Genomic DNA, 144,179 nt, shown 5'->3' with positions numbered 1-144,179 from the left:
GAAGGAATGTCAAAAGACTAACTTCTTTAAGCGACTAGAATTCATAGCTGTATTCCAGGATGTTGAGGATGACCAAGAGGCTCATCATCTCCAAGAATATTGGTTCTTCGATTGATTCGCGACACAGGCAATCGATTTATCTTTCAGTCAGACGGAAATATTTATGTAAAGATGTGATTTATTTTTTTTTTTCTTCTACTATATACATTACACGAAAATGGGGTACGATAGAACATTATCACCAACTTTCACCAACCGAATACCGAATGGAACGAAGTCAGAAAGAACTCATCACGTTATTGCTCATAATCCAAGTGAGGCAGATCCAGGCCAGACACTTATCATACGATGTCCAAAGTTAGAAAGCGGAGTAGTACTAGTTCCAGATACTTTTGACCTGGTTTTTGATCTCGAAGTAACAGGACATGAAGATAACCGAGTAGTTCAAAATGTTGCAAAAAATTTGGTGGAGCGTATGAAACTCACATTTGAGGGTCAGACACTTTTCGATTTGAATAAATATAACCTTATTGAATGTTATCGCGATCTCTTCAAACATAAAAAGGAGAGAACGAACATGACACTGTACGGAATTCAGAACGAAAATCTAAGAAAATTAAGAAGCGGTGCGAAAGATGGAAATGCCGCCGTTGCGGATGATTACTTACTTTTCGACACATATAAACAAAATATGCTATTCGTCTCACTCATCCCCTCGTGACAGACCATGGAGTTGCATATCCAAAAGCGTTAGGGAGTCATATTGAATGGGAAATTACATTGGTACCCGTCTCCCAATTACTTGTCAGTAATATAATGTTTTTACACCCAATTATAAATTAAAAAACATTCAAATGGAATACGAGACAATTTCTGACCTCGATCTCGCGAGGTCAACTGCTGGTTATTACAACAATGGGAAAAGTTTTCTCTACGAGCATATACATTATTTTAGAACAATCCCATTCAAAGAATCGGACACGGTTATCAATGAAAATGTGAATGTACCACGACGTAGCATTAGAGGTATCGCTATACTCTTCACTAAAAATCAGAATCAGTTAGAACTGAACAGTGAACTTTTCTTTAACCCCTCCATTGAATCTGTGTCTGTATCAATCGAAGGCATTGCAAATAAAGTGTACGCTCAGAAGATGATACCAAGACAATTTTGGCGAGAGGTGCGACGGTATTTTGCTGAAGATAAAGATTGGTGTGAAATTGATATAGATGAGGTCGATTATTTGAAGAATAAATTCTGTCTGTTTATCGATCTGCGTAGTTTTAAAGATATTGAGTTTCATGGAAATGGTCTTAGAGTAATGAACACAAAGGACGGAATTCAACTTGAAATTCTGAAGAAAGACACCTCAATTAAGGTTGGCGATGACGCTCGCGATGACAATATATTTGCCCACATTTATGTTATCAGTGATGCCCTAGTCTCTATTGAAAATAGTAGATTAATGTCTTTACAATTTTAACCATGACCCGTCGTCCGTCCTATCGGCCATGTTTCTGCCAGCCATTCGCCTGTGTCTGGATTGTATAACTGCACACGTTTGATATCATTTGGCGCCATCATGATTTTACTACGCTTTTCACTACGGATTTCTCCAGCCTTTTTCCGTACAAACTGTACAAACTGTGCCGGCTCGGGCTCCTTCCCAGTTTCAAATAGATCTTTATAATCTTCAAAGTTCAAATGTTTTCTAACACAAACATCTTTCACCCCTTTATTTTTTTTCGTCTCCGAAGTTGGAGTTCGAAAAGCATACACTTTCGAGCGTATGCCGACAAAATCAAGAATAGGTTCACCATTCAACTCATCTTTAAATTTACCTATCACTTTTTTATTAATCTTCGGAAAGTTGGGGGCTATCGCACCGCTCATCCCACTAGTATCATATATAGACTTCTCACCATTCTTTTCAACATCTTCTCGGACTATATCATTGAAAGTTACGTCCGGGTCCGGGATCGGTACACTGTAAACAAAACTGTCAGTATCCATGTAGGCTAATCGTATTCCAGGGAACTGGGCCCGAAAGTAATTGTAATGCGTCTCATACATTAGCAGCTTAGAAAGTTCCAGTACTGCGGCGCCGATGAAAACTGGTTTACATATTTATGCTCATCCGTTTCAGTTCCAGTAGGGCACTGTCGCAGGATCGCCATCCTCTTCGGAAGTTATGAAAGTTATATGTTTCATCTTTGGATTATACTTCTGAATCTTTTTACGTCCACTATCCGTGCCATTCCAGTCCGAAACAAATTTAAAGTCTCTGTACTTCCGAACATCTTCTATTGTCTTACCGAACATTGCATTATTCATCAGCTTATAGAAATTCTTTTCGAAATCTGTCCTCCCCTTTGCCCTCATTTTAGTGTTAAAGTCAATATATTTCGCGAGACATGGAGCTTCATCGAAAGCAAGCACCCGATAAATCTTTTTCAATCTCATTCCCATCCGAAGATAGAATTCCAGCAACTTGTAGTGTAAGACATAGGACTCTCTATCCATCACACTTGTAATCAGTCGACCGCCCTGCCTCGGAAATTCATAGTGATGCGGTGCTAATGGCAAATCGCTGTGTTCTTCATGTAATTCAGCCGGATATTCTAAGTCTACTTCTAGAAAACTTGGTGGAAAGGTGGCGCCAGGTCCCCACGCTCCGCCGTCTCGGGCCCCCGCTCCGCCGGCGGCCCATTCCTCCCACTCTTCCATCGTCATCCAATGAAGTCCGCCCGTAGGCATTGCCTGACTCATTGCCCAGCCGTAGAGATTGTTTGCATCGAGATATTTTATTTCGGTCACCGGCTTCTCTGGATCGTAATTCCCGTAAGCAGGATGATTTGTCTGTAAGTAATGAATATTACACTGGCTGATACCGCCTCGAATCCCCCTCTGTACGAAATTCATCTGGTCGGCATCTTGAATGAGCCCAAATTTATTACCTGTGTAAAGTAACATAGCATCCCATGTCAAGCCGGGCGCCGACATGTAATGGGCCGGATCTAACTTATATGCTTCTAAACATGTGTCACGGAAATTTTCGAATATATTTGCAAGAAGTAGAACGTCAGTCTCACAATAGAATTCCATATAATCACGAATCGTCTTACATTCAACTTCGTCCCATACTCGCAAAGCATGTTCGTAATCGGACTCAGAAATCCCCTCTTCCGTCAATTCGCTATAAAATTCCCCCCTCTCCGGGAGCTCACCCTCTCCCAGTCTGTCAACCGAGTCTAAATATTCGTAGGGGAAGAAACCTTTCGCCCTTTGAATGTCCGGGTACGTAAGTGGTACCGTCGTCCATCCGTGGTCCGGCACAGTTTTTGCCAACTTCGCCAATGACCCCATCATCAACTGAGCACTGTCCATAAACTTTATAGAAAAGAAACGTCTCTTTATCTCCCTCTTCCCTCCGGCAACAACAATTGAGGCGTGAAAAATAAATGTTTTCGAGAGACCCATAATTCCTCCATTGCTCGTCTTAGCTATGATTTTAGGCTCTGGTCCGGAACCCCCATCATCTCCTTCGGTAACGATTTCATGTAATTCTTTCAAAATAAAAGAACCATCGTATCCCTTGAGGTTGTGAAAGTAGATAGGAATGGTTCTCGACGGGCGACATCCCTCGCAATAGAAGGTCGCCTCCTCCTTCACTACTCGGTATCCGCCGGCTCTCTCCACATGCAATACAGACTGGATCACATCCGTCGCGCCGGTAATTAGAAGGATCCCTCATCGGTATTATTTTCCAATAATACGATTTCGAATAATACTCGGCCCGTTCTTTCATATCCTTTAGAAAGTCTGTAACACAGGAGAGACCTGTGAATGTTCTTTTACCATAAACAGTGGGTCGGCCCGGGCCTCGTTCCGAAGGTCCCCGCGATCCTCCCCACCCCCGTTCCACCATAACATACGAAAGACAAATTGGAATGTGTCGGCCGGTCCCCTTCTCAATAATTGCCTCAGTATCTGCATAGACGACGTAGGGAGAAGGAACCTTCTTCCGATGTCCTTCAATTGACACACTTCCTTAGGAAAAATCTGGCTGGGCAGTGTCTGTTCCACAGTATACCTGATGTTTTTCTAATTCTTCTGTTGACTTAAAACCTCTTTTACAAACCATACAAATACACTTCCGTCTGCGCTCATTCTTTCGATTAGTACGAGAATTACGAAGGCGATTTTCCGCAGTAATTGGTACGAAGTGAGAACGGCCGCCGTCTTCGCCAACTATCAGTAAGATATTTGCTATTTGATTCCTATCGGCTCCGCCTTCGGAATGGGCACTATATAACACAGTTATGTCGGACGGGGGAGCGGGATCATTTTCGTAGATCTGAAATACTTGAAGTTTGATGCCTGGATTTTGCTGCTCGAAGCGCCTGAATACAGTCAGATCGGCGGGCGTGGGCGTGGGTATTCCCTCCCAACAGTAGTCAGCCATAAATGGGGCGTACGTATTCCATTTTCTCCTTACCTGACCACATTTCTTTTCACGAAACTCGGGGTCGGCCAACTTTAAACTTGCTACGATGGCGTATTGAAAACAATTCTCGCTGCCCGAAGGTAGCACCAGATCGCTAACACAATGCTTATTTTTAACCATCCGGGAAGTTGGACTGCGCCAGCCCCAGCCCCGAGTAAAACTTCTACTAGAATTACTTCAAAATTAAGTATCTCCTCGAGAACGAGACCAGAACCCTCAACATTTTCAATTGTATCAAGCATACGATCGTAGCGATCTATTAATTGTTGCCCACATCCATCCCGATCCTCTTACATCTTTTGTGTATGTATCTTTTAATTTAACATACAATGTACGCGGTTGTGTATTACCAGTTTTCGGATCCGATAATTTGACTTCCATTTCAGTATAAACAGAGTACATCTTTCGTTCCGAATGACCATACCTTCAATATCCACCAGCTCCCCGATATCCTTGACTCGCTTGACTTCAGGAAATTCTTTTGTAAAACTGCTCCCTTGAATGCTGTATGTAATCGACGGGCCATAATAATCTTTATGATATATACTATCCTAAAAATTTTTAAAATGAAAAAAAATAATTATTCTATGATAGGTCATCAAAATCCACTATAATATTTTTGTCAGCATTTATTTGTTTATATTCTCACCTAATCTTTCTAAGTCGACTAGTTCTTCCGCATCTTGAATTTCTGGTTTATTAGGCGCAGCACAAAATAACCTCTCAACAGTGAAAGAAAGAGCACGCTTACTTAAGCGCGGTTTAAATGCTAAGAATTCTATCTTACTACCTTTCCGGATATTACGAGGTACAATAGCAGGATTTTCTCGGACTGGTAGTAACGGGCTCACTGTTTTAAAACCGCAGTCAATTTCTTGAACCATATCAATACATGTAGCGCTTTTAAACTGAAATTTAAATACGCACTGGCTGCGCCCCGCTCCTCGCTTCTGATACACTTTAGATGGATTGTAAAATCCGGTAGTATTCTTGGAGTGAGCGGCCAGGCTTGCAGCATAACTTTTAGCAGTGCTTGCATCGAAACTTTCACCTAGGGTACGGAATATTATTAAATCAGTAAACTTTTGAAGACTCGGTTGCCAACGGACACACATTTCGTCACATGTAGCTGGATCGTTGGATCCATATTTAGGTCCGATGTTGAAAACTACTTCTAGCTCACTGTCTACATATATAAAGGATCTACCAAAGATTCACCAAATATGAGTTTGCCGTCACTGATTTGAATATTCTCTTCTCCGGTTTCAAGTATTTTTATTGCAGTTGAAATAGAAAGGATTGTCATTGTCTATCGTATATATCTTAATAAAAAATAATTTAAAAAATTTTTTCTATGATATAGTATCCCAAAATGTCATACATATTCATAAATGGACCAACTGGAAGTGGTAAGAGTTACGATGCAATAAATTTGGATCCGTATCACGTACCAGAATTTGACACTAGTTTTTCCAGCAACATTGCCGACTTTTATAATGGGCGTGTCACCCACGTTTCGATTGCTGATTTTCAGAATCAGTTTATAGAACATACTCTTAGTTTACAATGTCGGGCTGGGAGGGGGGAGGGCCTCCCTTCAGAACAATACATTATTTGTGACTCTTCCATAATTCAACATCTGACTTTTTCTCGAATCCGGGGCGTTTCCGTGGCAGCGGAAGAAAAAAAGATTGTTTCTAGAGCATTTGACCATTTACATAGTTTCATTATCATATTCAAAGATATGCCTTGGGATTATTGCAGGCGGAATGTGTTGACTCGAGCCAGGTCGTACGAAATAACCGCCTTAGAAGAACTAGAAGAGATTCACAACAAGTTCAAACAGACTTTCTTAGAAATTTGCCACGACTATAGGCTTCCATGTTTGGTAATTCGGAACGCTCTTACCCCCCTCGTTCTCAAGATATACTTATCCAACAATTGATACCGAGACAGTCGGGCCAGTAGAATATCCACGAGCTTTTGACTTTGGAATTGCATGGAGCGGCGGCAGCCAGGGATTTTTAATAGACGGTTTTTCCGAAGGTGAACTTGAAAAAGCGTACTTCCCACCTAGTCAAGAACAACTAGAACAACCTCGAGTCTCACTAAAGAACCTACACAAACTTCTTAACGCTTGTGAATCTGTGTGTGCTTATAATGCTTCGTTTGACCTACGAGCACTTGACATTATGAAACCCTACGGTTCTGTAACACCGGACTTTGAAGTTACTTGTCTATGGCTCATGTCAGTTGTGTACATTATACTTCAACCAGAACTTATCGATAAAGCTGAAAAAGGGGACTCGAAAGAACGGACTGTGGTAACATGAGAAGTCGTTTTGAAGATCTTGCAAACTTAATATGTTCAGGAACTGAGGGGGTACCACCTCATCCACATACTGCCGAAAAAGATGCAGTAAGTGAACATTACTTACGACAGTACATGATAAATACTTGGCCAGGTGGGGGGTGGAAGTGGGGTGGTAAACTGACACTTTCGGCTTTCAAGAAATTAAGACTTTTTCCATGGTACTTATTGAATAACTTTCGTAAATACTTACGTTAGTACTTACGTAGTACTTGACAAGTACCATGGACAGGAACTTACGAAGTACTTACGTAGTACCATGGACAGGAACTTACGAAGTTCTAATAACATTTTCCTCCGGCTCCCAACTATTGAAACTTTCTGGATAACCTTTCCATTTTATCAGATAATATTTCTTTCCTCTAATTTTTTTCGTCTTCAAAATTCGTTCTACTCTGTACAGCTCGTCCGAAAGGGCGCTCTGAAGTTCATCGGAGTAGAAAGTGCCGAGTATTTCCTCTCCATTCAGATCTTTTATTTTGTAAACTGGTGGTGTTCCTAGTCCAGCTGCGTACACCACTTTTGAAACCACGAAAATCTCCTCTGTCCAATTTGGTAAATATCCTTTCTTAAAAGTGGTCTTGTATTTTGTAATTCGGACACGTTCTCCCGGCTTGAATTCAGGGTTGGCTCCCCCGGCTGCCAACTCAGGACCGAATAGTGTATAAAATGCCTGCCAATCGTTCTCCTCTGTTACGTCCCTGGGTTTCATTTTGATACTTCCGTGTACGGTGTTATTGTAATTCTCAAGAAGTTCTGGTAGAATGGGGAGCCAGGAACGTGTCTGTTTATATGTAAAGTATTTCCACATCATCGTCTTGAGGGTCCGATTAAAACGTTCAACGACGCTAGCTTTTTTATCACTGTAGGTGTGAAACCAGTGAATTCCCACCTCCTGGAGCCACCCCTGCATTTTTCGGTTCGTAAATTCCCGCCCCTCATCTGTCTGAAGTTTGTCGGGCCTTCTCCCGGATTTCTTAATCACGTCTTGTAGCGCCTGTAACGTATCATCAGCCGTTTTTGACTGTATCGGCCTGGCCCATGCGTATTTGCTGAGCACATCGATTACTGTTAGCATGTATCGAATGTTACGGTTCTCTTTTGCGAACGGGGGAGGGAATTCCACGAGATCCGCTTGCCATTGAGAGTCTATCGATGTTACAAAAACGCGCCTCCCGCCCGAACCACCCCCACGAGTACGAGGTACCGGTTTATGTAGATTATAAGTTAGCTGAGTTTTTAACCACTCCTGCACCTCTTTCTTGGTCACTTTCAGTCCGCTGGCCCGTGCTGCGTCATATAATTTTTGTACACCTCCAAATCCAGTTTTCGGGTTGTAATATAATTCTCTAAGAGTACCTTCGGTAGTGTCGCCTTCGGTGTTCCTATCGGTGTTGTCGTCTTCCATAATTGCTATATTATACGAAAAATTTTACACCGTACGGATCCCGTAAATGAAATACTAGTTTACTGAATGGTGTATCTCTTAATTGCTCGATTATGTCCGCGAGCTTCCTGGCCTGACACAACCATTCCATAATCTTTAATAATAGTCTTATTGTCTTTCATGCTCGGTGTGAAAAATAGTACTAACATCTTTATGTTTTCCCTGAATGGTTTACAAATACTAGTATATTGCTGAGTCAGAACCCAGACAGAAAATCCTTCATGTCTTCACTGAAACCAAGTTCGACTAAAGCGTCACTGCGCTTCTTTATATCTTTGGACGCGGCGCAGTCGTCGAGTACTATTAAAGTGTTCGTGCCGGCCCATTCCTTATATACGTAGGCTAGTGTATCACCACAGCATCCGAGTCCGACTGGAAATATAAACACATTATCATCGGTGAAAATGAATCTTCTATTATACGCTTTATTATTCATGAATGTTGGGCAAATGAATATCACATATTCGAATTTCCTTAAGTACGGACCGGTGAGGAGGTCCAACATAAATTCTGTTTTGCCAGAATATGTCGGTCCAGTTATAATCATGTTGAATGGTGGGTACGAATTGCATCCATCGGATCTATATACTGTACATTAATGTAATGAATATTGCTAAAGATAACAAACCAATTTTACCATATTCGTGAATAGGGTCTGCAGATGCTGCCCGTTCCGGGGAGGAGGGAGGGGAGGCCCCGAGTCGTGTCATTGTGAGGTGACTCTCCGGGCTCGTCCTGCCACTTCACAGGATCCCCTCCCCCCTCCTTCCATCTCATGTACAGCACTTTCTCGAACTTCCGTGTTTATATCACCGTTCACCCCGAAGACCATAGATTCAGTTGCGTATTGCAATTCATTATTATAACCTGAGATTGCCGGGCCCGAAAGGATGACCATCTCAGACGGTAAGAGAAGTAAATTTGGTGAGACTGCCATATCAAGTTTGACACCAGTATTCATTATTGTGTCTTGATATCGCCTATAACTGATTACTTTGTCAGTATTACGAATTTCATCTTCGAGGAGAACGCCGAATTCTTTTCGGACTTGCTCTGCACTGCCAGTATCACCTACTATGGTACTGCGAATATTCGCTTGTGCGCCGAGTATGCAATATACGTAGGCTTCAAGGCTTTCATTGAGGCGAGCGAGACCGGGCTTTGTTAGTCCCGAGTCTCCCGTCAGAGGGATGAAACTATTATATTGTCCCTCCGATCCATCATTTCGGAAGAAATAGTAGTGCGGTCGTTCTTTGTCGGACAGTACATGTTTTTTCTTTCCAAAAATGGTATGTGTATAGAAAACGCCTCCGTCGGAGGAGAGGAAAAAGTCCCGACCGTTGTATATCGCTTTTGGCTGTCTAACGGGCCCACGATTAGTGTAATATTCATATCCATAACCAAGACCTTTATTTTGACCTTTTCGATAACGAAAGTCGGACTTCGTTGGACTTATATTTCCAAATTCTGTACATAGAAGTTCATATTGGACGAGATTGTACGGATTGTCGCCCGCTTTGAAGGTGGGGGTATCGTCTGGAAGTGCAACGCCCATTTCGTGAAGGATACGACGTATTGTAAAGTATACATGGAAACGGCAGAATGATCGTATTTGGGGCGGAAATTTCTTATCAAAGAGATGGGCGAATGATATACCACAACCAGTAGTGCTGCACCATACAGCGAAATTCAGTTGCTGGTCCCAGTATTTCATCTTTGGGCTGCCCAGCCAGACATTACTTTCTTTAGCTGATCGATGAGTGATTACGTTATCTTTGAACACATCCCGAGGATGAAAAGTAAATTTATCTGTCGGCGTTACATATATTTCTAAGTCCATGAGAATAGGTTTTATTCCTCCATTCGGTTTGGAAGGGGGGGTATCAGAATGCTGTACTGTCGGTACGCTCGTCTTATTCAATTGAAAAGCAACTGGGAATAAGTCTGTACTCATTATTCGTGTTTCTATATACAGATAGATTTAAATGGAGGAGAATTTTCCATACTTCGGAATCGTACTAACATTCCAGACCATGTTAATATTATATTTCGGATTCAGGTTTAAACGAATTTTTTATTTTTTACTAAGAATAGATAACATACTGCAAACAATGGAGAATTTAATAAAGTCATCGGCAGCGGCAAATACGACAGCGCCCTATCTGAACGGTTCTGAAGGACCAACCGCAGCGTCGGACAATAATCGATCCATAATAGAGACTAAACGTGAAAAATACTCTGTGTCATCGCAAGTGGTCAAAGTAAGTTATTTTTGGTAAGGAGATTTCAGTTGCTGACGTAGAAAAATGGAAAGATGAAACGGTGGATAAAGCCTTCAAATGTACGAAGCGAAATACAGTTCTCTTATAAGTGATACCATCACTCAAAGTTTCATAGATCTAGGAGCCCGCGCAATAAGTCAGGTAGTTCCAATCGATGATCGAGATAACTATGCCACTGATCTTAAAAAGGATTTTATACTAAACAGTGAAATAAAACGATTATCAGGGCGGATAGCGTACACGTGGGGGCCCCTGATTGCTCTAATTTCCACCGGTTTAATTACGGGTAAACATTTAAATTTTAAAAAAATCGGGTTTAATATAGTACCTGAAATAAATGGATTCAACTTCGCCGACTCAGCAAACGGAAACGACGACGGGGCCCACACCGCAAACGACTCCGTCGACTCCGTCAGGGACGATCCTAACACCAACACCGGCACCTCCGACACAGCGCAACGTAGAGAAAATTTTGTTACCGCCGAAGCATCCAGGGAGAGTTGCTTCAGGGAAGCGACTAGCGGAATGGAACAGGCAAAACAGGGAGAAGAAACTAAAAGCAATGATTCATGATAGCGATGCGGTAGCGACTGAAGCAGACCTACCGCCTACAATGAAAGAACAGTGTGATAATAATTCACGCTGGTATAATAAATGTTATCTTGTTTTAGGAATTGTGGGAGTTTCATTGACTGCATTAGGACTATATTGGGGGCGTGCTCGACATACCCCCTGTCCCGTTCGGAAAGATCCTCCCCAGAAAGCGAAAAAAACAGAGCCCGTAGCGGCTCCCTCCAGAACAGTTCCGACAGGGGAGGGGGAGGGGGAGGGGGGTGTTCCCAGCTCCTCTACATTGTATGAGATGGATTAACTCCCCATATTTTTTATTTTTATTTTTTATTTTATATACTAGTCAGCAATCATGGATATAAAACAGTTGTTAACACAATGTACGATGGTATTGTAATCGCAGGACTTGCGATGGGATATCTTATGATCTCCAGCAAATTTCTGAAAATAGAGGTTGGCGATCCAAGTCGTCCAAATTTGACTCGATTGGCAAAATTAGGCGGTGCGACTGCTGCCGCGGTTGCGACCAAAGATCTCCTTGAACAGAAAAATATTATTCCTGCAGAACCTTATACTATGTAATGGGTACCTTCGGAATAATAATAATATTCATCGAACACTTATACTTAGTAATATATACATACAACGTACAACGATGATCATTTGGATTGAAAGCAAAACAGGTGAACCTGTTACTGTTAATTTTTACCCTTGTATTGACACGACACAGTTTACGAAGATAAGACTGCTAGAGTGTGGACTATATAATTCATGGCATAACATAACATCGACAAATAATGTAATAAAATATCAAGAAGGTGACCAACCAAAGAAGACTAAATCAATACGTCCAGGTAACTACAATATCGATACGTTAAACAAAGCAATCGGGTTGAAGCAAAAAATTAATTTTGAAAAACATCTGCCGACAAACCATGTTTATCTAACTTTGGCTAAAGATATTAAAGTCTATTTCAATGCCACAGGTAGCTTCGCCAACGTCGTCGGCTTTTCAGATAAACCTGAGAACAACCCAGTTATAAAAAGTACTATGAGTCCGAAGAAAGTGGATTTCTTAACAGTCACTAAATATATAGTTCATTCAGATGTAGTCGATGTTACTGGAAATTATGTTTCATTTGGTTCGGGTGCCTCCGGAGGATACATACAGGGGAAAGTATCGAACTGTTTACAAATACTTCCCATCCGGGATACGAGAGAAATAAGTGAAAAGGTTACTTACGATTTTAAAAACGGAGCAATTTCTATGCCATTGAGAAAGGGGGAGATTACATGAATTCAATGCGTATCTGGATAACAGATCAGGATGGGAACATGATCGATTTCAATAACTGGCCAATTAGCTTTTGTATTGAATTGCTGTAGTCGTTCCGAAGCGTTCCCCTACCGGCGTAACATAAACCATCCCACGACCAATCCTCCAGCAATATAGATCATCTCATATTTCTTTTGCTCAGGACTGGGTTGATAATAATCTGAGAATTGAACTGCCCCTTCGGAACGGCTTTGCACCGCTTCTGCTTCTTCCAGGATTTCTGCATCTGTATCTCTTAATTCTGCCGCAGCATGTGCGTCCTTTGCCTGATTTTCTCTTTCCCAGTCAGCCTGTAGTAATTTTTTTTCTGACCAGACGTTGCGATCATGTTCAAATTTTTCTAATGCTTTATCATGTCGGACCTTTCTCTTCAATAAGAGCATCACCATTACCGGAAAGCTTTTGTCCGATAATATTTCCTCCTGTGAATGCCGTTGCATTTAATACAGCACCGAGAACTGTCATTCCTATAGCTGAAGCCATGATTGTGTATATTACAAGGTATTATTTTAATTTCACTGTATATAGGTCCCTACGGAGTATGTCTGATCCAAGTGGCTTCGGTCTAGGTACAATTCGTATGCAAAATCTTGAGCTTGAAGATCTGAGTGATGTTAAAGTTAACAATAATACTAAGATGGCTGCTAATCATAATAAGGATTACGTCCTTCGTTACAAGGACCGCGAAAAATATTTCGTTTTAGCCAATGCCGCGGCGCCACCCCACGAACATGCTGTAGAATTTCCGAACTTAAAGACATTGATGAAACTGTAATTGACGCCACAAAGGCTTCGAATGATCCTACTCCTTTTGCTCTGACATGGGATTCGGCTAGTCAGAAATTCATGCCTTATAATGTGCCGCGTAACATCTTAGATATATTGGATAGTGAAATTGCAGGAGGTGTTGCTGAACCACCAGGAACTCCGAATGTGATTTATTTTGATAGCAATGTAAACAAATATAAATTGTTAGATTTTCGTAGTTGGCTTACTCCTACGAATCCATACATTGCACTTCTTGGTATACCGATTCACCTTAAAATTAGTCCTCTTAATACAATAATGAAGGCAGATAATACACTAAGAAGGTGGATAAACGAGGGGGAGAATTATTGCTCGTATACAGCTAGCGGAGTTCCAGTTAGATTATTTTGGGACACAACTTTAAAGAAACTGGGTCTTAAAAGTGTCGGTGATGAGGCAGCTGAATTAACTTTACAGACAGTAAATCAACAGATGACTGATAATATGAAAATACTTCAACATGGTACAGTTCTCATTAGATGTGTAAAGTTAGCTACTGGAGATGAATTTGACGATTTGGTTGGATATTATGCTATGAAAACAGATAACAGAACAACTTGTGATATTATCATAAGTATTGATAAAGATCGGGGAGGGGAAATGAGTATTGAATGTTTTGTTGGTGGGAATAGAATAGAGAACGACTTAGGAACTACATTTGTACATAGAGATAAAAGAGTGAACACTTTAGATATCAGTACTATTCATCTGAAACGTCTCATATTATTTGAAGTAATGGTCTTCCGTCACATTTTAAGTTCAGAGGAAATTACTAAAATTTTATCTATCAGGTGAACAAGTTCGCACCGATAGAAACTCGAGTTCAACATCGGCTAGACTCCGCGACCGGCCGGCCGGACTGACAACGGGGCTCCTTTATATAGGCTAGTTTGATGGTGTTGACTCACACGGAATTTCCCGTACATGTATAAACATGCTCAGCAGGGAATTCCCCGCTTAGTTCAGGACAATGCACTGTTGCGCGTGCGTGAGTTCATATATAGGTCAGGGTCATACTTTAGTTACATGGATGGTTAATTTTCCTTCGCTTCATGTAGATAAATGAATAAAATGGGGTGTAAAAATTCTTATTAATCCCAGTTGCCCACCTTTTCTTTACTACTATCGTCCATCAGCACAACTACAAACCCTCGGGGGATTTCGGGACTTAATCGGGATGTGAAAAATACGTTCGGGAAATGACATGTTTTTATCGATATCTCGCGATCCGTCCGCAGTCGCAACGTCAAATATCGACCGTAGGCTTCTAGAAAATGTGCTTTAAAAATGTAACTAAGTGAAAGTGCCACTTTAACATGGATTTACTTCACCAGAATATGGCGATTAGGAGGGTATTTGTGCACAAGACATTTTATTTTGAAATTTCACCCGAAAGCGTCATTTCACTATACATGGTTGTGTATGGTGCAAAGTATGCACGGTTGTTTCCGAAAGTGCATTTGTATATGCTTGACAACTGAGGTTGATTAAATCCATTAGTAAGGTAATTAGGTGTCTACGGCGTGCAACAAATATGAAAATGAAATTCCATAAAAAATCTATCGATGTGATATACATACAAATCTTGAGGGTAAACTATGAAAAACATTCATTTGAAAACTATATCTATTAGATCAATTGTTTAGCTTTGTTAATTGTCTACTTTTTTGTACCCCATGGTATTTCTGTCATTTCTCAATCCAACACTATTACAGTTAGCATGATAGTGTTCAGAAACATAAATTTTTAATGATTGAGAAATGTTTAAATATTGTACCCACTATTGTTAGAATTGATTAATAACAAAATATCATAGATGAAAGGCGATAGTATTCAAAATATAATTGACTAGAAATTTTTATTACATACCCAAAAGGCATGACCAACCCATACGTGTAAATATCAAGTTTCTCATGAAAAAACATACAATTAATCTAAACATGTAGTGATATCTCTTCATCATCTGTCTTTTTAAAAAGTAATGCTAAACCATAGAAACACCAGCTCACAACTTTAAGAATAAAAATGTATTGCATACATATACGTGCAAATACAAAAATCATGATCAGAATGCTGGAAATAACGGAATATTAGTCAAGAGATACATCTAAAAGAGATTACAAAAACATTTGTTTAATGGCATATGTTTAATGGCATATATCACAAAAAGTGGAAACTAATGAAGGCTAAAATACACATTGAATTATCCGTTTATATGTGTCTAATTTTAAAGACAAAATCTATTTAACTAGAAACACGATTGGAACTAACTTGGGATAATTTGATTTCATATTTTTCAAATTTCTCAAAAGTTTTAGCTGAATGGTGCAATATTACAATTTACTCATAAAAAAGTGTGTAACTTTAAAAGTGATGAGGGTACATTTGCATATTAAATCGACATTACTTCACCATCCAATTATCCCAAATTAGTTCCAATCGTGTTTAGAGTGATGCGATTCAAAGTGCATTGGTGTATAAGAAATTTTATAGTGGAATTTCACCTAAAAGTTTGTTTCAGTATACTTGGATGTCTACGGTATAAACTGTGAATATTCTTTCCAATACGAAAATGGCTATACCTATGCATTAATAAATTTTTGACAATTAACATGGATGTACTTCACCAGAATATGGCAATAAGGAAAGACTTTGTGCACAAGACGTTTGATTTTGAAATTTCACCCGTAAGTGTCATTTCGCTATGCACGGTTGCCCATGGTTCAAATTATGAATGGTTTGTTTCCGTAAGTACATTTGTATATGCTTGACAACTGAGATTGATTTAATCCACTGGTATTAGGTAATTAGATGTCTACGGCGTGCAACAAATATTAACATGAAATTCCATCAGAATATATCTATATATTATACAAACAAATCTTCAAAGTTCACTTCAAAACCAATTGTATCTGTTAGACTGATTAATTAGGCTTAAAGTCATTTGTCTATCCTCCTTTTTAGTAACTCCATGATAGTGAACTATATCTGTCATTTTTTATTCCCACACCTTTATTCCACAAACACGTCTGGAACTAACTTTGGATAATTGGATGGTGAAGTAATGTCTAATGTGGGCTCATCTGCTTTTCTGTTTAAGTCATACACTTGCTTTTATTAGTAATTTGTAATATTACGACATTCAGGTACAGCACACCTAACATTTTTGCGAAATTTGAAAAAAATATCAAGATCAAGATTACATATAGTTCCTATCGTGTTCACATTATACTATTTAGAAACACAAATTAGCTGTCCGGGAGACGATTTCGACAATCCATACAAAAACATACAATTTAGAGAACTTTTTTTTTTGATTTATGACCTAAAATATTTCGTATTTCTACTGTTGCCAAATTTATCAATTGCATTTTCATTAAGTGATGCTGATGGGAATTGCGATACTTTCGTGATCTGTTTAATTAATCATAATGTTGCAAACAACTGCATACGAAACAAGCAAATAGCTTATTTACCTTAATTTTGCTGAATGTAGTTTTCGCTCGAAATAATAAAAAAGGAAGATAGACAACAGTTAGATATATGTTGTGATTTCCTGTTTCGTTTCGATTTTCGAAATTTCGGCGAGGATGGCTTTCTTCATGATATCAATTTCGTCTTTCAGCTCCAATCGCAGTTCACTCATGCTAGTCTTGATTTCACGAACGTCAAGAACAGCTTTGTCCACTCTGGCATAAATAAAATTCAAAATACGCGAAGTATTAGAACTTAGGACTAGATAACTACGAAATATATGTCAGAAGCGTTAGATAAGATCAGCTCTATTACAAGACGGTGGTTAGGGGGATGACTGACAGCACAATGGCTAGATAGGTGTGTATGTGAATGAACAGTTTCGGTGTCGGTTAGGTGGAGTCTAGATATACCATTCAATGACAGCTGACACATAATTGATTGAGTGAAAGGTAAATGGATGGTTTGATGACAGTATAAAGGACTGACTGATAGCTGGTCGAATGTATCGATTTATGGATGAATGAACCAATTCTTTGTGTTTTATATATAAATTGATGATTAGATGATTGGGTTAATGGATGGATAAATGACAACGTGCCCTGGTGATCTGCAAATACACTTAGTTTAAAACAATATGGTACCTTTCATCGATGGATTTAACTCTTCTCTCAGTAGACTTAATCTGTTGTTGGTCTTTCTCTATGAAATAATCGTTTAAGTGTCTTTTCTCTAATTGGTTCAGATATTGTTGTTCTTCTTCTTCTTCTCCTTTCAAGCACTTTTCACTACGACCTGACGACAAATACCATTAAAAAAACCCACTAAGCTCACTCAACTTTGAGTACTATTGCAATCACTTCGTGTACAGTAGATTTCTGGGTTTAGCTAATTATCGAGCTTTTCAGTGACTTCAAGTTAGATTCATATAACTTTGAAAAATGTCCTGTAACAAAACTGATCGTTGTAGCTTATTATCTTTATTGTATATGTACACATAAAAGCATAACAGTTGACCAGAATGTCCATCACTCGAGTTTAATTCATTGGGGCAATCGTCAAATGGTATTCACTTTTCTTTTTTTTTATATTTACATATATTCATATCATTAAGTATACTTGAGATGTACAGATGAAGTCCTACGTTTAGGACGAAACGTTGTATCAAAATTACCAACAGAATAAACAAAAAATATACAACCAGATCAGTAGATGTGTGCAATTAATTCATCCGCTATTCATATCATTAATAGCATTAAGTGAAAAAAGGTCCATAAGCCCGGTTAAAAAGGATTTCAAGACATCCTCGCTATTAACCCTAACGCCTTTGGTTATAAGGCCTTAGTTTACTACATAATAACATGAGTTAGCAAAGTGAAAACAATTAACTTGCATTTGATATATTAATATTGCTATAGAAGTATCGTTTCCGGGTAATTATGCTACAAACAATCACATTTTAAGACCACAGGTAAACAAATAAATAGGCATCGTACAGAGTCGGGCCAAACTCCTTAAGATGATTGCACCTACGACCATGGCTTACGCTCGAAAAATGTTTTCTACCGACTTTAAACATGGCAAGCTATTTTGAATTTTTGTAAGTTTGAAGGCGGAGCTAAGTTTAATCGGAGATGTGTAAATTAACAAGAGCGTAAAGACTGGCCTGAATAATAACATATATTATATCAGAGTGTTCTCAAAAGAGTCAGTCCAACTACAACCATAGATCGGAAGCAATACACAGATTGCGGGAACACACCAGGATCATGGCATAGATAATTTTATAAAGGAGGCAGTCCAACTTGTACTCTTTTTCGTCAAATGATCTTTATGTCAGTAAAGAACTAAAATGAAACTGCCGGTTCTGGCGTACCCCCTCTCTAAGCCTCCATTTCACTCAGGAGGCTCACAACAAGCAACCATGCAACTCGCCTAAATACGCAGCTCTCGCAAAATCATGCGAGTTGTATTAGACTGGTGGTTCAGGGATTATAGTGAGAGCATCCACCGTCTTTAAGCCCAAGCTCGCCTTCCAGAACCACCACCAGTAGCTCTTTGCCCTCCTTGTGATCTTCGCTGACTTCGAGGCCCTGAGCATGGGTAATTTGCGAGGAGGACCCGAAGGACAAGTCAAACAAAAGATTCTTGGCATCTCAACATTAGTGTCGCAATAGCAATTAGCATACACCTTCAGTAGCGACTCCGTAACATAAGGTGCATTTTACAGGCAATAAAGCACAGCAACTCGTCGATAACGATATCATTATGAATATCCGAACGATTATTGGCGTCATCTTTATGACGGCTACACTCATTCTCTCTGACAACTTTTACATCGCCATTCATTGTCGCACAGTCCGTAAGACCGAAGCGTTTCTTCTTACACCTCTGACAGAGCATAAGATGTCCCTGACAGAGCTGCGACACCTTACTTGCAGTTGTTGCATTCCATTGGCGTGAATATGCAAATTGCTGCTTTACAAAGAGTTGCGCTTCTTTGTCGGACACCACCACCTCGATAATCAGAAAACCTCTTAACTCACCAAACCACAGAAATAGAACTGCTGATTTCGATGACAGGGTGGCATCAAGATATTAGTAAAAAACTCAGTACTGTATAATTGCTATTCAATGTTACTATAACACCAAAAAATGGGTTAAGTACTCATGCATGTGAAATCGGGTCCGCACTGACAGTGTGCGAATCCTCATACAAATCCTCCTAATGATCCTTCAAAGTGAATAATGCTTGTTTTATGCCATTATTTCTAATCTGTCATCGATGTTAAGGGGTTTGCTACTGGTTTTACCTGTCTATTGACGTCGCTGTAGCTTCTTTGACCAGCTAGTTTGTAGTTCTCTGTAATGTTGTGTCGTAATAGTTTCTCAAATTGTGATTTCTCGAGGATGTAGGAGTTTTTTTTTTCGGCGGCGATGACCATATTCTTATAGTTGCCGATGTTTTTACAACAATAAGTTTATTATCAAAATTTGGCATGTAAGGCCCACAAATCTATGTATCATGGAATGAGCTTACATTATTTCCACATTTTGTCATTTCAATACGAACAGTCAGATTCGATTATTTTATTAAAGGAAAGAATAAAAACATATTGCAGCAAGGATAAGGCTACCGATAAGTTTAGCAAATACACCGTTAAGACGTCACTTCACTGTTTTTTGTCGTTTTAATCGAACTACAATGTTAAATGACTCAACAAAATCTAAATAAGCGAAACGCAAATATATGAGTGGGTGTTATAAAATCAGCTACAAAACATTATTGGGAAATATATTACTTACGCATTGTAAGGTGTTTGATTAACCTAAACACATGTTCGATGATAATGAGTGGTGGTGCTAATGTTGGCCTATCTTGATATTCGAGTATCAGTGTAACTCGATGAAACTTCCAGATTATCTCTGCGTTTTCTTGCACTTTTCCAAACGTATAACTGTGAGAATGACAAAAAACCGAATCTATCGCACTTAGAAATATAACGTATTGTTAGTGTGCCATCGGTATCGATATTTACAGTTAAATATTCACAATATTACTACGTGTATTGAGCAACTAAAATTGTCATCGTCCTGTTTGAAAAATCGTAACTGATTTCCCACACAGTGATAACATAGGATCAGCAAATATTTTCAATATCTTTACATTTAGGTAAAGCGTTTCTTTCGTATCAGAAGAGAACTGATCAAAGTGTACATGCGAAAAAGATTAAACTAATGTTAACGTCTTTTAGTTTCCAGGTACATTCTACTGTTACTAAACATTCATTTCTTCAATGGAATTTTGACAATGATTATCATTTTTGTCTGCTGGAAAGCAAATTGGCATCACGCAAGAATAGATGCTTCAATGAGAGTTTCCCAGACATCAAATTACAACGTTTGGAGAACGAAATCTAGTCTGTGGATGTAGGAGGATCGATATCACGACTCCGTTTATATGTACTTGTATGTTACTTCAATATTAAGAATCATTTATTTTAACAAATGTTATTATGCGGCTGGCTAACCCATAAAAGTTTATGACAAGTGATCTTACCTGAACATGGCGATAAGGAGGTTATGAGTAAAATGTTGGAAATAAGTAAGTAGATTGCCGTTAGACCATGCACCACCCACTGATATTCGCCAACCTGGGGACAGACATTCATGAATCTTGGATCTTCATAACAAGTCACATTGTCAATGCGACCTGAGAAGAAAAAACACATATTACAAGCTACAATTTATTAATTTACAATTGCTGATATATCATTAATGCATGAGAGGATTTTGAGTGTATAAATAGTCACTTTTCTTAAGTTCAGTAATTTTTTCCTCCACAGTATTCATAGTTAAACCTAATTATACCATATAACACTTTTTCTTCACTGGAAAACACATAAGGTGATAACAGGACCGTGATCTCAAATAATGGAAGAAAAGATGGAATCGTAATAAATATATACCTTCGATTTCTTCCAAAAATAGTTCGCCATAAAGATACCAAAAGGGTTTGTACAGAGCTCGAGCTATCAAATTAAAGTGTGGGTCCATGTTTGGATACAAGATAGCCTCTACAGCAACTCAAATCCAACGAGGAAGAGTATCAGTATGAACAGAAAGTAGGCGAGATCTTTCATCTGTAACAGAGAAATAACTAATCTAAATTAGGATATCAAGCGAGTCCCTGCATAACTAATGTTGCAGGTGTCTCTGGGGCCATTACAATACGGTGGCTTTCAATCGAGTAAAAACTCGTGACAAACGGCAGTCAGTTACCTAGTGGAGAAGCAACTAACAAAACCGCTCTGTTAAATCCCCACAATTCTGTCCACCAGCAGAGCAATCAACCAAGGGTAGAAAATAAGGTGATTTCACTCGGGTTCGAGCCCACAAAATAGGGTATGAGTCACCTAGCGAAGAAGCAACGGGCTGAACCGCTCGGCCAAAACTCCACTCTCAATAAAGTGTTGCAATAACCGGCTAGGTTGTTACATTTTTTCTGGCTGAGACCCCTCCACACGTTGCGGATTTCAGAACCACTCACACTCGCACGCTCTCTATCACACGCCGCACACAAACTTAATCGAAGCAATGGATATACATCGCATAAACTGAGCGAAAGACACCATCGGGGACATTTGAGGGTAGAAAATACGGTGTTATAGGCCGTTTACAAGATTTGAATTCCATTTGAGCTTCAACGGGAAGCAAGTGTCGATTAATAAGTACAGCTGCTGTGTTATCATCGAATTTTCTAGTCCGCGAGATAAGGTAAACTGCAGCATTCGGAAGTGATTGAAGGCATCCGAGCTGAAATTTCCAAACACCATACAAAAGACTATTGCAGAAATCAAGCTGAGAAGTAACAAATGCAAGAACCATCTTTCCTGTAGTGGGTCTGTCAAGCAATTGACGGATCTTGCAAATTCTACGTATACGCAGTGCATGAAACCCATTCTTACACATGCGACCGATACGGTCTGACATCGGACCGATGTGAGTAATTTTCGCACGAACATTGCGAACTGTACAAGATGGGGCAATACCTATTCGCCAATTCTTAGACTGTAGAGTTTCACTGCATCGGTTCTTAGACGAGACGAAAACTGAACAACCTCTGTTTTCCCATCATTGAGAATAAGCATATTGGATTTCAGCTAGCTGCGGATTCCGTTGGCGCAAATCTCGACAGAAACTCGAATTTCATAGGGTCTACTACAACCAACAAAAATCTGTGTATCATACGCATACATCATTTGATTATATCTTCGAGTGATGCTGTGCACGAAGTCAAACGAATCGGGCCCAGAACCGAGCGATTTCGTCTTGCAAGTTATCGGTGCTCATGTTACCGATATTGCGACGCGATTTTCTCGCCTGGGACCCTTAACATGCTGTAAAGTTAGCACTCACGCTCGTACACTCGCCATCACACTTCGCACACACAATTTTTACACAAACATCCCTCTTCACAACCTACAAACCAAGTCCTTCAAAAAATAGAATGTATAAACAAGATTGTATTTTTTGTAAATCGTCTCTTACCATTTCAAATATCATGATTGTCTTAGGTCCAACTTCTTTGAAAACAAAACCGAACTGAAGAGGGCGGAGACAGAATATGATGTACGTCATGCAATACATCACTCTGGCGGCGACGAATTTATTTGGTGGAAGGATACGCGTGATAGAAAAGACACTGCAAACAGCGAACACATGGCGTAATCCAACATATTTCATTCGTCAGAAACCAGCTGACGACTTTGTATTTCATCGATATTGGTACATGTACGATCAACTGTTCAAGAGAAGGGGTGGAATATTTAGCGACATGTCATATTTTGCAAGGGTTTTGGAGGCGTTTATTACGAAGAAGGGTTTGTCAGTTCACTTTGAAAAAAGGTTATAATTGTTTTAATGATCCGATATAATAAACATGACGAGTTTTATAAAGAACGTGGCTACACTTCTTTTATAGCAAACTTCTACTAAATGCGGGGTATAAAGCATAAACTCTGAATGATAAGCAGAAGCTGTATCCTGACCTGTCTGACTTCTTCCACTGCCATCGTAGTGACCCATACGACAACAATCCATTCGATTGTACCAGGTGAGTTTGCTTCTCCGTACGGTCTCAAATCGGTCAATAGAAAGAAGGCAAACAACAACAACAGTACTATGTACGAGACCTGAAACAAACATTGAATAAAAATGTCAGGAATCAGATTTCAATCTCTCTTGTTTCGCTTTTTTAGGTGAAGCCAATACATATATTTTAACTGTCAGTGAGCTCGAGCGTACTTATCAATTTGAAATAACCTGAAGATTCCTTTAGAAAAGTGGAAGAGAACTCACCCTTCTTTACGGTTGATTCCAATGGGTGACAGTGTTTCAAGTGCGGTAATGTGAGAAAGTTCAGTTTTTCTTCTAAGTTAGGTGCTAATAGAATGCATTAGTTTTTACCCTGAGGAAGGCAATCTGTGTATTGCCGAAACGTCGATCGGTTTTATAAATAATGTAGATCGTTTGAAGATTGAAGAAATTGGTCGAGTACTCCTTTCATTTCTCCACAAAGGTTGCAGTTACGGTAATACGCGCCTGAAAAGTGAAAGACTTAAACTTTCGCCTAAACTTTCCTCCGGTAATAGTTTAAACACTGTCTTTCAAAAATCAAAAATAATAATCTTGGGGTAGCTAAACATATTGCTAAGCCAATGATTTACCCATATCTTAAAATCAAAATGGCCGCCATCCCAGTGTTACCTCAATCGAGGAACAAAAATGTTCAGTTTTATAAAAATAAGACGACGAAAAGATTGTTGAACACCAAGAGCGTAAAAATGAGCTCTCATAAGTAGAATATCGGGAGAAAATTGTTAACGTGTTGGTGTCCGAATATCTTTCCCTAAGGGACATTCCCTCTTATGGATCTTTCAAAATGAATTCATGATTGGGTATCATCAAAAGATAATACAATTATTCAATTGTTTCATATCAGTTTTGATGTAGTATGGTTTAAATTTAAACATTTATTGCACAATTATTTGTTTGCAACTCGTAAACAAAGAGAAAGACCTAGATGCTTACAAAATTATACAAAATTTGGTGATCGGTGCTGTGTAATAATTTCTCACTGATACGAAGAAGCGTTTAATTTTGCAAGGTTTTCCAAGGGCTGTATTTTTATCACCATCACTCCCGGAGCTCTCCTCAAGATCATCGTTCCGAAGCATCATGACTGGAAAGATTGGTAAAACAATCCCAACGAAAAACTGTAAATTAAAGACCGAGAAAGGGTTTGAATACAACACGAGCGAGGATTTCCACATAAGTTGGTTACCTATCATAATGTACATTCAGCTTCAATAACTGACACGGACTCAGTTTTGCACATGATGATTATTGTAATAACAGGCGAGACACATTGTGATGATTTATTTTCAAGATCAACAAACAGTCTATTTTGTCTTTAAAGAAAAGGTAATACGGTACAATAGAGAGACGTTCATCGCTAGACTTTTATTGCAAAGGTGAGGTTGTGAAGGTGATAATACTACGAAAAATGTATCTTAGAACGTCAATCATTTAGGTATACGTACAACAATCCATTGCTTCCTTGAAGAGATAGACACAGTTTCCGTTCCAGACAATCTGAAGTATGCTCTGACAACAATCGTGTCCCATAAACTTCCTGTTGTTGATCTTATATGCAGCGAATAAGCATGTTGTATTTCCCCATGCAGGTAGAGTGCGCATTACTGCCAGCTTACAATTATTGCTGTCAGCCTCATACAACCTCTCCAACGTGCCGAGGGCCACATCTTCAAACTCACTGAAGGAGGTAAGAGCAGATTTGCAGTAGTATGCAATGAAAGTTACTTGTGGGTTATTTGTCGTGCGATGTAATCATGTTTAGACGCCATCTTGATTGCTTAGAAAATTGCTAGCAATTAGTCCAATGGTCACTTACCTTGCAAGTTGTAAAAAGTCAGAGTGTACGGTAAGTTTGTTTTTCCCTCTTTGCATACACAGACAATTCTCGAAGGATTCTACTGGCGATAAGAGCAGTACCTGTGGCGAAAGGAAATAACTTGAAATTCAATGAAATTCAATTATATATAGTGATTTTACCACAAAGGTATACATCAGATCATCGGTGACTAGCTGTTGTGTAAATTTATTCCATGACTTACTAAAGAGACGACACGGCACCACTGTCATAAAACACAGACGTCTTTAAAAGTAGCTCTGCGCAAAGCTATACAATGCATTATTGGAGACTGCATTTGGAAAACTTTATCGATAGACAAACTGCAGAATTTAAATTCGCTTGTTTTGGCACGGGATATCCTTGTAATGGTTTATTTCGTGGCTTAAATATTCTTACCTTATTGGACAGGTACCCAGACAAACTCAGCTCATGGATTATACAAGTGTTCATTTTCTTATGATATACATTCTAATTTCGATTACTTAGTTGGGTTTGTCAACTGGGCAATTTCGTAAAGTGTATTGTGCTTAACCATTAAGATTGCAGTAAAATGAGGCCTAAGAGGTATTCTTTACTTCAGATACAGAGGTAAGACTGTCCTCTCCTTTTATCCAAATTCGCTAAAGGAGAATTTAAAATGTTATATTAATATGACATTAAACTGGTCCAATAATCATTTCCATTCAAGGTAATATATTACCAGGTCCATGGGACAATTGTGATTTACAAATTTAAGTAGGGCCATCCTGAACCACTGATAGTTAGTGGTGGTACCAGCTGTCCGGAATGGGTAAGCGTACTCTGCTAGCATGCTGCACCCGTCAGGATGTTGGACAAATACTAGTTTTTTTGTTTGTTTGTTTGTTTGTTTGTTTGTTTATTTTATCTCTGAATCCATACGCGTTTTCGTTCATTCCCTTTGCAGTTTGACATTGAAAAGGTCCTCGGTTCGGAAGAAGTCCTATTACACCTCCGTTAGGTAAAAGTAAACAGTTAAAATGACGTTGCTTATAATTTTGCAATTATCGAAGACAAGAGACACAAACCGATACTGCAAGCGGTCAGTCTTTTCAAGAACAAAATGGCCAGCTTTCTTCTATTCAGCAAAACTGCCACAGGAATAGGTGTTTGTCGGGATCCGATACGTTGTCTTTCTTTTGTTTCCCTTTAAATTCTGTGTAGAGCGCACCGTATTCATCACCTGTCAGCTTTTGAAGTAACGATCCAATTCCTTCCAGCCATTTCTCCTGAAGAGATTTAAAATTAGAGTGACACCAGAGTAAAGCGTAATGTAGCGTAGTAATGAACATGCATAAGAACAAGACATTTACTGAATTTTTCCCTGTCAAATCCATGGAAATATTTGAAGGGTTTCTTTAATGTACGGTTCATTGTGTTCATTTATAGCCATTATTAGCCGTTGGTTCTTAAAATGACCAATACTTGTGACGTGTTTTTCCTTTAGTGACTGTAATTGTCTTTGTTATGGTTTCTTAATCAGTTAAGTGCCTGCAATTGTTGTGTTTACGTTTTAATTATAGTAGGTGATAGTATTCTCTCCTTGGTATCTACACTTAAGAGGTCAGTAGACATATCCGATAAGTTAACATGATTGGACTGCATTCCAATGCGTCCCTTTGTCTTAGAGTGTGTAGTAATTTATCACTTCTTCTGACAGTTTTTTTTTTTGGCCAACGAGGCAGTATTGGTATTGGCATGATATTAAGTAAAGGGATATTACTACACAGATTAGGCAAACATAATGAGAAGAAACAGAACGATCCTTGCAAGCCCGAGTGAAAGAGCATCGGCGTCCAAGCTGCGTCACTTCAGAGGTTTCTAAACATATTCACAGTGATTCCCAGGGTCATAATTTCATGGAAGAAAATGTGGAAATCTTGGCTCGGGATCCTGTTCGCAGTGTATCACCCTAAACTCTGGTGTTGTGCCGTAGCCTTGCTAGACTGTCTTAGCAAAAGATTGTTCATTTCAGTACTCCGTTCCGAGCTATGGCCAATAGTCGCTGATTTAACATTTCGTAAATTTATTAAACGAAAGGTCTGCACGAAATACATTCCAAGATCGGCGCTTGGCTAAGATGGGCTTGCAGGAAATACATTCGTTACATGTAATACATTTAATGCATTTTTTACATTTATTACACGAAAGGTCTGCACGAAATACATTCTAAGATCGGGTTGGGTTTTGCTGGGCTTGCAGGAAATACATTCTTTTGTTACATGTAATACATTTAATACATGTTTTACATTTATTACACGATAAGTCTGGAGAAAATACATTCTTTACATTAAATACATTTGTTACATTTGTTACGCGAAAGGTCTGCACGAAATACATTCTAACATCGGGTCGGGTCCAGCTGGCTTGCAGGAAATACATTATTTACATTTAATACATTTATTATATGAAAGGTCTGCACAAAATACATTCTAAGATCGGGTCGGGTCTAGCTGGACTTGCACAAATACATTTTTTACATTTAATACACTTAATAAATTTTTTATATTTTTGCATAAAAGGTCTGCACGAAATACATTCTTTACATTTAATACAGTTTTTACAGTATTTTCATGAAAGGTCTGCACGAAATACACTCTTTATAGTTAATACATTTTCTCAATGGATGTCCGTACGAAATACACCTAACTTTCGGGACTTCGTGAGGAGGGCCAATCGGACTTCTTCGGGAGTTTGAACCGATCGTACATGAACAATTACTGCATGAAAGGTCTTCATGTATTACATACGATCGGGCCTAGGTCTGGATGGGCTTGCACGAAATACATACTTTACATTTAATACATTCTTTACATTTAATACATTCTTTACATGAAAGGTCTGTACGAATTACATTCTTTACATTAAATGCATTTTTTCATAACATGTCCGCACAAAGTTTAGGCGGGCCTTGCCTGAAATACATTCTGTACAATTAATACATTTTGTCGTAAAAATGTCCGCATGTAATACACATTACAGAGACAGTCGTTTAACTATCTGGACTTCGAAATGGGCATAGGTGTGAATGGATACATAATCTATTGTTAAACAATAGATTATGTAACACTTCGTCGTGTCAAACTTGTTCTGAGCATCGCTCAGCGGTAATGTACGCTGTTCTAGGACAATTTTCGGCCATTTAGAACTTTTACAAGCCACATCTACATACTGCCCAGAGCTTATGATGTATTTCGTGCAGACCCTTCATGTCATCAAGGAAAAACATGTAAAATGTATTAATTGTAAGAATGTTTAAATGTAAGAATGTATTTCGAGCAAACCCATCTTGAACCGGCCCCATCATAAAATGTTAAAATATATTTCGTCCAGACCTTTCGTGTAATTAATGTAAAAATGTATTAAATGTAAAGAATGTATTTCGTGCCGACCTTTCATGTAATAAATGTCAAATATGTAAAGAATGTATTAAATGTAAAAAAATGTCATTCGTACAAGACCGGTCCAAACTCCCGATGATGTTCGATCGGGTCTCCCGACCATGGCCCGAATGAATGTATTTCGTGAATGAATAAATGTAAAAAATGTAAAACGTGCAGATCGGCCCTTCCAACAAAGGCCCGATAGTTGGATGTATTTCGTACGGACATTCATTCAAATATATATTAAATGTAAAGAATGTATTTCGTGCAGCACTTTCGTGTAATAAATGTAAAATATTATCACTGGGGGAAGAAAGGATGCCTGTTTGGGCAGTGTTCCGCGGAAGCATATTTCCAACCTGAGAGCGCTTCAGTCGGTTGCTCTTGACGACAGTGAACATTGTATCAATTTATTTTCAATAGTATATCGATCGAATCCTGCTCGCGTGCCGCTCGTGTAACCAGGTCATATCATGAATATTTCCACATTTACCATATATATTGACGTATAGGCCCTAAGCCATACCATCAACGTATCTTTTGGTTTCTTGTACTCAAATAAATCGACGACACTTTTTTCAGTTTCGGTAATATTTTTACAATTCAGCACATATTGGCGCACTTTTGCCAAGTTTGGCGCCATTGTGAGCTGCGAACGACCTGCGATGAGGACGACAACAATGTACCAATTTCAATAAAAGAATATCGATAGATAGCGTTTACTAATCAATTACAGTGGAGACTCTGGCCCTGTTCGCATTCGTTCTGTGTTAATTTTTTTCAGTGTACTGCAATTTTCAACGTTCATATTCTCCCAAATTTAGTATTAATTACAACAACTTGAGAGGCATATGGTCTGTACAGCTTAGAAGACGCTTTCTGATTAAAATGCGTCCATTTAAGACCCTTCTTCTGTATATGTAAACGCTGTCAGAGCGCCATTTTGTTGAGGACAGGAGTAAATTTCAGTGATCGGAATAAATACAATGCAAATAAAAAGGGTTTCGTTAGGAAATTCAAAAATCTAAAACCAAAAGAATTTTGTTTATCAATCAGAGGATCACCTTGCCAATTTTCGCCGTCATTGGTTCAGAATTGAGAAATTTTAACCGCGAGAAGTGTGCAATCCGTTTGTACATTAGACGCCATTGTTTTCTATTGGAATTCAAGGTTATTCGCCGCGTCGTAAAATGAAAAATACATCTGAAAAAACCGTTGGTTTAACTTTTTCATTTCGCCGTCATATTTTACAATATTTGAGATCACACATCTCATGAATGGTAACTAAAACTCTATGGTTTTATTTTTTTGAGTTTCCGTCTTATTTTTATGAAATGACGAGTTAACCATCGTTTGTGCTGTTGGCTGTGTTTTCACGTACTTTTACATATGACTATTATCGCTTAGGTATTTTAGCAATTTGTCCGTGATATTCTTGCCAAAATAACATAATTGAAAGGGCAACATGTAAAGGAAATGGAGTATGCAACTTTTTCATCAATATTTTACTGTGCAACGAGGAAATCCGGCGAAATTTTCAACACGACGCGGGAGGTGGATTTTACTCTCTGTACGCGTACTCAACGTATGCGTGGCGAAATGTGTATTGCCCAAAATTATTAATGTAAAGAATGTATTTCGGGCAGACCTTTCATGTAAAAAATGTATTAAATGTAAAGATGTTTTGGGTGCATGAATAAATGTAAAAAAAATGTAAAACGTGCAGAGTTCCTGACTACTGGCCATGGATGTCCGTTCCTGACTTGTTCCAGTGGGCATATTTGACGTTGCAGACATTCCCTTGCCGGGTGGTGCAGAGCTATGTTCCAGTAAAGTAAGAGTATAAGCTTTAGCTGTTTGACACTAAGCTGTTGCTGTAGATACAGTAAGCTGTCACTTTAGTTCCAGTAAACTGTTGCTGTAGTTCCTGTTGAATGCCGTATTTAACCATTAAAGAATATAAGCCGAATGGCAGAGAGCTGAAAAAACACGACTCCGGTGTTTTATTGGCCTGGGTTGGGCCGTTAACCCCAGCAGAACTTCGCCGGCAGGTACCATAAAGTCAGAAACCCTTACGGGGCTTCTAAGCAGTGTACTATTACTCGGGCCGGCGACCACTTATCCTCGTAAGGTACATTCACTGTTTAAAGCTTTGTATACGAACCCCGCGTATCCTGGTAAGGTACACCCATTGTGTAAAGCCTTGTATACGAACCCGACTCGCGACAGTGAGGCCAAAAGAAAAGGTTTCGCAACTGTATACGACGACATTTTTTACAATACAGCCTATATCCGCAGGCGTATCAAAATGTTGAAAGAATCCTGCAATAATTGTGGAAATCTTCCAGCAACATGCAACGATCAAATTCCTTCCAGCAATTTCGTGTGAAACGGATAAACAATAAGCATGACGCAAGAGTAAAATGAAACGTAGCATAGTAATGGAACATGCATAAAAACAAGACACTTACCGATTCCTTCCCTTTTAACTCCTTGAACATATGTAAAAGGTCGTTATCTCGACCTTCTTCTCAAGAACCTGAATAAAACAGTTGTAAAAGTATTATTTAATGTAGGGTTCATTTTGTTCATTCGTAGCCATGATTAGCCGTTGGTGCTTTAAATGACCAACACTTGTTTCGATACTAGTTAACCGTGATTTTTCTTTGGTGACTGTATACAACAACATTTATGTACAGTACAGCTTTCGATATCCAAAAGGCGTATTCAAAATGCTAAGGGAAACCCAGCAATTATTCTGGAAATACAATATTCGGCAAACAAAACATTTCGAAACATTGTGCGATTTTCAATAGACAAATCAAAAGTACGATGATTTCATTTTTGCAATGTGCGACCGTAAAGATAAAGAGCACTAAATACCTTTTGTATAGTTCGCAAAGCCTTCCATAGGTCAAATATTCCTTAATATTCACGATATTGTCGAGGAAAAGCTCCACAAAATCTGCCTTATTGTCGATCAGCAACTTCGAAAAATTGTCAACACCTGTAAGTAATCAGGAAATATTTCCTATGCTTCAACAAATAATGTAATGTGTTATAGTATGTTATTACATCTTGTATATACAATCTGTATAGTTCACAGTTTTAACCAGTTTTTTTTTCAACAGTAAATGAGTTTTGGAAACGAATCGAATCAGCATTACAGCAAAAACTCTATGAAATAGTTACATGTATTCTTGGCATTCTTCAAACGTAAACATACAGAAACAATTTATCAGCATTAATCATTCAAATAACAAAGCCACGGGACGATGTATTTCAGAGGAGATAAAGTTTGCTCGAAATTATGAATTGATGCTAAAAGTGAATGGTATTGTTATTTGTATACATTTAAAAAAGCTGGTTTATGGAAACTGAAAAGCAAATTGAATGCTATTATGAGGACAATTTCAAAGGATAGCTTTCTACCTAAACTCAAACAATTGTTTTGTGTTTACGTACAAAATGCTCACTTTAGTACGTAATTAAATTGCAATAGGGTCCTCGAAATCAATGGTTCAAGCTGATCACAGTTCGTTGTGACAGAAACTGAAAAATCAACCCTAAATCAAACCAATGCACAAATAGCCATTTAAACTGACTGGGACTCACCAAGATGACACAACAATCTGGTGACAAAAGTTTACAAAGCGAAACACTATTTAGAAATAGTTAGATATATAACCAGGCGTTTTCACGAATCGTTTTTGTTGTTAATTTTATGTTTTTTTTATACCTCTGGTTCCTGTATTCTGTCCTCCTTTTCGATGAAATCTTCGATAGTACCATACCTATTCAACACAGTAGCCAACTTCAGTTTTTCATAGTATCAAGGCTGCCATTTTAGAGTTTCTGCAAAAGCAATGAAATTGTTATGTCAAAATATTATAGTGTTTGATGATATAACAAGCGTCATTTGATACCATCGAACGTTACCACTCAACTCCTTATTTCGTTGCACCAACTCTCTTGAACCAACGTGACTTGTGGTTCAGTTTTTTTAAATATTGTTTGTTATAATTCAGCAGATTTATAAGGTTGATAAAGTTATTATCTTGGAATTTCTTTGAAAACTTCAATGGTGACAGAACACTTTCATTCACAACAATTGATTGTATCAACTACCACCGTCTGAGACAATATTCAACCAGCCACAGGATATATAACTTGGAAAGCTGTTGATAGAGGAAATAATTCTCGTTACTTATATGGGGGAGAATTCATCAGTACAGCTAGCCTTCACTTTTTAATGGGATGGAGCAGGTGAAATTTAAGTAACGTAAGAACATTGATCTCCTCAAAGTCTTCATTCGAAAATATGGTCAGCCCTAAATTCAACGAACTTAAAATATGATCAACATAATAACACCTGATGCGATTTATAACATAATGTTGCTATGGTGTGCCATCAAGATGTGGAGGTACGTGGAATTTAAAGGCACAGCCACATGACTTTGCTCTATGAACACTATATAATTATAACTTTGGAATATTTTAAAAATTTGATTTTTTTTTTAAATCAAGTTTCTCCTAAAATATTTAATCTATTGACGGCAAAGATAGGTTCAATGTGTGGCATGAATAATGTCAATGGAAAGTTTATTTCAGTCCAGACTTTAATGCAATTTAGACAATAACAATACTACTTGCACACATATTGCCTTTGTTGAGAAGCTAAGCAGTTGGCATTTCATCCTACTGTTTGAAAGATAGAGAAGCATCAAGCTGATTGCGTAATCTCCTTGTCACCTGCAAATCTAAGCTTATATTATAACATATTGATTGTCTGTTATTAGGTATAATCTTCACAGTTGCATGATTATTTGTAGTGTACTTTCTATTATTTTGAATCTTCGGTTCTACTTTAGTAATACAATTGTTCCAAACGAATATCTTGTAAATGACTCCCATCAAACTGTCTTTTGTAAAATTTGAAATATTAAAATCCTCGTAACACTTGTGTAAACTCTAACCGCTTCCCTCACATCCATATCCACCCAAATCCACACTGGCCACTTCCCCATAATATTTAGGCATAAAATTTAACTTATCATTTGTTAAATCCTCTTAGCAGCATCCTTGTCATCCCGTTTTGCATGCAACTCCCACATGTGACGATACGACTCAAAGTACACGCAAAGTATGAGAGAGTCAAATAAAGGTCGATTCATATTTTCCTGAGAATACATCAATTATTAAACACCAGTACAAAATTAATTTACCAATTGCCAAAAAATGCTGAGTTATAGTCGTATTGATGTTTTCGAACAGCAAGCCACTTACCTTGCCGTACTGCATTTATGATATCTAAAAAATTCGAATCATCCTTTTGAAATATGGTTATCTGAAAGTATACATATGCATTAAGAATATTTGCAAATGCGTTTTTCAAGCTATGAGATAAAAATCAACACATATATATGTTAGAAAATTGAGCACTTTTTGAAAAAATTCAAGAGTTAGTGGATTTATCTTGGAGAAATATCATTATAAGTGGTTTATTACGATCGCATTGCTGTTGACAGCTGTCAAAGAGCAGCGGGGAGAGAGGCGGATGCATCACTTCTACTGGAGAATTACTTAACCGATTTTCCCAACCCTTTCTTTATTTGTCACTGCAAGTAGATCAAGAGGGCAGGTCGTCTCTACACTGTTTTCGAAAATGGCCCTTGATGACAGTTGGAGAGCCCCTGTATAGGCCCATCATCCTCTCTGGCCAGTGTTATTCATTTAGATAGAACCGTCGCCTGCAGTGCACCTCAGGTACATGTGTTGCAATATGCTGTGAAAATCCATTGAGAGAAATCCGTAGCTTTCCTTGTTGTCCGAACACCAAGTTCGAGAAATATTTGCAATCTGATATTTCCCCCAACCCATAGCATAGCCACCATGGATGACCTGACCAAAGAAATGCTTGCATAAATGCCTGACCAGTTCCAGAGGGTCACTAGTTCATCTACCTTGATATTCAGGTCCCAAAGCCAGCAAGGCTTGCAGCCGCAGAGTGGACGGTTAAGGTCCTTGATGACACTTAGGATGAGTGGCTTGACATCCTTGATGGTGCCACCAAGGGGGAGGAATGGAAAAAGAAGACCTGCTTGACTTCTTTGTAAAAGAAATCACTGACGGCATTCATATCAGGGCTGGTCGACTTGCCCTTAATGCTCACATGACAGACAAAAGGGCGGCATGACTACTTGCCTCTCTTCCTTAGGGTGAGTTCATTCAAAAACTCAAGTTCCTGCGTAAGCACTATCATAGCAACTTGGTTGTCGAAGACAAGTTTCACCCGGTCCAGGCCAAGAGGAAAAGGGACAGGATGTCATTTGATTCTCTTCGCACACAAAGCCAGGTGTGCTGACAGGGATCGATACTGTGTGCTTTAAGAACACCTACCCAGTCACTGCGGTCGTGTATGGGCTCTAAACCTCCCACCCCATTCATCGAGATCCAGACCCTGCCAACTTGACCCTACTGAGAGATTGTGACCTAGACTGTGTAGCCCAGTTAGTCGTAGAGAATTTTGAAGGCGTCCTTAGGTGCCAGGGCACACACAAGACGCCTGAAAAAAACAAACAAAAAAAAACACAACAACAACAACGAAATACAGAAGTTTGAGGAGAGAGTTCATGAGACTGGTCAACGATCTGACCAAACTAGAAAATTTGCTCAGAGGGAATTATTCTGCGAGATATCACTAGTGAGGACATCTATATTGGTGCGAGTACCAGCTTGGCAGGCCTCCAGCAGCTTGCCAACTAGTCCTACAAAGCCTGCTTGGACATAGATAGGGAGAAGACTGATGGCTAACACTCCTGACCCACGTATATGCCGCCTTTGAGCTGGTACTCCAATTTGTACGATTTCTCGGTTATTGAACCGATCGATTATTTTAACACAATCTTCATAAGATTGGGAATTTGTCAGAGCGGTTTTGTTTGGGACTTTTCTGCTAGGTGACTGGGCGCCGTACATTGTGAGTTCAAATCCTGATTGAAACCAATGTCTTACGAAAGACAGCCAAATGCCTCCAGAGCCGATATAATTTATTGGCCAAACGAAAGGCTATACACAACCCAAAACACAAACGTCCAGAGGGACGAACAGAATCGGGTCTGTCTTTGAAACCCATACCAGACGGCCTTTTTCAAGGCCAGCAAATTCTCCAAACAAGAACTACCGTAACACAAATGCAAAATACAAATTTACACAATACTGTGTCACCAAACACAGAAACAGGAAAAACAACAAAATTGCCAGAAAAAGACGGTACAAGAGGAGACACCATATTATCTCAAACACAATGAAACTCCGTACAAATGCCGAACATAGCATAAACATAAATAACAACACGAATCTTAGATTCATCAAAATCTATCATTACACAAGTTAACAACAGCAAAAATCAATGCACTGGGTAAGGATTGAAATTCATCCCAACACCAAATCGTCCTCACAGAGTTCATCTCATACAAGACGCAAACATTAGGAGAACGAGAATCCAATACATTATGCGACACAAATTGACCAAAAAAAGACAAATTCAAACACAAGTCTCGATGGACTCCACATACAACTAAGAACACAAATCGACAGATTTGAATTCTTACATAAAACATCAGGCCACCTGAAATCTACGCTTTAAAAGCCTGATCAAAGGCGAAACACTAAGATACATCAGAACTTGCAACACAAAAATGACTTTGTTTCAAAGGTCAATACACTTTATGCAAGATTAATCTAACGTGGCTAAAACAACAGGAAATGTCCAGTCACATCGCAAGCACAGTTCGCCGCACGAATTACGCAACTAGAACACAAGCGAACAAACAAAGAAACCAAAAAAAACCTAGTCTTCACAACGAAAACTATAGCAACAATATATATAAGAACACAAGCTATAAAAAGCAGCAATGTGCGAAAACTGGGAACACATAGACAAGGACGAAACACTAAGCCTGAATGAAATATTTCCACAACAACCGATCATCGCATACAAAAGAAATCCAAACATTAGCGATATACTGATACAGACCAAAGTCCACGGTCAATGAACGAACGAACGAACACATGACGATCCAAACAAAAATATTCTGGCTTCATTGCTAGAAGAACAGGAGATCAACAATATCGACGTGACATAAAACAAAAAAGATATACATATATCTTAGGCGACTGAGGAAGAGACCGCTCTGGTTTCGAAACGTGGGGATAAAAAAAGAGTCAAGGTTGTCAAAGACACATCTGACTACACCCACGTCTCGCCATGGCTTATTTAAAATTAACGATTCGTTTGTTAATTTTCACACAAACAGCCAAAACATTTCAGACACTAAACACACCAAAGCACATACAAGACGAGATGAGTGATGTGTGAAGCCACTTTCCCTTTATTACACTGCGATTTCTCAACTTATTCTTGCCTAGCAAGTCTAAGACGAAAGAGGGCATGCACGAGAATACCCTGCATGTGCATGGGTATCCATCAACCATCAAACAAAAAGTGTACACAATCACCGTCCCTCCATCCACGGGGGACGATGACACAATAAAACTCCGAGCTGTACACACTCGGCCGTGGCACTACAGAACCAGATTATCCATATTATCACATATGGAGACATCACTTCCTCAGAGCTTTTATATGCGACACGAGGATCGTACGACAGCACAAACGAGCTAAAGTCAACAACAAAATAACCAATCACAAACGCTCAATATCAACCAATCAGAAGGCAAGTAAAACAGACAAGTCGACCAATGAAAATGATGCGAAGTCAAACACAATCGACTTAACACAAGATAAATAGTCTTCAAACACAAGCAATTTCAATATCTCACCACGAGCGACACAAAAGCTATGTCCTAGGCCTTCTTGATCGACATTGGCATTCAATCGGGATAACCAGACGAGACCGACATCGATCTGACGCTCCAGTCAAGTGCTGTCAGTCCGACACCAGCATAGCGCAACCCGTCATAGTAGGTAAGATAAGGAAGTCTTGCAATACGGCTCGCTTCACTCTACTCGTTACAGGAGGCGACAACTAAGCAAAGCGGGGCATTAAAACGCTTCTGCGACACAAAAACTACACCAAGGAGCCTACAAGTATGCCTTAAAGCATACTTACCAGGCCACTACCTCGTGCTGTTCTTATCAAAAAGTGACAACATCGGAGCACCACTGTGACAAATTATTTGTCACCTTGTGCTTTGACTACATTCGCTGCATCAAGCACAGCACAGCCAAACAAGAAAGACATTCATCGCCAAACAATAACAGAGATTGACAGTTGTCAAGATCCCACAACGCGAAAGACAGCCAAATGCCTCAAGAGCCGATATGATTTATTGGCCAAACGAAAGGCTATACACATCCCAAAACACAAACGTCCAGAGGGACGAACAGAATCGGGTCTGTCTTTGAAACCCATACCAGACGGCCTTTTTCAAGGCCAGCAAATTCTCCAAACAAGAACTACCGTAACACAAATGCAAAATACACATCTACACAATACTGTGTCACCAAACACAGAAACAGGAATAACAACAAAAATGCCAGGAAAATACGATACAAGAGGTGACACCCTATTATCTCAAACACAATGAAACTCCGTACAAATGCCGAACATAGCATAACAAAAATAACAACACGAATCTTAGATTCATCAAAATCTATCATTACACAAGTTAACAACAGCAAAAATCAATGCACTGGGTAAGGATTGAAATTCATCCCAACACCAAATCGTCCTCACAGAGTTCATCTCATACAAGACGCAAACATTAGGAGAAGGAAAATCCAATACATTATGCGACACAAATTGACCAACAAAAGACAAATTCAAACACAAGTCTCGATGGACTCCACATACAACTAAGAACACAAATCGACAGATTGAATCCTTACATAAAACATCAGGCCACCTGAAATCTACGCTTTAAAAGCCTGATCAAAGGCGAAACACTAAGATACATCAGAACTTGCAACACAAAAATGACTTTGTTTCAAAGGTCAATACACTTTATGCAAGATTAATCTAACGTGGCTAAAACAACAGGAAATGTCCAGTCACATCGCAAGCACAGTTCGCCGCACGAATTACGCAACTAGAACACAAGCGAACAAACAAAGAAACCAAAAAAAACACTAGTCTTCACAACGAAAACTATAGCAACAATATATATAAGAACACAAGCTATAAAAAGCAGCAATGTGCGAAAACTGGGAACACATAGACAAGGACGAAACACTAAGCCTGAATGAAATATTTCCACAACAACCGATCATCGCATACAAAAGAAATCCAAACATTAGCGATATACTGATACAGGCCAAAGTCCACGGCATTTTTGTATTAGGAACAAGTCAATGAACAAACGAACGAACACATGACGATCCAAACATAAATATTCTGGCTTCATTGCCAGAAGAACAGGAGATCAACAATATCGATGTGACATAAAACAAAAAAGATATAGGCCTACATATATCTTAGGCGACTGGGGAAGAGACCGCTCTGGTTTCGAAACGTGGGGATAAAAAAAGAGTCAAGGTTGTCAAAGACACATCTGACTACGCCCACGTCTCGCCATGGCTTATTTTAAAATTAACGATTCGTTTGTTAATTTTCACACAAACAGCCAAAACATTTCAGACACTAAACACACCAAAGCACATACAAGACGAGATGAGTGATGTGTGAAGCCACTTTCCCTTTATTACACATTCTCCAAGCTCATCCAAGAAAACTCTATAAAATTCAAAATGTAATCCGCCTAACTCTATGGATTTTCCTGTTTTCATTTGCCATGTAACTTTCTTACACTCAAAATTGTACACTAATCTTTCACAAAATCTACTTGTCCCCTGATTCATTCATACTAGTGCTCTTTATGTTATTCTAGCAACAACAATTATCTGCTCAATTCGATGTGTATAACTCCTTGTTAAATTAAACGGCAGAAATGAGAATTTGTTCTTGATCTGTAACAATACTGCCTTCAACCAAGTGCTTATTAATTTGCTTTGATGTAAACGGCTTTTTCTACAAATCAAGGAAATATTTGGTGTCCCTCTCCCCCTGTCAAAACATTTCACCCTCGATCTAACTTGTGCCCAACGTAAATTACTAAAATAAAGCTTATCACAAGCTCCTTCTTCTTCTTCAAATACCTTTCTTCTAGCTCTAGATCCCTCAGCTTGAGTTCATTTAAGTCTCTCTCCAAATATCTTGTCGGATCTTGTAGTAAATCCTTTTGCTCTTTAATTCTCTTCCTTAATTCTGTGCAAATCTTATTGCCTTTTCCTTAACCTTTATTCTGAGCAAACCTAGCACATATCTTGATCATTATCTGACCCATATTCCCGTAGTGAACTTTGTATCTCTCTTTCTGAATCTGAATCTGAATAAATACGTTGAAGACACCAATACTGGTATATGATCAACGGGGAAGAGGCAGGTGCTTAATCGCACTGGACAGCTGCCTTAAAGATGTTTACCGATGCTGATGTTACAACCGAGGCACTTAAATTGTTCCAGTCTATGATTGTTCGTGGAAAGAATGAGTTCCTGTAAATGTCCGTGTTTGATCGTGGTATTTGGAATGGTTTTGAATTATTACATGCATATTTTGTTACTGGGTTGCTCTGATGATAATCTGTGAATTTCCGAGGTTTAACTGCGCCTTTTGGTTTTTGTGGAATGAGGTATGTATCCTGATGAATGGCTGGTATGAGATCTTGAGTGATTTTAAACAGAAATGTCAAGCGGAGTTGTTGTCTTCTTTCTTGTAGTGGTTGAAGTTGATTTTCTGCTAAAATTTTGCTGATGCTGCCTGGCTGTCTTGATGTGTAATTTCTAGTATTAAATGAATCTGATGGCTTGTCTTTGAATGCATTCTAGTTTATCTATGTTGGTTTGTGTGAAAGGATCCCATATGATTGCACCGTACTCCATGGTTGATCTGACAAGTGAAATGTATGCTGTTTTCCTACATGATTTGCTACAGTGTTTTAAATTTCTCCTCAGGAAGCCGACAATAGATGCTGCTTTTTTGACAGATTGTTGATGTGTATATTCCATTTGAGATCTTCAGATAATATGAGTCCGAGGTATGGTTGTGTGGTACTTGTTTGAGGATATGACTGTTTAAACTGTAGAAATGTGAACTTTTGTTTTTTATACTAAGGATGCAACATTTCTTAGCATTAAAACGCATCCCCCATGTTGTTGCCCATCTCTCTAGCTCTTCGAGATCATTCTGTAGGATTTTATGGTCATTCTGTGTTCTAATTGGTCTGTACAGTAAACAGTCATCAACAAATAGTCGACTTGAGATTTAACACAGCCTGGGAGGTCATTTATATGGCAGAGAAATAAAAGTGGACCGAGTACAGTGCCTTGAGGAACCCCGGAACCGACTGGTACTTGTCTAGATGTTTCTCCCTTGATGACGATTTGCATTTGACGTTTGGACAGGAAAGAAATTAACCAGTTATGAAGTGAGCCTCTGATGCCATAGTGATTGAGTTTATGTAATAGTTTCTTGTGTGGGACAGTGTCAAATGCTTTGGAGAAGTCCAGATGGCTATATCTGTCTGTACATTCTTGTCATAGGATTGCATTAGATCGTCTATGGTGACAAGAAGTTATGTATCACATGAGTAGCCAGAGCGAAATCCATGATTTAATGATGTGAGTATATTGTGATATTCTAGATGGCTTAAGATGTGTCGGCAAATGATGTGTTCCAAAAGTTTACTTGTGACTGATGTAAGAGAGACTGGTCTGTAATTTTCTGGTACATGCTGGTCACCCTTCTTGAACACTGGCGTGATGTTTGCATTTCTCCAGTCACTGGGGAGTTCACCTGTATCGATGGAGCTTTGGAAGATGTATGCCAAAGCTAGTGACAGCTCAGCAGCACAGTTTTTCAAGACCATATTAGGGATGTTATCAGGTCCTGTAGCTTTACTCGGATTTATGTTCTTAAGCAGTTTCTCCACCCCTTCCTTGGTGATTTTTAGGTTGCCTATGTCTGGTGCTCTCTAGATGTTAGTTGAGGCATATCTTCACTGGTCTCTTTGGTGAAGACCGAGCTGAATTGGTTGATAAGTATGTCCGCTTTGGTTTTGCTGTCACTCACTAGCTGTCCTTTCCTCTTTAGTGGTGCAATGCCAATGTTTTCTTGCTTTTAAGATTTTACAAACTTCCAGAAGGGTTTGCTGTTGTTGTTTTTCAGGCCATCGTCGATGATATTATTGACAAATGACCATTCTGGTCGTCTGAATTCTCTCTTACATACCTTTTGTATGTGTCGGTAGTTTGACCATTTTCCTGTCTTCTTTGCTTGTTTGCATATCCTGTACTTTTGTCGGCTGAGTCGTTTCAATTTGTGGTTAAACTGAGGTAGTGAATGTCTGAAGTTCTTCATTTTAGATGGAATGTGCAAATTGATTGATGTCGTGAGTTCTTGTTTGAAGGTTAACCACAACGATTGTACACTGGCACCTTCCTGATATTTATGGCTGATATTATAAGAGATCTTACTTACATCATGATGGAGTTCAGCCCAATTTGACTTTGAATATTGATAGCACTTCTTTGGTTTCTGTTTGATGTAATGAGGCTTTGTCATTGAATCTGTTATGACAATGTCATGATCAGATATGCCGGGTATACTGATAGAACTTTTAATGAATGAAGGGTTTGTAGTAAATACCAAGTCCAGTAAGTTGTTTTCTCTTGTAGGTGCCTCAATTACTTGTGTAAGGTTGAATGTGACTGAGGTGTCTATCAAGGCCTGTTGTACTGCTTGTCTGGTGCAGCCTGGTTCACAGTGGATGTCTGCCAGTCAATGTCTGGGCAATTGAAGTCACCACACAGGATAATATGACGGCTTTTTTTTCCTGTTATTAATTCTAATGATCTTTGGAGCTCACCAATATCCTTGATGTTACGTTGAGCCATATAGTAGGAACCAATGTAGAGATCTTTCTTTCCTTTTAACTTGATTTTGACCCAGTCGACTTCACATTAGTAACATATTCTGGCTGCTCTACTGATATTATGTCATTGTGAACCATTACAAACACACCTCCTCCAAGTGTTCCTCTGTCGTTTCTGTAGACTTAGTAATTATCTGGGAAGATTTCACTTGACTTAACTGCATCATTTGTTGGGGTTTTACCAGGTTTGATTCCCTTCAACCAGGAGTCAGTTCCACAAACTATATCTGGCTTAGTGTAATTTATCATAGCAGCTAGTTCTGATTGCTTGTTGATTACACTTCTGCAGTTGACTGTTAAGATTCTCATGTTAGCTTTCTGGACAGATTGCCATGGTTGATCTATTGTAGATTTGGGTGATGAGATATTTTGATGTCCTGGTGATTTGAAGTCAGATTCGGTTGATGAACTCTTAGATGATAGTGTACGTGATTTGGGACTGCTTGTCTTGAGTGGACTAAAAGTGAAGTTTGAGTTGATGGAATCTGGGGTAAGTTCAATACCTGATAGTGGTGCATAATAGTTGGAGTCCAGTTCATAGCTGTGAAAAGTGAAACTGTTGACGTTGATACTGTCGCACTTGCAGCATAGCCACTGGACGTTTGAACGATGCAAGAGCTCATAGTCTGCTGAACATAATTCAATGCAGGATCTGTGATGCCAAATACTACACTCGTCGCAACAAACACCATCATTTGACCATGTCACAGGCCTTTCACACAAGCCGCATGGATATATTGACTTGATATTAGCTGGGCCCGGGTTCAGTTCGATGTCACCAGATAGAATGAGAATGGCCATAAGCAGTGAAGTTGATGGTCGTGGAAAGTCGGGTGTTGTCTTGGGCATTTTGAAATGCATGTACAATGAGGTACAAAAATTACGTTGCTGGATTTCATCCTCTTCAAGCGGTTCGGAAATATACTTGCCAAGTGTTATTAGTAAGAGCAGAGCGAGTGTGCCGTGATACATTGTCCTATCTGAGCTTATTGACAAGGTTGATTGATACTTGCGTGTCTTCGAAACAGGCCTGGCTTACTCGAGCAAGATGGTGGCAGCAATGCTACTTGTGTTGTGTAACGCGTCACTCTCTTTGTCCGGTACAAGGCAATATGATCCAAAATATACAAAGACTTCTACAAAAATACTCCTGACAAGTTCCCCCAGTAGATTGTGTTGAATTGTAGGGAAGTAAATGTCTATAAGACTGAAAAACGTGAAAATTGGAGTCTCTCTCACCGAGCTGTTGGAAACTCGTCCGCTCAGCGAGGTAGCGCCCTCAACGACCCAACTCTTTTCACGATGGTTTGATAGTTTTCATCCTTTAGAAGACTGGTGTTCAACTTCCGGTATCCATCTCCCTCACAACGTTGAAAAAATCAAAGACAAGTGAAATGGCATTGTGATCAGTTGTTATACCGTGCGGATATCTGCCACTTTAACACCCGACTAAGGAGAACAGACATAAACCAAAAGTCTAAACGACATGCAAGACACATCAAATCTTGTCGCCATGTGAACTGCTGTTTTGAGGGGTTTAGCTCCCTCAAAATGTTACAAAGGCTAAACAATGTTATAAAGCTAAAGGCTGTCTTTCTGGAAGGCACTTTGAGGTCTAACACACAATTGAAATCACCTCCAATGAATCTATTGTTCTCATCATCTACACGTTTTTGAATCCAATGTTTCAATAAAAAAATTCTATTCTCTCGAGGGACTTTCTGATTGATGCGGAAACGTTCACCAAAGTTAAATTAAATGTTTATTAATTTTAAATTTAATATTGTATTTAATTACATTTTCGCCAATGTGTGTTTTATTCGGTGATAATCGATATAATAGTTGGAGCCGGGAAACAACGAACAAACGTGCGTATTGGTAATTTAAGTCTCATGATGCCTCATTAATCTAGCGCGAACACAACATGATTTGCATCCAGAACATTCCCCGTGCCATATTTCTGTTGAAACATTATAATACGAACTATAATTTAGTAGGTTACGTCGTCACTTCCGCATTTATCGGCAATATTTTGAGGCCACCATTTTGCTGTGAATTTCACGTTTTGGACAATCGCCGATGATTGGAAACGTATGTGAATGAACTTCAATAAACTGCTTGTGAGGCATATTTTGCCATTAAATGTATGATAATATATTTGAAATAAATTTTACCATTGTTGAACATATTTTTACTTTAATCTCTAGGTAATAATTTTTACGTATGATAGTTGTTCGTACTGGGACACCCTTTTGATTTTCGGCTCACTCAATTTAGAGCGAAGGGTGTATTATTCTGACACAACAATCGGCCCCATATTTGAAGTTGTGTCCGCAATCGACATTGGCATTGGCAAAATTGACGTCAATGTGTAGTTGTACAAAACCTCAACTACACAACCAAACTTAAGTTTAAGATGTCAAATGTTCTTGAAAAATTACATCCGTAAAGTCGAATTCTGTTGTTAAGATTGTGATATCAAACCGTAGTTTCTACACATTTACAATGGCGGCAACAGTAGCTTTGTTGATCATTTGAGTCGAGTCACAGTGAACAGTCTACAGAGAAGCACTGAAGTGTGAAGCAAACCGAAGACTAGGATAATGTCAAAATTAATGAAATAAAACCAGCGATTTCTTACTCTGTTGTTTAAATTTTGTAAACAAACTGTATTTGAAAGTTATTTAGGATTACCGGGCCGTATTTTAAATTCGAGGACAGTGAATAGCCCCCTAAACTAGCAAACATCGGTAAAATCTTTGTTGCAGCGTGGATGTACAAAAGTGAATCGAAAGAAAAGACATAAAATCTAATGAATATTTCACCAGAAAGTCGAACTCTGGCTTTTTTCAGGTTAAGATCATCTGAATTTTTCAGAAATTTATGATCGTGGGGAATATATCTGTAGCCCTGTGTCACACATGGGTGCCATCTTTGAAATTAGGTGGCTAATAAAACAGACAGCAAGGGCAAATTCTATGTCATGCCATGATCATGAAACATAATATTTGAGATGAGAATGTCAAAAACTAATGCTTACAACATCCTTATAATCTAACACGCTTGTTCAATTTGTAGTATTAAATTACGATTTTGAATAATTTACGATTGCGGCATTGATCATGCACAGCACACTGTATGCCGCCCCAATGCGAGCTTCCCACCTAGTCCAGTCAAAATAGGGTTAGACCCACCACAAATTGCAACAGAATTTTTTTCTTCAGAATGCATTTTAGAGAGGTACCCAGAACAACATATTAAAAGTTTACCCGAATCCACCTTGGGGAAATATGACTAATTTGCATAAATCAAATATGGCGGCCAACCATCCGACAAAATAACATAATTGGCCATATATCACATGTTAAACAAGCTATTTCAGTGATTTCAAAGTCTGAGACTACTTATTAGGCTCAGTAAATCATTTTAAAGGTATAATGTTTCATATAGGCACTTCATTAATTTGCATAATTCCAATATGGCGGCCAACATTCCTAAAAAAGACATTTTCGGTCATAAACCACGTATTAAACAAGCTATTTCAGTGATTTTAAAGTTAAAAGTATATTTCTTTGGCATGGACAAATGATTTTCGAGGTGCAATGATTTGAATAGGTAATTTGTTAATTTGCATAAATCCAATATGGTGGCCAACATTCCTACAAAGGACATTGTCGGTCATATACCACGCATTAAACAAGCTATTTCAGTGATTTTAAACTTTTAATATTTTTCTTGGGTATGAAGAAACACTTTTAGTGGTTCAATTTTTACAAAGAACCTTTGATAATTTGCATAAATTAAATATGGCTGCCATATTAATGCCCTATGGCTTAATAGCTTCTAATATAAATAAGGGTTTGGTATAGTGTTTAGCACTAGGCAACTATAAAGAAGAAACTGTTAAGTCCTTCGATATTCATTTTTAGCTCATATTTGGTATTGATATATAACTACCAAAAAAGCTTATATGGTGAGTCTATGGTGTCTGTATGTCTGTATGTAGGTATGTATGTTCGTCGCACGCAAAGCTACCATCTCAGTATTTGGTGTACAGGTAGATGCAGGGGTTTAGATGTGACATTGTTTCAGTGTCAAAAATATGCAAATGAGGTCAGAAAAGGGGAAATCCTGCAAATGTGCAGGAGTGGTGGCAATATCTGAACAGCGCACACATCTGAGTAAGAGGTTTTTGACCTTTAACCTATTTGTATGCAGGGTACCTATTATGTGCGGGAGTGGTGGGTGGCAGTAACTGAAACAGCTTATTATTCGTTTCCTGTGATTGTTTATGAACTGTGACATATTAACAGACCTGCTCAAATCATGGATGTCTATTTTTGTACATCCATGGTTGAAACATTCTCTGCTATGCATGTTGCTAAAGTTGACCTCCAGTACCTAAAGTTTCAGATGTTATTTACTTTTGTCATTCTTGTTTCCTGGTTTAAATATTTCTTGTTGTTTTTCTGGTTGTGCAGAAATCATTGTCTTAACATCAACGTAGGATTTTCCTGCACTGAACAGATAGAACAACACTTATTGTTGATCTTTGGTATGTACCAATTCTGATCAAATTTGAGCGACACCGTATAATTGCGGTATTTTTAAAATTTAATTGTTCTATATATGACGACTGTTAATGATTGATAGTCTTCTGAACAATATATTCTCTTTTTGAATATAACATAGGATTCATCTGTGTACGGCATTTCGTAATTTGTATGGGTGTTTAACACTGTACAGTGTCAAAACATGTAATCTGTAATGTTCACTGTTAAAAAGACGTGTTCAAAATCTTTAGTTTTTATTTTAGACTGAACCCCCTTCTTATGGATGGGTGCATCTTTAAAAGATCCCCTAGATGACAGGCAAGAAGTCATCACACATAACAGCAAAAATACAATAAACACAACAAAGCTAAAAAAAGAGAAAACATGATTTGACAAAAATAAGAAATGCCATAATACACACAAATTGAAACTTAGCACTTTTGCAAACAATGTCAGATTCATAAAAACTTTATGGACACATAGACTCAAAAAAATCTGAAAACTGCATGCTTTAGCAAGGCTTATAATTAATCCAAAACAGAATCCAACTATTACACAATACAAACAAGTACATCTTGAGTCATTTTCCCAAGTGTCATTTTTCCAGATGTACATGCTTGTATCGTGTAACAGTTGGATTCTGTTGGGCTGATGAGTTGTTTGAATTAATTTTAAGCCTTTCCTAAGCATGCAATTTTCAATTTTTTTGTGAGTTTATGTGTTGATCAAGTTTTTAAGAGTCTGACATTTTTTGCATCAGAATTTTATTGCAAAACAAAATAGTTGTTTTGTTATATAGCATTTAAAAAACAATGTGAAAATTTCAGAAAATTTGACCCAGCCAGACTAGAGTTATATTCTTTGCAAATCTCGAAATTCGGATAAAAGGGAAGCAGAAAATCGGTCGATTTGCATACATTTGCATAAATTACCCCTTCTATTTATGCAACTTACGACTGCTTGCCAAGCTAAAAGGTGAGCCTAACCAATTTTTAATCTTGGGTTAACAAATTAATCAAATTGGATGAATATTTGCAAAAAAATTATTTTGAGCAAAATACGCTGCATTGGGTGCAGTGCCCTCTTAACAGTTTTTTTTTGATATTCCGGTTGCTAAAATCTCTATAGAACCGTATTTATATAAGAAGCTATTTGGTCATTAATTTGGCAGCCATATTTAATTTCTGAAACTTATCAAAGTGTCTTTTAAAACATTGAACAGCAAAAGGTGTTTATTCATGCTCAAGAAATATATTTAAATTTCACAATGACTGAAATAGATTGTTCAATACATGATATATGACAGAAAATGTCTTTTGTAGGTATATTGGCCGCCCTATTGGATTTATGCAAATTAACGAAGTGCCAAGGCAAATCATTGCACCTAAAAAATCATTTGTCCATGCCAAAGAAATATACTTTTAACTTTAAAATCACAGAAATAGCTTGTTTAACCCTTTGACTGCTGTAATTATTTACAAAAAAAATTTAATGCAATATTTTACCAATTTCTGTGAACTTTTCTGTACGTTCTTCTTAATTTTTGACCAAATTGATATCATTTCCAGCAGCTACATTTTGTTATCAAAATTTTGGCAAAAAGCAGAAAAATTGACTGTGATACATTTTATATAGTTGACAATAATAGACTTTGGCGCTCAAAGGCTTAATACGTGGTATATGACAGAAAATGTCTTCTGTATATATGTTGGCAACCCTATTGGATTTATGCAAATTAACGGAATACCTAAGTATGCAAATCATTGCATCTCGAAAATTGTTTGTCCATGCCAAAGAAATATACTTTTAACTTTAAATCACAGAAATGACTTGTTTAACCCTTTGGCTGCTGTAATTTTTTACACAAATATTAAATGCAATATTTTACCAATTTCTGCGAACTTTTCCGTACGTTTTTTTCATAATTTTTGACCAAATGGATATAATTTTTCATCAGCTACATTTTTCTATCAAAATTTTGGCAAAAGGCAGAAAAATTGACTGTGGTACATTTTATAAAGTCGAGAAAAATAGACCTTGGCGCCCAAAGGGTTAATACGTGGTATATGACAGAAAATGTCTTTTGTAGGTATGTTGGCCACCATATTGGATTTATACAAATTAACAAATTACCTATGCAAATCATTGCATCTCGAAAAACGTTTATCCATGCCTAAGAAATATACTTTTAACTTTAAAATTACTGAAAGAGCTTGTTTAATATGTGGTATATGACCGAAAATGTCTTTTGTAGGAATGTTTGCCGCCATATTGGAATTATGCAAATTAATGAAGTGCCTATATGAAACGTTATGCCTCCAAAATGATTCCCTGATTCCCAAATAACTAGTGTCAGACTTTGAAATCACTGAAATAGCTTGTTTAATATGTGATATATGGCCAATTATGCTATTTTGTCGGATGGCTGGCAGCCATATTTGATTTATGCAAATTAGACATATTTCCCCAAGGTGGATTCGAGTAAACTTTTAATATGTTGTTCTGGGTACCTCTCTAAAATGCATTCTGAAGAAAAAAATTCTGTTGCAATTTGTGGTGGGTTAGGTGCCAAAATCTCGTAGATTGACTGGACTAACCGCCCGTTCACTCAATCCGACTTATACCTTTGTATAAACTGAATACAATTACGATTTTACAAAAAACGAGCTATCATTATAAGGGATTATTTCTGTTAATGGTGTGAGTATGGTGAAATCAATTTTAAAGGACCACAATAAGGTCTACGAAGAAATGTTTCCATCTCACTGGCCACGATTATGCGTAGCCAGGTTCAATGGGAGAAGTGACACAATGTGTCAGTTGGCCAGCCAGCTTCTCGTACGCTGACAGATTTTCCGTTGTCGGCGAAGATTATTAAAATGTGCATTAGTACAATTTTTACTGTCTGTTACACAAGAGTACATATTTCTGATGCCATAAATGGTAAATAGTATATTTTCAATAATATGTTAATAGAACTTAATAGAACTGCGTTTTCTCAAAGTTTGATGTGCCTCGCGTATTGTCTATGACCTGAAAAAAGCCTTACAAGAGGTTTGATTGTGATTTGTATTTCTTTCCTTCAATTATGTTACTAATCCGTAACAAATGTGCGCTGGCCATTCAAATCAACATTAGCAAGTATTTTCCTCCCACATCACCATATTAGACCTTCTTAATTAGACATTCAACATTTATATCAAAGAAAATGGATATTCCTCTGCTATGATTATTACGAAACGAGTGAAAAACTTGCCTTTTCCACTCTTTCTCAATAACGTTAACCAAGTTTTCATCCCAATACGACTCCTGTGGGAAAATTACTTGCGCTTTTTTCATATCGACACTTGCATGTAATTCTCTGTCGCTTATCCTTTCCTCTCAAATCTCTACTGTTTAATGACAAAAAATACATCTAATAATAAAAAAACAAACAAAATAATTCAAAGACAGTCTACATAATCTATGCTTTCATATTACAGCTTATCTCTTTACTCTTGCCCTTCCTTCTCTTGCTTTCCCTCGCACTTTGTATCAAACTTGCTCTCGATCCGAATGCTTCTCCCTCCGCATAATATTCCTCACCAGATATTTGTGCATGGGCTGATAATTCGATAGATATGCCAACAATTTATTTCTTTTCGGATCTGCCTCACTTTCGTCAATCGGTTGCTGTCGTTGTCAGTTGTTGAAACTAGTGATCTTCTGTTTAACAATGCCGACAGATTTTGCTATATTACTCATGCCTCCTTCACTCTCTTAGTTGTTATGCGACAGTATGGTAACACATTTTTCAACCATATCTAATCTCCCTTTTTCTGGCTCCCCCAGACCAGTAGTTGTCGCCTTATTTTTGTTTCTCAAATGAACTTGAACCTTTTCGTGGCAATTCACTGCACATGTCCGACTTTTTCACACCACTGACACATTACTTTGTATCTACACAGTCTTCTAAAATGGCCAGGCAGGAGACAATTTAAACAGCACCGGAGTGACATGCCTGCTTCTCTTCGTTGCTTTTTATTTGTCCGTTCTCTGAACAGAATTAACACCAGACAATTCCCCATTGAACCTGCTATTCTGGAGGTATTGGTTTCTTCATTTTCCCTATACACATATCTATAACCATGCAATGTTTGTCATCTTACCATCAATTCGCCATTTAGCTAGGATCATTTTCCTTACATTCATGCCTAACTGGAGGCATTTCTGTTAAATCACGTCATCATCGACAGATAAATGTATGTTTCTCACTATAATATTGTCGTTCTGCTCTCTTTGCATTGAGATTAACGCTTTGTCAAAGACTGTTATACACTTGCCACGTAGATTAATGCACCCTATTAGTAGAATAATCCTGATGGCATTGTCCTGTACGTATAACCTCTAAAAATCTTCAATTCTCTGGATACCAGTAATTCCATCAGGATCAATGATTTCTATTATTGCCTTGTATGTTTCCGGTAAAGAGACTAAAGTTTCATTTAGTTGCACTACATTGATATGCTTGGGTAAGGTTGGTTTGACCCACTCCACGTTGCATTACTCAAAGTTACCATCTGCATTATTCTCAGTGACGGGCTGTCATTATCTCTGTCCCGGTCAAAAGATGACAAACATGACGCCTTCTGACTGCGAATGTGCACAAGGACAATGCAAAGTTGACCCATAAATCGAAGCTTGGTTAAGATTATATACTCACGACAAGTGCAAGAGACTTCAGGAGATGTCCAATACATGAACCCCACACAAAAATCGAACGGAATACATTTTCCAGGTGAAGAAATTGCTCCTAAACAGTACTGGTAATTTTGAAAGCTGACTCGTGTTATACATGTACTGCAATGCTATTGCTAACATAACTCTAACATAATACTAGAGTGTATCGGTTAATAAGTAGATTGCAGTGATTGTGAGAAGTAACTCAATTAAATTAAACTTGAAAGTGTGATATGAGTATTGTTTTGATGATATATTTTTAAAACAGCTGATTTGTTGGTTATCAAACCGAGAACATTAATAAGTTAATCAGTTAGGCCTATTAAACTTAAGAATTAGTAGCAACTTTATCGACTTAAATGAAAAAAGTATCAATGAAGACATGCTGATTTTTATTCTTTTCCAATTTATTATTCATTTTAGAGTAACTTCTTTAAAGATTTCGTAGATATAGTAAATCCTTATATTTTCAACCTTAACTTATATTTATTTCGTATGGACAGCGAGCTCAAAAATGTTGCGCGGCGCACAGTTCTCCTTGTTTAGGATATAAACCGCGGCTCCAGTCAATCAGATTGCCGGATTCCAGCTAAGCATATTATAATCATTAATTTAGACAATGGCGAAACGGACATTGACTTTCCTGTTGACGACAGAAGTGGAAGCGGCGATTTATCTATCACTAGTGCACAAGTGAGGCGAAATATTGAATTCTTTTATGATTACATAAAGCGTACCATTTGGACAGAAATCAGTATCGAAAACAAACATTCTGTTTAATTATATAGGCACACAAATAGAAGAAAACTTAGTCCTCAGTGACCTCAGAGATATTGATAAAATTAAGAAGAGGCAAAATCATGGTAAGTCTTTCCTTGTCTTGTACAATAAAGACAAGGATATTTTGTTATCAGCACTATTGCTAGAACTCGCAACCTAGTAAATTAGGCGTATCCATCTGGGTTTAGAGCAAAAAGCACAGGTGTCGTCGGTTTTCTTTTTTCTGACATTTATCAAGAAATTATCGCCAATCTTGTATTGTTGACAATGAAGATGGACGCTATCTCAATCATTGTAATAACTTTTTAACTCTTAGCATTTCGTAGCCTCAATAAAATATATAGGATTGACACTTTTTCCTTAGAATGTCAACTTTGCATTACGTACCAGTTTTCTGTTCCGCGGATCGATGATCTGTTTCAAATGGGTTAGACAGTCTTCCACCAGTTTCTTTCTCAGTCGTCCAGTCTTTACATGGGCTATCAAATCGCGTACGTTTTTTACCTGATCAGAGATAATCTGGTCGCTGCAATGAAAACAATATTTTTCAAAGTTAACATTATATTCTTTTAAATAAATCGTGATTATCAAAAAGAAATATTTGATGTCGTTTGGCTGGTGTCATGACACCTTGTGGCGAGTGTCAAGGGACACCTCTGCGGCAAAAAGTAAACTTTTGCTGCAGCACAATGAGTAGTCGGGCTTAATGATTTATTGCCACGAACATTTTTGACAACTAGGTGCATCTGAAAAATAGATTTAATAGAAACCCATTAAATAATATGAATAGGAACTGTCAATATATCAAAATTCCATAGTTGCAGGAGCTTTTCGGTTCAGCTCTACTGTGATATCAAAATATCAAAACAATTTTCAGTATTAATACTATTATGCGCTCGCCTACCATTCAGAAAAAAGGCGCTATCTTTACCCCGTTCATGCTTGTAGACATAAGTATTGTAATGCTTCGATGACATAATTTATAACCAACAAGTCATCGTTGATGACACAGTCCCCACTTGCTAATGGATACTTTAATTAAAAGTCCTCAGAGAGGATAGAGTTCTCTTCATTAATTAGGTCTGTGATAAAAGTACTTTGATACATACGGCGCCCAATGGCCAAGAATGAGTTCCATGGTGGTGAAAACAAAACCAAGGTAGGCCGCCATCCTAATTACAAAAGGTCATTAAATGAGTCAATTAGGAATTAATAGACATGATATTGCCTTACATTTTTGCATACTATCCTAACACGTACAGATTATCACCGGTACCATATTTCTTAAAGTTTGACGAACTATTTACAACACTATGAGATCAACATCTGTATCAAGTTTCATCAAATTTGACGCAGCATTTGTGGATATATCACTCTAATTAGGAAAGTTCATTACATATGCAATGGCAAATTAATTAAAATGACACTGATAAATGTCTTTTTCAGTGTTAAAGCAATATCTGTACAAAGTTTCATGAAATTTGATGCAGTACTTGTTGACATACCAGCCTAATTACGAAACTTCAGTTATTGACACGATACTGCTACATGCCGTGAAACAAATTGATATGCATATGTATGAAATAGGTCAATCTCCTTATACCAACTTTGAATTATACTCGTGGAAATATATATGTCTGAGTTATGGCTCTATGCATGAAAAATTGTAACAAAATCGCCGCAATGCAGCCGTATTTGATCCTGCTGTCTAAAAAATCGACATGCATATGTATGACATTAGTCAATGTCCATGTACCAACTTTGAATAAAATCAGTTGAGACTTGCCATAATTATGGCTCTCGACATGAAAAAAACCTAACAAAGTGGCCACCATATAGCCATATTAGATCATATCGTGAAACAAATCGACGTACATATGTATATCATAAGTCAATGTCCTTGTACCAACTTTGAATAAATTCGCTTGATACATGTCTGAGTTACGGTTCTAAACATGAAAAAATCGTAACAAAATGGTCACCATGCAGCCATATTCAATCTTATCGTAAAACAAATTGATGTGCTTATGCATGACATAGGTTAATGTCCTTGTACCAACTTTGAATAAATTGGTTGAGACGTGCCTGGGTTATCGCTAGGACATGAAAAATTGCCGCCATGCAGCAATATTGGGTCATATCATGAAACACATTGACGTGCATATGTATGACCTAGGTCAATGTCCTCAAGTAGTAAAAAAAAGGTGTACAACTGTGATTAATAAGAATTTTACACCCCATTTTATTCATTTATCTACATGAAGCGAAGGAAAATTTAACCATCCATGTAACTAAAGTATGACCCTGACCTATATATGAACTCACGCGCAGCAGTGCATTGTTCTGAACTAAGCAGGGAAATTCCCTGCTGAGTCAGATCCTGGACTTGCGCAATACAGTAGCTATGACTCACAGGGTAATCCACTATCAGTACAATATTACCGGATGGAAGGGAGATCATTTGCTAGATAGATTCTGACTGTGCTGCAGCTCTGTACAGCTCCTTAAGGGGGTTCCAGTGCTGATTTTTGTCTTCTGGATGTAAGTATATACTAGTTTTCTGGTTGTGTGAATTTACTATGTCCTATCGGAGCGAGATTTTCACCTATTTTAATCCCTACCGGAACACTGTTGCGCAATACCTTTTCAGCAGGGACTTTCCGGTAGCGACTTTCGCAATACCGCTTTCGCAATACCGGACTTCAGTTGCTTAGCAACTTGTCACGTGGTTTCAGAGGTCTGAAACTCTACAGTTTTCAGGAAAATTTTCTGTGGAATTTTTTCTGAATGACTCTAGTTAACTAACTTTCATATCCATTCAATCCATAATATCGTAGATATCGCTCCAGCGGCGGACTAAATCCTTCTTGTTTTTGTATTTCTAGCGCCTGATGAAATATGTTCTGAATAAGTTCTGACCCGTTTTCTGTTGTTGCACCTTTTTCTTGTATTTGTGTAAGCAGCTGTTTATATTGAACGTAATAATGTTTATACTTCTCTCTTCTTTTTGATACTCCCGTTTTTCCTTGTATTACATCAATAACGACGCCAGGTATAGGAGTTAAGGCTAACAGTACCGGAACTGTTGGAATTGCTGCTATTACAGCAGAGCTTACAAGAATTCCCTTAGTAATATTAAGAGCCATATCAATTCGACCCATTAATTTATAACTTCGTCGATATGCAGCACTTGTTCTTTCTATGTAATCAGCCAACTGTTCAACGCTTTCAACAACTGAGATGTGCATTTTTACTGTATATGTAAGGGGGGATAAAAAATAATTGTAGTAATATAGAAATACAATATGGCAGAAGGAGGAGAAGATATACCACTCCAGGATTTCGATGATGCAAATTTGAATGATGATGATGCTGATATTACTGAAACATCCTTTATAGACGATGATAATACCCTTGCGGAAGCCGATCCTTCCCAGGCTGGCTCACGAGATAGTCCGTATATAGATCGTGCGACTAAACAGAGAGTAGAACTTACAAAGCAAAAGGCTGAAGTACTCTTAAACAAATATAGAATTACTAATCCAGATGCACGAAACGAATTGATTTCATATGCTAAGATTATTGGTGGTGAACTGTATTATAAAGACATCAGAGTTACAACAGATAAAGGAAGTAGATTTTTAGAGAAATCCACATTAAGGGGGAGGAAAGGAGGACCTGAATTCGTAAATATAGTATACGGATGGAGTGGAGTCGAATATCACTCAAGCGCAGAGCCCGAAAATGTGAGTCATACATCGCATTCTAAAGATGTGATAGCTGATAAAATACCGGCTGAGAAGATGACGCCAGAAGACATGGGTATATACAAAGATGAACTGACAGAGTTACGACAAGATGCTTCTGGTAATGCAGATAAAATACAAGCTTTTGAAAATAAAATCGACCAATGGAACAATCTAAACCCTGAATATAGAGCTTTTGTTGATGAATTAAAGATGGCAAATATGCGTCTTGATGAGCTTTATAGTGAAAGAGATAAAATTATGTCAGAGCAGACAGAACTTACACCTGAACTCAGAACAAGACTAGCTAAAATTAATAATCGAATTGAAGTACAACATGATATGATCAGTGGGGCACGTGAAAGACTGGCGTCGACTAGGTCTCTTCGTGATGTAATTTCTGATCCAGAATTATCACTGAGACTGAAGCTGACAGAATTATTTAAACGAAATGGTATAACAATCGCTGCAATACTGACTGCCCTTGGAATGACAATATCAACAATTGCCCTGGCTGTGACTAGAGGAGGAGGAGGAGGAGGAGCGGGAGCAGGAACTGGAGCAAACGCAGGAGGTTCAGGTCCGCCCAAAGTATATACAAAAGCGAAAGAAATTGTAAAGCAATTTGGTGAATGGTTAAAAACCTTGGCCGCAAAAAGTGCTGCTGCAATACCAGGTTTAATCGGTTCCCTCGTCAGTTTTCTATTAAAAACAGCGGGATCGGTGGTTGGATTTGTTGGAGAACAGCTATGGATATTTTTAACTGGATTAACATTAGTCATTATAAATAAAATTATGTATAATATATCACACTCCCCTACGGCATCAACATGTTTGGTGAAAAGAATATTGCAAAGTTTCTTTCTAAAAATAAAGACCTGTTTGGTTTCTCTGTCGAATTGGAATGGTGCAAACTTCGGCGGGTAAATCGCCATATCCTTCGAGCAAATCCAGGTGTCCGACTAAAGGATGATAATCTGTATCATAACATATTAGCTTTCGTGAAGGAATGTCAAAAGACCAACTTCTTTAAGCGACTAGAATTCATAAACGTCTTTCAGGAGATTGACAATGATGAAATGGAAGTCCAACATCTCCAAGAATATTGGGTTCTTCGATTGATTCGCGACACAGGCAATCGATTTATCTTTCAGGCAGACGGAAATATTTACGTAAAGATGTGATTTGAATTTTTTTCTTCTAAGTAATTTATATACACGAAGTGAAACTTAAGATGTGATTAATTTTCGTTTCAACTGTAATTTCTTTTTTTCTTCTACTATATACATTACACAAAAATGGGGTACGATAGAACATTATTACCGACTTTCAGCAACCGAATACCGAATGGAACGAAGTCATATAGAACTCATCATGTGGTTACTCATAATCCAAGTGAGGCAGATCCAGGCCAGACACTTATCATACGATGCCCGAAGTTAGAAAGCGGAGTAGTACTAGTTCCTAACACTTTCGACCTGGTTTTTGATCTCGAAGTAACAGGAGATGAATATAACCGAGTAGTACAAAATGTTGCAAAAAATTTGGTGGAGCGTATGGTTCTCACATTTGAGGGTCAGGCACTTTTCAATTTGAATAAATATAACCTCATTGAATGTTATCGCGATCTCTTCAAACATAAAAAGGAGAGAACAAACATGACACTGTACGGAATTCAGAACGAAAATCTAAGAAAATTGAGAAGTGGCGCGACCGATGCAGATGCTGCCGTCGTGGGCGATAAGTTACTTTTCGACACATATAAAACAAAATATGCTATTCGTCTCACTCACCCCCTCATAACAGGCCATGGAGTTGCATATCCAGAAGCGTTGGGGAGTCATATTGAATGGGAAATTACGCTTGCACCCGCCTCCCAATTACTTGTCAGTAATCAGGTTGTTACAGCCAATTATAAATTAAAAAACATTCAAATGGAATACGAAACAATTTCTGACCCCGAACTCGCGAGGTCAACTGCTGGTTATTACAACGGTGGAAAAAGTTACCTTTACGAGCATATACATTATTTTAGAACAATCCCATTCAAAGAATCGGACACGGTTATCAATGAAAATATAAATGTACCACGACGTAGCATTAGAGGTATCTTATTACTCTTCACTAAAAAACAGAATCAGACAGAACTGAACAGTGAACTTTTCTTTAACCCATCCATTGAATCTGTGTCTGTAATGATTGAAGGCATTGCAAATAAAGTGTACGCTCAGAAGATGATACCAAGACAATTTTGGCGAGAGGTGCGACGGTATTTTGCTGAAGATAAAGATTGGTGTGAAATTGATATAGATGAGGCCGATTATTTGAAGAATAAATTCTGTCTGTTTATCGATCTGCGTAGCTTTAAAGATATTGAGTTTCATGGAAATGGTTTAAAAGTAATGAACACAAAGGACGGAATTCAACTTGAGATCCTGAAGAAAGATACCGCGTGGGGTGGCGATGACGCTCACAATGATAATATATTTGCCCACGTTTATGTTATTAGCGATGCCCAGGTCACTGTTGAAAATAGTAGATTAAAGTCTTTACAATTTTAACCATGACCCGTCATTCCTATCGGCCGTGTTTCTGCCAGCCATTCGCCCGTGTCTAGATTGTATAACTGCACACGTTTGATATCATTTGGCGCCATCATAATTTTACTACGCTTTTCACTACGGATTTCTCCAGCCTTTTTCCGTACAAACTGTACAAATTGTGCCTGCTCGGGCTCCTTCCTAGTTTTAAACAGATCTTTATAATCTTCAAAGTTCAAATGTTTTCTAACACAAACATCTTTCACCCCTTTATTTTTTTTCGTCTCCGAAGTTGGAGTTCGAAAAGCATACACTTTCGAGCGTATGCCGACAAAATCAAGAATAGGTACACCATTCAACTCATCTTTAAATTTACCTATCACTTTTTTATTAATCTTCGGAAAGTTGGCCCCACTCATCCCACTAGTATCGTAGATCGACTTCTCACCATTCTTTTCAACATCTTCTCGGACTATATCATTGAAAGTTACGTCCGGGTCCGGGAGGGGCACACTGTAAACAAAACTATCAGTATCCATGTAGGCTAATCGTATTCCAGGGAACTGGGCCCGAAAGTAATTGTAATGCGTCTCATACATTAGCAGCTTAGAAAGTTCCAGTACTGCGGCGCCGATGAAAACTGGTTTTACATATCTATGCTCATCCGTTTTCAGTTCCAGTAGGGCACTGTCGCAGGAATCGCCATCCTCTTCGGAAGTTATGAAAGTTATATGTTTCATCTTTGGATTATACTTCTGAATCTTTTTACGTCCACTATCCGTGCCGTTCCAGTCCGAAACAAATTTAAAGTCTCTGTACTTTCGAACATCTTCTATTGTCTTACCGAACATTGCATTATTCATCAGCTTATAGAAATTCTTTTCGAAATCTGTCTTTCCCTTTGTCCTCATTTTAGTGTTAAAGTCAATATATTTCGCGAGACATGGAGCCTCATCGAAAGCAAGCACCCGATAAATCTTTTTCAATCTCATTCCCATCCGAAGATAGAATTCCAGCAACTTGTAGTGTAAGACGTATCTCTCTCTGTCCAACACACTTGTAATCAGTCGACCGCCCTGCCTCGGAAATTCATAGTGATGCGGCGCTAATGGTAAATCCGAATGTTCTTTATGTAATTCGGCCGGATATTCTAGATCTACTTCTAGAAAACTTGGCGGAAAGGTGGCGCCGGGTCCCCAATCAAATCCTGCTCCGTCATTCTGAGCAGACCATTCTAACAATTCTTCCTTCGTCATCCAATGAAGTCCGCCCGTGGGCATTGGTTGACTCATTGCCCAGCCGTAGAGATTGTTTGCATCGAGATATTTATTTCGGTCACCGGCTTCTCTGGATCCCAGTTCCCGCCAGCTCCGTCAACGTAAGCTGGATGATTTGTCTGTAAGTAATGAATATTACACTGGCTGATACCGCCTCGAATTCCCCTCTGTACGAAATTCATCTGCTCAGCATCTTGAATGAGCCCAAATTTATTACCTGTGTAAAGTAACATAGCATCCCATGTCAAGCCGGGCGCCGACATGTAATGGGCCGGATCTAACTTATATGCTTCTAAACATGTGTCACGGAAATTTTCGAATATATTTGCAAGAAGGAGAACGTCAGTCTCACAATAGAATTCCATATAATCACGAATCGTCTTACATCCAACTTCGTCCCACACCTTCAATGCATGCTCATAATCAGATTCTGAAATCCCCTCTTCCGTCAATTCGCTATAAAATTCCCCCCTCTCCGGGAGCTCCCCCTCTCCCAGTCTGTCAACCGAGTCTAAATATTCGTAGGGGAAGAAACCTTTCGCCCTTTGAATGTCCGGGTACGAAAGTGGTACCGTCCACCCATCCTCCGGCACAGTTTTTGCCAACTTCGCCAATGACCCCATCATCAACTGAGCACTGTCCATAAACTTTATAGAAAAGCGGCGTCTCTTTATCTCCATCTCCCCATCGACAACAACTGAGGCACTAAAAATAAATGTTTTCGAGAGACCCATAATTCCACCATTGCTCGTCTTAGCTATTAAATTTGGCTCTTGTCCGGGACCATCATCTATTTCATGTAACTTTTTCAAAATAAAAGAACCATCGTATCCCTTGAGGTTGTGAAAGTAGATAGGAATGGTTCTCGACGGGCGACATCCCTCACAATAAAAAGTCGCCCCCTCCTTCACTACTCGGTATCCTGCCGGCTCTCCACATGCAATACAGACTGGATTGCCGTAATTAGATCTATCTTTTATCGATTTTATTTTCCAATAATACGATTTCGAATAATCCTCAGCCCGTTCTTTCATATCCTTTAGAAAGTCTGTAACACAGGAGAGACCTGTAAATGTTCTTTACCATAAACGGTGGGTCGCCATTCCGAAGGAGCCCCCCACCCCCGTTCCACCATAACATACGAAAGACAAATTGGAATGTGTCGGCCGGTCCCCTTCTCAATAATTGCTTCAGTATCTGCATAGACGACGTAGGGAGAAGGAACCTTCTTCCGATGTCCTTCGAATTGACATACTTCCTTAGGAAAAACTGGCTGGGCGTCGTCTGTTCCACAGTATACCTGATGTTCTTCTAATTCTTCTGTTGACTTAAAACCTCTTTTACAAACCATACAAATACACTTCTGTCTGCGCTCATTCTTTCGATTAGTATGAGAATTAAGAAGACGATTTAACGAAGTAATTGGCACGAAGTGACCCCCGTTCCCATCTTCACCAACATCAGTAATATATTTGCTACCCGATCCGCTCCCCCCTCGGCTCTGCTATATAACACAGTTATGTCTGACGGGGCGGGATCGGACTCGTGGATCTGAAACACTTGAAGTTTCGTGCTCGGATTTTGCTGCTCGAAGCGCCTGAATACAGTCAGATCAGCGGGCGTAGGAAATGGAATGCTCTCCCAACAGTAGTCAGCAATAAATTTGTAAAACGTATTCCATTTTCTCCTTACCTGACCACATTTCTTTTTGCGAAACTCAGGATCGGCCAACTTTATACTTGCTACGACAGCATACTGAAAACAATTCTCGGCCCCCGGCGGTAGAATAAGTTCGCTCACACAATGCTTATTTTTTAACCATCCGGGAAGTTGGACTGCGCCAGCCCCGAGTAAAACTTCTACTAGAATTACTTCAAAATTAAGTATCTCCTCGAGAACGAGGCCAGAACCCTCAACAGCTTCAATTGTATCAAGCATATCGTCGTAGCGTTTTACTAATTGTTCTTTCACACCCGATTCCGCCCCTACCAACCCTTTTGTGTATGTATTTTTTAATTTAACAGGCAATATACGATTTTGTGTATTACCAGTTTTCGGATCCGATATTTGACTTCCATTTCAGTATAAACAGAGTACATCTTTCGTTCCGAATGGCTTTCTTTGACCATACCTTCAATATCCACCAGCTCCCCGATATCCTCGACTCGCTTGACTTCAGGAAATTTTTTTGTAAAAACTGCTCCCTTGAATGCTGTATGTAATCGACTGGCCATAATAATCTTTATGATATATACTATCCTAAAAATTTTTAAAATGAAAAATAATTATTCTATGATAGGTCATCAAAATCCACTATAATATTTTTGTCAGCATTTATTTGTTTATATATCTCGCCTAATCTTTCTAAGTCGACTAGTTCTTCCGCATCTTGAATTTCTGGTTTATTAGGCGCAGCACAAAATAACCTCTCAACAGTGAAAGAAAGAGCACGTTTATTTAAGCGCGGTTTAAATGCTAAGAATTCTATCTTACTACCTTTCCTGATATTACGAGGTACAATAGCAGGATTTTCTCGGACTGGCAATGGGTTCACTGTTTTAAAACCGCAGTCAATTTCTTGAACCATATCAATACATGTAGCGAAATCGGCCCCTCTTTTAAACCGAAATTTAAAATACGCAACTGGCTGCGCCTCGCTCCCTCGCTTCTGATACACTTTAGATGGATTGTAAAATCCAGTAGTATTCTTGGAGTGAGCGGCCAGGCTTGCAGCATAACTTTTAGCAGTGCTTGCATCGAAACTTTCACCTAGGGTACGGAATATTATTAAATCAGTAAACTTTTGAAGACTCGGTTGCCAACGGACACACACCCCATCGCATGTAGCAGGATCTTTAGAACCGTACTTAGGTCCGATGTTGAAAACTACTTCTAGCTCACTGTCTACATATATGAAAGGATCTACCAAAGATTCACCAAATATGAGTTTGCCGTCACTGATTTGAATATTCTCTTCTCCGGTTTCAAGTATTTTTATTGCAGTTGAAATAGAAAGGATTGTCATTGTCTTATCGTATATATCTTAATAAAAAAAAAAAAAAAAAAAAATTTCTATGATATAGTATCCTCAAAAATGTCATACATATTCATAAATGGACCAACTGGAAGTGGTAAGAGTTACGATGCAATAAATTTGGCGGCGACTCACGTACCAGAATTTGACACTAGTTTTTCCAGCAACATTGCCGACTTTTATAATGGGCGCCACGTTTCGATTGCTGATTTTCAGAATCAGTTTATAGAACATACTCTTAGTTTACAATATCAGGCTTGGGTGGAGGAGGAGTGGGAGGGGTGTACCCCTTCAGAACACTACATTATTTGTGACTCTTCCATAATTCAACATCTGACTTTTTCTCGAATCCGGGGCGTGGCAGCGGAAGAAAAAAAGATTGTTTCTAGAGCATTTGACCATTTACACAGTTTCATTATCATATTCAAAGATATGCCTTGGGATTATTGCAGGCAGAATGTGTTGACTCGAGCCAGACAATATGAAATAGCTGCCGTAGAAGAACTAGAAGAGATTCACAATAAGTTCAAACAGACTTTCTTAGAAATTTGTAATGACTACAGACTTCCATGTTTGGTAATTCATCAATCTCTTACGCCTGAAGTTCTCAAGAATATACTTAATCCAACAATTGATACCGAGACAGTCGGACCAGTAGAATATCCACGAGCTTTTGACTTTGGAATTGCATGGAGCGGCGGCAGCCAGGGATTTTTAATAGACGGTTTCAAGGAGGAGGAACTTGAAAAAGCGTACTTCCCACCTGGTCAAGAACAACTAGAACAACCTCGAGTCTCACTAAGAACCTACACAAACTTCTTAACGCTTGTGAATCTGTGTGTGCTTATAATGCTTCGTTTGACCTACGAGCACTTGACATTATGAAAAGGGGGGACTTTGAAGTTACTTGTCTATGGCTCATGTCAGTTGTGTACATTATACTTCAACCAGAACTTATCAATAAAGCTGAAAAAGGGGGACTCGAAAGAACGGACTGTGGTAACATGAGAAGTCGTTTTGAAGATCTTGCAAACTTAATATGTTCAGGAACTGAGATACCACCTCATCCACATACTGCCGAAAAAGATGCAGTAAGTGAACATTACTTACGACAGTACATGATAAATAATTGGCCAGGTGGGGGGTGGAAGTGGGGTGGTAAACTGACACTTTCGGCTTTCAAGAAATTAAGACTTTTTCCATGGTACTTATTGAATAACTTTCGTAAATACTTACGTTAGTACTTACGTAGTACTTACGTTAGTACTTGACAAGTACCAGCACAGGAACGTTACGTAGTTCTAATAACATTTTCCTCTGGCTCCCAACTATTGAAACTTTCTGGATAACCTTTCCATTTTATCAGATAATATTTCTTTCCTCTAATTTTTTTCGTCTTCAAAATTCGTTCTACTCTGTACAGCTCGTCGGCTCCCCGTTCCGAAAGGGCACTCTGAAGTTCATCGGAGTAGAAAGTGCCGAGTATTTCCTCTCCATTCAGATCTTTTATTTTGTAAACTGGCGGCGTTCCCAGTCCAGCCGCGTACACCACTTTTGAAACCACGAAAATCTCCTCTGTCCAATTTGGTAAATATCCTTTCTTGAAAGTGGTCTTGTATTTTGTAATTCGGACCCGTTCTCCCGGCTTGAATTCAGGGTTAACTCCCCCGGCTGCCAACTCAGGACCGAATAGTGTATAAAATGCCTGCCAATCGTTCTCCTCTGTTACGTCCCTGGGTTTCATTTTGATACTTCCGTGTACGGTGTTATTGTAATTCTCGAGAAGTTCTGGTAAAATAGAAAGCCATTCACGTGTCTGTTTATATGTAAAGTATTTCCACATCATCGTCTTAAGGGTTCGATTAAAACGTTCAACAACGCTAGCTTTTTTGTCACTGTAGGTGTGAAACCAGTGAATTCCCGCCTCCTCCAACCACCCCTGCATTTTTCGGTTAGTAAATTCCCGCCCCTCATCTGTCTGAAGTTTGTCGGGTCTTCTCCCGGATTTCTTAATCACGTCTTGTAGCGCCTGCAACGTATCATCAGCCGTTTTTGACTGTATCGGCCTGGCCCATGCATATTTGCTTAGCACATCGATTACTGTTAGCATGTATCGAATGTTACGGTTCTCTTTTGTGAATGATGAAGGGAATTCCACGAGATCCGCTTCCCATTGAGCGTCTATCGATGTTACAAAAACGCGCCGGCCTCCATGAGTACGAGGTACCGGTTTATGTAGATTATAAGTTAGCTGAGTTTTTAACCAGTCCTGCACCTCTTTCTTAGTAACTTTTAGTCCGCTGGAGCGTGCTGCGTCATACAATTTTTGTACACCTCCAAAACCAGTTTTCGGGTTGTAATATAATTCTCTAAGAGTTCCTTCGGGATTCCTATCGGTAGAGCCTTCAGCTTCCATAATTGCTATATTATACGAAAAATTTTATGCCGTACGGATGCCGTAAACGAAATACTAGTTTACTGAATTGTGTATTTTGCAATTGATTGATTAGTGAATCTGCCTTCTGTTTTGACATCCTCATTCCATATTGTTTTATAATAGAGTTGATGTCTATCTCGCTCGGTGTGAAAAATAGTACTAACATCTGTATGTTTTCCCTGAATGGTTTACTAATACTAGTATATTGTTGAGTCAGAACCCAGACAGATAATCTGTCGTGTCTTGAGCTGAAAGCAATTTTGACTAAATTGTCACTGCGCTTCTTCATATCTTTGCACGCGGCGCAGTCGTCGAGTACTATTAAAGTGTTTGTACCGGCCCATTCCTTATGTACGAAGGCTAGTGTATCTTCCACAGCATCGTGTTCGACCGGAAGCACGAATACGTTGTCATCTGTGAAAATGAATCTTTTATTGTACGTTTCATTGTTCATGAATGTCGGACAAATGAAAACTATATATTCGAATTTCCTTAAGTACGGACCGGTGAGGAGGTCCATTACAAATTCTGTTTTGCCAGAACCTATCGGTCCAGTTATAATCATGTTGAATGGTGGGGTTGCGAACATTTCCATCGGATCGGATCTATATACTGTAAATAAATGTAATTAATATTGCTAAAGATAACAACCCAATTTTACCATATTCGTGAATAGGGTCTGCGGTGAGTGTTGCAGATGCTGCCCGTTCCGAAGGCGGGGGGAGGGGAGGGGAGGGGAGGGGGATCCCCCGACTCGTATCAGTCGCTCCCCTTCGGAACGCTCCGGGCTCGTCCTGCCACTTCACAGGATCCGGACCCCACCCTTCCATCTCGTGTACAGCACTTTCTCGAACTTCCGTGTTTATATCACCATTCACCCCGAAGACCATAGATTCTGTTGCGTATTGCAATTCATTATTATAACCTGAGATTGCCGGGCCCGAAAGGATGACCATCTCAGACGGTAAGAGAAGTAAATTTGGTGAGACTGCCATATCAAGTTTGACACCAGTATTCATTATTGTGTCTTGATATCGCCGATAACTGATTACTTTGTCGGTATTGCGAATTTCATCTTCGAGGAGAACGCCGAATTCTTTTCTTACTTGCACTGCACTGCCAGTATCGCCCACTATGGTACTACGAATATTCGCTTGTGCGCCAAGTATGCAATATACGTAGGCTTCAAGGCTTTCATTGAGGCGGGCTAGGCCAGCCTTTGTCAATCCCGAGTCTCCTGTCAGAGGAATGAAACTATTGTATTGTCCCTCCGATCCATCATTTCGAAAGAAATAGTAGTGTGGTCGGTCTTTGTCGGGCAGTATATGTTTTTTCTTTCCAAAAATTGTATGTGTATAGAAAACGCCACTGTCGGCTGAGAGGAAAAAGTCATGACCATTGTATACAGCGGCAGGCTGTCTAACGGGCCCACGATTAGTGTAATATTCATATCCATAACCAAGACCCTTATTTTGACCTTTTCGATAACGAAAGTCGGACTTCGTTGGACTTATATTTCCAAATTCTGTACAGAGAAGTTCATATTGGACGAGATTGTATGGATTGTCGCCCGCTTTGAAGGTGGGGGTATCGTCTGGAAGTGCAACGCCCATTTCATGAAGGATCCTACGTATTGTAAAATATACATGGAAACGGCAGAATGATCGTATTTGCGGAGGAAATTTCCCTTCGGAACGACGAGATGGGCAAATGATATACCGCAACCAGTAGTGCTGCACCATACGGCGAAATTTAATTGCTGGTCCCAGTATTTCATGTTTGGACCGCCCAGCCAGACATTACTTTCTTTCGCTGATCGATGAGTGATTACGTTATCTTTAAATATATCCCGTGGATGAAAAGTAAATTTATCTGTCGGCGTTACATATATTTCTAAGTCCATGAGAATAGGTTTTATTCCCCCGTCCGGTTTGGAAGGAATATCAGCATGCTGTACTGTTGGTATGCTCGTCTTATTCAATTGAAAAGCAACTGGGAATAGGTCTGTACTCATTATTTGTGTTTCTATATACATATAGATTTAAATGGAGGAGAATTTTCCCGGAATCCCTGTCGGAATCGTTCCGTTAGGGTTACTAACATTCCAGACCATGTTAATATTATATTTCGGATTCAGGTTTAAACGAATTTTTTATTTTTTACTAAGAATAGATAACATACTGCAAACAATGGAGAATTTATTAAAGACATCGGCAAATACAACTGTGGCACTACCAACCGCAGCGTCGGACGCTCGATCCATAATAGAGACTAAACGTGAAAAAATACTCTGTGTCATCGCAAGTGGTCAAAGTAAGTTATTTTTTGGTAAGGAGATTTCAGTTGCTGACGTAGAAAAATGGAAAGATGAAACGGTGGTTAAAGCCTTCAAAATGTACGAAGCGAAATACAGTTCTCTTATAAGTGATACCATCACTCAAAGTTTCATAGATCTAGGAGCCCGTGCAATAAGTCAAGTAGTTCCAATCGATGATCGAGATAACTATGCCACTGATCTTAAAAAGGATTTTATTCTAAACACTGAAATAAAACGATTATCAGGATGGATAGGGTACACATGGGGTCCCCTGATTGCTCTAATTTCCACCGGTTTAATTACGGGTAAACATTTAAATTTTAAAAAAATCGGTTTTAATATAGTACCTGAAATAAATGGATTCAACTTCGCAAACGGTTCCGACTCAGCAAACGACTCCGTCAGAAGCCCCGCCGACGACCCCCACACCGCAAACGGAAACGACGATCTTCCCTACGCCACAGCGCAACATAGAGAAAGTGACGTTACCGCCGAAGCATCCAGGGAGAGTTGCTGCGGGCAAGAAATTAGCGGAATGGAACAGGAAAAACAAGGAGAAGAAACTAAAAGCAATGATTCATGATAGCGATGCGGTAGCGACTGAAGCAGACCTACCGCCTACAATGAAAGAACAGTGTGATAGCTCACGCGATAATAAATGGTATAATAAATGTTATCTTGTTTTAGGAATTGTGGGAGTTTCATTGACTGCATTAGGGCTATATTGGGGGCGTGCTCGGCATATTTGTCCTCCCCGGAAAGATCCTCCTCAGAAAGCGGCTCCGGGGGGTGTTTCCAGCTCCTCTACATTGTATGAGATGGATTAACTCCCCATATTTTTTATTTTTTATTTTTATATACTAGTCAGCAATCATGGATACTAAAACAGTTGTAAACACAATGTACGATGGTATTGTAATCGCAGGACTTGCGATGGGATATCTTATGATCTCCAGCAAATTTCTGAAAATAGAGGTTGGCGATCCAAGTCGACCAAATTTGACTCGATTGGCAAAATTAGGCGGTGCGACTGCTGCCGCGGTTGCGACCAAAGATCTCCTTGAACAGAAAAATATTATTCCTGCAGAACCTTATACTTTGTAATGTATATATAACGTACAACGATGATCATTTGGATTGAAAGCGAAACAGGCAAACCGGTTACTATGTATTTTAACCCTTGTATTGACATATCAAAGTTTACGAAGATAAGACTGCTCGAGTGTTCACTCTTTAACTCATGGTATAACATAACGAGGAGAAATATGATATTAAAATATCAAGAAGGTGGACAAGCGAAGAAGTCTATAACAATAAGTCCAGGTAACTACAATATCAATACACTCAACAAAGCCATCGGGTTGAAGCAAAAAATTAATTTTGAAGAACATCTGCCGACAAACCACGTTCTTCTAACTTTGGCTAAAGATGTTAGAGTATTTTTTAATGCCACAGGTAACTTCGCTAACCTCGTCGGCTTTTCAGAAAAAAATGAGGACAACCCCGTCGAAAAAAGTACTATGAGTCCAGGTCAAGCAGATTTCTTAACAGTTACTAAATACATAGTTCATTCAGATGTCGTTGATGTTACTGGAAATTATGTTTCATTTGGCTCTGGCGAATACATACAGGGGAAAGTATCGGACCGTTTACAAATACTTCCCATTCGGGAAACAAAACGAATAAGTGAAAAGGTCACCTATGATTTTAAAAACGGCTCAATTTCCGTGCCACTGAGAAGGGGGGGAGGCTTGATGGATTCAATGCGTATTTGGATAACAGATCAGGATGGGAAGATGATCGATTTCAATAACTGGCCCGTCACCTTTTGTATTGAATTATTGTAGCCGTTCCGAAGCGTTCCGAAGGGGGCCTACCGGTGTAACCCTATCGGAAGATAAACCATCCCACAACCAATCCTCCAGCAATATAAATCATTTCATATTTCTTTTGCTCAGGACTGGGCTGATAATAATCTGAGAATTGAACTGCTCCTTCGGAACGCCCTGACGTAGAGTTGCTTTGCACCGCTTCTGCTTCTTCCAGGATTTCTGCATCTGTATCTCTTAATTCTACCGCGGCATGCGCGTCCTTTGCTTGATTTTCTCTTTCCCAGTCAGCCTGTAGTAATCTTTTTTCTGACCAGACGTTGCGATCATGTTCAAATTTTTCTAATGCTTTATCATGTCGGACCTTTTCTTCAATAAGAGCGTCGCCATTCCCAGAAAGCTTTTGACCGATAATATTTCCTCCTGTGAATGCTGTTGCATTTAATACAGCACCGAGAACTGTCATTCCTATAGCTGAAGCCATGGTTTTGTATATTACAAGGTATTATTTTTAATTTTCACTGTATATAGGTTAATTATGTCTGGTCCAGGTCTAGGTGCAATTCGTGTACAAAATCTTGAGCTTGAAGATTTAAGTGATGTTAAAGTTAACAATAATACTAAGATAGCTACTAATCATAATAAGGATTACGTCCTTCGTTATAAGAACCGCGAGAAATATTTCGTTTTAGCTACTGCCGCGGTACAAAGTCACGAGCATGCTGTAGAATTTTCCAAACTTAAAGACATTGATGAGACCATAATAGACGCCACAAAGGCTTCAAATGACCCTACTCCTTTTGCTCTGACGTGGGATGGGGATAGTCAGAAATTCATGCCTTATAATGTACCGCGTAACATCTTAGATATATTGGATAGTGAAATTGTAGGTGGGGTTGATGAACCACCAGGAACTCCGAATGTGATTTATTTTGATAGCAATGTAAACAAATATAAATTGTCCGATTTTTGTCTTTATCTTAAGCCTAATAATCCATACATTACACTACTCGGTATACCGGTTCACCTTAAATTAGTCCTCTTAATACAATAATGAAGGCAGATAATACACTGCGAAGGTGGATAAACGAGGGGGAGAATTATTGTTCATATACAGCTAGCAGGGTTCCAGTAAGATTATTTTGGGACACCACTTTAAAGAAACTGGGTCTGAAAAGTGTGGGGGAGGAGACAGCTGAATTAAATTTACAGACAGCCAATCAACAGATGACTGATAATATGAAAATAATTGAGCATGGTACAGTTGTTATCAAATGTATAAAATTAGGTACAGGAGATGAGTTTGATGATTTAGTTGGAAATATTGCTTTAAAAACAGATTCAAGAACGCCTTGCACTATTTTCATAACTATTGATAAAGACCGAAAAGATTTAGATATTTTTACTCATACCCAGGAAGAAAGTAGTTCCAACAACATTTCATTTGTTAAAAAAGATACAACTACTTACACTTTAGATATCAGTACCATTTATCTAAAACGTCTCATATTGTTTGAAGTAATGGTCTTCAGACATATTTTAAGTTCGGAGGAAAATTCTAAAATTTTATCTATCGGGTGAACAAGTTAACTAGAGTCGTTCAGAAAAAATTCTGTAGAAAATGTTTCTGAAAACTGTAGACTTTCAGACCTCTGAAACCACGTGACAAGTTGCTAAGCAACTGGAAGGGTATTGCGAAAGCGGTATTGCGAAAGTCCCTACTGGAAAAGTTATTGCGAAAGACTCTTCTGGAAAAGAGGGTTGCGCAACATCCCTATGGTTCCGGTAGGGATTAAAATAGGTGAAAATCTCGTTCCGATAGGTGTAGGAAAAACAAATTCACACAACCAGAAAACGAGTATATACTTACATCCAGAAGACAAAAATCAGCACTGGAACCCTTAAGGAGCTGTACAGAGCTGCAGCACAGTCGGAATCTATCTAACAAATGATCTCCCTTCCATCCGGTAATATTGTACTGATAGTGGATTACCCTGTGAGTCATAGCTACTGTATTGCGCAAGTCCAGGACCTGACTCAGCAGGGAATTTCCCCGCTTAGTTCAGGACAATGCACTGCTGCGCCAGCGTGCGTGAGTTCATATATAGGTCAGGGTCATACTTTAGTTACATGGATGGTTAATTTTTCCTTCGCTTCATGTAGATAAATGAATAAAATGGGTGTAAAAATTCTTATTTATCCCAGTTGTACACCTTTTTTTTACTACTTCCTCATATCAACTTTGAATAAAATCGGTTGAAACATGTCTGAATTATTGCTCCATACATGAAAAAATCGTACCAAAATGGCCGCACGGCGGCCTTATTGGATCATTTCACAAAACAAATCAATTTGCATATGTATGACATAGGTCAATGTCCCTGTACCAAGTTTGAATAAAATCGGTCAAGACGTGCTTGAGTTTTGGCTAAGGATATGAAAAAATTGTAACAAAATGGCTGCCATGCGGCCATATCGGATCATATCATTAAACAAATTGACGTGTATGTGTATGACATAGGTTAATAGACAGGTTTGGCTACACGTTTTACGTGAACGTAAACGCGTAACGTCACGAATTTCTGCGATGATGTCATCAACTTGTTTGTGCGTACGTTCTACACGTACACAGAGCCGGCGTCACGTATTTACGTGGAGACACCTGTTTTCACGTAATTTGTAAACGTGTAAATTTATTCTCATCTTTAGGTAGCAAAACATGATATAAACTGTGAATCATTCATGCACGTTTTTAGTTGGATATATGATAGTGGCATCCTTGAAGATATTCATGTATTTTCGTTATTTTTTATGTGCAATTTCTTCGTCGATTCGCGGCATACGGGCTTACCATTGAGCTATCCCTGTGATGCGGAAACAGACTACGCGGACCCAAGCCGGGCCAAATCATTTCTTTCGCGTGCCACAAGAACGGTTGGCGTAACGCGTAGCCAAACGGATTTTTGCACTTGAACGTGTACGCCAACGCCAACGTGGATTCTACGCGTTCACGTTCACGTAAAACGTGTAGCCAAACATGTCTTATGTCCTCATACCAACTTTGAATAAAATCGGTTGAGATATGCCTGAGTTATGGCTCCGTACACGAAAAAATCGTAACAAAATGGCCACACGGCAGCCGTATTGGATCGTATCACAAAACAAATTGACGTGCATATGTAGGACATAGGTCAATGTACTTGTAATAACTTTGAATAACATCGGTTGAAACATGTCTGAGTTATGGCTCTGTACATGACAAAATCGTAATAAAATGGCCATCGTATCACAAAACAAATAGACGTGCATATGTATGACATATGAAGTAATCCTTGTACCAAGTTTGAATGAAATCGCTCCAGGCATATCTGAGATATCTGTGTGAGACGCACGCACGCACGCACGCACGCACGCACGGACATGACCAAACCTATCGGTGTCCGTGGGGACTAATAAAGTTTATCAGCAATATAATATATACTGTATGGAGGGTATGAGTTGAGCAACAATGATTGATATTTCAGCACGTTCCAATATGAAAAATAACCAGCATGTTTGATATGTTTAAATGATAGCCACTTGACCCCTTACAGGGTCAAGAGTTGAGTGCATATGGAATGTTATTCCCATTCGACCATATATAGTGCGCTTTTGAGCTGAAACATTTCACTGCAATCGATATGTTGAAACTGAACAACTTTTCTTTAAAGGGATTTTGATTACCGTTTTTCGTGCAGATGTCTTCGGTTATCATTCAATATACTATTACTACGAATGGCTTCTTGTTGAATAAAAGTAAATGTAACTCGGTTAGAAAAAAAACCTATGTGCACACAGAGTCATTTTTTGTTTTCTATGCGATTTCTGACGGTTGCCAAAGCTCCAACATTGCCGTAAGCAATGTTGCAAGATATTGTTTTATTTCGCTTATGTCCTATCTTGTTGCCAACAGTCGTATTCAACACGTACGTTCCCTTTGAAGATTCCAATACAATTTCGGCACACTTGTTTAATTATGATAGAAATATTACAGTAATAAGGTATAAAGATATAAAACAGTGGTTTTTTAACTCTTGTTATTACTTACTCAGACATTTCTGTATTTCTTGACCGCAGGTAAGCCTCAGCGATAATATCAGCAGCTTTGCCACTTCCCTTTATGACAACCACTGGAATGTCGGCAGCATCACCTTTGGCACCTTTGTCCTGACTGTTTTGCCCGAGAGTTTGGTACACGTTTTTAATTGTATCATAACTACCTTCAATAACTACCAACACAACTGGTACTTGTGCATCAGTGTTTCCATCTGTTGAATTATTTGTGCCTATGAGAAATTTTCGTCATTTTAGAGGTTTAATATAAAGTTGCTTGAATTATATGTAATGAATAAAGTACTCAATTGTTTCGACTTCTTTAGATTAAAACGTGACAATTTGTACGTGAAAAGCTCAATCCTTGTTACAGACATACACAATCCCTTTATGTTAACAGGGCCTCTCGGCACGACTGTCCTCCTGTCGTATACCCTGATTGCCAACGTTGGTATATTTTTACAGCTTTTGTAGAACTCATTCACACCACTCTTCTGCCTGAAACATCGTCATAGTATCTGCCTCAAGTGTAGAAAGGTTATCAGCATAAATAATGATAAAGTTTCTTACCTCCATGTTTAGCTATATATCGTAAAACGTCCGTCCGAAAACCAATGTCAAGTCCGAAGAACGGTTTGCCATGGTCAACAAGTATGAAGTGGGTGTGATTGCAATCGAGTATCGTGGGCTTGAATTTATATCTGAATTTTTCTGGTTGGAGATCTCTTTCGTCGTATTTCGCAGGCCAAAAACCTTCATTTGACTTCTAAAATTACATGAAAAAAATAGAATAAAAAAACTTATAAAACGTTATCGAACAAAATATTGTTGAAAATTTCTTTCAAACATGGCAAAACATTAATAATCTTTTACACTCTACAAAATATCTCATAAATGTATGGAAGTACTGTAGGATTAGGCTATATAACTCTCATTTTGGTTCGTGATGTGTGGCGAAGGCTTCAAGGTACGTAGCTGGGGGTCCCTAGTCTACCCCTAAAATTTGATGATTACTCCGCAAATGGTCACAAAGGCACAATCATCGTACATTCATTTATTTTATGGAAGCTAGGGATTCACACGCCACGTGTCATTACTATTAATTAAGCGATAATGTACCGCCTCTCAACCAATAAAAGAGGGACTTACCACATACTGTGCGAGGCGAAGCCGACTACAAAATGGAGTGCAAAGTTTGCTTGAGTCTTTATGGGCCGGGAGGGGTAAGTTACTGCTATTATTATCCTACAGTTTTAGCAATGTTGGTGAGTTTAAAGATGTAAAAAAACGAATAAAAAAGGATATTTAAACTCATTTTGAAGCCACTGGCATCGTTCCGAATGATCGGACTTGAATCTGTATACGTTATACATTTAGACACTTTCCACACTGGACACGCACGTTCAACGCAAAATAAAATGAGCAGTACGTCCACGGTTCGATTTGGAAATAAAAAAAACAATGTATTTTCGAAGGAAATGAAGAGGGATTGCATCCCTACAGTCGATAGGGAACTTGAAACATCAACTTTTAATATAATGCCATTCATAAAGCTGAAATAGCTGAAATAAAATGAAATGCCAGGCATGAAGAAAACGGAATGTTTCTGCATGGACATCAGCGAGTTGCATGGTGTAAGCTGATTGTTACTATCAGGATTATGTCGCTCGTATAGTATTCAATTCAAACAATATCAAACAGAGTTCAGCAATTTTATTCAAATGTTTAAATTTTATTGAAAATGTGTCTATAAATGAAAATGAAATGAAATGCCAGGCATGAAGAAAACGGAATGTTCCTGCATGGACATCAGCGAGTTGCATGGTGTAAGCTGATTGTTACTATCAGGATTATGTCGCTCGTATAGTATTCAATTCAAACAATATCAAACAGAGTTCAGCAATTTTATTCAAATGTTTAAATTTTATTGAAAATGTGTCTATAAATTTAATTTTTATTTTCGACGGCTTCTTGACAAGAGCAATTGTATTTTTGAGAACGGAAAAAGTCGATGTTAACGGATGCTTGAACGATACGGTTGACAAATATATATACTGGAAGGTCGTCGTCAGGAGCTGGTCTAAACCTATGATGAAGGTTGTTGGCGATTACAGCCAGTGCATCAGAACTAGGTAACCGAGTTGTAAGATCAATGGAGAGCCAACGGTCGTCATGATTGTTGGTCATAGTTGACCTTGAAACGAGACTTTCAATGATTTCAGAGTCATTTCTGAAGACGCCGGTCAAGGTTAAAGACAGCTGCCGGTGTTGGCCCGTTAATGACTAGTTTCAGTAGCTATTCATGCTTACGCGTTTACATGGTCACTGACTTCTATAATATTCCCTGTGTTATCTAGGAGTTTGTAAGCGTCTTGAGTACTGTACACACTGCAGTGTATCTGACGCAGACAGTTAAGCGCGAGTCAGACAGAGCAGACGATCAGTGCACGCGAGAGGACTTAAAATATTTGATAAATCGTGCAGCAAGACATTATCGATAACGTGCACCATTTTCAAGATTTATCGCTTTATGTGTTAGTGGTTTATTCTATTATTTCCCCTTTTTAAATGCCCGGTCATTTATTCATTTACAAACAGAAACCTTCTGTATGCTCGCTGTGGGGTCACAATGCTGGATAATCGGATTCCTTATCAGTAATAATCAGGGGGTATGACGTCACAAAATTCACTGCTATTGACAAAGCTATGATTTAATTTAGAAACAATGTACCCCTCCCAGCCCATAATGGACGAAAGTAATCTGTGCACAATTGCAACATAATGTACGAGACGAAGTCGAGTACATTATTGAATGGCATTGCAAAGTTCGCGAAGTCCGTTATGGTTCGGGACGGGGGAAACATTATTGCTATTACTTAAGGTTTGAGATGCTACTGAAATTGTAGGTATGAAAAACATCTTTGGCCAAACTTTTAGAGAATTGGACACATTATCAGTAATAATCTGATGGTAAGACGTCTCAAAAGTTAGTGGTATTGACAAAGATAAGATATGAATCGCTAGGAATGTTCCATGACTTTGGGGCAAGTCTGGAGAGCCTGTACCACATATGCCACAAGCCACCGACCAGAAATCAGGAAACTATGACATTTTGGGTCAGAAGTAATTTTTTGTAACCTTTTGTGGATAAGCTAAGATACAACACGCCATGTTACATAGGACAAAATAACATTTTAGGTAAGCTTAGTGTTCTGCCATGTCCTTTAACTTTAAAGGGTATGCAAGGGGCCTCCACTAAACGCCATGGACAAAAAGAAAGTGATACATGTCTTGCTATACTACTTACGGAATAACATAACATTTTGACCTTGACTGTCTTGATGAATGGAAAGATAGATACAATTACGCCGTGAGGCCTTTATCTCGAGGAGTCAATGGGTATTTCGATCACTTGATTTGCTCTGAAATCACTTACATATCTTCGCTCATTGTACTATTGGAGTCACTTTACCGGCGATATTATAGTGCATTTTACAACCAGATATTTTGTGCCTTCTTTTACTTAATTAGTTCATAGACTCACGGACGAGTTTGCCAACGCTTCTTTATTGAGTAAGACATTCCAGGTAGTGATACCTAAAGCAACAACTTCATCATCTTTTGTTCCTTGGCTTCTCTCTCTGATTGCATCCCCGACAAATTGCGTGACACCCGATGATGTTCCCTCTGTTACAATCCATGTTCCTAGAGAACGCCAATAACAATAATGTTGATGATGATGAGCTCATTCATTAAAGGGTCAGTAATTTGATAACTGTTAATGATTATTTCATTGTTATGGTTTTTTAATATTAACCATACTCATTTCTCCTCTTCCCTGAGGCAAGTTTGAATAAACAGTATTCAGCTTGTCAACTAAGCCTCTACATGAGCAGACTGCATGCACGAGTTCGTTCACAACTGAATTCTCTTCTGGATTAAATTTGACATGTAAACAATAATAGTGCAATGTACTAAAGAGACTCTATGATGAAAAGCTAAATAGTAAATATTTCAAGGTGCTTTGGGAGAACTGGCATTTGAAATAGGACATAAAATAGTAAAAACGCGATCCAATGTCAGGATTAGCTCTACGTCATGTTACTTTTTTCATACTGCCTGAACACTGATTTTATAAGACTTAATACACCCACAGTAAATACGCATACTCGAATACCGGGGGGGGGGGGGATTTTTGTCCAAAATGAAGGACTTCTTTGTCAACCTACGTTTTTGTATCATTTGAAATAAAACGTTTTTATCGTGAATTATCTTCACTCAGTTTATAATCACTAAATCTTCGGCGGCATTGACTGTGAAGATATGTTATATTAAGAGTTACCGGTCCTATTGGCTGCTTTATATAACCCTTCACTGAGCACTTTCTTTAATCTCTCTTCTATGAAGAGGTCCTGGTGTCCACCGATGACATAAATTATAGTCTTAGGTCTTGGGATTCGCCATATATCCACGAGCAATTCCCAGACGATTTTAATGTCTGTGTGTTCGTCAAGGCGGATGTACTGTAAGAGCCAAGACGAACAAAGTATATTGGTGTTGTGACATACTCTTTTTAGTTTTTCATTAACAGCGGTAACAAACAACAATAGTGCAATTATACGCGATCTAAAACAGTAGTTTTATTCGTCCATTGCTGTTCAATGCAAGAAGTCGTCAATTTCCCACCTTTAAAAATGTGGCAAGATTACCACTCACAGATTTCACTTTTGACAGGTTCACTTAACATGAAAAATCGATCAATGACAATGCATAGTTACATAGACTCGTATTAAGAAGATAAGCAAAACATATTATTTGCAATTTAGAAATGCCAAAGTTTTGCAAGTAAGTAGTTTTCATATGAATGACAACCTGCACTAAAGCAATTCATCCCTACAAAGGTTTTCACAAAAGTGATTGTTTTTGTAAAAAACTGAAAAATTGTATCAAGAAAACGTATAGAAGACAGTATTTGAAAATTATTACTCTGGTTTCTGTTGAGTTTTTCACAGAACAATGTAATTAATAATACCATGACGTTTATAGAAGATTACCTGAGCTTGATTTTCAAATATTTTTATTTCACCACCAAAACACCAAGACTCTCAAGGACCTGTTGGCGTCTCTGAGTGAACATATTAAGATATTTCAACATTGGATATTTGAATGAAATTACTTACCGGAGCGATTCTGTTTGTATTCTGGCCGAAACCGACAAATTCAATCTTTCCAAAAGAGTCCGCATCTTCCTGCTCTTCTGCATTTTTTCTTTGTTTGATTTTCTTAGCCTTGATAAATTTTACGAGCTGCTCTTTCTTACAATTGATAATAAAAGAAGCCACAATGAATGTTTGACAAAGGAAGTTCATCAGTTGTGATCAGAATATGTTGCTCCAAGCATCAGATGGGCGCCTTACAACGAACAAAAACTTTTCAATAGATTTTTGTAACACCCGCACAAAGGAAAATAATTTCTGCCATCAGCATGTACAATTTTGCCCTGCGTTGTGTTGCAATGTTTTATTAATACTGATGGGAAGTACAATAATTAGTGACAAACTTGATATATGTTTGATGATCGTACCGTATCAGGTGATACCTGGAAGAATTTCCTGAAGACTCTCACAAAGTACATATCATACTCACCTCCTTGGTTTGGAGATTTTCACACGCTGTCTGTGTTGCTTTATCTTGATCTTTACGTGGTTTCAACGGCATTCCTTTATCTTCACCCCCATTCGATCCATTATCGCGACCGGCCATTGTTATTGCAAATGGTTTCTCGGATTTTTCTTAGCTAACGTAAATTGTTGAGGCTTCTGGCCTCCTGAAACGTAAATTGTGAAGTTGTCACATCACATTTTAAGTCGGAAATGTCCTATATGCTTAGCAGTAAATTCAAAATATTAACTTCTCCACTGAAGCTCAAATATGACAAACGAGATCTCATATGGGCATAGATAGAAATATATTATGCAATTCCATTGTGCTTAAGTTTTTCATGTACAGAAAAGCAATTCAGATGTACAGAGAGCATAATGCTCTGAAAGTTACTTTTAGGACACAACCGTCTGTGATCGTGTGCATTCACAAAGTCAACCATTTTTTCAAGTTGATACAGCAATACTGAACTATTTCTTATATTTGCACAATGATGTTTTGTTGTAATTTTTTTAATGTATGGCTGTAAATCAGCCGCTTTTGTTGTTGCAACTTTTAGCTCCTCGGTTTTATATACTGAGGAGCTATTAGAATTGAAAACCAGTATGGCGGCGTCAACTTTTACTTCCTTATGTCAAGATTTGGCCTATTAACTTCCGTCTGTGTGTCCATGTGTCATGTGAATAACTGGTGCATGTTGGGGCCTATTAACTGACTGCCAACTTCAATGTGTTTTTGGTACATAGGGATATTTATGGGAGCAAAGTTTTCGACAAAATGTCACATGACCAGCCACTTCCTGTACCTCATTAATTATGCACATACCTAATTCTGGGCTTAATAATAGAGCTAGAGGTCTGATGTTTGGTATGAAGGGATAACTATGGGATACAATTTGTTGTACAAAATATCACGTGACCTTGATGACCTTTTACCCCAAATATACAATATGTCCATAACTCGGTAACCACATGGGCTTCACCCTTCATATTTGGTATTATGGGACACCTTATGACGCCACAACCTATACCTTATTAATTATGCACATATCTAATTTTCGGCAAGCCAACAGAGCTAGAGGTCTGATTTTGGTATATAGGGATAACTATGGGATACAATTTCATTGACACAATGTCACATGTACTGCTGCTGTGTTTCAGAGGATACAGAACTTTGGCAGAGGAGGCTGACATTCTGTTCTGGTACAGTGTGCGTTATGATAACAGTGATTATTCAAATTGCAGTCGGCAGTGCACTGATGCACACCCTGCAGTTGGTCACTCAGAACTCCCGGTACCGATGTAAAATCAAGACGACACTATATACACTCGGTTCACTTCTGTAGGCAAATAGCTATCAAAATTGAGTAATTTGAAGTAATAAATTTCAGCTAATGGTTGCTCTGGCGGAAAGGTGATTGTGAAATCCAAGCAACATACTTTGGCAATGTATGGTAGGCTGTCGAATGCAGTGAACGCAATGGCCTTTGGCAGCAAGTAAGGGAACCGTCAGTATATACGACCTGGGGGTCATTCAAAAATTGAAAGCTATAAGGGGTGCTCAAAATATTTTTCTTTGTCATACTCTGTCCTCAATGACATAATGATTAGTTGATAATATATATGTTACTCTGATACATGTTAAATAAAAAGAAAATAAATACTTTAACAGAACGATTAATATCAACTAGCTGAAGCAAGGCAAAAAACTACAAGTAGCTGCTACTGCTAGCAATACTTATTATGAAAGAGAAGATAGTGACGATGAGAATATAATCGTTGTTCATGTACTCAATGGCACCAGCGACAGTAAAGATGAGTATCGATAGTGGTGATGATGATGTCACACAGTAGTTTTCTACAGTCGTTACCAGAGGTGGAAAGAGAGGCTTGGTCATGGAGAAATGTTCTCGACAGATATCACTATAAGTACACAGAATCTAGGACAAAACTGAACTGTTGTGAATTCATCCTTTATATTATCTTAGAAATGTAAATTTTAATTGACTTGAGTTCAACAACCATTTGGACATTTAACCATACCATAATGACATGCTACGCATCCAAATTTAACAACACTATTTGATCGGAGACTGGTTATAAGGTGAGCTTTTATATGTACATATTTTTTACATTGGCTCAGGTAAGACAAGATTTCTGTTAGAGAGGGGGTTACTTAAAGTCATCATGGCGGGCTGGGGTGTGACTCAAAATTTCGGAGTTTCTAATGTAATTCCTCCGACCCCAAGGTCGTAAATAATGACGGCTCCCTAAACAGCTGTGAACGCCCGAGTCAGAACGATCGGGACCAGTATACGCACGGCTGACATCTCAGTGAAACTTTAGAAAAAAACAATGGAGCTACTGCTAAGAAATTTACAGACTCTTGGCTTTTGATGCATCAGTTTTTGAGCTTTTATACCGGTAAAAAGGCATTCTGAATACAGCGGTAAATTTCCTCCCAAACGCGAAAGGATAACACGCGGGCATTCTGCAATGGACGCTGTCAACTTTACCTTGCTGCAGGCCCCACGCCAATCTCGGCCCGGCCCCGCTGCACTTGTACAGTCTACTACCTCCATGTAGTACAGCCTTACAGGACTAGTAGCCAGCCAAACGCAAAAAAACAACACCGCAGTGTAAAATCCGTAGGTCAGAACCATTGATCATAAATTTTCAGAACCAGTGATGTTTAAAAGTTTTGTATTGATCACTTCATTTAGGTTTATGTGAATGACTTTCTCATCGACCTGCGTGTATAATTGTCCCGGGCATTGTCCATGCAAATTTGGGGCCTGCCTTAGCTCCCTTCGATCATCTGAAGACTACAGCCAAACTCACAGTCTTAAGCAAATTGTACAGTTGTGAAAATCAGATATATGTATCATGAATTTTATACAAAAAATAAGTAAACAACATAATGATAATCAAACCAAGAGGTTAGTTTGCTGTCGGGCCTGGTGCGCAGGAGACGACTTTGCAGTGAGACCGGGATCTCTCTCTTGTTCGAACTTCCACCATGCCTGGAGCTCCATCTCATCGCAGCTAGCCGATAATTGTACTACGGTAGTCCTTGTGAGGATTAGATACCCGTTACGTTCGATATTATTTGGAAATACTTTTAACTTAATAAGTAAAACTTTTGTACTGCATTCAAGATATAATTTTCCTTTCTGAACGTTTTCAATTACGCCGTACGGCAACGATATGCGAAGTTGATAGGCTGTGTTGCCTGCAGCGTAGCTCGGTGCCGTACACAAAACTTCGTTTGAGTAGACGGAGAGGAATCAGTTCCGTCATTTATTTTCAACGAAATTTTCATAGTACTCCATAATGGAAGAAACAACTAGTTCAATGATTAAAATGGTGAAGTGTTGAATTTTTATTCATATATGTTTTCCTCTCTCAATTCATTCAGCAAACTTGATCTCCGCACCGTCGGTCATAACGTGCAATGCAGTGCATGAAGCTTACAATCGACTGCCTCCATCGTTAGTTTAGCTGTTCAAGACGTTTGTTTGCACGGCTCATTATAGTCGGAACAATCTGTACACACTTACATATTTATATCTTTTCGGTATTTCACCCAACTTTTGCGGGTTTTTAGCTGAGTCTCCAGTTTCGATTGATCAGACCTTTTCGAAGAGCGTAAGTTTCTGTGGACGCCACAAGTAAAACTTGCGTAGATGTGGTTGAGCATGCGCGGTGGTGTGATTACGTTTCGTTTCGTTTCGTGTGTCAACAAAGTCTGACTTCTGGTCCGGACAAGAAGTCATTTTTCACTTCTTTTACTGTTAATCGTGAGGAGGACTGGGCATACAAACCATGCGATTCAGTATTAATTATGGTCTACTTTCACATACTGAGGATGTCCTTTAATTACAAATATGGAAAAAATGTTAAAAGTTAGAAATAGTGGGGCTTTAAGGCCATACAACTAAAGCTTGTATAAAGAAAATGAGAACCAAAGTGCCAAGGCGTTTTTGACAATTAACACTTTCACCGCGAGAGGACGCATTCTGCGCCAACGGGCAGACTGCGGGAGGCGCGAAATGCGCGAAGAACGTACGCGTTTAAATGCGTTCGATATACGTCGGCCGATATTCTTCCTTTTTATAGCAACCTGTCACATAAATCGTTAAATTTGTATAACTTTTTTCGAAAATTTTAAAACTCATATATTTGACGTCTCATGATTATTGACGCTTACAAGATATTCTGCCTCTGTTTAGTTGGCATTTTTATTTAAAGCCCCAATGGCTGCGAATTTATTTTGAAACCACAGTTGGGTCATGCAAATGTGCTACTTGAAGGACGTGTGTAGAAGTATCACTGCTTGCTGATTTGGACCATGCTCACACGTTTTAGCAAGGGTTAAATGATAAACAGGTGTCGTACTCATAAAATGGCGCCCCACGGAAAAGTACAAAAATGCAGTATTTCCTGCACATATACATCGTGAATAAAAGAAACAAGCATGATGCTAATTACTTGAATGCACGACACATGATGGCCAGTATTTTGTTGTTGTAATATTAACTTTCTCTGTCACATTATTAGGTTTTGAAAATGGCGGGAAATCTAAATTGATGTTAAAATGTTTTAATTTACAAGCCACTTTCGACACTTCTGACATTGTTACGCACGTTTTCAGTCTTTAATGAGTCTTATTCAAAGACAAGTCTTGGAAAACTAAGGATAGTTTGATATTGGTTTATTGCACATTCGCTGCTATTGGAACTTTAATGTCTATATTTTGATCACACCAAAGCTATATTCACATCGGGAATGACTGCACTTTTCATTTCACGCTATCTTTTTTATCGGTACACATTAAATAATTATTAAACATTGTTGTGAGAAGGTTCGGATAATAAAGTACAAGTTCAAGAAAGAGTACCTTCAAAAGTCAGAATATATTTTTGTATGGCAAGAAATCTTCAGTATTCTGGTCGCAGTGCCGCCATCGTATAAGTTAAAGATTTGCAGGATGAAGAAATATATATTGGGTATATTTTATGCATATGAATTGCAAAATGTGACAGCGGGACCTGATGCCTTGTGTACGGTCACAAATATATTGAAAGCAAAGCAGCTTAAGGGAAAAAACTACTACTTGATTAGGTGGAAATATTATCCGCAGGATAATTAATGGGAACAGGTGAAAACTGTTGTAAGTACCTGCATAAGAACTTACGTAAGTACTTCATTAAGTACCTGCGTAAGTTTCTCAGCATTTACAAGAAATACACAAAGTGTTTTACATGGATGAGTACATCACAGTTGTAAAAAATTGATAACAGTTGGCTGACTGTATTGAAAGGACAAGTGCCGCATATCAGCTAAGTTGCAAGTCCATGGAAACGATTAATATGAGACCTAAGGGAATAGTCCACCCAAAATGTAATAAGCTTTGTACAGGTTTATAGCGAGCGCCGCGAGAGCGGCCAGAGGCCGCTCGCGAAGCGAGCATTAAGACTAACGCGTTTAGACGAAATTTAGAGTGGAATCTCTATATACCTACGTGTTTGAAAAGAGAGCACTTCCATGGAGGCGGCCATTTTGAATACTTTTACACGGATTGCTTGACATTAAAGATATCATCTACCACAAATCCTACTCGACAATGTGTATTTCCGACAAAAGAATCTCTCTGTTCCAAAGAAAGTGTGAAACTTGGTTCAAAATGACTATATTCGATCACTTTTGAAAGCTCGGTTCGGTCATCACCAGGCGTCGCCATTTTGAAACAAGCCAACTCTCGCGAGAAGGAACGGCCAACTCACGCGAGAATTAAAAATCGTGTGCTTGAGAGCTACCGACGGGAATATCAAGTGCGTGTTTTACATTAGACTGCCTCTGTTCCCGCCCCTGTTACAATTAACTGATCGGAATCGTGTAATTTACCAGTTTTAAATAATTTTCGTAAGTGAACTCGGCATTTCTGAGTTAAATTGCTATAATAATCTATAAATGTTATTCTAAAAAACAATTGACAACCTACGCTGCGCTCGCTCTCAGGTCAGACCTGTTACATATTATTTATGTCATAAAAGCATTTATCATTATTTTTATGCACAGAAACAGCGATTTGTTGAAGTTATTTATGTAAATAAATATCAAAATCAGGCAATATAGAGACCGTTTAGGCGACCGTGCGCGGCAATATTGTCTACTTCTTTCTCAAAGCATGCTGGGAGAAATGCCCGGATGATGACGTAACGTTTTCGGGTTTTGGTGTATTGTCTAGGGGGTTGGATCTAGGGAGTCAAATTAACAGCTTATGCCTACCTGTAAGTATTACGGATGTACCAATAATCGTGCGCGAGATTTCGATAATGCATTCTGCATGATTCGAAACCCGAAGTGAAAACACCGCCTCTAAAAATCGATGCTGGTAAAGATTGCCACTGACATTAAAGTTTTCAAAAAAATAAGTACAGTGCATGTTTTTACGTATGCAAAGGCCGTTTCCAAGAGAAGGACTTCGTCGGCAGTTTGCTGATCCATAATCAAATTGGGATTAGGAAAAGACTTCAAGATGATGCTGTACCAACAAATTTTACAGGGATATTAGCTGTAACTTTTGAGTATAGTTTCATTATTTTTGTTGCATGTCGCGAACTATTCACATGAATAAGCATAGTGAATCATGATGAATAACCTATGTTGTCTTTTTTTCATTTCCGAAATAATATTATTTCTGTAACCATGCATGTACACTTGTGTTGTATGTTGTTATATTCAGTGGTGATGCTCGCGACGGAGGTAAATTTTGCCCCCATAAAAACAAACAAACAATAAACATGCATTTACAAGTCATCGTTGATGACACAGTCCCCACTTGTTAATGGGTACTTTGATAACAGGTCCTCAGAGAGAATAGAGTCCTCTTCATTAGGTCTGTGATAAAAATACTTTTGAATAAATTCACCTGATACATGTCTGAGTTATGGTCCGGACATGTAAAAACGTAACAAGATGACCACATGGCGGCATATTGGACCGTATCACAAAACAAATCAATGTGCATGTGTATGACATAGGTCAATGTCCTTGTACCAACTTTGAATAAAATCGGTTGAGATATGCCTGAGTTATGGCTCTGTACATGAAAAAATCGTAACAAAATGGCCGCACGGCGGCCATATTGGACCGTATCACAAAACAAATTGATGTGCATAGCTATGACATACATCAATGTCCTTGTACCAACTTTGAATAAAATCGGTTGAAACATGCTTGAGTAATGGCTCTGTACATGAAAAAATCGTAATAAAATGGCTGCCTGGCGGCCATATTGGATTGTATCACAAAACAAATTGACATGCATATGTATGACATAGGTCAATGTCCTTGTACCCAGTTTGAATAAAATCAGTTGATACATGTCTGAGTTACGGCTCTGTACATGAAACAATTGTAACAAAATGGCCGCACGGCAGCCATATTGGATCGTATCACAAAACAAATTGACGTGCATATATATGACATTAGTCAATGTCCTTGTACCAACTTTGAATAAAACCGGTTGAAACATGCCTGAGTTATGGCTCTGTACATGTAAAAATCGTAATAAAATGGCTGCCTGGCGGCTATATTGGATCATATCACAAAACAAATTGAAGTGCATATGTATGACATAGGTCAATGTCCTTGTACCAAGTTTGAATAAAATCGGTTGAGATATGCCTGAGTTATGGCTCTGTACATGAAAAAATTGTAACAAAATGGCCGCACGGCAGCCATATTGGATCGTATCACAAAACAAATTGACGTGCATCTCTATGTCATTGGTCAATGTCCTTGTACCAACTTTGAATAAAATCGGTTGAAACATGCCTGAGTAATGGCTCTATACATGAAAAAATTGTAATAAAATGGCCGCCTGGCAGCCATATTGGATCGTATCACAAAACAAATCAAAGTGCATCTGTATGACATAAGAAGTAATCCTTGTACCAAGTTTGAATTAAATTGCTCTAGGCATCTCTGAGATATCTGCGTGAACGGACGGACGGACGCACACACGGACACACGCACGCACGGACATGACAAAACCTATAAGTCCCCCCGGACTGTGTCTGTGGGGACTAAAATAGACTGAAAAAGGCAATACTGACGATGGAAATGTCTAAAGTAAGAAAGGGCCTCTCAGAGTGATTAGCCAAAATGCAAATACTCTTGCAGGAAAATAAGCAGATAAAACAGCCCGTACACATCGCGGACGTCGACGGCTGTAGGCTACACTGAACGATCATTGATGGTGTGACCGGGCCCGCGTCCGAGCTCGCGAACTGTCACTGCTCACTGTACTTGTTGTGGTCGCTGTAGAAGAAACGACGTGGCATGTTAAAATTTATTGGTTTGATATTTAGGAAACAGTAACCAGAGTTAGCAATGACTCAACTACAAGAACCACCAAAAGTTTGCTCAAAAAATACTGCTGAAATCACTTTCAAAACGTCACGTCAAAAACAAAAACAAAAAATCGCCATATTCGTCATCGCCATATAATTCGTCTTTTTTTTCTTTGAGAGATATCTAATGCTTCACACGATACAAAGCGTTGCCATCATCATTTCGTAATCCATGATCGCTGAAACGTAGCTGTGGGTCCATAGCTGTGGTGTTTTCGGACAGGATTTCTGACTTTTACACGCTGGTTTTGACTTTCATGTTAACCCCGCTGTGGTGGCGGGGTAAAAAACGTAAAAGTCAAAACCAGAACGTAAAATTCAGATATCCCGTCCGAAAACACCACAGCTATGGACCCACAGCTAACTGAAACGTAACTTTTCGCCACCTCTCTGAGTGACGAGAAAATCGCCAGTAACTTTATCCCCACCACGCAGTAAGATTTCCATGCACGACAATCAAATCCTCTAACTCGGGCAGATTGCCTTCCCAATCCTAAATCTCCGTTTGGGCCATTAGGGTGTCACAGGACGAAGGTAAACAAGAGACTTGTTCAAGTCTGTGTATTTTCAAAAAATAAATGATTTGCAAAAGTTTCTCGTGTAAAATTTGGCAGCCCAGGTTAGATTTGCGTAGCGATCGAACGTGTTTTTATTTAGTCTGTACAGCTATAGCGGTAGTGAGTTAGTTTGTGCCGGGTGAAAGTCCCCTGTATCGTTTTCACCCCACTCAACGCGTTCACATATTCACCTTTTGTGTTCCATACCACGTGATCGCCTAGCATTTTGTAAACACAAGCGCCGCGAACTTCGCTTACGGCAGGCCAGAAACAGATTTATTACCGTTCGTTATTCAAAATGGGGTGGTAGTTTCGACTTATTTTCTTGTCAATGGACAATTAGGAAGGGATAGATATAATCTAGCTTGGTTTTTATCATGTGGTCGGGCGGAAAAATGGTCAAAAGTTACAGCTACTATCCCTTTACACTGGAAAGCAAATACATTGGTGAAAAGGAAGACATCAAGGGCGATTGTGGGAGAGATTCTCCATAAAAGAAAAGAGGTTACTGGTTTAAATATTTATGATTTTTCTTAACCGCTGGAGCGTTTTGTTGTGATCATCTTTCTTACAATAACTTTACTTATATTCTTGTCATTTTGATGAAATCGCATTGGTATTTAAAACATCATAAAATTTGCTTGATCAATTCAAATCAGAATGTTTTATGTTTTATTTGCTCGGGCATGTTTAACCGCGTCAACGCACCTAGCGTCCACGCGTCACGTCACCGGAAACGATCCATATGTTAAAATGCGTTATCTGGAACAAAGAATTGATGCAAAAGAGTTTGAGAAAGAAGTGGATGCGCAGATGACAACTTTCATTGATGTCGGAAAAATTTCAGACATAAGTCTTGTCTTCCTTTTAGAAAGAATAGGCAAGTCGAAGTAAACATTATTATCGGGCATGCATCCATGCTGTAATTTGAATTTTTCTACGATAACATGGCAACAAGTCATATTTTTGTGGCGTCGAAAAAATAATGAGCAATTTTGTCACTTAGGGAGCCGTCGTTATTCACGGCCTAGGGGGTCGGAGGAATTGCTTTAGAAATTTCGAGTAACCCCCCCCCCCCTGCCAACCATGACATGTTTGAGTAACCCCTCTCTGCTACAGAAATTTTGAGTGACCCCCCTATGGGAAAGTTAAATATCTATATAGTAAAATGGATTGCTGCTGCGACAGGCCCTGTACAGACCCTGAATATCCCTGTGGTACAGGTCTGTGTCGAAAGAGGTTCCATGACAGGGGCTGATGTACAGGTCTGTATCCGGTGCTCTGATGACATACAGTGTTCTCCGTAGTTTTTTTACAAGAGGGCGAAGATGTGGTGCAAAAGCACTGCAAGTGACTGCGCAACGGGGGAGGTCAGGAGGGGGTGTCCCCCCCTCCTGCCGTTGGAGCTTTTGAAAACTAGCGATTAAAATGGTGTTATTTGATGGCACTTTGGGAGTATTTTTTTTTCAGATTATTTTGTGTATAAAAAACTCAAAGGAACAGAAATCTGAGAAAGTATTCCAATACTTATATTCCAGTTCACTGATTGCAATGATGATTACATTTTTTGAAAACAAAAAATAGCGACAGACATACATTTATTCACATTTATTATTTATTATTATTGTCATATAATAAAAGATGGGTTTGTTGTCAAGGCATTCCACTGGTTTTAAAATTTATAGAATCAGAATTAGCTTGCTTTACACTTTTTCCCCTATCAGTAACCTATACAATGTAGAATATAGAAAGCAGACGTTTCTCATGAATGATAAGGCAGGTATATCAATCTTTAATCAGGAAATACTGAAAAATGTACTGAGTACTAGCCTATAACATAAGGCTTGACACGTAGAATAGCTGATCATTCTCGTCTTAAGATCACAATAACGTGAAACAAATTGTGTAATGAGACTTTAGTTTCTACTTGAAACCACCTCTATTATAATATATATATATATATATATATATATATATATATATATATATATATATATATATATATATATATATATATATATATATATATATATGTGTGTGTGTGTGGTGTGTGTTTGTGTGTGTGTTGTGTGTGTGTGTGTGTGGTATGTGTACGGTATAGAGTGACGACTTACACTCGTTGCGATAATACAAAGTGACGACCTGCCGGTAAAGTGACTACCACTCACTTTGTTTTTTTAATCGGAATCGATTCCTGGACGGTTTTTTACCATCCTGTGAAGTTTTAGGTCATGTTTCACTTTGACCGGGAAACCCACCGTGTGCGTGTGTATACTTTCGGCCGTGTGTGTACTATGTTGTCTATCGCCACCTTCTGCTAAATATGAGAAATATACACAGGTGTTACACACACGGCACATAGGGTTATCTTGCCACCAATAGTCCATTTGATAAGTTTGCAACATTGTGTCAAGCCGCTGTAAAACGCGCGCGCCATTTCAGCGTATTTACGTGAAACATCAGTGTAAGGCGTCACTTTGGTGGATGGAAACCGGTCAACAACTGATACATTGTATTTTAAAATTAGATAAACTATACGACGCGCACGTCCACTGTACTAGTACGATACGTGGCACAATTTCACCACAGTGGAATATATTCGTAAAATTTCTACCTTTTCTAAACGTAAACTCTCCCAAAATGTGGATATTTGTTGAGTAACTCCTTGAGAACATGATGGGGTATCTGCACCAGTAATATTTTGAGTAGCCCATTAAAATATGGCTCTTAAATTGTTCTCACATCCTGCTCTGCAAAGTCAGAGATTCTGACTAAAGGAGGCTATAGCGCTTAGGTTTGGCGAAGGGTTCGTCAAGAACATACTGTTTTAAAGAGAATATTTTATCGTTGAACTGAAGTGTCCTAACATTGAAGATTTAGTCTAAACATGTTTACCCTTTTGTCGGAAACAAAGTACATTCAGCAATGTAACCTACAAACCTATGGCTAAGCAACGACCCTCGAGAAACTCGAGGGTCTATGGGCTAAGTGAAAAAGTAAGCAAAGTTAGCTTTATAAATGCAAAAATGGGTTGACAAGCATGTTGGAAAGATAAATCACAAAATAAAGTTACCATGCAGACAATATCCTTTTTACCTTACAGCTCAGTCCCGATATCACTGTACTCACAGTTGTCGAATCTACCCAACGTATGTATTAAAACACGAAGTGATTACACGAACAGTACAAAGCGGGATAAATGTATGTTTCTTCTTTCACAATTCGTATTTATTATTCATTGCAAAGCATTTATTGCAATGTCAACCTGTAAATGCTACAAAGCGATGGCATTGCTATTTATTTTGTCATATACGGGCTCTTTTCACCGGAGCATGCCAACTGGTCGAAAGACGCATCGCTCTGACTGATTACATGAACTTAGAACCCACATCCATTTAGAAAACAGAACGAAATTCTACTATTCAGAGTGTGTAGGTTCTTGTGATGCGACCGGAGGTAAGACGGGATGCTTCCGTCCTTCTGAATACAAACCATTGTGCGTTAAGATAGATAACGTGAACACCACCATAATTCAGAATGTTAATGCAGCCAAGTGTCTGTGTACTTCGTACAGTGGATTGAAGGCGTGAATTAGATGTTGTTTTCAATTGAATTAATCAGTTGATTCGACATTAACATAATTTAATGTACAAATTAGACGACAACTAACTGTTAGATGAATCTGTTCGCTCAAAACTTAGATGCACTGTTATAGATTTATTGTATTAATCAGATAACGATTTACTAGTGTTGGTTTTTCAATTTAAAATAAGTTAAAAGAACGTATAACCTGTGATTGTCATATTTTGCTGATGAATGTTTGCAATCAAGGAAGTGTGCCTCTCTAGAGTGAAAGAGTTGAGTTTCTCGCAATCATTCAACGACACTTCCACATGTGCACGTATTCATCAATTATGTGCAGTAAATGTTAGATTTTCTTGATGATTTCCGCTAAATAAGATAAGAAAACTTGTAACGTATCATTGCAAATTGCGGCTTTATTTCTACTGGGGAAAAAATCAACGATTGAGTCCTAATATCTGTCCCTCGGGCGCATTCTACCTCAACACTGTTAAGCAGTTTTTCGTAAAACGGCCAAAAGGAGGAGAGGCACGACCGTTCGGTACTTTCCTCAAATTGTTCGGCAGACAAGGCCCAATATTCTCTTGGTAAAGCTCCGACTGGCCATTGGCCCAGACAGCGAACTCTGACAAGTAGTTGATAGAAGACAGTATAATCAACTGATTCCGACCCAGATACAGTAAATATTGTTAATGAACTTCGGTAAATTTCTTTCTATTTTTGTTTCCAGAGGGAAAACATTATTTTGCAATTTGATCTGAGGTGCTTGTAATAATAACGGAATGATTATTTTCTTTTTCATCCATAATGAAGACTTTAGTACGATTGACTTTAGTGCTATACAGCAAGAATCGCAAACCGTCAGAATTTCAGGGAATTTCGATGGGATCGGAGATTTATACAGCAATATACAGTTCGGAAACACGTTTTACGTGAACACATCACGTCACGAATTTCTGCGATGATGCATGTACGCGGAGCCGGCGTCACTTATTTACGTGGAGACAGCTGTCCTTACGTAATTCGTAAACGTTTATATTTATTCTCACCTTTAGGGACTGGACACAAATTACAGGGGGGGGGGGGGGTGGGCTGCCATTTTTCGCGCAAGCATTTTGAAGGGTCATAAAAGTTTGTGCAAGCCTATGGGGGAGGGTCACCTATTTTTATGCATCAAATCTGAAATTGCATGTGCACGTATTAAAGAATATGTAATACTGAAAAAAGAAAAAATCCATCCTGGCACTTTCATTTTCTGTCGTTTCCATTTTCAGCGCGCCCTTCGGGCGCAAGTTTAAAGGTATAATAAACAATGTATTGATGATCCAAGCAACCACATTGATTTAAGTTGTCATGATTTCTACTTATCCAAGTCCTCTATTGTACATTTAAACTATCCCCTATAATGACGCTTTCAGTAACAATTTTGGAGATCACTTATTTGATATCATTCTCCCATTGACAATCCATTGGGTATAGGTCGGTGTCAAATGTTCATGAAGCGTATGTACATTTTTCATTTTTTGAGGACATTGACAGAATACAAACTATTCAGAATAGTGCAAAATGTCATCAATAACAACTGGAAGCTTCAGGTCGAACAACTTTTGAATAACAATTTAGCATCAGATAACCTACGAGTTATTTGTAGTTTCCTCATAGCCTACAATGTATAGTGAATCAACATTCGGTGAAATTCCAAAATCAAATTTCTTGCACAACCATTGACTTGAAACCACTCTAGTCTAATCATGAACATTAATACTAATAATTAGGTGTACATAAATGCACAGATTTACCTAGTTTTGTATTGGAAAAAAATATTCATAGTTTCTCATAGGCTGTCATGCATAGTGAATAGACATTTCAGTGAAATTCCAAAATCAAATTTCTTGCACAACCATTGACTTGAAACCACTCTAGTCTAATCATGAACATTAATACTAATAATTAGGTGTACATAAATGCACAGATTTACCTTGTTTTGTATTGGAAAAAATATTCATAGTTTCATCATAGGCTGCCATGCATAGTGAATGGACATTTCAGTGAAATTCCAAAATCAAATTTCTTGCACAACCATTGACTTGAAACCACTCTTGTCTAATCATGAACATTAAAACTAATAATTAGGTGTACATAAATGCACAGATTTACCTAGTTTTGTATTGGAAAAAAATATTCATAGTTTCTCATAGGCTGCCATGCATAGTGAATAGACATTTCAGTGAAATTCCAAAATCAAATTTCTTGCACAACCATTGACTTGAAACCACTCTAGTCTATCTCTAATCATGAACATTAATACTAATAATTAGGTGTACATAAATGCACAGATTTACCTTGTTTTGTATTGGAAAAAAAATATTCATAGTTTCATCATAGGCTGCCATGCATAGTGAATGGACATTTCAGTGAAATTCCAAAATCAAATTTCTTGCACAACCATTGACTTGAAACCACTCTAGTCTAATCATGAACATTAATACTAATAATTAGGTGTACATAAATGCACAGATTTACCTAGTTTTGTATTGGGGAAAAAATATTCATAGTTTCATCATAGACTTCCATGCATAGTGAATGGACATCATTGATAAAATCTAAAAATTACATTTTTTGTACATGCATGCACTTTTACCTGCCACTTCAAGCATGTACATTTACATGATTATCACACACTTATGATTTGATATTATTTGGACAAAGCGTTATATCGGCCGCATTTTGCCTTCCTTTTGGGAGAGGACTTCAAAAGTATAGCAAGTCAGAAGGAGGTCTTGAACACATTGCGGGTTTTTAGGGGGGTTATTGAGTAACAGGGGAGGGTCACTTATTTTCATGCACGGATAAGGGGGAGGGTCACTAATTTTTGTGCATGAACTTTTGAAGGGTCACTATTTTTGATGCAGCAGTTTTTCGAAAAACACCGGCCCAACACCCCCTGTAATTTATTTCCAGTCCCTTAGGTATCAAAACATGATATAAACTATCGATCATTCATGCACGTTGTTAGTTGGATAAACGATATAGTGACATCTTCAAAGATATTCATGTATTTTCGTTATTTTTAATGTGCAATTTCTTCATCGATTTGCGGCATACCGGATAACTTTTGAGCTAGCCCTGTGATTCAGAAACAGACTACGGAGACCCTAGCCAAGCCGAATCATTTCTTGCGCGTGTCATATGAACGGGTGTAGCCAAACGGAGTTTCTCACGTGAACGTGCACGCCAACGCAGACGTGGATTCTACGAGTTCACGTTCACGTAAAACGTATAGCCAATCTGTCTAATACTTCTGCTTTACCCGAGATAGCAATGGTACCCATCAAAGCCAGTAAATGAAGTAAAGTGAAAGTACTGTGATAAATTGCCAACTTTGACAACTCAAAATCGGCAGTTTTAGTAGTATTCACTCCACAAGGTGAATTTTAAAGGTACCTGCATGCATATTAGAAAGTAAAGAAGTATGCATGGTATGTAACTAAATGACAAAAGTGAGATGATACGTGTCGGAAAGAGAAATCAGGAATCAATAATACAGGACGAGCTGTTTTTGACTTTTTAGTTCACATATATATATATCATATGGATGTATCAGTGTGAAGACACGAAAATGATTACACGCACAGTACAAAGTGAAAGACATGTAGGTTGTCTACCTTTACAAATTAGTGGTCTTGCAAAAAACAATCCTTACAATGTGAATTTGTGTACAGTACAAAGCAATGGCATTGACAATGTATTGAAATGTGCTGAAGTTTGGTGAAGCCGCTGTTTTTTAGCTTAGATACGCAAAAAGGGTATAGTTAAATACAATTGATAGATAATCATGTTAAGATCTTAACAACTATCGCATTTTCAGTGTTTTTCAATGTCCTATGACGATTAGAGCATCCAAGCTTACATATTGAATACTGAGAACATTGACCCTGTATCTCATTTACCAAAGTTACAATCGTATAGAGTTGTTCAGCGATAAAGATGGTGAATTAGTTACCAAAACAACAAAACAAACGAGCTTGTTTTTTACTTTTTTAGTTCACTGATATATCCCACGTATGTATCAAAGTAAAGAAACTAAAGTGATTACATGCACAGTACAAAGTGAAAGATATGTAGCTTGTCTACCTTTACAAATTAGTGGTTCTTGCGAAAACATAATCCTTACAATGTAAACTTGCATACAGTACAAAGTGATGGCATTGACATTATATTGCCATGTGCTGAAGTTTTATGGCGCCATTTTTCAGAATAAAATAAGCAACACGGGTGTAGTTAGAATAAAATTGATAGATTATCATGTTAAGCACTTAACAGCCATCGCATTTTCCGGTGTGTTTCCGTGTAATATGACGCTGAGCGTCTTTAAGAGTACAGATGGAATAAGCAAAACATTGACCCTCTATCTCATTTACCTAAGTTACAATCGTATAGAGTTGTTCAGCGGTAAAGATTGTGAATTTTTTATCAAAACAACAGAAAACTAAATCAAATAGAAAAAAAAGCAAGTTAGTGCGTTTTCTGCCGCTGACAGTAGTGAATCCGTTTATTTAGTTGAGTGAAGGCACCGTGACGAATTGCCAACTTTCACAACTCAAAAACGGATGTTTTAATAGCTTATAATTATACGTCCCATGATGGATCTTACAAGGTATCTGCCCGGATATTAGAAAGTATAGAAGTATGCATGGTAAGTAACAAAGAAGTAAAAATAGGATGGCATGCATCGGAAAGACAAATCAAAAATCAATAACCAGGAAGAGCTGTTTTTGACTTTTTTAGTTCACGGATATATCCAAGGTATGTATCAAAGTAATGACAAGAAAGTGATTACGTGCACAGTACATAGTGAAAGACATGTAGGTTAATATTACTTGCGAAAACACAATCCTGACAATGTAAACTTGCATATAGTACAAAGTGATGGCATTGACATTATATTGCCATGTGCTGAAGTTTGATGCAGCGATTTTTGCAGCATAAAAATTCAACAAAGTTAGAATACCGTTGATTGATTATCATGTTAAGCTCTTAACAACCCTCGCATTTTCCGGTGTCTTTCCGTGTCTAATGACGATGAGAGTATTCAAGTGTACAGATGGAATTATAAGAACATTGACCCTTTATCTCATTTACCTAAGTTACAATCGTATAGAGTTGTTCAACGATAAAGATTGTGTAGTATCTACCAAAATAAGAGACAACTAAATAAAGTCCACAAACAAAACCACTACTCCGTGCGTTTTTTGCCGCTGACATGAGTTGTGTGAGTCTGTATATTGAGTAGAGTGAAGGTACTGGGACAAATGCCAACTTGACAACTCGAAAACGGGAGTTTTATTAGCTTTTACCCCTCAGGGTGAATCTTACAAGGTATCTGTACGCATATTTAAAAGTAGAGATTAATATTCATGGTACGTAACTAAATAGAAATAATGAGACATGACACGTGTTGGAAAGAGAAATCAGAAATCAATAATACAGGACGAGCTGTTTTTGACTTTTTAGTCACTGATATATCATATGTATGTATCAAAGTGAAGGCACGAAAGTGATTAGACGCACAGTACAAAGTGAAAAACATGTAGGTTGTCTACCTCTACCAATTAGTGGTTCTTGCAAAAACACAATCCTTACAATGTAAACTTGTATATAGTACAAAGCAATGGCATTGACATTGTATTGCCATGAGCTGAAGTTTTGTGCAGCGGTTTGCAGCATAAAATATGCAACAAGGGTATAGTTAAAATTCAATTTAAATGTTAAATTCTCAACAACTATCGCATTTTCAGCGTTTTCCGTGTCCTATGACGATGAGAGTATTCAAGCAAACAGATGGTATGATCAGAACATTGGCGCTCTAACTCATTTACCTAAGTTACAATCGTATAGAGTTATTCAGCAATAAAGATTGTGTATTATTTACCAAAACAAAAGAAAGCTAAATCAAATCGACAAACAAAAAAGCAACTTAGTGCGTTTTTGCCGCTGACATGAGTTTAGGTAGTTCAGTAAGTTAAAGTAAAGTGAAGGCACCGTGACATCTTGCTAAAGTTGACAATTTAAAGACGCCCATTTGTTATAAATACCGGATTATATGAGAGGACGCTCATTATGCAAAGAGATGCCGTGCGAGTAGCTTGAACTGTGAGCTCCACAGATTGCGGTTTTTTGCGTGTTTTTTATGAAAATTTATGAAATGGGAATGCTCTACAGCAGGGTAAATACCTGATCAATACATAACGACTCCATATTTTCTAAACCGATAAGTTTTCGGGACAATTTTAGTGAGTAATTGTGCGTGGCCAGTGACAACGTCGATCCAGGGGACGCCGATTGGGATTTGAATACCACTGTCAATCAAACCTTGTGCAAAGTCAGACACTAGTCAGCTGGATGTGTACCTAATGTCGATTAGCATTCGCCTTATCTGCTAATGGTGACTGAAATAAATAAAATACGAGTCAAGATTTCCAGTATCGAAAGACGTGGGCAATAGTTTCTTCACACTTCTCCAACTTTTGTACCTACCCGCCGCTTGCTTGGGATAAAAAGCGTGATCAGACGACATTCAGGTCGATTGCATCTTAGTAACCGTGGACATGGTCCCTCCACAAGATGTGCCGTGAAAAAGAAAATGTATTATCGGGTTCTCTCTTACTTGAAAGTTTGATGGCCCTGAAAAGGGCCGTTTGGTTTGGTTTTGTGGCTTCTACCGTACACCCAACAATGACATATGTGTATGGTACGCCGGGCAAATTTGGATATAACGATCAGACAACAAAAGTCACGCCAAATGGCATATCAGTTTTCTTCTTTTGACGAGTACGTCATCGGCCTGCATCAAATGCTGTTTTCGAGCCAAAAATCGCTCATCACGCCAAGCGTGTGTCCGGTCAAGGATATCCAAATACTTCCGAGAGAGTCGGAGTCAGGTAGACGCGTTGTCATTGCCAACCTAATGATGCTAAACTCAGAATTACAAATCAAGAAATGTTCAATACCCCGGCATAGAGGTGTGAAGCAGTACGGTATCCGTGTATAGTTTCGTTCATGATATATTCAACATATATATATCAGGGTGAAGGCATGAAAGTGATTACACGCACGGTACAAAGTGAAAGACATTTAAGTTTTCAGCTCTACAAACTAGGGGTTCTTGCAAAAACACAATCCTTACAATGTATATATTACTTGTATATATTACAAAGTGATGGCATTGACATTTTGGTTTCACTGCTCACGGTTCAGTGATTGCGATATGACTAACACAAAAAGTATTATTTCGAAATGTAAAAGCCATGGCCCAGTTTTTGCGACAGAATACTTCCATTAAAGGATTTTATAGAAAAAAGCTTGTGTTTTTTTCTGCTCGAACACCTTAGAATCCCACATGCTCGAACGGCAAATAAATAATTTACTAAATGTCTACCCTAGTGCTTGGTGATTCTTGCAAAACACATCTCACAATGTCAACCTGTACATACTACAAAGCGATGATGTTGATATTTGTATCGTCATGTACTGAGACCTAGAAAAAGTGTGTTTCCGCTAACCCAACCTACCATTACTGACACCCCCAACAAGAAACTTTCTTCGCCCCTCGAAAGCAATTTATGTGATTTTACGGATTAAACTTATAGCATTTCACGTTGAAAATTATTACATAATACTTAAGTCAGCCAAATAACCTTTTCAGAGGAATGGTTTTTTTGCCCGTAATAGCCAATGCAAGTCAGCATATTTCATGGGTTAGGTGTGATGCTTTCACTAATGTGATGACCGTGTAGCAAATGGAATAAAAGTAGATTATGCTGTTCAAAAAGTGGGCTTTATTTGTCATAGCTTTATGACTGTCAGATTATCTTCCTCAAGGAGTTTTCGTTGCAAACGCACAAGACAAATGCCATCAGGCACATCGGGATTTTGTAGAAGCCACTGAGACATCATAAGTACCACAGGCGACCCAGACACTATTAATAATGCTTATTATTGAGTTTCTGGCTGTTTTCTCTATCAGTTCCTCTACTTTTCTACGTACAGTCCCTCTATGGATATAGGGACTGTGTCTTCATGGTCTGACTGATCGGAGTAATTAAAATAAATTGTTATATAACCTAACCAAGCCTCTTGACACTTTATTCATTCAACAACACAATTCAAGGACGCTTATCTCTCATATACACATCTTGTAATTAATAAGTCAACACAACTAATTATGCTAATCCGTGGACTTATCAAGGGGAACTTCTTACCTTCCGTTTTAGTAACTTTTCCTATCTTTCGCGATGTTGACCAACCAATACCATCCCTGATAAATCCACGGATTAGCATAATTAGTTGTGTTGACTAATTAATTACAAGATGTGTGTACATGAGATAAACGTCCTTGTAATGGGGTGTAAAATAAATAAAGAGTCAAGAGGAGAGGTTAGGTTATATAGTCATTTATTTTATTTATTACGATCAGTAAGAGCACGAAGAAAGGGAGAGGAACTGATAGAGAAAACTGAAAAAAAACTCAATAATAAGCTTATTAATAGTGTGTGGGCCGCCTGTGTATGTACTAAATTACAGTTTGAAAAAATTCTTTGCATTGTTCATTACACAAAAAAGCAAAGATCAAACATTCTTCATTTTCAGGGTCGATTTCTTTCATGTAACTAGGCAACACAAGCCAACTTTCTATAATAATGAAAACAGTATTCACCCATAAATTGAATAACTCAACAGTCTCTGAATACAGTGTCAGAAAGTATTTCAATGATTTTTTACTGTCATGTAGGCCAAACCTTTGTTTAACTCATGCGATTGTAGAGCTCTCTGATTTGCTTCCATATGGGAACTTGGTAGTTGACATTATGCATAAATGGTAAACCCTACTTTCAAGATGACAGAAGTGCAGTGCAATAAAGGTAATACTTGTAGAATCCAAGCATGCATCTGCTAGACGAAACAACACATGCAAACATCAATTTTATATTGTATTTGTGAGGGAATATGGCTTGTCTAACTAGAGAGGCTTGGTACAATTATTACTATGCATGTTGATAGAATGTTTTGCTTCAAGAGACTTGGTGTTCAACATCTTGGAATTGATTTTGCACCTGTCCCTCCCTTTGCTTGATATATGCTGTGTGATGACCTGATGTTAATTATCAGCACCAATCTGAATGTGTGCTTTAATTTTGCCAGATATACATGATATTATGTAACTGGGCTTCACTTTGTGATAACAACAGGATTGTGAGTAAGCTCCATACTTTGCCAGGTAAACACATCCTGGTGTACAACCTGACTTCACTTTGTATCATCAATCAGAGTGTGTATGGTCCCTCACTTTGCCAGGTAAACACATCAAGGTTGTGACTTGATGTCACTTGGTATCGTCAATCAGAATGTGTATGGTCCCTCACTTTGCCAGGTAAACACATCATGGTTGTGACTTGATGTCACTTTGTATCATCAATCGGAATGTGTATGGTCCCTCATTTTTGCCAGGTAAATACATCATGGTATATCACCTGATTTCACTTTGTATCATCAATCAGAGTGTGTATGGTCCCTCACTTTGCTCAGCTTTATGGACGTCCTCATGCCATGAACTGCACGCAAGGCAATGGCAGGGTTTGCACTGGTTGCGACCATTTAAACGTTTGGAATTAGAGTAGCTGGATCTCCTCGGCCATCGAAATACATTGGGTGCAGTAAATTTTGGATAAATGGTCACAAATGGCTGCAATCTGGTAATGTCTGGACATATTTCAGGAGAACTTCTTACCTTCCCGTTTTAGTAACCTTTCCTATTTCACGATGTTGACCAAGCAATAAAATCTCTGATAAATCCACGGATTAGCATAATTAGTTGTGTTGACTAATTAATTACAAGATGTGTGTACATGAGATAAACGTCCTTGTAATGGGGTGTAAAATAAATAAAGAGTCAAGAGGCTAGGTTAGGCTATATAGTCATTTATTTTATTGACTACGATCAGTCAGAGCATGAAGAAAGGGAGAGGAACTGATAGAGAAAACTGAGAAAAACTCAAAAATAAGCTTATTAGTAGTGTGTGGGCTACCTGTGTATGTACTAAATTACAGTTTGAAAAACTCCTTTGCATTGTTCAGTACACTAAAAAAAAGCAAAGATCAAACATGCTTCATTTACAGGGTCGATTTCTTTTATGTAACTAGGCAACACAAGCCAACTTTCTATAATAATGAAAACAGTATTCAACCATAAATTGAATAACTCAACAGTCTCTGAATACAGTGTCAGGAAGTATTTCAATGATTTTTACAGTCATGTAGGCCAAACTTTTGTTAACGCATGCGATTGTAGAGCTCTCTGATTTGCTTCCATATGGGAACTTGGTAGTTGACAGTATGCATAAATGGTATAACCCTACTTTCAAGATGACAGAAGTGCAGTGCATTAAAGGTAATACTTGAAGAATCCAAACATGCATCAGCTAGATGAAACAACACATGCAAACATCAATTTTACATTGTATTTGTGTGGGAATATGGCTTGTCTAACCAGAGAGGCTTGGTACAATTACTACTATGCATGTTAATAGAATGTTTTGCTTCAAGAGCCTTCTTATTCAACACCATGGAATTGATTTTGCACCTGTCCCTCCCTTTGCTTGATACATGCTGTGTGATGACCTGATCTTAATTATAAGCACCAATCTGAATGTGTGCTTTAATTTTGCCAGATATACATGTTATTATGTAACTGGGTTTCACTTTGTGAATGACTCAACAGTCTCTGAATACAGTGTCAGGAAGTATTTAAATGATTTTTACAGTCATGTAGGCCAAACTTTTTTTAACGCATGCGATTGTAGAGCTCTCTGATTTGCTTCCATATGGGAACTTGGTAGTTGACAGTATGCATAAATGGTATAACCCTACTTCAAGATGACAGAAGTGCAGTGCATTAAAGGTAATACTTGTAGAATCCAAACATGCATCAGCTAGATGAAACAAAACATGCAAACATCAATTTTACATTGTATTGTGAGGGAATATGGCTTGTCTAACTAGAGAGGCTTGGTACATTTACTACTATGCATGTTAATAGAATGTTTTGCTTCAAGAGCCTTCTTATTCAACACCAGGGAATTGATTTTGCACCTGTCCCTCCCTTTGCTTGATATATGCTGTGTGATGACCTGATGTTAATTATAAGCACCAATCTGAATGTGTGCTTTAATTTTGCCAGATATACATGTTATTATGTAACTGGGTTTCACTTTGTGATAACAACAGGATTGTGAGTAAGCTCCATAACTTTTCCAGGTAAACACATCCTGGTGTATGACCTGATTTCACTTTGTATCATCAATCAGAGTGTGTATGGTCCCTCACTTTGCCATGTAAACACATCATGGTTGTGACTTGATGTCACTTTGTATCGTCAGTCAGAACGTGTATGGTCCCTCACTTTGCCAAGTAAACACATCATTGTGTGTGACGTGATGTCACTTTGTATCATCAGTCAGAGTGTGTATGGTCCCTCACTTTGCCAGGTAAACACATCCTGGTGTATGACCTGATTTCACTTTGTATTATCAGTCAGAGTGTGTATGGTCCCTCACTTTGCCAGGTAAACACATCATGGTTGTGACTTAATGTCACTTTGTATCGTCAATCAGAATGTGTATGGTCCCTCACTTTGCCAGGTAAACACATCATGGTTGTGACTTGATGTCACTTTGTATCATCAGTCAGAGTGTGTATGGTCCCTCACTTTGCCAGGTAAACACATCATGGTGTGTGACCTGATGTCACTTTGTATCATCAGTCAGAGTGTGTATGGTCCCTTACTTTGCCAGGTTAACACATTGTGTGTGATTTGATGTCACTTTGTATCATCAATCAGAGTGTGTATGGTCCCTCACTTTGCTAGGTAAACATATCAGGTTGTGTGACCTGATGTTACTTTGTATCATCAATCAGAGCGTGTATGGCCCCTCACATTGCTAGGTAAACACATCATGGTGTATGACCTGATTTCACTTTGTATCATCAATCAGAGTGTAATAGAATCCCACACCCAAACGGGTTTGGATGGAATGTCTCACACGAGTTTGGGAATTCTGTCTCACACCAGCCGAAGGCGCGTGTGAGACAGAATTCCCCAACTAGTGTGAGACATTTCATCCCAACCCATTTGGGGTGTGGGATTATTTTTCTCACGTCCCTCCAATATCTTTAGAAAATTGCATTTTATTGTGGTAGGTTTATATTATCAAAAACCAGCACTCAATTGCTCTTGTTTCATTTGTATCATTCTGCACAGAAAAATGAAGTTCCTTTCATTGATGTGCATATCAAACACGTTCACATGTATATTACCAATATAGCAATTTTGTTTTGTTGGTCAGCCACACAATTCTCCAGGTCATCTGAGGAAAATATTGCAAAACAGCTCTGGTGGCCATCTGTTGATGACAGTGCATGGACGCTGTCGTCTGCTACAGCCTCGTGTGCAGATGGCTCGCTCATCGAAGTATTTCGCTAACTGTATTGCTATCAAGTCAGTTCTTCTCCAGAAAATATGACGACAAGCGTAAACAGCCGATAGGATTGTAATGGCCTGAATTCTCCGTTACAACATAAAAGCGGTCATCCTCCGTGTATTTGTTGCTGACGCTGACCGTACTCATATCTAGAACAACCTGTTCACTCTGCAGTTCAGTCGTCTGTCTGCTATGGTGCCAGTTGTACATTACGCGATGTTCTATTTGTCAAACAATTCGTACAGAGAACTAGGCGCTGAGCAGAATTGACCAATCAACTTACGTTTCACATACGAGGTGTTCGTTCGCGCAACAGTTCAGAGTGTGAGAACAAATTGATCTCACACTGGTGTTCTCACACTGCCAGCGCACTGGGGACGTGAGAATGTATGGTCCCTCACATTGCATGGTAAACACATCATATGGTGTGACTTGAAGTCGCTTTGTATCATCAGTCAGAGTGTGTATTGTCCCTCACTTTGCTAGGTAAACACATCATGGTGTGTGACGTGATGTCACTTTGTATCATCAATCAGAGTTGTGTGCGGTCCCTCACTTTAATAGGTAAACACATCATGGTGTGTGATTTGATGTCACTTTGTATCGTCAATCAGAGTGTGTATGGTCCCTCACTTTGCTAAGTAAAGACATCATGGTGTGTGATTTGATGTCACTTTGTATCATCAATCAGAGTGTGTATTGTCCCTCACTTTGCTAGGTAAAACACATCATGGTGTGTGACGTGATGTCACTTCGTATCATCAATCAGAGTGTGTGTGGTCCCTCACTTTGCCAGTTAAACACATCATGGTGTGTGACTTTATGTCACTTTGTATCATCAATCAGAGTGTGTATGGTCCTTCACTTTGCTAGGTAAACACATCATTGTGTGTGATTTGATGTCACTTTGTATCATCAATCAGAATGTGCATTGTCCCTCACTTTGCCAGGAAAAACAACTTTGTGTGTGACTTTATGTCACTTTGTATCGTCAAATTAGAATGTGTAATGTCCCTCACTTTGCCAGTTTAACACATCATGGTGTGTGACTTGATGTCACTTTGTACCATCAATCAGAGTGTGTATGGTCCCTCACTTTGCCAGGTAAACACATCATGGTGTGTGACTTGATATCACTTTGTATCATCAATATACAATAGAATAGATAGATTCAAAAACAATTCTGCGAAAATTGAAACCGACAGAAATGTACTAAAAGTCTATACAATACAGAATATTAAACTACATGACAGATGTCAGACTATAACTTATGTTACTACAAAGGTCGATATCAGGAAAGGAACAAACAAAATAATTTTAAGTATTCATGCATCAATTGATCAGAGAATAACATTTTAATTCACTTACTACAAGGAGTTCTGAAAGGGGCATAAGTAAGTAGAATTTAGATATAAAGGGGCAATGTCTACATACCTTCGTTGCATCAACGTTGTAAGGTTTAAAACACTCAGAGGGTATCATACTGAGAGGTATTGTTAGAGCTGTAAGTTTTAAAATTTTGAAGTAAGTAAATACAGATTTATTTGTGATTTCTGTGACAAATTCCAATGGACAATATGACATTAAACTGGTCCAATAATTATTTCCATTCAAGGTTATACATTACCAGACATTTGTGATTTTCAAATATAAGTAGGACTATCCTAAACAAGCGTATTCAAGGTACTTTTGTATTTCATAGAATTGTACGTTTTGATGAGTAGAATCTTGTGTTTCATTTGATGGTGGAAGTACTAGCATGGCTAGAAATTTAAAACAGGTTGGGACTAAGAACGATGCCTACATCCTTCACATTCTGTATTGGAGTAAGGTTAATTCAGACAACATTTCTCAAGGTTTAAATCTTTGTAAATATTTTTTCTTCAAGCTATTTTCCCTTCATAAATGTTACGATTTCAATTCATGGTGTGGATGGCACCAATAAAATTTAGGCACTTACCCTGGCCCTGGCTCTGTATTAAACTTTCATGATAATTGACATTTGTCCAAATTACAGTGCTAAATTAGACGAAACCTACTGCAGATACTGATCTAACAATGATTTGATTATAGCATGACACTCTGAACATGATCGGTTGAAATGCTTGCTAAATTATATACAAACAAAGTGGTGTTATCATTGGCGTTGTAAATCCATTGACTGCATCACATAAACTGCCTAGATATACTAATTTTGCCAATGCAACTGTCTTTATAGACATTTAAGAATGTCTTGTCGAAATATATCAATTTAAGTACAGTGAGTATTTATATTAGCAATACTGATGCACAATTACACGTAACATTGCAATCACAGTGGCGTATTCAGTTCGCATCGTGGGTGGTCCTTCCTTACTTGACACGTAAACCTGTGCGTGTGTAAAATGATGTCACTATGTGCTGTATACGTGAGTGTGTGTAAGATGTTTCACTTTGATACGTAAACCTGCCTCTACATCACTTTGTACGTACAAAGTGGGAACCTTAAAAAAGCCGTTTTCAAGGAAAAGAAGTAGCCCACGTTGTTCAGCAACCTCTTTTATGTCAGATTCTGTAATTTTTATTTAGAAATAACCATTCCTTACCCATTGTTTCACTTTGTACTTTTGGATTTTCACTTTGTACCATGTGAACAAGCGTGTCACACTTTGACACATACACTTGCTGTGGTGTTGTGTGTGTGTGTTGTGTACATATACCGGGTATAAACATAGATATCTCAAGTATACATATTGCTGTTCTTTACTATTATTGTTGTATTAATTAATAACTTCACTAAATGCTTCAGCACATATCAACAAAATTGAGAACCCCCTTCTTTTCTCCACTTCTGAGCAACCCCCTTGTAGTTTTCGATTTTTAGTGACCCCCCTCAGATTCTCCGACCCCAGGCCATAAATAATGACGGCTCCCTAAATTGTAAATACAAACAAAAAGCAGTAAGTGAAGTTCGTTACTAGTGCCTAATTACAAGGGATTTTTCCGAAATAACTAATCACATATGGATTCAATAAATGGTCCAAAATGAACCAACCGTTACATTTTATATATGCATGCTGCACGACCGATAGTACGACCATGTTGGATTATAGTGAAAACGAGGCTCTCTTTGTAAGGTTTCTAGAAATTTCCATGTAATAACGCAAAGATCGGGAGCGCATCGTATCGTAATTCAAACAGGTCACTCAACCACAGCAGCACATATGAACGTCATAGAGCTAAAGCCTGAAAACTAAAAATGGAATCGTATATATGTGATGAAAAGGCTATTCAGACACCGTTACTCTTGTAGCGTAGAGTAACCGTGATTCAGATTTATTTTTCTCAGAGCTGTTTTCCTCTCCATATTGCTGTATAATAGTACATTTCTTTTAATTTTGACATCTTCCCGCTCCCGATCTGTCGAAAGGTACTTTATTTCATTCCTTTTTTTCTGTAAATTTTCTCTACGACCGGTCGCGCAGTCGTGGCTGTTTATTTAGTGTTTAATTTTCGCCGACATTATTCTCCAAGACCGGCTGCGAGGTCGTGGCTTTCAGGGTTTAGACTTTTTTCAGTCATTTTTGTCCACGACCGCGAAGAAGTGGCTTTCAAGTTTATGACTGTTTTTCTGTATTTTCTCTTCAGATTATTCTTGTTTGATGGATTAATCCTGAGCGTACTATCAAATTTAGGGACTGTGAGAAAGAGAATGATCAAACTTATATTGAATTTGCTCGAACAAAGGAACAGCTATTTGAACGATGGTATTCTACTGAGAAGTTTTGTCAGGATCATGCAAAGTTACAGCAGCTCATTTTGATTAAGGATTTTGAACGATGCATTTGAAGTGACATCTATACGTTTTTCAATGAACAAAAGACAGATACGTTAGAGAATGTTGCACGTCTGGCCGATGATTATTTATTGACCCATTGAACTTCATTAGTCAGCAAACGATCCCACTCCTTCTCATACCTAAACAGTACAGGGAGATCCTCCTTTTCATCTAAGAATTTTCAAAGGGGAATAGAAAATCAAGTGACAAAGGTTCACAAAGTTCAAGAAATACTCCTACGTCACCAGAGCCCAAGTCTCAATCCCATTCTGGAAATCTTGGTACTAATGTCAGATTGTCTCACACTGAAAAGAAAACGCAAATGTCAGAGTGGTCAGAGTGGATCTAAGCAACCGGCTTTATTTCTTTATCATCTCAACTGGAGTTTAATAAAGTGTGCAACACACTTGCTAAGGTTAAACCCCCCTCCTATCCCTAAATAACGAGGCCAAGGTCAATTCTTCACAAGATAGCATTATTGGTATTTTCGATCAATATATTCATGACAGTTTTATATCACTTTCTGGTGATTTGTTTTCCCCTAGCCCTGTCAAAATTTTAAGAGATAGCGGGATTTCCCAGTCTCTTTTGTTGGCTTAGTTCTAAAGTTCTTAATATAAGGGGGGGGGGGGTTTGAAGTGACTGCATTCCTGTTCCTCTCCATAATGTCTATTTGTTTTCCAACTGTGTTTCTGGACCTGTGACTTTAGGTATTAGGCCTTTTTTGCTTTTTCTAGGGATTCAACTACTCCTTGGAAATGACCTTGCTGGGGACAAGGTCATTATTAATCCACTTGTGACCGATAAACCTAATTTAAATCATAACCAATTGCTAATTGACCAGGACATTTCTGATTTGTTGTACCCTCCAAAAATGATATCACAGACATTGACTTTAATTACACCTTTCTCAGTCAGGTGTTTGATACGGACCAGTATGTTATCCCTAGTGGATTTGAAACGTCCAGTAAAACTTTTGCTGACCAAAATAAGACATGTTCTAGATCAAATCTTAATGTAGAACATCACAAAGACCCAGGCATTTTGTGTTTTATTGACAGGGCTGTTGACGAAGCTGAAAGTTCGGATAGTCCTGTTGGTTATCATACAAAGTCTGGTATTTTCATGCGTAAATGGAGACCTCCAGATATCTTGGTTGATGGCGACTGGGCTATACAACATCAAGTAGTAGGTCCAAAGTCCTATCATGCTGAAATATTGCGGCTTGCCAATGAAACCCCATGGGCTGGTCATTTAGAGCTATGAAGACATATCCTAAAATTCTCTCATTCATTTTTAATTGCCTAATCTCAGGCAGGATGTAGCAAATATTTATAATACTTGTCACACATGTCAAATGGTAGGAAAACCTAATTAGACCATTCCAGAGGCACCTTTTCAGCCATTTCCTGGGATACTCATAGACTGTGTTGGGCCCTTACTAAAAACAAGATCAGGAAATCAGTACATTTTGACAAAAACCTATTCAATCTCTCGGTCCACCTTTACTGGAGCTCCACAGGGCACTGTTCTTTCCCCGATTCTATTTCCACTTTACACAATGATTGTCATGGTAATGAATATACTCTACTTGTCAAATATTCTGATTATTCTGCGTTAGTGAATTTATCCAACTCTGTACCACCTACTTTAGTGAAGTTGATTTTTTTTCAAAATAGTGTAATGTGAAAAAGACAAAGGAAGTGGTTATTGATTTCAGGACTAAACAAACAGCCATTCCCAGTCTTTTGATAGATGATGTTGCAGTAGAAAGGGTTACTGCATACAAATATTTAGGTACTATCTTAGACGACAAGCTCAATTTTAAAGCACACATTGATTACATTAACTCAAAGTGTCAGTCCAGGATTTATTGCCTTCAGAAGCTCAGATCACTCTGTGTCAATTCTGCAATTTCAAAACGTTTTATCGTTGTTTTATCAAATCCGTGTTAACATTTTCATTTTTAGGCTGGTTTGGAGGTTTAGGTTGGTAAGACAAAAGCATTCTAGGTAGATTTGTGAGTATATGTAACAAGATTGTTGATGGGTGACAGTTAAATCTCGGTGATCTATATAGCCGACGCATGAAAAAGAAGGCAAAAGATATTTAAATGATTTAAATCATGTCTTAAGTAGATTTTATGTCAACCTGCCATCAGGCCATCGTTTACGGGTTCCAAGGTGTAGAGCTGTGAGAACGAAGCTGAGTTTTATTCCAAATTCAATTTCAATTGTAAACAATTCAAATTAGGGTAATGTCCAGTCTCAGTTTTATACCTTTGTGTTTTAGTGTATTGTGTGTTGTGTATTTGGTGTTAAGAACCACATGTAAATTTCTCTAGAGGAGATAATAAAGTTTTCTGAATCTACATCTACTTGGTTTCCAGAAGCCATACCGCCTAGAAACATAAAAGCAAAGAATACGTAATAGCTGGCCACGGTTGGCTTTACAGACCACGCGATTGGCTAACTTCAAAATGCTCATTAACATGGGAACCTCTGGTGCGCCCTGGCCCTTCAAAGCGAGTAAAAATCATCATACAACGACGTGAAAATATCGGTTTTTCCAGCGATTTTCGAGATGTGAGGTAAAGTAAACCCCACATTAGCTTTGTTATGTCTATTTGGGATCTCGTCATGCTACTGTTAACTCTATCACTCGTAAATAGAAGGTTATTTTAGGGCTCAGAAATTGGGATGCATGAGCTGGAAGGGGGCTGAGCTTGCACCCCTTGTTTAAGTGTATGAAGAGAGTGTACGTTAGCAGAGAGTTGTATCGAGCCAAGTAATGACAGTGTCCTTGTAGCGTTTCTTATGACATCCACGTTACGTTTGAAACATTAACAACAACACAACAGTCATGTTCTTTGAATTTTATTGGTCAAAATCAACAACACGACTTATAAACATAAACAACAATACAAACAACAACAACCAGATGTCTGGGTTCCCTGTGATCCGTGCAGGCCACACACATTGTTCACCTTTCTCACTCTTTATATTTACCCTGAACGTAATACAATCCTAACACCGTGACCCTAACCTGCACTCAAGCAGCAGTCTGACTAACCACAGGAATGCCGATCCTTCAACCGTGGCTAGTGCATGACTTCATGCCAAAATGGGAGACTACACGAATGTTCTGTTTGCAACTGACTACAGTGTCCAGCAACGCCAAATCTCTCAACACAAGAGCCCTTCCAGAAGAGCGACTGCCTACCCAGTGACCTCAAATAAGCAAATCTGCTTATAAATCAGTGACAATAATACGGGAACAAATATTTTTACAAATAGATGACCTTTGACCTCGATCTTACATGTATTCCTCTAAATCAGTAGCCATACGTGCTACACCCTCGAATTTGGGAGGATGGGGACCTCATGGTGCCACATCCTACATCATAAGTTATACACATATTTCATTCTGGGCTTGCTTTTGGTGTGATTTTTGGTACACATGGACAACTTTTTTGACAAAATGTCACGTGACCACGATGACCACCACATACGGCGAGTACAGTTGCCGAAAAGTCGTCTAGCGCTGGGAAGTCAGTATTTTACCTGTTCATGTTGGTTATAGCGCCTGTTTATTACGTCGAGTGGCCTTGCGTAAAGCAGAGTCCCTCGGGTAATTAACGCACGCTACAGCCCTAATAAAGACAAGGTTTAGGTGTTTTATAACACCCCACGATGATGCTGTTTTATGTTATGATTTTTAATGTGTTTTAATATTATGCACCGCAACAATCTATTGTAACAAATTTACGTGGTCATTTCCCCACAGCGTTACAGTGGTACCGCTTTCTTCCGAAAAAACAATTTAAAGCATACCCAGCAACATCCTTGGTTGAACTTGAATCTTTTACGTCGATGAGCTGTTCAATTGCCAAGTGTTAGAGCTATAACTTTACACAATTAAGAATTTTATTGTTGTTTTTGAAACAGTTATGACGCAGTGTCGGGCAACCTATTTCTCGCAAAACACGCTGACAGTTTGTCTTTGTTGGACTTCTCAACTTGCATTAACACTGAAATCAATAAATCTATGCATTTTTATTTCAAATCGGATTGGATGTATGTCCTCTGAAGGGGGGGGGGGGGCTTGTCATGGTCAAGTAGGTACACTTCGGCCCCTTAGCACTTTATACGTCCATCGATGGAACGCATTGCTCAGCTAGCAAGCTAAATTTCGCTTTTTGAAAGACCTACTGCTTAAAATAATTCGCCTACGTTTGACTTCTTTACAAGCCAGTGTTACACTCGTCAAGGGTTAGTTGATAGCAACAATTGCTTCATTGACAAAGTTTTATGCAAGCTTGAACGCCCACGATATTATAATGTGTTGGTCATGTAGGTATTTGATGTTTTCAGCTCTTCCCTGCAGCTATAACTTTACACAGTTAAGTACACAGCTGTTGTGTTGAAACGTTTATGTCGGGCGAAGTTTTCCTATTCATCGCAAAATACGCTTATTTTTGTCTTTGTTGGACTTCTCCACCTGTCTAAATAATGAATTCGGTAAAACTTTGCATTTTTATATCCATTCGGATTTGGATTGGGACATTGTTACAGTCTACTAGGTAAAACGGCGGCGGCTGGGCACTTTAGATGTCCACTTGAGGAAGGCGCTGCTCATCTTGCCAGTTAAATTGGCTTTAAGTAAGACCCGCTGCTTCAAACCAATCGCCTACGTTTGATTTCTTTACAAGTTGTTGTTACACTCGTCAAGGATTAGTTGATGGGAACAATTGCTTCATAAACAAACTTCTACACAAGCTTGAACGCCCACGATATTTTAGTCTGATGATCATATAGGTATATGATGTTTTCGGATCTCCTGTTACATCTCTCGCCCAGAAACTGTCTAACCAAAAAAATTTTCAAATGGGTTCGTAGGTTAAAACGGAGGGCGGTTTTTAGATAAAATTCCTCCACTTTTCTCGAAAACACAGCGATTTGACAGTAGTGCCAGCTGATCTATTCCAACTCCATCGTGCTATTTACGTTAACGTACAGGATAAAAATGCTTAATGAGCGTGTTCAATTAACTGCAATAAGATATTATGCCTTGGGATGCAATACTCGGTACTCGAGTGACGCGTCCGTATTCTGACGAGTTGCTCAGCAACGAGTCACACGCAGACAGATCACGAGAATATACGACGCGATATCGACCACACTCTGTGTAATAGTCGCGCCAGCGGCTTACTGAATACGCATGCGCTTATTCATAATATACAATGCGAGTAACCGGAAGTGTACCCTTCTTTCATGGCGCCGCCATGTTTTTTTTTGAGTACTCGTAAATAAACAAATACGAAACAAATTATTATTATATAACATGCCATTTATAAAATATACCTCTTTTATTAGCCAGTAAATGTCATTATGCACCTTGTCGCTGATACAGAATATCTGTAATATAGATAAAGGGAGAAAACTGTCTTGCATATGAACGGTGGCATACGCAAAGAATGCTGGATTGAATTTTAGAAAAGCGCCCCCTGTGTCAATAATTAAATTCAAAAATTGCCAGTTTTAGACGGAACGCTATAGTTTTCAGCTTGCAAGTGGAAGTTGGGCAGTGCGGTTACCATTGCAATGATAATGATTGCATGATACGTCTCTTGTTTAACGCAATACGTCCCTTGTTTAACGCAATAGGCTGTTATCATTGTAAAACTTGCCAATTTTTGTCCAAAATTTTTACACGTTACAGAAAATCTATAGGCCTACCTGCACTGCTGCAAGGTTTGACGTCGTGTACGTACGTGAACTGCTTTCATCAGAGGAAACTGGGCATAGTTGTCATATATACGTTTATGAAGTAACAATTAATTACATCTTATCATGAATCAATACAAATAACGTTGCCAATCTTAACCCCTGGCGCGACACCAAGGGCTGAGCCCTATATAATATTAATCCCTTTGTCATACATCAAATACTTGAATTGTGATTATAAGAGTTTTACACAGGGACGTCCTGAAATTAGCGGCGACCTCGAATCAAGTCGACGTTGCTTGCTTCTTGATGTATTCTAAGATGGTTGGTTGCTAAAATGTGACGGCATCACTTATTGATATTATTCCCCTGTTGGACTATTCCACAACATAGGAGGGGTTATGGTAGACTTTGCTGAGCAAACAATTTTAACATTAAGATAGCAACACACATTTCAACAAATTAAGAACATTTAAGTTCAGTGTTCCTTGACGTTCTATATTGGCCGGAGTGTAAAATGGGTGTTTTTCGAATTGTAAAAAATAACCCTAGCCATGCACTAGACGTTATGCGGCCCGGCAAAAATTGGGTCAAAATGGACTTGCGATTCTTTCAGCATGCGAGACAGCGCTTGAGTGACCTCCAAGAGTGACCACTGCTGAACCACTCAGCTCGTCTCAAATAATTTATTTACTATGGACATCAATTTGGTCGTCTTTGGGAGTAACAACCGTGTCTGTGACCATGCCGATATATCTACCGAGTTAAACAAGAAAGTGTTCAATCATTATTTTGGTCATTAAACCTTAAAATTCGCTTGGAGGCAATAGTCTTTAAAGCCTCAATTTCAATCACAGGTTCTCGCATTAGTGGAGTTCTCCTCCCAGTCAAACACTTGGCCAGAACGATGTTTGATTTCTATAACATTAATTACACAAACTGATCTCGACCTTTTGTCACATTTTGCTAATCCTGCAAACAAATTTTATGCAAGCTTTTGATTGATGGTCGGTTCAAATCGCCAACGGTCATTGATTCCCCACCACAAACGCTCGAATTTCCTTAAAAAATGTCTTCTAGTCGCTTAGGCTTTGCATATAACCACAGAGTTCGATCGGCAGCAACTTCGCGCTGACTGCTTGGCAGTCTGTCTGTGTTTTTGCGGTCGGGGAAAACTAAAAAGTGTCATTTTCTGGAGCGTGTGCCCGCGTGTTGCCTGATTGGTTTCCACTTACACAGTGAACGCCGCCATACCTTGGCGTCCTTTTAAAGGGAGGCTTGGCCTTTAAGCTTATACCATGGCCGAAGATATTAAGTGGCAAATTAGGTAGTTACTCCACTAAAACATCCAGTCAATTTAGTGAATCATGTAAAATGTATGTTTCGTTTTGAACAAACTTCGGATTATTTTGCTGTAATATTTAAAATATGAGAGACTTTAATTATAAACTCCCTACTTTGAACTAATATGACTTTCTTCCCCCCCCCCCCGGCATTATATACTTACATATAAACCGATAAGCGTAAATCTGACTGGCCTCTTTTTATTAGCATGTCTCACACAATTTTAAAGTATATGCAACACGGTGTTTTATGTCGCACGCTTGCAAACATACAAATGTAGTCAATGTATCTTTGGCATAATTAGATCTGGTTTTTCATTTCATTTCGAGATCGACCTGGGCGTTACGTATTGCCCTCTATCTCTTTGGAAAACAAAAGGTGGTACAAACTTGGAAGTTCATGAAAATCACATGAATAACCGGCTTTATTTTAACGCATTTGTAACTATCGATTTTGTTTCAGATAGATCCTCCCATTGTAAGCTTCTCTTAATTCAACAGGAAGTGTATAGGAGTTCTTTCTCTTTCGAAGACCACTTTCGATATGACAGAGAAAATCAAACTTCAAATAGAAGTTTAACCTACCTAGGTTTAAAACTGAGGAAACGAGGTCAGTTCACAAGGACTACTATCTCACGGGAACGTTCTTTGTCAAAATGTAGAGTTTCACGGTGTGGTGACAAAGAATGTGTCTCTTTTGTGTATTCAAGACCTTACAGGAGGAAGATTTACGATACTCCTACGCTGGTTTGTACGGCATAGAAACCGCCTTTATAAATGAAACGACCATTATGAAAAGGGGGACGCTGGTTTGTACGGCATAGAAACAGCCTTTATAAATGAAACGACCATGATGAAAAGGGTTGGCTTGAAGATGGGAGCATCAATAAAATTGGGAGAAAATATATCACATCATAAACAATCACCAACACCAACAATCGCTTAGAATTTCTTTATGGACTTCACTACTTGTCTAAATACTGAAATCTGTAAACATGTATTTTGTTTGCAATCGGATTGGACGCAACTCTTCTGAAGGGGAGGGGGGTGTTACAGTCTACTGGGTACAAAGTTGTTCCCAGGTACCTAAGCGCCCCTGCCGATGGAAAGTGTCGCTCGGTTAGCACACTAAATTGGGCTTTTTGAACGACTCAATGCTTCCAACAATTCGCGTACGCTATTAGTTATTAACTATTGCCATACTGGTCAAGGGTTAGGTGATAGGAACAGTTGCTCTATAGACACGTTTCTCTGCAAGGAGTGCAATAAATAAAATCGCGCTATACATAGAAATGTTTTGCAATGTGACACTGGCTCCTACAATTGACATTTATTTATGTTTAATAAAACAAATCTTTCATTTTCAACCATCCAGGTTTTTGTTTTCGCAGCCCAAAATCGCGCATCTATTCATCAAAGCGAACTAACTGAGATCTTCTCGAAGTTGGTACCAAATGTGTTGACTATCGCCCTCAGGGGATTGCTCTCACATGTTCGCCACATCTGACATCATGTCACGTGACAAAAACGCGGCGAATATGAACTCGAACGTCTCCTGACAGCGTAAATTTTTCACAACCTCGACAGTGAAATACACTACTATAGAAATAGTCGCCACTACAACGTTGTGGATTTTCGAAATAATGAATATTGTTTTATGTTATTCGATTACGTTCAGACAAAAAAACAAAACATAGGTGCAATAAACACTTCAAGGTTCCGATACCGATGAAAACTTTTAGTGCGCATGCGTCATATTAACATAATAATTTACATAACACTGTCATCGGCAGACTGGGCTATGTTGCCTGCCGACGACGTTGACGCGATTGACGTGATGTTACGCTACTTGAGCCTGAATAGGAAACGTAGCTGATAACCGCGCCGTGGCTTCTCCTCAATTCCTCCGTTGATACGTAAATTTATAAAAAAATTCAACTAAGTATTTAAAAATTACATTTCTCTGACAGAATATACTCCCATTTAGAGAGGAGACTGATAAGTTTAAACCTGAATTGGTCGTCAAAGACATCATTTTCCTAGCCTAAACACTTTCTTAGCCTCATTTTATCAGCATTTATCGCACACAATTTTAGACAATGTAGAAGTATTTGGAACACACGACTTCATGTAGAACGCTTGCAAACATGCAAATGTGGTCATCGCGTCTTTGAAATAGTTAATGCCGCTTTTTCGTTTTATGTCGAAATCGGCCTGGGCATTCGGTATTGCCCTTTATCTCTTTGAATTAAGGAAAACATCAGGTTGTACAAATTTGAGGTACATCAAATCAAGCATATTATTAACTCATCTGCAAAGATCAGTCAATATTAAGAGAGTCAGATCGGCTTACAGTAAGCTTCAAATCTAAAATCTACAGGATAAGTATCGAGCTTTACACTCTTCTAAAGGTGACTTGCCAAACGATGTTAGTAGAAAATCAAACTTCCATTAGAAATTTAACTTACCCGGTTTCCCACTGAGGAGACTGGTCAGTTCGCAAGGACTGCAATACCACGGGAACGCTCGCTGTCGATATGTACTGTTTCTCGGTGTAGTGATCAAGAATGTGTCTCTTTTGTGTATGTAAGACCTTATAAGAGGAAAAGTTACGATACTCCTACGCAAGTTTGTACGTCGGCATAGAAACCGTCCTTATAAAAGAAACGACCTTTATGAAAAGGGGTTGGCTTGAAGAGGAGGACATCAATAAAATTGGAGAAAATATATCACATCATAAACAGAATACCAACAATCGCTGAGAATTCTTTTATGAATGACTGCTCCACTTGTCTCAATACTGAAATCGGTAAACATGTATTTTGTTTGCAATCGGATGGGACGCAACTCTTCTGAAGGGGAGGGGTGTTACAGTCTACTGGCTACAAATTTGTCCCCTGGTACTTTAGTTCACCCGTCGAAGGAATATGTCGCTCAGTTAGCACGCTAATTTTGGCTGTTTGAATGACTCACTGCTTCCAATAATTCGCCCACGTTTGACAGGTCAAGGGTGAGGTGATAGGAACAATTGCTACACAGACAATTTTCTCTTCAAGTAATGCAATGAATAAAATGGCGCCTAACATAGAAATGTTTTGCAAGGTGTCACTAGCTCTTACATCTGACCTTTATGTAACAACTCTGTTATTTTGATTTTCAGATTGGTTTATGGCAGCTTGCCAACGTTGATCAAAGGACGTCACGATTCCCTCCGAGATCATTCGGCCCCAAAAGGTTTTAGTTCTGATAACCATTTATCCGTGACGTCAGTTCAATAGCTGGGGCTTAATATTCAACTCAACCACTCCTCGTTTTTTTATGACATAAATTACCGTGTCATGTACCTTTTTTTCACTGCCAACTATTCTTTCGATTGTTCTGCCTCTGCCTGCATTCCCATCACATTGGCCGAGTACACTTGTCTTCACTGTCATCCAAGAGTCACTGATACTGAAGCGCGACCTCTACGGTGAAATGGTTCCGTAACTTTCCCCACACAGGTAGAGACCTTTGTCGTTGGAATACCCCCGCAGCTGCGATTATTGCATAAGCACCATCTTTTCATAGATAATTACAGTCTCAATGTGTTGCAATTTAGTTCTGCCACGCAGAAAACTGTTATGCTCGCTTCCAAAGAACTCTGCTGAGCTATAGAGCCTCGCCATCAGACAGTACTCGTGTTTATGTTTCATTTATCCTCAATTAACGGGCAAGAATCTAAAGTCGATTTACCGTTGATAGCGGTGGTGCAGCCCTAAAAGGAACGAAGTTTCTAAATCTCCCTAAAGGTAGCGTTTGGTGAAGAGAAACATTATCAAGGTACCGATATACATCACCAAAACGAAGGTGAAATTAGATATGACAACAGCTTTCAACTTTACAAGTTACCAAGCAAAGAAGCGTTAAGCTGATGCCGTAAAATTTGACAAAAATTATAACATAAATGTCGCGATATTCCAATGCATTAAAATGTTGAGGAAATTCATCTACACCCAGACTGTATTTTTGTCATGAGGATTTGTTAAGAAAACTATTACACTAGATCTGCTACTTTCAGTCAAAACTCTTTTTCAGGATTGTCTTATATGTCTCATATGTTTGATTCAATAGATTTGAAAGTAATGTCATTTGTAACCATTCATCTTTCACCTCAAGCGATCACATCAAATAGTGCCGCCCGAAATTGACAAATCGGCCGAGTTTTTCAGTTCTATCTCTTGAAATACAAATAAATCAACGTGCTTTGCAGATATAGCTTATATTCAAGCATATAATTGACCTTTTGTCAATATAAAGCCGCCTAGCAAGTCAAATTTGGATGAAAAGTCTCCACCTGTATGTAAACTTGAATAGTCCGCAGATGTGCAAATTACGGTGAGGAATTGGCATGAGAAAAATTGTTACTCGCCACGAAACAGACTCAAAGACTAGACCTTGTGCGGACGTTCTTCGGCACTCCCACCAAACATATGCCCCCACAGTGATGAACGTTGCAAACAATATTTTTTAATGTGAGATTAAGATGTGAAGTACACGTGATCAAACATTTTATAGTCCTACGGATATATGAAATTGGTGAGGAGTTAGAGTCAGAAAAAGCTATCCCTCTTCAGAAAACAGAGTCAAGGACTCGTTTATGTGAGGGCGCTCTAAGCCACTTTAACCGAATAAATGCCACCACAGCGCACAAAGTTGTCAAAGTGGTCGAATTTTCACCACTAAATCAAATTGTTCTGAAGATTTAGCCTATATTCAAGCACATAATTGATCGTTTATCAACACAAAGCCGCCTAGTAGGTAAATTTTGTAATGAAAATCCTTCACTCGTACATCAACTTTAATCAAATCAAAAACTAAGAGTGTGATATTCTTTCTAGAAGACATTTAGTAACAGAAGAATCATGCATCACCTTAGTATTTTCCCAAAATTAACTGGGATCAGAAACTGCAAAAATGACATGCGTAAAACAGTTTTAGTCCTGTTAACTTGTAAGGTCAATGAGTTCGAGTGACCCCATGTCAATCCAAAGTGCCGACAAATGTTTGGGCCGTGGTTTTTCCATGTTTTTCAAATATCAGTTAAACCTTTGAGGAGATTAGTTTACTGTTATGCGTAGTGCTTTTTGATTACACACAAAGACAGTCCATAAAGAAAGGTGCACCAGAGTTAAAGTTCTCCGACATGTAGACATTTCTTATGTCACTCGAGATAAAGATGTGAAAGATACGAGAAAAAAGTCACTTTATACTCCTACGGATGTATGAAGTGAGATGAGAAGTTAGCTTCAGAAAAATGTTGTTCCTTCGAAGAGAGCAGAGGCGAGCGGTAGGCTGACCTATTTTTCACACTTAATGTACCCACCTTACATACAGCCACATCATATATCTTTGAAAGCTTATTATCTCTACTTCAAGGAAATGGACGATGTGGAGCTGCCAAGTAGGGCCATAACCCCCTAATTTGCATAATTCACATGGGTACCCAATTTGCATAAATGTGATATAAAATTAGGAAATTCATTGTTAACTACTCTAAACATACTTTTAAACTATCGAGTGATATATCAAATGAAAGGTATTTGCATGTAAAATACAAAATTGATATCCAAAAAGATATTTAAAATGGTTTTACTGAATTATTTTCATATTAATATTTAAAAAAAATATTTCCCCTTTTGAATAACAATATTTTAAAAATTTGAACACATACAGCCACATCATACAGCCACATCATACATCATTTGAAAGCTTACTGTCTCTACTTGAAGAAAATAGACAACATTTAGCTGTCAAGTACGGCCGTAGCCCCTAATTTGCATAAATCCCACGGGTACCCAATTTGCATAAATGCGATATAATATTAGATATTTATTATTCACTACTCGAAACATACTTTTAAACTATCGAGTGATATATCAAATGAAAGGTATTTGCATGTAGAATACTAAACAGACATCAAAAATGATATTTAAATTCATTTCACTGGAATATTGTCATCTTTATATTGAAAAAGTATTTTCCCCTTTTCAATAACAATATTTAAAAAAAAATTAATACAAAAAGCCAAATCGTACAGCATCATCATACGTCATTTGAAAGCTTACTGTCTGTACTTCAAGAAAATTGACAGTGTGGAGCTGTCAAGTACGGACGTGGCCCTTAATTTGCATAATTTACATGGGTACCCAATTTGCATAAATGCGATATAAAATTAGAAATTTATTAACTACTATAAACATGATTTAAACTATCGAGTGATATATCAAATGAAAGGTATTTGCATGTAGAATACAAAATTGATATCCAAAGAGATATTAAAATGATTTACTAAAATGTTATCGTACTAATGAAGAACAACATACTTTCCCCTTTTGAATAACGATATTTTAATAATTTTAACACATAGAACCGCATCAAACAACCACATCAAATGTTATTTGAAAGCCTATTATCTCTGCCTCTTGAAAAATGACGACACGCAGCTGACAAATAGGGCTGTAATTATTTAATTTGCATAATGCACACGGGTACCTAATTTGAATAAAGATGATATAAAATTTAAAAAATCCATTGTTAAGTACTCTAAACTTACTTTTCAACTATCAAGTGATATATCAAGTGATATATCAAATGATAGGTATTTGCATGTATTATCTCTGCCTCTTGAAAAATGACGACACGCAGCTGACAAATAGGGCTGTAATTATTTAATTTGCATAATGCACACGGGTACCTAATTTGAATAAAGATGATATAAAATTTAAAAAATCCATTGTTAAGTACTCTAAACTTACTTTTCAACTATCAAGTGATATATCAAATGATAGGTATTTGCATGTAGAATAGAATCATGAACTCCAGACGTGTATTCAAAATATTGTTATTGAATATTTTCAATTAAATCGTAAACATTTTGACTCGTTTTTAATAGTCAAAATATTGTGTAGTAAATACGAATAATGCTCACGTTATGGGGATAAATATCTGAATTTGTTTTGCTGTTTGATTTTTGTTTATTAAGGGTACGCAGAACCTTTTCCTGTCTAATTCCCATATAGCTGAACAACAAGAATATATAAAACCAATTGGAACTAATTCGGGATAATTGGGTCTTCATATTTTGCAAATTTTCTAAAATGTGTTTTGTTTTATATAGTTGAGTGTTTAAATATTACAAGTTACTCTTGAAAACAAGTCAAAAAGAAAAGCAAATGAGCTTAAATTTGCAAATTAAACCGACATTACTTCACAATCCAATTATACCAAAATTAGTTCCAATCTTGTTATAAATAGTTGTGTGTTGAATGGCTCTTTTGTATTATTGATGTCATTTTTGTTTCAATTTCTATAGAAATCTTGTTTTGATGGACACATCATTGGTTACTACATCTGTGTTACATCTGTATTTCAGTTCAGTTATGTGGAATATGTAGACGGAAGGCACCATATTTCATTTATCGTATTTGTTATATAATGAAGGAAAAGCAACTCAACAAACCGTTCATCATATCTTCCTTGTTTGCATTTTGTGTATGATATTGTGTATATTGTCAGTGTATATTATGTTTGGCTGCTTTATATAAATGTTAATTAGCCATGGCAATTATTCAAGTTTAAAGTAAAATAATAGCACCACTTATAAGTTGGTACCTCATGCTAAAAATACAAGTGAACAAAATGACGCCCACCAGGAAAGTTCGTTGGCCGCCCAATTCTAAGTGGATGATGCAGTCCAACCTTTGACAGATAAGAATTCATTGACTATTTTCTCAAACAAATCGTGAAGAAATAAACAACATACATCGAATATATAATAGATTTTACACGGAAAATTGGGACAATATAAGTTCCGGCGAATGCGACATTTGTAACACTAGGCATTGTTTTAATGTACACTAATATAACGCACAATTAAGCAATGGAATCAGTCGACCGAGCATTGAATCAAGAAAGATCATCAAATGATTTCATAATCAAACAACAAAATACATGATAGCTATGCTGAAAATGATCTTGAAAAACAACACTTTCAAATCAACAGTGAATTTTACCGTCAGGTATTTGGGTTTTGTACTTGATCTCCAGTTTTACCAGAAATTCCCGACATTACATTTCACATGACAAAATGAGAATAATTCAGCAACACATTGAACAAATATAACTCTGAAAGAGATTCAGAGACGATGTATGATTCTCATAGGAAATCAACACGAGCTTAATGAATTTATATCAAACATAAACAAAAGCATCATACTTTCAAATTTTTCGAAAGCTCTTCTCAGGAAACCAAAGCGTTAGACCTCATTATCTATAAAGGTCATCGGTGCAACAAAGAGAACATTCTCGACAGCAAAACACACACAAAACAAACAGATACATTGCGGTTCATGAAACCAAACGGCAACATTCAAGGACCTTGTTCAACGCGAAACATTACGATACATTAGAATAATATGCAACAACAAGACAGTACAAATACAAAATATTTTCTAGATAAAAGTAATGAAATACGTCAAAACGATTCTAAATCTTGTGTAATTATTACTAACTTTCAAACAATGGATTACATTTAAATATTATTAAATTTTCATAGACTTACTATCAAAACCTTCGAATCGTAAAAAGTAAAAGGCAATCAAATCATTGTCAGTTCCCATATATGCAGATCAAAAACTTTCGAGTGCCCCTCTACAATCTCCCCAAATTCTCGAATCCACCCCGAATCCCTCCGCCCCTCACCGTTATTGGTTAGCGTAGCATAATCACATACATAGGAAACGGAAATATGAGCGTTACGATGATGCCAAACTTCACAAAACCTACAACAGTCCGATCTCCGATTCAAATGAGCATACACAAATACAGCCTAACGAACAGTAGACGTTCTAGCTTCCGTACTTGAACAAACTGAACTTCAGTGGAACAACTCTATTGGTAACACGTACAATAATTCAATCAGTGCACATATTTCACCAAAAGAAAATGAAGGACTGGTGAAGACAACTCTATTCTCGAAAAGTAGCATCAAAGTATCGCAGTGTCACATTAGTCTTGCTATACCATAGCTACAGGACAGGACATGAAGATTAGGGGTACGTCTCGCCATGGCAAATCAACACTTTACATAAAACAGCCGAACATAACATACACTTACAATATACACAATGTCATACACAAAATTCAAACAACTAAGATATGAATGATGTGTGGAGCTGCTTTCTCTTATTACATGTCACCAATTGTGTCTGCTGTCAAATTAATCTTCCCTGCACAGACCTTTGTTCCTGCCAAGGCAGCGATAACTGTGGCAACCCTTTTACTCATGACAATGCTGGTGAAGAAGAGGATGATGAATTCCTACAATTACTAGATTTACTGGAAATGACATGAATGACTTGGATCATGAATCATGCCATTACTTTTACTGCAGCTTACTCTGACACATTGTTTCAGCTTTAAAGCTACATTTCAACAACTACAATAGTGTCGTTCATGTGGATCTTTCTTTATGTTTGCACTTAATAGTAATTGGTGATATTTTCCCAACACATCTTTACGAAATAATGTTGGCGTTCAAATCATTTACTATATATGTTAAAATCAAAATGTTATATATATCCTGTTTTCATGGTTACAACATTACAAGAAAATGTTGGTATTCTTGAGTAACATTAAAAAGTTTCCTTATGCTGTGAATGGCTATATTATACTCCAAACAAAAGGCATATTCGAAGAATCAGCCTCTGACCTCTAAAAGCTAGACATCGGTATTGGATAATATTGTAAACAAGAAGAGGTGTTCATATGTTTTAAAATATACATTCAACAAAAAAGTAACAATTTTCAGAACTAATTTCAGCTGTTTGTCCTCCATGTTCTTTACGCACTTTTTTCACATCACAATGCTTGTGGTTGCATTGATACTTCACTTAATTTTTTTAAAATACCATTATTCAAAAGAGGAAATATTTATTTTAACAGAAATATGAAAATATTTCAGTAAAATCACTTTAAATATCACTTTTGATATTAATTTCGTGTTTGCAAATACCATTACCAAATACCATATATCACTCGATAGTGTAAAAGTATGTTTAGAATAGTTAACAATGAATTTTCTAATTTTATATCTCATTTCTGCAAATTGCTTGCCAGTGTAGATTATGCACATAAAGGGGTACGGCCTTCCTTGATAGCTCGACATTGTCAATTTTCTTCAAGTAAATATAATAAGCTTTCAAATGACGTATGATGTGGCTGTGTGATAGGGCTGTATGTGTTAATATATTTAAAATATTGTTATTCTAAAGGGGAAAATATTTTTCCATATAAATATGCAAATATTTCAGTGAAATCAGTAGTAAAGAAAGCGTGGACAACTGGGATGAAGTAAGAATTTTACACCCCATTTTATTCATTTATCTACATGAAGCGAAGGAAAAATTAACCATCCATGTAACTAAAGTATGACCCTGACCTATATACGAACTCACGCACGCGCAACAGCTGGCGCAGCAGTGCATTGTCCTGAACTAAGCGGGGAAATTCCCTGCTGAGCATGTTTATACACGTTCCGAAGGTGTACGGGAAATTCCGTGTGAGTCATCACCATCAAACTAGCCTATATAAAGGGACTTTTACACCCGTTGTCAGTCCGGCCGGTCGCGGAGTCTAGCTGATGTTGAACACGAAGTTCCTATCGATGCGAACTAACTTTCATATCCATTCAATCCATAATATTGTAGATATCGCTCCAGCGGCGGACTAAATCCTTTTGTTTTTGAATTTCTAGCGCCTGATGAAATATGTCCTGAATAAGTTCTGACCCCGGAGCCTCCTCGTTCCGAAGGGTTGCGCCTTTTTCTGTATTTGTGTAAGCAGCTGTTTATATTGAACATAATAATGTTTATATTTCTCTCGTCTCTTTGCTACACCCGTTTTCCCTTGTATTACATCAATAACAACACCTGGTATAGGAGTTAAGGCTAACAGTACCGGAACTGTTGGAATTGCTGCTATTACAGCAGAGCTTACAAGAATTCCTTAGTAATATTAAGAGCCATATCAATTCGACCCATTAATTTATAACTTCGTCGATATGCAGCACTTGTTCTTTCTATGTAATCAGCCAATTGTTCAACGCTTTCAACAACTGAGATGTGCATTTTTTACTGTATATGTAAGGGATTATAAAAATAATTGTAGTAATATAGAAATACAATATGGCAGAAGGAGGAGAAGAAAATATAGCACTCCAGGATTTCGATGATGCAAATGTAAATGACGATGATGATGCTACTGCTGAAACAACTTTTTCCTATGATGATGATACCTTTGCAGAAGCCGGTCCTTCCCAGGCTGGCTCACGCGATAGCCCGCAGGTGGATCCTTCGACTAGACATAGAGTAGAACTTACAAAGCAAGAGGCTGAACGACTCTTAAACAAATATAGGATTACTAATCCGGATGCACGAAACGAATTTATTTTAAATACTAATATTGAAGGTGGTGAACTGTATTATAAAGAAATCAGAGTTACAACAGATAAAAGAAGTAGATTTTTAGAGAAATCTACGTTAAAAAAGAGGGCAGGAGGACCTGAATTTATAAATAAAGTATACACATGGAGCGGAGTCGAATATCACTCTAGCGCAGAGCCCGAAAATGTGAGTCATACATCGCATTCTAAAGATGTGATAGCTGATAAAATACCGGCTGAGAAGATGACGCCAGAAGACATGGGTATATACAAAGATAAACTGACAGAGTTACGGCAAGATGCTTCCGGTAATGCAGATAAAATACAAGATTTTGAAAATAAAATCGAACAATGGAACAATCTAAACCCAGAATATATAGCTATTAATGATGAATTAAGGATTGCGAATATGCATCTTGGCGAGCTTAACAACGAAAAAGTTAAAATAAGGCTAGAGAAAAGAGAAGCTGAAAAACAGTTAGAGGATCCTGAAACGAGCACCCAAGGAAAAGAAAAAGCCAAGAAACTACTAGCTGAACTCATAACAAGAGAAGCTAAAGTTGACAATCGAATTGAATACGAACATGGTAAGATCAGTGAGGCACGTGAAAGTCTGGCTACGACTAGGTCTCTTCGTGATGTAATTTCTGATCCAGAATTATCACTGAGACTGAAGCTGACTGAGTTATTTAAACGAAATGGTATAACAATCGCTGCAATACTGACTGCCCTTGGAATGACAATATCAACAATTGCCCTGGCTGTAACTAAAGGAGGAGGAGGAGGAGGGGGAGCAGGAACTGGCGGGTCTGGTTCAGGTCCGCCCAAAGTATATACAAAAGCGAAAGAAATTGTAAACAATTTGGTGAATGGTTAAAAACCTTGGCCGCAAAAAGTGCTGCTGCAATACCAGGTTTAATCGGCTCCCTTGTCAGTTTTCTATTAAAAACAGCAGGATCGGTTGTTGGATTTGTTGGAGAACAGCTATGGATATTTTTAACTGGTTAACATTAGTCATTATAAATAAAATTATGTATTAATATATGACACCCCTACAGCATCAACATGTTTGGTGAAAAGAATATTGCAAAGTTTCTTTCTAAAAATAAAGACCTGTTGGTTTCTCTGTCGAATTGGAATGGTGCAAACTTCGGCGGGTAAATCGCCATATCCTTCGAGCAAATCCAGGTGTCCGACTCAAAGATGATAATCTATATCATAACATATTAGCTTTCGTGAAGGAATGTCAAAAGACTAACTTCTTTAAGCGACTAGAATTCATAGCTGTATTCCAGGATACTGAGGATGACCAAGAGGCTCATCATCTCCAAGAATATTGGGTCCTTCGATTGATTCGCGACACAGGCAATCGATTTATCTTTCAGGCAGACGGAAATATTTACGTAAAGATGTGATTTATTTTCTTTTTTTCTTCTACTATATACATTACACGAAAAATGGGGTACGATAGAACATTATCACCGACTTTCACCAACCGAATACCGAATGGAACGAAGTCAGAAAGAACTCATCACGTGATTGCTCATAATCCAAGTGAGGCAGATCCAGGCCAGACACTTATCATACGATGTCCGAAGTTAGAAAGCGGAATACTCTTAGTTCCAGATACTTTCGACCTGGTTTTTGATCTCGAAGTAATGGGAGGTGGAACTACCCGTGTAGTACAAAATGTTGCAAAAAATTTGGTGGAGAGTATGAAACTCACATTTGAGGGCCAGGCACTTTCCGATTTGAGTAAATATAACCTCATTGAATGCTATCGTGATCTCTTCAAACATAAAAAGGAGAGATCGAACATGACACTGTACGGAATTCAGAACGAAAATCTAAGAAAATTGAGAAGTGGCGCGGCCGATGCAGATGCCGCCGTCGTGGGCGATAATTTACTTTTTGACACATATAAAACAAAATATGCTATTCGTCTCACTCATCCCCTCATAACAGGCCATGGAGTTGCATATCCAAAAGCGTTAGGGAGTCATATTGAATGGGAAATTACGTTGGCACCCGCCCCCCAATTACTTGTCAGTAATAAACTGATTACAACCAATTATAAATTAAAAAACATTCAAATGGAATACGAGACAATTTCTGACCTCAATCTCGCGAGGTCAACTGCTGGTTATTACAACGGTGGAAAAAGTTACCTTTACGAGCATATACATTATTTTAGAAAATCCCATTCAAAGAATCGGACACGGTTATCAATGAAAATATAAATGTACCACGACGTAGCATTAGAGGTATCGCTATACTCTTCACTAAAAATCAGAATCAGTCAGAACTGAACAGTGAACTTTTCTTTAACCCATCCATTGAATCTGTGTCTGTAATGATTGAAGGCATTGCAAATAAAGTGTACGCTCAGAAGATGATACCAAGACAATTTTGGCGAGAGGTGCGACGGTATTTTGCTGAAGATAAAGATTGGTGTGAAATTGATATAGATGAGGCCGATTATTTGAAGAATAAATTCTGTCTGTTTATCGATCTGCGTAGCTTTAAAGATATTGAGTTTCATGGAAATGGTTTAAAAGTAATGAACACAAAGGACGGAATTCAACTTGAGATCCTGAAGAAAGATACCGCGTGGGTTGGCGATGACGCTCACAATGATAATATATTTGCCCACATTTATGTTATCAGTGATGCCCTGGTCTCTATTGAAAATAGTAGATTAAAGTCTTTACAATTTTAAACCCGTCGTCCGTCCTATCGGCCATGTTTCTGCCAGCCATTCGCCGTGTCTGGATTATATAACTGCACACGTTTGATATCATTTGGCGCCATCATGATTTTACTACGCTTTTCACTACGGATTTCTCCAGCCTTTTTCCGTACAAACTGTACAAACTGTGCCGGCTCCGGCTTCTTCCCAGTTTCAAATAGATCTTTATAATCTTCAAAGTTCAAATGTTTCTAACACAAACATCTTTCACCCCTTTATTTTTTTTCGTCTCCGAAGTTGGAGTTCGAAAAGCATACACTTTCGAGCGTATGCCGACAAAATCAAGAATAGGTTCACCATTCAACTCATCTTTAAATTTACCTATCACTTTTTTATTAATCTTCGGAAAGTTGGGGCGGAACTCATCCCACTAGTATCATATAGACTTCTCACCATTCTTTTCACATCTTCTCGGACTATATCATTGAAAGTTACGTCCGGGTCCGGGATCGGCACACTGTAAACAAAACTGTCAGTATCCATGTAGGCTAATCGTATTCCAGGGAACTGGGCCCGAAAGTAATTGTAATGCGTCTCATACATAAGCAGCTTAGAAAGTTCCAGTACTGCGGCGCCGATGAAAACTGGTTTTACATATCTATGCTCATCCGTTTTCAGTTCCAGTAGGGCACTGTCGCAGGAATCGCCATCCTCTTCGGAAGTTATGAAAGTTATATGTTTCATCTTTGGATTATACTTCTGAATCTTTTTACGTCCACTATCCGTGCCGTTCCAGTCCGAAACAAATTTAAAGTCTCTGTACTTTCGAACGTCTTCTATTGTCTTGCCGAACATTGCATTATTCATCAGCTTATAGAAATTCTTTTCGAAATCTGTCCTCCCCTTTGCCTCATTTTAGTGTTAAAGTCAATATATTTCGCGAGACATGGAGCTTCATCGAAAGCAAGCACCCGATAAATCTTTTTCAATCTCATTCCCATCCGAAGATAGAATTCCAGCAACTTGTAGTGTAAGACATAGGACTCTCTATCCATCACACTTGTAATCAGTCGACCGCCCTGCCTCGGAAATTCATAGTGATGTGGTGCTAATGGCAAATCGCTGTGTTCTTCATGTAATTCGGCTGGGTATTCTAAGTCTACTTCTAGAAAACTTGGTGGAAAGGTGGAACCAGGTCCCCACGCTCCGGCTCCGCCCCCCGCTCCGCCGTCTCGGGCATACCATTCCTCCCACTCTTCCATCGTCATCCAATGAAGTCCGCCCGTAGGCATTGCCTGACTCATTGCCCAGCCGTAGAGATTGTTTGCATCGAGATATTTTATTTCGGTCACCGGCTTCTCTGGATCGTAATTCCCGTAAGCAGGATGATTTGTCTGTAAGTAATGAATATTACACTGGCTGATACCGCCTCGAATCCCCCTCTGTACGAAAGTCATCTGCTCAGCATCTTGAATGAGTTTAAACTTATTACCCGTGTAAAGTAACATAGCATCCCATGTCAAGCCAGGCGCTGACATGTAATGGGCCGGATCTAACTTATATGCTTCTAAACATGTGTCGCGAAAATTTTCGAATATATTAGCAAGAAGGAGAACATCCGTCTCACAATAGAATTCCATATAATCACGAATCGTCTTACATCCAACTTCGTCCCATACTCTTAATGCATGTTCGTAATCAGACTCCGAAATCCCCTCTTCCGTCAATTCGCTATAAAATTCCCCCCTCTCCGGGAGCTGGTTCTCTCCCAGTCTGTCAACCGAGTCTAAATATTCGTAGGGGAAGAAACCTTTCGCCCTTTGAATGTCCGGGTACGAAAGTGGTACCGTCGTCCATCCGTGGTCCGGCACAGTTTTTGCCAACTTCGCCAATGACCCCATCATCAACTGAGCACTGTCCATAAACTTTATAGAAAAGAAACGTCTCTTTATCTCCCTCTTCCCTCCGGCAACAACAATTGAGGCGTGAAAAATAAATGTTTTCGAGAGACCCATAATTCCTCCATTGCTCGTCTTAGCTATGATTTTAGGCTCTGGTCCGGAACCCCCTCCGGCGTCAGCATCTCCTTCGGTAACGATTTCATGTAATTCTTTCAAAATAAAAGAACCATCGTATCCCTTGAGGTTGTGAAAGTAGATAGGAATGGTTCTCGACGGCCGGCATCCTTCGCAATAGAAGGTCGCCTCCTCCTTCACTACTCGGTATCCTGCCGGCTCTCCACATGCAATACAGACTGGATCACATCCGTCGCGCCGGTAATTAGAAGGATCCCTCATCGGTATTATTTTCCAATAATACGATTTAGAATAATACTCGGCCCGTTCTTTCATATCCTTTAGAAAGTCTGTAACACAGGAGAGACCTGTGAATGTTCTTTTACCATAAACAGTGGGTCGGCCCGGGCCTCGTTCCGAAGAGGACTCCCCACCCCCCGTTCCACCATAACATACGAAAGACAAATTGGAATGTGCCGGCCGGTCCCCTTCTCAATAATTGCCTCAGTATCTGCATAGACGACGTAGGGAGAAGGAACCTTCTTCCGATGTCCTTCAAATTGACACACTTCCTTAGGAAAATCTGGCTGGGCAGTGTCTGTTCCACAGTATACCTGATGTTTTTCTAATTCTTCTGTTGACTTAAAACCTCTTTTACAAACCATACAAATACACTTCCGTCTGCGCTCATTCTTTCGATTAGTACGAGAATTACGAAGGCGATTTTCCGCAGTAATTGGTACGAAGTGAGAACGGCCGCCGTCTTCGCCAACTATCAGTAAGATATTTGCTATTTGATTCCTATCACCTTCGGAACGGGCTTCACCTTCGGCTCCGCCAGGGCACTATATAACACAGTTATGTCGGACGGGGGAGCGGGATCATTTTCGTAGATCTGAAATACTTGAAGTTTGATGCCTGGATTTTGCTGCTCGAAGCGCCTGAATACAGTCAGATCGGCGGGCGTAGGAAAGGGAATACCTTCCCAACAGTAGTCAGCCATAAATGGGGCGTACGTATTCCATTTTCTCCTTACCTGACCACATTTCTTTTCACGAAACTCGGGGTCGGCCAACTTTAAACTTGCTACGATGGCGTATTGAAAACAGTTCTCGCTGCCCGAAGGTAGCACCAGATCGCTAACACAATGCTTATTTTTTAACCATCCGGGAAGTTGAATCCCAGCCCCCGGGCCAGCCCCGAGTAAAACTTCTACTAGAATTACTTCAAAATTAAGTATCTCCTCGAGAACGAGACCAGAACCCTCAACAGCTTCAATTGTATCAAGCATACGATCGTAGCGATCTATTAATTGTTGCCCACATCAATCCCGATCCTCTTACATCTTTTGTGTATGTATCTTTTAATTTAACAGGCAATATACGAATTTGTGTATTACCAGTTTTCGGATCCGATAATTTGACTTCCATTTCGGTATAAACAGAGTACATCTTTCCCCCTTTGACCATACCTTCAATATCCACCAGCTCCCCGATATCCTTGACTCGCTTGACTTCAGGAAATTCTTTTCGTAAAACTGCTCCCTTGAATGCTGTATGTAATCGACGGGCCATAATAATCTTTATGATATATACTATCCTAAAATTTTAAAATGAAAAATAATTATTCTATGATAGGTCATCAAAATCCACTATAATATTTTTGTCAGCATTTATTTGTTTATATATCTCACCTAATCTTTCTAAGTCGACTATTTCTTCCGCATCTTGAATTTCTGGTTTATTAGGCGCAGCACAAAATATTAATCTCTCAACAGTGAAAGAAAGAGCACTCTTACTTAAGCGCGGTTTAAATGCTAGAATTCTATCTTACTACCTTTCCTGATATTACGAGGTACAATAGCAGGATTTTCTCGGACTGGCAATGGGCTCACTGTTTTAAAACCGCAGTCAATTTCTTGAACCATATCAATACATGTAGCGAAATCGTCCCCTCTTTTAAACCGAAATTTAAAATACGCAACTGGCTGCGCCTCGCTCCCTCGCTTCTGATACACTTTAGATGGATTGTAAAATCCAGTAGTATTCTTGGAGTGAGCGGCCAGGCTTAGAGCATAACTTTTAGCAGTAGATGCATCGAAACTTTCACCTAGGGTACGGAATATTATTAAATCAGTAAACTTTTGAAGACTCGGTTGCCAACGGACACACACCCCATCGCATGTAGCAGGATCTCTAGAACCGTACTTAGGTCCGATGGGGAAAACCACTTCTAGCTCACTGTCTACGTATATGAAAGGATCTACATATTCACCAAATATGAGTTTGCCGTCACTGATTTGAATATTCTCTTCTCCGGTTTCAAGTATTTTTATTGCAGTTGAAATAGAAAGGATTGTCATTGTCTTATCGTATATATCTTAATAAAAAATAATTTAAAAAAATTTTTTCTATGATATAGTATCCTAAAATGTCATACATATTCATAAATGGACCAACTGGAAGTGGTAAGAGTTACGATGCAGTAAATTTGGATCCGTATCACGTACCAGAATTTGACACTAGTTTTTCCAGCAACATTGCCGACTTTTATAATGGGCGCCACGTTTCGATTGCCGATTTTCAGAACCAGTTTATAGAACATACGCTTAGTTTACAATGTCAGGCTGGGAGGAGGAGGGAGGTTTCCCTCCCTTCAGAACAATACATTATTTGTGACTCTTCCATAATTCAACATCTGACTTTTTCTCGAATCCGGGGCGTTTCCGTGGCAACGGAAGAAAAAAAGATTGTTTCTAGAGCATTTGACCATTTACCCAGTTTCATTATCATATTCAAAGATATGCCTTGGGATTATTGCAGGCGGAATGTGTTGACTCGAGCCAGGTCGTACGAAATCACCGGTACCGCCTTAGAAGAACTAGAAGAGATTCACAACAAGTTCAAACAGACTTTCTTAGAAATTTGCCACGACTACAGACTTCCATGTTTGGTAATTCGGAACGCTCTTACCCCCTCGTTCTCAAGAATATACTTAATCCAACAATTGATACCGAGACAGTCGGACCAGTAGAATATCCACGAGCTTTTGACTTTGGAATTGCATGGAGCGGCGGCAGCCAAGGATTTTTAATAGACGGTTTCAAGGAGGAGGAACTTGAAAAAGCGTACTTCCCACCTGGTCAAGAACAACTAGAACAACCTCGAGTGTCACTAAAGAACCTACACAAACTTCTTAACGCTTGTGAATCTGTGTGTGCTTATAATGCTTCGTTTGACCTACGAGCACTTGACATTATGAAAAGTGGGGACTTTGAAGTTACTTGTCTATGGCTTATGTCAGTTGTGTACATTATACTTCAACCAGAACTTATCGATAAAGCTGAACAAGGGGGACTCGAAAGAACGGACTGTGGTAACATGAGAAGTCGTTTGAAGATCTTGCAAACTTAATATGTTCAGGAACTGAGGGGGTACCACCTCATCCACATACGGCCGAAAAAGATGCAGTAAGTGAACATTACTTACGACAGTACATGATAAATACTTGGCCAGGTGGGGGGTGGAAGTGGGGTGGTAAACTGACACTTTCGGCTTTCAAGAAATTAAGACTTTTTCCATGGTACTTATTGAATAACTTTCGTAAATACTTACGTTAGTACTTACGTAGTACTTACGTAGTACTTGACAAGTACCATGGACAGGAACTTACGAAGTACTTACGTAGTACTAATAACATTTTCCTCTGGCTCCCAACTATTGAAACTTTCTGGATAACCTTTCCATTTTATCAGATAATATTTCTTTCCTCTAATTTTTTTCGTCTTCAAAATTCGTTCTACTCTGTACAGCTCGTCGGCTCCCAGGGCACTCTGAAGTTCATCGGAGTAGAAAGTGCCGAGTATTTCCTCTCCATTCAGATCTTTTATTTTGTAAACTGGTGGTGTTCCCAAGCCAGCTGCGTACACAACTTTTGAAACTACGAAAATCTCCTCTGTCCAATTGGTAAATATCCTTTCTTAAAAGTGGTCTTGTATTTTGTAATTCGGACCCGTTCTCCGGCTTGAATTCAGGGTCAACTCCCCGGCTGCTAACTCAGGACCGAATAGTGTATAAAATGCCTGCCAATCGTTGTCCTCTGTTACGTCCCTGGGTTTCATTTTGATACTTCCGTGAACGGTGTTATTGTAATTCTCGAGAAGTTCTGGTAAAATAGAAAGCCATTCACGTGTCTGTCTGTATGTAAAGTATTTCCACATCATCGTCTTAAGAGTTCGATTAAAACGTTCAACAACGCTAGCTTTTTTGTCACTGTAGGTGTGGAACCAGTGAATTCCCGCCTCCTCCAACCACCCCTGCATTTTTCGGTTAGTAAATTCCCGCCCCTCATCTGTTTGAAGTTTGTCGGGCCTTCTCCCGGATTTCTTAATCACGTCTTGTAGTGCCTTCAGAGTGTCATCGGCCGTTTTTGACTGTATTGGCCTAGCCCAGGCATATTTACTGAGCACATCTATTACTGTTAGCATGTATCGAATGTTACGATTCTCTTTTGCAAACGGGGGAGGGAATTCCACGAGATCCGCTTGCCATTGAGCGTCTATCGATGTTACAAAAACGCGTCGGCCGCCCGTAGCATGAGAACGAGGTACCGGTTTATGTAGATTATAAGTTAGCTGAGTTTTTAACCAGTCCTTCACCTCTTTCTTAGTGACGTGGAGTCCGCTGGCCCGTGCTGCGTCATATAATTTTTGTACACCTCCAAAACCAGTTTTCGGGTTGTAATATAATTCTCTAAGAGTGCCTTCGGGGGTGCCTTCGGCTTCAGCTTCCATAATTGCTATATTATACGAATAATTTTATGTCGTACGGAGGGCATCTATATAGTACACAAATCGGCGGCCACCGGACCCTCTATAAATCTCATACTATACGGATGCCGTAAACGAAATACTAGTTTACTGAATGGCCTACTTTTCAATTGCTTGATTAGGCCCACGGCTTCCCGTTCTGACACCTCCATTCCATATTCTTTTATAATAGTTTTGTTGTCTATCTTGTTCGGTGTGTAAAATAGTACTAACATCTGTATGTTTTCCCTGAATGGTTTACTAATACTAGTATATTGTTGAGTCAGAACCCAGACAGATAATCCGTCGTGCCTTGCGCTGAAACCAAGTTGGACTAAAACGTTACTGCGCTTCTTCATATCTTTGGACGAGGCGCAGTCGTCGAGGATTATTAAAGTGTTCGTGCCGGCCCATTCTTTATGCACGTAGGTTAATGTATCATCCACTGCATCGAGTCCGACTGGAAATATAAACACATTATCATCGGTGAAAATGAATCTTCTATTATACGCTTTATTATTCATGAATGTTGGGCAAATGAATATCACATATTCGAATTTCCTTAAGTACGGACCGGTGAGGAGGTCCAACATAAATTCTGTTTTGCCAGAATATGTCGGTCCAGTTATAATCATGTTGAATGGTGGGGTTACGTATATTGACATTTCCTCTGGATCTATATACTGTAAATTAATGAATCTCTTCTAGTTCTTTTAAGTTACTGGTTCGAGTTAGATGAAACCCAGTCACATCGACAGCATCTGAATGAACTATATAGTTAGTGACTTTATTCCAGTACCTACAATAGTAATGAATATTGCTAAAGATAACAAACCAATTTTACCATATTCGTGAATAGGGTCTACGCTGGTCACGGCTGCTGCCCGTTCCGGGGAGGGGAGGGGAGGGGTCCCCGAGTCGTGTCATTGTGAGGTGGTGGTGACTCTCCGGGCTCGTCCTGCCACTTCACAGGATCCGGACCCCCCCTTCCATCTCATGTACAGCACTTTCTCGAACTTCCGTGTTTATATCACCGTTCACCCCGAAGGACATAGATTCTGTTGCGTATTGCAATTCATTATTATAACCTGAGATTGCCGGGCCCGAAAGGATGACCATCTCAGACGGTAAGAGAAGTAAATTGGGTGAGACTGCCATATCAAGTTTGACACCAGTATTCATTATTGTGTCTTGATATCGCCGATAACTGATTACTTTGTCGGTATTACGAATTTCATCTTCGAGGAGAACGCCGAATTCTTTTCGGACTTGCTGTGCACTTCCAGTATCACCCACAATGGTACTACGAATATTCGCTTGTGCGCCAAGTATGCAATATACGTAGGCTTCAAGGCTTTCATTGAGGCGAGCGAGACCGGCCTTTGTTAGTCCGGAGTCTCCTGTCAGAGGGATGAAACTATTATATTGTCCCTCCGATCCATCATTTCGGAAGAAATAATAGTGTGGTCGGTCTTTGTCGGACAGTACTGTTTTTTCTTTCCAAAAATGGTATGTGTATAGAAAACCCTCCGTCGGCGGAGAGGAAAAAGTCACGACCGTTGTATATCGCTTTTGGCTGTCGAACGGGGCCACGGTTAGTGTAATATTCATATCCATAACCAAGACCTTTATTTTGACCTTTTCGATATCGAAAGTCGGACTTCGTTGGGCTTATATTTCCAAATTCTGTACAGAGAAGTTCATATTGGACGAGATTGTACGGATTGTCGCCCGCTTTGAAGGTGGGGGTATCGTCTGGAAGTGCAACGCCCATTTCGTGAAGGATACGACGTATTGTAAAATATACATGGAAACGGCAGAATGATCGTATTTGGGGCGGAAATTTCTTATCAAAGAGATGGGCGAATGATATACCACAACCAGTCGTGCTGCACCATACAGCGAAATTCAGTTGCTGGTCCCAGTATTTCATCTTTGGGCTGCCCAGCCAGACATTACTTTCTTTAGCTGATCGATGAGTGATTACGTTATCTTTGAACACATCCCGTGGATGAAAAGTAAATTTATCTGTCGGCGTTACATATATTTCTAAGTCCATGAGAATAGGTTTTATTCCCCCGTCCGGTTTGGAAGGAATATCAGAATGCTGTACTGTTGGTATGCTCGTCTTATTCAATTGAAAAGCAACTGGGAATAAGTCTGTACTCATTATTCGTGTTTCTATATACATATAGATTTAAATGGAGGAGAATTTTCCCGGAATCCCTGTCGGATCCCTATCGGTACGGTTCTGTTAGGGGTACTAACATTCCAGACTATGTTAATACTTTATTTCGGATTCAGGTTTAAACGAATTTTTTATTTTTTACTAAGATAGATAACATACTGCAAACAATGGAGAATTTAATAAAGTCATCGGCAGCGGCAAATATGGCAGCGCCCTACCGGAACGGTTCCGAAGGGGCTTCGGCACCTTCGGCGCCTTCGGACAATAATCAATCCATAATAGAGACAAAACGTGAAAAAATACTCTGTGTCATCGCAAGTGGTCAAAGCAAGTTATTTTTGGTAAGGAGATTACAGTTGCTGACGTAGAAAAATGGAAAGATGAAACGGTGGTTAAAGCCTTCAAAATGTACGAAGCGAAATACAGTTCTCTTATAAGTGATACCATCACTCAAAGTTTCATAGATCTAGGAGCCCGCGCAATAAGTCAGGTAGTTCCAATCGATGATCGAGATAACTATGCCACTGATCTTAAAAAGGATTTTATTCTAACAGTGAAATAAAACGATTATCAGGACGGATAGCTTACACATGTGGGCCCCTGATTGCTCTAATTTCCACCGGTTTAATTACGGGTAAACATTTAAATTTTAAAAAATCGGGTTTAATATAGTACCTGAAATAAATGGATTCAACTTCGACGACTCAGCAAACGGCTCCGCCAGGGACGACCTTACCAGGGACGATCCTAACACCAACACCGGCACCTCCGACACAGCGCAACATAGAGAAAATGACGTTACCGACGAAGCATCCAGGGAGAGTTGCTGCGGCAAGAATTAGCGGAATGGAACAGGCAAAACAGGGAGAAAAAACTAAAAGCAATGGAGAGGGAGGGGGGGGGAGGGGATCGATGCGGTAGCGACTGAAGCAGACCTACCGCCTACAATGAAAGAACAGTGTGATAATAATTCACGCTGGTATAATAAATGTTATCTTGTTTTAGGAATTGTGGGAGTTTCATTGACTGCATTAGGGCTATATTGGGGGCGTGCTCGACATTATTGTTCCGTCCGGAAAGATCCTCCACAGAAAGCGAAAAAAACAGAGCACGTAGCAGCTCCCTCCGGAACAGTTCCGACGGGAGGGGAGAGGGGGGTGTTCCCCAGCTCCTCTACATTGTATGAGATGGATTAACTCCCCATATTTTTTATTTTTATTTTTTATTTATATACTAGTCAGCAATCATGGATATTAAAACAGTTGTAAACACAATGTACGATGGTATTGTAATCGCAGGACTTGCGATGGGATATCTTATGATCTCCAGCAAATTTCTGAAAATAGAGGTTGGCGATCCAAGTCGACCAATTTAACTCGCTTGGCAAAATTAGGCGGTGCGACTGCTGCCGCGGTTGCGACCAAAGATCTCCTTGAACAGAAAAATATTATTCCTGCAGAACCTTATACTTCGTAATGGGCACCTTCGGAATAATAATAATATTCATCGAACACTTATACTTAGTAATATATACAACGTACAACAATGATCATTTGGATTGAAAGCAAAACAGGTGAACCTGTTACTGTTAAATTTACCCTTGTATTGACACGACACAGTTTACGAAGATAAGACTGCTAGAGTGCGGACTATATAATTCATGGCATAACATAACATCGACGAATAATGTAATAAAATATCAAGAAGGTGACCAACCGAAGAAGACTAAATCAATACGTCCAGGTAACTACAATATCGATACGTTAAACAAAGCAATCGGGTTGAAGCAAAAAATTAATTTTGAAAAACATCTGCCGACAAACCATGTTTATCTAACTTTGGCTAAAGATATTAAAGTCTATTTCAATGCCACAGGTAGCTTTGCCAACGTCGTTGGTTTTTCAGATAAACCTGAGGACAACCCAGTTATAAAAAGTACTATTAGTCCGAAGAAAGTGGATTTCTTAACAGTCACTAAATATATAGTTCATTCAGATGTAGTCGATGTTACTGGAAATTATGTTTCATTTGGTTCGGGTGCCTCCGGAGGATACATACAGGGGAAAGTATCGAACTGTTTACAAATACTTCCCATCCGGGATACGAGAGAAATAAGTGAAAAGGTTACTTACGATTTTAAAAACGGAGCAATTTCTATGCCATTGAGAAAAGGGGGAGATTACATGAATTCAATGCGTATCTGGATAACAGATCAGGATGGGAACATGATCGATTTCAATAACTGGCCAATTAGCTTTTGTATTGAATTATTGTAGTCGTTCCGAAGCGGGCCCCTACCGGTGTAACCCTATCGGAAGATAAACCATCCCACGACCAATCCTCCAGCAATATAGATCATCTCATATTTCTTTTGCTCAGGACTGGGTTGATAATAATCTGAGAATTGAACTGGACTTGACGTAGAGTTGCTTTGCACCGCTTCTGCTTCTTCCAGGATTTCTGCATCTGTATCTCTTAACTCAGCTGCAGCATGTGCGTCCTTTGCTTGATTTTCTCTTTCCCAGTCAGCCTGTAGTAATCTTTTTTCTGACCAGACGTTGCGATCATGTTCAAATTTTTCTAATGCTTTATCATGTCGGACCTTCTCTTCAATAAGAGCATCACCATTACCAGAAAGCTTTTGTCCGATAATATTTCCTCCTGTGAATGCCGTTGCATTTAATACAGCACCGAGAACTGTCATTCCTATAGCTGAAGCCATGATTGTGTATTGTATATTACAAGGTATTATTTATTTTTCACTGTATATAGGTTAATCATGTCTGATCCAAGTGGCTTCGGTCTAGGTACAATTCGTATGCAAAATCTTGAGCTTGAAGATCTGAGTGATGTTAAAGTTAACAATAATACTAAGATGGCTGCTAATCATAATAAGGATTACGTCCTTCATTATAAAGACCGCGAAAAATATTTCGTTTTAGCCAATGCCGCGGTGCAATCCCACGAGCATGCTGTAGAATTTTCCGAACTTAAAGACATTGATGAAACTGTAATTGACGCCACAAAGGCTTCGAATGATTCTACTCCTTTTGCTCTGACATGGGATTCGGCTAGTCAGAAATTCATGCCTTATAATGTGCCGCGTAACATCTTAGATATATTGGATAGTGAAATTGCAGGAGGTGTTGCTGAACCACCAGGAACTCCGAATGTGATTTATTTTGATAGCAATGTAAACAAATATAAATTGTTAGATTTTCGTAGTTGGCTTACTCCTACAAATCCATACATTGCACTTCTTGGTATACCAATTCATCTTAAAATTAGTCCTCTTAATACAATAATGAAGGCAGATAATACACTAAGAAGGTGGATAAACGAGGGGGAGAATTATTGCTCGTATACAGCTAGCGGAGTTCCAGTTAGATTATTTTGGGACACAACTTTAAAGAAACTGGGTCTTAAAAGTGACGGTGATGAGGCAGCTGTTCTCACTTTACAGACTGTAAATCAACAGATGACTGATAATATGAAAATACTTCAACATGGTACAGTTCTCATTAGATGTGTAAAGTTAGCTACTGGAGATGAATTTGACGATTTGGTTGGATATTATGCTATGAAAACAGATAACAGAACAACTTGTGATATTATCATAAGTATTGATAAAGATCGGGGAGGGGAAATGAGTATTGAATGTTTTGTTGGTGGGAATAGAATAGAGAACGACTTAGGAACTACATTTGTACGTAGAGATAAAAGAGTGAACACTTTAGATATCAGTACCATTCATCTGAAACGTCTCATATTATTTGAAGTAATGGTCTTCCGTCACATTTTAAGTTCAGAGGAAATTACTAAAATTTTATCTATCGGGTGAACAAGTTCGCACCGATAGGAACTCCGAGTTCAGACCTCAGTCATGCAGTAGGAAAAAATTCACATCAGCTAGACTCCGCGACTGACAACGGGGGTCCTTTATATAGGCTAGTTTGATGGTGATGACTCACACGGAATTTCCCGTACACCTTCGGAACGTGTATAAACATGCTCAGCAGGGAATTTCCCCGCTTAGTTCAGGACAATGCACTGCTGCGCTGCTGCGCCAGCTGTTGCGCGTGCGTGAGTTCGTATATAGGTCAGGGTCATACTTTAGTTACATGGATGGTTAATTTTTCCTTCGCTTCATGTAGATAAATGAATAAAATGGGGTGTAAAATTCTTACTTCATACCAGTTGTCCACGCTTTCTTTACTACTGAAATCAATTTCAATATCTCTTTGAATATTCATTTTGTATTCTACATGCAACTACCTTTCATTTGATATATCACTCGATAGTTCAAAGGTATGTTTAGAGAAGTTAACTATAAATTTATAATTATATCTGCATTTATGCAAATTGGTATGCGTGTGATTATGGACATAAAGGGATTATGGCCCCGTTCGGTAGCTCCAATTGTCAATTTTCTTGAAGTGGAGATAATAACCTTCAAATGATGTATGATGTGGCTGTGTGTTGTGGCTCTATGTGTTAAAATTTTTAAAAATATTGTTATTCAAAGGGGAAAATATTGTTTTCCATATAAACATGAACATATTTCAGTTAAAATACATTTCAATATCTCTTTGAATATCCATTTTGTATTTTACATGGAAAGACCTTTTATTGATATATCACTCGATAGTTTAAACATATCGTTAGAGAAGTAAACGGTAAATTTCAAATATTATATCACATTTATGCAAATTTGGTACCCTTGTTAATTATGCAAATTAGGAGGTTATGGCCCTACTTGCGCAGCTCCACATCGTCAATTTTCTTAAGGTAAAGATAATAAGCTTTCAAATGACGTATGGTGTTGCCGTATGTAAGGTGGGTACATTAAACTCCTAAAATAAGGCCCTTTTTGTGGATTCGCAGCTCGCCTAGAGTGCGGGCAACCTTTTTCAAACCTAAAAAAAGAATGCCAGCACACAAAGTTGCCAATTTGGCTCGAATTTTCTCAATCTTTCTTTCCAATTTTTGTGCATTGAAATTCAAATCAATCAACTTGTTTTGCAGATTGGGCGTTCAAAGCATATAATTAACCTCTTCTTAACATTCTTTCCAGGAGACATTCAGCTATGGAACTGCGGGCATCCTCTTATAATTTACCCTAAATTAGGATACGTGACTAAATAAATGCCGCCAGAGCGCAAAAAGTTGGAAATTTGTCAAATTTCCGGTTTTATCCTCTTAAAATCAATTTACTTGCTTTGGGAAATTATCTTTATTCAAGCATATAATTGGCTTTTTAACATACAGTAGCAGGTCAAATTTTGGATGAAAACTCCCCACACGTACAACAACTTTAATTCCATCAAAA

This window comes from Ptychodera flava, unplaced genomic scaffold (assembly GCF_041260155.1).
Source record: "Ptychodera flava strain L36383 unplaced genomic scaffold, AS_Pfla_20210202 Scaffold_29__1_contigs__length_4469600_pilon, whole genome shotgun sequence".
NCBI classification, from domain to species: Eukaryota; Metazoa; Hemichordata; class Enteropneusta; family Ptychoderidae; genus Ptychodera; species Ptychodera flava.
This window is presented reverse-complemented; position numbering follows the sequence as displayed.